Below are 144,179 nucleotides of genomic sequence, written 5' to 3' on the forward strand. Positions count from 1 at the left end.
AAATTTAAAATGATTTTCAAGGAATCTAAATGTTTAGCCAAATGTTAGCCAAGAGCCTAGCCAACTATACCTGCACACAGAGCATAGAAATATACATCTACCATCTTATATTTGAACTCCTAGAGTCGAAAGATCTGCTGAAAGATATCTGAATATATCTAATAAATATGAGGCAATCAAGCCAGTAGCTCTGTAGCCCACAGAGTGAAGCAAAAGGAAAAGGGCTAAATAGTTTTACTGAAAAGCCCGCTTGCTGTTAAAAAGAAGAAGAAGATGTTTAGAGGACGAGAGAATCTACTTCAAATAAATTATGAAAAACAATCAAAGTTCCGAAATTGTGCCAAATTCTAAATCAAATCGCTCTTTTTTGATAGTCTAAACCTATTTAAAACCTATTTTAAAGCCCTTGTGCTTTATACTCTTTTAGTTCCAGGACCTTACAAAGGGCGTTTATACCTACAACTCTTAAGGAAGAAATTTAAAATGATTCCTGGCTTTATTGATGTTTCACCAAATTACAGCTATAGTCCGCTTTAAATAAATAACAACGAAAAAAGAAAAGAAATTTAAAATTAATCCATCATCCCAGCAAAAATCAGATTAGCAGCAGCAGTGACGTCACCCGATGTTGCGTCTAAGGCTCGGAGGACTAATTCTTCATTAAATAGACCAAGTTCTTGCATTTGAGACAGCTGTTGTCCATACCTCTCACGTAAGGTGGCTACTGGGGTTCTGCCCCCCTATAAGACAAAATCAATATTTTAATACTAGATTATTATTAAATTTAAAGTATTTTAGCTTTGTTTAGAAATATTTTAAATAATTAAAACACAACCTCATGGAAAATTATGTAATGTTACATAAATAAACGTAATAGTATACTATTATTAAATAATGTTTTAATATTACATATTAAAACCCAAAAAAAAACATTTTAGATAAAATAAGAATTAGAAATAAAATTTAAAAAACAAAATCAAAAGGACAACGATCAAATGAAAAATTTGCGATAAATAACAAAACTAATATTTTGATAAATCAAGAAAATTAAATACCCCCCCCCCCCAAAAAAAAAATCCCCCTCCCTCACATAATGTTAGGGTGCTTTTAGTATATTGGTGATCTTCTATATTGAAGATTGACTGAATATAGAAACGTTATATGTACTTTAATATATTTAATATCATTTACTAGCTATCACCTACACAGGATCAGATTGAATAGTTGTGGGGCCCGACTGGATTTTTTTTTTTTTGCGGGGCCCTTTATATATTAAATATTTAAATAAAATATGCCTGCATAATAGTTTACGTACGTAGTGCAAAATCTCTCTAATGTAGGACTATCCCTATTAAATTAAAAAAAAAAATTAACATAAACTTTTACGGGTATCAGTTTTCCATATTATATAGTATATATTACATAATAATAAACAATGTTACTAAATATAATCCAACAATACAAACTTAAAAATAAATATATTTTTATTATTTGGGTAACTAATAATTTTTCTCTTATTGTCAAAAAAAAATTGCTTTAAAATTTCAAAAAAAAAAATTGGGTTCATTTTGATGGTAACGCGGGGTCCGATTGGGCCCAATCGCCTTTTATCCAACCCTGCAAATAATTATAGCGAAGAATTGAAAATAAAGAGAAGAGAGAACGATCGCACATAAATATTATTAAGTACTCAAGTAAAGGCTTGTGAAATACTGTCTTCTCATTATATTTACTTTAATCATTGAAACGCGTATCCTGGACCTGATTTGATTGGATCTTTGAGGTTGAACTTTTCAAGGTGACCGGAGGAGACTGACAATTATTTGCGCATATCATTTATGTCATATGTTGTATATTATCTCAATTATTTATATAACGCTTAGGCAGCTACAGTATGAATTTAGCACACATAGTAATAGCACGGTATTATTTTTTCAGAATCTCTAAGTGATAATAATTCGGATTTGCCGACGAGATAGGCAGAGAAAGAGATTTAAGGAAACTAATTCTTTTAAATTAACTACGTACAAATAACAGTTCAATAGGGATAAATCCTTTTATTAGACAGTGAAAACAATGACAAAAACTCTGGATATTTCGGTCACATACACAGTGACCTACGCCATGGAAAGGCAATGTGATCTACGAAAATACTTAACTTAATCAATTGACAAACAAAAAAAAATCAATCAAATAAACATAGCCACTACCAGTAGGTAAAATACCGTGTACACAGTGGCTTAACAAATTAATTCGCACAATCAATAACATAAAAATTAAGGCAAAAAACAACAAGAAGAAACAAACATCAAATTAACAATGAATCCACTTTTCATTTCGACTAAGGGGATCTTTTTTGTCCTGGGATTCAGAGTACCTAGAGTTGTCCGGAAGGCTATTCCAGAGAAATAAACAGCAGTAACCAGTAGTTTTCGCACAGCGATAAATCGAGGAAAAGGACTTCCCGCAGTATCGTACATGATTCGACGACACAGCTGAGCCATGAGCACATTGAACACCAGAATTTGCCTGCTTAATGATGGTCTGCTTTTGCTCATCGTTTCAGCAATCATGTACCAAATCTTAGCTCAGATTCTTTTGGGTCTGCGTGGTAACAGAACCCCCTTCCGGGCCACTGAAGGTTAAAAACTCGCACTCGGCAATTTTATCAGAAAGCCTGATAGATAAAAAGTCACTCTGGAGTTGATACAGGTTGTCTTGTAAATCTCACCCTGGATCTACTCAAGGTATGCTATGTCAGATAGGTCAGAACTATGAAGGAGAGTGAGATAAGGTCAAGAACCTCAGCAATTACATGCAAGGGCGTGCTCAAGCACAGGATTTCTGTCTGCCTAGCCTACAAGCCTGAAACGAAGATCAGCATTGCCGGTTTGGACTCATTCCAAACATTATACATACAATATACAATGTCTTCTTCAGTTGTTGCTTTTTTTTAAGAGATGGGATTGAAGCCCAAGAATCCAAACCCTTCATCCTTAGAAGAAAAAAATCCCCCTTCAAGGGATCACTGGAGGAATTTCGATGTCTCTACATAGTGGGAAACTATTTTAATATGTTTTATTTGCTTAAGATTCGGTGTATAGTAGCATTTTGCCAAGTTGAGAGCTCTTTAGCTAATGTATTTATTTCTGTTATTTCTGAAATGATAATTCGCTCGAAGAAAAAGAAGCGTTTTTGTCCCAGCACCTGAATAATTAACAAATCAACAACCTGGACTGTCATGTAAAACTAGACCCATAAGGGCAGCTAAAGCAAAATGGATTGGCAAATTGTCTGAAGCAATGAAAATCCAAAATGAAGAAAAAAGAAAAATGGGGTTAGAATATAATCGACAGCGGAGTCAAAACGTGCCAAAATTGAAAATGATAGTTATGATAATTTTAAATATTTTAAATATTTGCCACCCTTCCTTCACTGGAAGTATTGAATCCATCTCTCCTTTTCTTTCCAACTTTCTCTAGCTTTCTTTTCTGTTCTTCTCTGTTTTGAAAAGTGTTGTATAGTTCATTTTCATTTAATACTTTTTCATTTGGCAGAAAGTGTCAAATTGTCGTGTAAGAATTTCGGAGTTTCCACTTGCGCTTACACCTTTGTCCAGAAAGCCTTCACTGCTACCATATGGTTGAACTATAAAACATCTTTGATATAACTGTAGTGCGCATGTATAAAGGCGACATCTTTCTCTCTGAATCCATTAGCTCGTTAGCAAGAAAATGATGGGCTTCTACAAAACCAAGAACCTTCTGGAATCCAAGCTGACTATCCCCGAAGCGTCCAATGTCGAGCTCCGAGAAAATTAAATATTCATACATTTTGCTGAAGATGCAGGTGACAGTAACGAACCGATAAGTTTTAAATTCTTTTGGATCTTTCCCTTCTTTATATTTTTTCCCGTACTACGTCGTCTATAACGAGAAATACATGAATACTAAATATGCAAAAAAAAGAGACATCTGACATTTTGAAAATGAATTTCTAGAGAAATAAACGAAATAGAAATGTTCCAAAAAAGTTTTCCAGAAATGGGTTCTTCTGTCTATTAGATTATATAGAATTTAGAGTATATCTGCATATACTTGCATCTAGACTTTATCTATATCAAGTCCTGTTTCAAAGTGACATTCTTCTATGTAATTATCATCTGATAAATTCCACGCAACCCTATATGCATTGGCAATGCAATCCCTGGATCGTGATTTACAGTCATCTGAAAACGGGATAACAAATTCCATGTTTTAAAGACTAATTGTACTTGACTTGTCGGATATTCAACAAACATTGAATACAATTAAAATGCGTGAATCTGTTCCTGCGTAGATAATACAAATACAGATTCTTAGACTATACAGATTATACGCATTATGTCTATGTATATTTGACAGAAAAGGCCCCACGGGGCCATGGCCACACAAAACAAAAGGAAAAACAAAAAGAAAAATAACATGTAATGTCAAATAAAAGAGAAAAAGAACTAATAGAATCATTTTCAGGAGGGGGGGGGAGGGGGGTGGGGCAAAAAACAAATTTTTTGACATATATAGAAGAGGGGGGCCAAAACATCTTGGGGGCATTCAAATCCAGTACCAGGCCAGATTCAGTATTGTTATAACGTGAGATAAAGGGCGGGATAAGTTATCTATCCCATCCTAACACTCCCTCAAAGTTTCAACAAAATTCCCAAAGAACCGTCTGGCAAAATTAAAAATGAGCTTCTTATTCAGTCAAGAAAGGTTGAGCGGGAAAACTTAAAGGAAAGACTTAAATGGGAATTAAGGGAAGGTTTAAGATTTAAAGGGAAAGTTTAAGAAAGGTTAAGCACTTAGGTGTAGTAAAGTGTTTGTAGTAAATTATTCATTCCGTAATCATTTTCAAATCAATACGACCAGATTCAGTAGCTGTATTGAGATTAAGGGTGGCATAAGCTATCTATCCCACCCGCAAAATTAAGTTGCGAAATTAAAAATGAATTTCTTATTCATTCAAGAAAGGTTTAACGGGAAAATTTAAATGGAATTAAGGGAAATTTAACATTTAAAGGGAGACTTCAGAAAGGTTCAGCACCAAAGTGTATCGAGTCCATCGTTTTTGACAGTTTCTAAGCATTGATATCCAAAAATACGAAGCCACCTATCAGCCTAGGCGATAGGGAGATTTGGGGTTGAAAGACAAAAGTGACTAATCTGCCTAGAGAGGCCATGAGTTTTAGACGAAAGTCCACTCAATTCACAGTAAGCAAATGGGATTTTGGATTGGAATATGGAACCATCTCTCTGCCTAGGCGAGAGAGAGTTTTGGCTGAAAACTCAGACAAAGCCACGGGGGTGACGCGATGAACCGTTAGTCATAACTGACGGTGAACTCTTTTAATTATTTTAATTTTGAGTAGTTTTTGGATCACTTTTTTATCTCTATAAAAAATATATATAAAAAGAAAAACACTTCATATCAAAATCTCCGTACTTTAATTATGAATATTTTCACCTTAAAAAGCATGAACATAAATACGTAATCGGGAAATTTTACCTGACCCGAGCCAATACTCTAATTTAACTTCACGAATTTTTATTCGGGTTGAGTTACAAAAATATTTTATAAACGCAACACAGATCTGTTTATATGTATTACATTGTTTTTTTTACGATCCGTAAACAAATTTCCCGGTGGGGTTGGGGTTTATCCAAACTAGAGAATACAGGTTTTGAAACTGGAAAAACTGGTTAGAGGAAACACTGAATATCATTCTTTTTTCTTCATATTTCTGTCCAAGTTGCAATTACAAGTCTTGTATTCAAGATGTTCACTCTCCATCTTGTATTTAATGACATGGATTATTCAATTGCCATGCTCATCAAATTATCACATTTGAAGAGTCAAATTATAATCCAACATTTTATTCTTTAAGCAGAAAAACTGAAAGAAGCTTCGCAATATTCCTCAACTTAACCAGTAATAAAACAATTAAACTATCGGAAAATGTGGCTTGACCCAAGACAATACTCTAATATAGCTTCACGAAGGTTCTGCTGATCCACTTGAACGAGAATAGCGCAATAGATAGCTTCAGAGAACCAATGCTCAAACTTAACTAAACAAACATTCCGCTGGTCGAGTCAAAGGAGAGAGAGATTATGCAAGAGATGGCGTCCGAGTACCAATGTTCTAGCTCAACTGTAATCTCAACTTTAACTGATTTAAACTTAAATTAACTTAACTTTAGCTGTTAATTTAAACCTAAACTTTACCTCATAGTTCACTAAGTTAACCAATGCTATAATTGAACTTACCGAATTTTCTGATGGTCGGCTCACCGGAGACGGCGTCCGAGTCTGAGAACCACTGAACGCAGCACGAATAGCATCTTGCATCATTTCGGGAGTAACAACCGGTGGAGCAAGAGCAACGGAAGAAGAGCTTCTTGACGGTGTTCCTTGACTAGTTGAAGGCTGTGAATTTGGTTGATCTGAAATGAGAAATAAGTGATTTGAAACTGAAATCGATGGCGATTCCTCGTCAAAAACGTAAGAATGTTTCGGCGAGCAAGCATGGAATAAAGTATGTAAAAGCACCATGGACACTAAAACGAAATCTGATTCTTTTAAGATGAAACTAACATAACCAATTACCTCTTAAAAAATTAGAAAACCATGGAACTAGATTTTTCTAGTTCTGGAGCACCCTGGAACTAGATGACTCCACAGCTGTTGGAGTCATAAATATAACTCCAACAGCAATGGAGTCTTGGATTTGTCGATTTTCACAAATTGGTTTCTAAAAAAAAAAAAAAAAAAAAAAAAAAAAAAAAAAAAAAAAAAAAAAGTTTTCAACAGAAATTAATGAGCAACATTAAAAGTAAAAGCGAACAGAAATTGTTCCATATATGAGAGAAACAATTGTTCCACATATGTTCCAAATATGAAATTGTTCCATATATTATGTTGTCACAGTAAGACAAGTAAGAGTCATTCCACTGCGTAAGGGTGAAAATAAGCAAAAAACCATTAATTGGATATCAATATCTCTATTATTTTCCTGATTTAGTAGTAAAATCATTTTGGATGGTTATTCTCATTGGTATGGGAGTAATTATGAACATAGCAATTTCATTATGTGTATAGAAATTTAATAGTCAATCAAATGTTTTGACAACATCTAGTAGAGTCATCTTCGACTCCATACCTCCAAAGCTGTGGAGTTGACATATTTATTGACACACTTGACATACAACTAAGAAGCACTAAAACTGAGCTGTTTGCAACGTACATAAAAATTGTAAAAACACGAATTACAATCATTTTATGCCGTTAAACAGACCCGTGAAAAATGGAACAAAAGAATACTGACACCGCGTTCGGAGGCAGTAAACTGGTTCTAACTTGTTCTGTCTTCTGGTGAGTGTCTTCAGGGGTGCGTTCGGGAGGAGAATACACCTGTGTTTTGAGATTTTTAGAACATATTGTCCGAATTTGAGTACAAGATTTTGGCGGCGGTTATGGAGTGACTCAAGTCCCAGTAATTCAAGGACCTTTTCGTATGAAGTACAGCTTTCTCCCATCTTAATTTTACAAGCACGTATTTGTATGGCCTCAATATCTTGGCTTAGCCCGGGGTTTAACTAGACGCTTAAGAGTCCTACGGAAAGTAATAAGGAACGTGTATAAAAATTAGAAGAAAATGAGCGAAAGAATATATCATTGTCGAGATCTAGAAATGCAAGTTTTTTGTTTGCTGAGCAAACGAAAAACGCTGCCAAAAGTCTAAGCTATACAATTATATGGATATTATTAACATTATTCAAGGTTAAAAACTTCAAATTACTAGTTAATTGACTTGCCTAAAAAAACGTCTTTTTATAAAGATTAATTAAAAAAAACTTTTTCCACAAAATAAGTGATTACAACGAACAGAAATCACAATAATTAATCGAGTCAAACTCAAAACGAGCAGAAATTAACATAAGTTGTGCGCAAAACCCAATGCCTTCCCAAGGTCAGAACAAAATTTGCACTTTACTGAAAAAATATAAAGATTTTTACTTTTATAACTTCAATCAATCAAATAATATTAACATTTTGATTACTAAATATCAGTAGGCCTATATGTATATTAAACTGACAATGCACATTCATTTGTATTTTTTCAGTAAAGCGCAAATTTTGTTCTGACCTTGGAAAGGCATAGAAGTTTTGCGCACAACTTATGTTAATTTCTGCTCGTTTTGAGTTTGACTCGGTTAATTATTGTAGTTTCTGTTCGTTTTGGGTTTCATTTATTCATCAATGCTGATTTGTGGTAGTTTCACGTTTGGTAGATTATTTGATTTTATCTTTGCTCATTTTTGATTTAATGGAGGTTTTTACTTTTCTTTGAAAAAGTTATTTTGTGGAAATTTTTTTTTTAATTAATTTCTGTTCGTTTTATATTGACATAGTCTTTTCAGGGAAAAAGAAAATAATTCTTTAAATCTCTTCGTTTTTTTAGACTTTATAGTTTGGCCTGCTATTTGTATGCTGGAGAAAAATTTTCAGCAATTTTTAAAAGCATACACCCTTTTAAAAATCTGGACAATTTAGTTTCATACCTCCTCTAGTTGACCTGAAATGGAAAACTTGATACCATTCAATTCAATTCAATTCAAACTTTTTATTTCCTCCGAATACGAAGAGTAAAAAAAAAAAAAAAAAGATAATAACCGCTAATCAACAGGCCATAAAATTATTTTAAACTATATAACAACAAGTACGCAAAGGCCTTTAATAAAAATTACCACACAAATTAACACTTCATTCAATAGATAATAAATTAACACTTAAAATTAACGCTTCACAAATTAACACTTCATTCAAAAATTAAATCAAATAAAATAAATTAAGCTTCGTGCGCAGCTCTATATAAATTATGAAAAAAAAACATTTAATTTGGATAAAAATTTCTTTTGCTTTTTCTCCAAAACATCAACAGGGTTTTTTATTTTATATGTATTCATTAAAAAAGTATTTGATTCAGATTTAAAAAAACGGCAAAGGAACTTAGCAAAATTAAAAAATGTGGTTAGTACATGCGCAATATTACTAATTCTAAAAAACGGGAAAAACGATCAAAGCGACTGTATTATATACCCGAGCCAGTGATTTCCGAGAAAGAAGATCACGAAGACAAATTACTGCCCCGAAACTAGACGCTATTCTACTTTTAACTGCTTTAGAAATAGAAGCACGGCATAGAGCTGAAGTTGGTCCATAAGGGACACCAAGATATAAATAAAATTCCAAAGGTTTTAAAATACTGTCATAAATACGAACAGAAATTTCTGATTTAAGGAGATCATTAGCTTTTGGACCAAGAATTAAAAACTGACACTTTTCAGGGTGAAAACGAAGTCAATGATCACTAAAAACCTTTGCTAAAAAATCTACATTTTGTTGAAGTGACAGAAGCGATCGACTCAAAAGGAGTAAATCATCTGCGTAAGCAATCCACGACATAACATAACCTTTACCATAAATAAAAGTCAACTGAATTTGATCAAATAGCCCCGAAACAGTGATATTGAAAATCAAAGGAGAAATAATGCTTCCTTGTCTCAGCCCCCTACATAACTTAACATTATAATCACTAAACTGATTCTTCCACTTAATACGAATACGAGTAGAGCCATGCCACTTAAAAAAAAAAAAAAAAAAAAAAAAAAAAAAAAAAAAAAAAAAAAAAAAATTGATTTGGTTAACTTTTAAGAGCAGAAATGGGAAGTTTGGCGTCGGAGGGTGGGAGTGGAAGGGGGATTAGTAGCCCTCAAATAACTTTCGACTATTAAAAAGGGCATCAGTCCTTACTATTTTCAGTCGAATGAGCTTTTTTTGAAATTCCTAGGACAACTTCTTCGATTAAAAGTGCCCTGGTCTAAACAACAACAACAACAAAAAGTCACAAATTATACCCACTTCAATCTTTACTATAAAAATGTCAAGCCTTCCAATCACTTTAGACTATGTAAAAGGGCACTAGGCCTTTCGATTTTCAATCAAATGAGCCCTTTTGGAAACGACAACGCTTTCTATAAACACCTTATATGACAACCAGGGCATAAATTAAAAACCTTACCCTAAGGTCTGTTAGGGTGGTTGTCATCCTCTAAGACCGAGTTTCCAGAACTTTCAACTACGTTAAACAACATGGCTATCTCAAAATTTTGATTCAATGTGCTTGGGGAAATGGTGGGCGTGAGAGGGGTGTTAGTCGCCTTCCAATAACTTTCGACTATTAAAAAGGGCACAAGCCACTCCAATTTCCAATTGAATGAGCGCTTTTAGAAGTTTCTACAACAACTTCTTCGATACGAAGTGCCCTGCTCTAAAGGAAAAAATTATTAAATAATACATTGTGCCAACATCGTTCTTATATGCCCCCAGGGCATAACTTAAAACCCTTGCCCTGAAGGTTGTGGGGGAGTGTCCTCCTCTTTACTTAGTCCCCGTTTCTTGTCTCGTTCTTGAGTGTCCCCGTTCTTTATTTAGGCAGCGCGATCCTGCTGCCTATGATTTATACAACAAATTTCTATATAAACCGTATATGCCCCCAGGGCATAAATTACAACCCTTGCACTGAGGGCGCTGGGGGGTTATCATCCTAAAAGACCTAATTTCCAGAACGTTCAACTACGTTGAACAAAATGGATAACTCAAAATTTTGATTGAATGTGTTTGTAAAATGGTGGGCGTTAGAGGGGCGTTAGTCACTATCCAATCACTTTCAACTTTAAAAAAGGCACTAGACCATTCAATTTCCAATTGAATGAGCCCTTATGAAGTTTCTACGACAGCGCTTTCAATAAAAACCTTATATGCCCCCAGGGCATAAATTACAACCCTTGCCCTGAGGGCTGTGGGGAGGGGGTGTCATCCTTAAAGACCTAATTTCCAAAACTTTCAACTACGTTCAATAAAATGGCTATCCAAAATTTTGATTGGATGTCTTTGGGGAAGAGGTGGGCGTGAGAGGGGGTTAGTTGCCCTCAAATCACTTTCGACTATTAAAAAGGGCACTAGCCCTTTTTAATTTCCAATCGAATGAGTCTTTTTTGAAGTTTCTACGACAATTCCTTCTATAAAACCCTTATATGCCCCCAGGGCATAACTCAAAACCATTGCCCCGAGGGTTGTGGAGGAATGTCCACCTCAAAAACATATTTTCTATGAGGAAAACAGATACGCTGAACAAAATGGCTATCTCAGAATTTTGAATGGATGTGTTTGGGGGAATGATGGGCGTGGGGGGGGGGGGGCGAGTTGCACTCCAAAAAATTTCGAATATTAAAAAAGGTCCAAGCCATTTGAATTTCCAAACCAATGAGCCTTTTTCGAAGTTTCTACGACAAAGCCTTCTATAAAAAACCTTATATGCCCCCAGGGCGAAACTTAAAACCCTTGCCCCGAGGGTTGTGGGGGAGTGTCCTCCTCAAAATTATATTTTCTATCTGAAAATCAACTACGCTGAACAAAATGGCTATCTCAAAATTTTGATTGGATTTGTTTGGAGAAATGATGGGCAAGGGGTTCGATTTCCAATCGAATGAGCCCCTTTTGAAGTCTCTACGACGTAACCTTCCATGTGAAGTACCCTGCTCTAAAGTAAAAAAAATATTATATGGTACATTGTGCCAACATTGTTCTTAAATACCCTCAGGGCATAATTTAAAAACCTTGCCCCGAAGGTTGTGGATATCTATCCAGATAGATATTTTCTATCTGGCAATCAACTACGCTGAACAAAATGGCTGTCTCAAAATTTTGATTGGATGTGTTTGGGGGAATCATGGGCTTGGGGGGTGGGGGGGCTAGTTGCCCTCCAATCGCTTTCGATTATTAAAAAGGGGACTAGCCACTCCAATTTCCAATCGAATGAGCCCTTTTCGAAGTTTCTACGACAACTCCTTCGATACGAAGTGCCTGTTGAAGAAAGAAGAAGAAAAAAAACACATTGCGGCCACATAGTTCTTTACTTAGGCAGCGAGCGCGCTGCCTATGATTAAAAAGGCACTAGCCCTTTCAATGTCCAATTGAATGAGCCCTTTTGAAGTTTCTACGACAACGCTTTCAATAAAAACTTTATATGCCCCCAGGACATAACTTACAACCCGTGCCCTGAGGGCTGTGGGGGGAGGGGTTGTCATCCTTAAAGACCTAATTCCAAAACTTACAACTACGTTGAATAAAATGGCTATCTAAAAATTTTGATTGGATGTGTTTGGAGAAAAGGTGGGCGTGAGAGGGAGGTTAATTTCCCTCAAATCACTTTCGACTATTAAAAAGGGTCCTAGCCCTTTGAATTTCAAATCGAATGAGCCCTTTTTCAAGTTTCTACGGCAAAAATTTCAATAAAAACTTTATATGCCCCCAGGGCATAACTTATAATCCTTGCCCAGAGGGTTGTGGTGAAGTGTCCTCCTCAAAAATATGTTTTATATCTGGAAATTAACTACGCTGAACAAAATGGCTATCTCAAAATTTTTAGTGGATATGTTTGGGGGAATGATGGGTGTGGGAGGGGGCTAGTTGCCCTCCAATCACTTTCGACTATTAAAAAGGGCACTAGCCCTTTGAATTTCCAATCGAATGAGCTTTTTTTAAAGTTTCTACGACAAGACCTTCTTTAAAAACCTTATATGCCCCCAGGGCATAACTTAAAACCATTGCCCTGAGGGCTGTCGGGGAGTCCTCCTTTAAAAAATATTTTCTATCTGGAAATCAACTACGCTGAACAAAATGGCTATCTCAAAATTTTGATTGGACGTGTTTGGGGAAATGATAGGCATGGGAGGGGGGGCTAGTTGCCCTCCAATCACTTCCGACTATTAAAAAGGGCACTAGCTCTTTCAATTTACAATCGAATGAGTATTTTTTGGGGTTTTCTATCTGGAAATCAGCTACAATGAACAAAATGGCTATCTCAAAATTTTTAGAGGATATGTTTGGGGGAATTATGGGTGTAGGGGGGGGGGGCAAGTTGCACTCCAATCACTTTCGACAATTAAAAAGGCACTAGCCCTTTGAATTTCCAATCGAATAATCCATTTTTTGAAGTTTCTACGACAACGCCTTCTATAAAACCTTATATACCCCCAGGGCATAACTTATAACCCTTGCCCTGAGGGTTGTGGTGGAGTGTCCTCCTCAAAAACATATTTTCTATCTGGAAATCAGCTACGCTGAACAAAATGGCTATCTCAAAATTTTGATTTGATGTGTTTGGGGAATGATGGGCGTGGGGGGGGGCTAGTTGCCCTCCAATCACTTTCGACTATTAAAAAGGGTACTAGCCCTTTTAATTTCCAACCAAATGAGCATTTTTTTAAGTTTTTACGACAACGCCTTCTATAAAAACCTTATGTTCCCCCAGTGCATAACTTAAAACCCTTGCCCTAAGGGTCGTGGGGGAGTGTCCTCCTCAAAAACATATTTTTTTATGTGGAAATCAACTACGCTGAACAAAATGGCTATCTCAAAATTTTGATTAGATGTGTTTGGGGAAATGATGGCCGTGGGGGGAGGGGTTAGTTGCCCTCCGATCACTTTCGACTATTAAAAGAACTAGCTCTTTGAATTCCAATCAAATGAGCATTTTTTGAAGTTCCTACGACAGCGCGTTCCATAAAAATCTTATATGCTCCCAGGGCATAATTTAGAACGCTTGCCCTGAGGGTTTGGGGGAGTGTTCTCCTCAAAAACATATTTTCTATCTCGAAATCAACTACGCTGAACAAAATGGCTATCTCAAAACTTTGATTGGATGTGTTGGAGGGAATGCTGGGCGTGGGGGGGGGCTAGTTGGCCTCCAATCATTTTCGACCATTAAAAAGGAAACTAGCTACCCCAATTTCCAATTAAATTAGCCCTTTTCGAAGTTTCTGCGACGACTCCTTCGCTACGAAGTGCCCGGGCATGGAGAAAAAACAATACATATTTGTGCCCACAAGTAGTTGCCATCTATACTATGTTCAATACTATTGTGTCTGAGTTTGCATCTCTGCTGGTAACTTGAAAAAGTTTCTTAATTATTTTGGGGTCTTTTCCTAAAGATAGATTTTTTGTCAAGTAGTGTTGATATGACCTTCTCCAATTACTAGAACAAGCCCTTTTCCCTGGGTATTTTCACCAGCGCCATCTTTTTTCTCGGGTACATGGGCACGCCATCTATAGTATCAATTTTCTATAGCGCCGTTTTTGATTTCTTATCGCTTAGAAGCGTACTGGAAACTAGAAGAAGAGGGGAAGGAGCCTCCTGCAAGCGACGTATTGTACCCTCTGGTATTAAGTTACCCGTAAATATTGGGGGACAGTTGAGGGGGTCCTTACACTTCCCTTGTTCCTAGGTTCCTTCATTCTGTATGTATTCAGCATTCGGTGCTGATGGCGTGGACCGCTGGAATGCTCGTTTATTGTCTTGTTCTGAATTTTGTCCGAAACAGTATCGAAAAAGGCTTTTCTGCAGATATTATGAAGAAACATATGTCTGAATTTATCACGCTCGCTCAAGTTTCTGAAGCAAGGAGGCAAATCTTCCAGTTTTGCCATCCTGGGAAAATTCAGCCTAAGAGAGTGGGTACAAATGCGTTTATTAATAGTGTCTCTGATATTATTAACACTATTGCAAAGTGTGATGCTAATGATGTTGGTCTGATGATGTTGATGATGGCCAGACTTTGTCATCTGCCACCCTCGTTCCTTTTTTTATGAAGTACCCCTCATTCCCGCCATTGCTTTTTGTGCGTTGAGTTACCCTGTAAACTCCTGTTTGTCTAAAAAAAACCACCTACTGACCTCAAAGATCCTATTGAGCGAAAAGAGACCCTTGATACCCAAAATGGTCATGATGGTATCGTGTGAGATCTGATCCTGACAAGAAAAAGTGGGTAGTCCATACCCGAGATAAAGCCTCAGCCGTCTCTCTCGCCGCCACTGCAACTAGTCAGCTAAATGTATCCACTCATGTCCTTAATCAAAAAGTGCTTGGTATCATGGGCAGCGCGCTAGCTGTGCCTAAGTAAAGAACGATGTGGGCACAATGTGTTTTTTTTTTTTGGTTCTCCATACCCGTGCACTTGGTATCGAAGGATTTGTCGTAGAAACTTCGAAAAGAGCTCATTCGATTGGAAATTGGAGCGGCTAGTACCCTTTTTAATAGTCGAAAGTGATTGGAGGGCAACTCACCCCCTCCCACATGCCCATCATCCCCCCAAACACATCCAATCAAATTTTGAGATAGCCATTTTGTTCAGCATAGTTGATTTCCAGATAGAAAATATGTTCTTGAGGAGGACAATCCCTCACAACCCTCAGGGCAAGGGTTTTAAGTTATGCCCTGGGGGGCATATAAGGTTTTTATAGAAGGCGTTGTCGTAGAAACTTCAAAACATGCTCATTCGATTGGGTCAAAGAGGTAGTGCCCTTTTTAATAGTTGAAAGTGATTGGAGGGCAACTAGCCCCCCCCCGCGGCCCATCATTTCCCCAAACACATCAAATCAAAATATTGAGATAGCCATTTTGTTCAGCGTAGTTGATTTCCAGATAGAAAATATTTTTTTGAGAAGGACACTCCCCCCAACCCTAAGGACAAGGGTTTTAAGTTATGCCCTGGGGGTACATAAAGTTTTTATAGAAGGCGTTGTCGTAGAAATTTCAAAAGAGGCTCATTCGATGGGAAATTCATAGGGCTGGTACCCTTTTTAATAGTCGAAAGTGATTGGAGGGCAACTAGCCCCCCCCACGCCCATCATTCTCCCAAACAGATCCAATCAAAATTTTGAGATAGCCATTTTGTTCAGCGTATCTGATTTGCAGATAGAAAATATGTTTTTGAGGAGGACACTCCCCCACAACCCTCAGGGCGAGTTTTAAGTTATGCCCTGGGGGCATATAAGGTTTTTATAGAAGGCATTGTCGTAGAAACTTCAAAAAAGGCTCATTGGATTGGAAATTCAAAGGGCTAGTGCCCTTTTTAATAGTCGAAAGTGATTGGTGGGTAACTCGCCCCCCCCCCCCCAGGCAGATCATTTCTCTAAACACATCCAATCAAAATTTTGAGATAACCATTTTGTTGAGCGTATTTGATTTCCGGATAGAAAATATGTTTTTGAGGAGGACAATCCCCCAGAGCCCTCAGGGGAAGGGTTTTAAGTTATGCCCTGGGGGCATACAAGGTTTTTATAGACGGCGTTGTCGCAGAAACTTCAACAGGGGCTCATTCGATTGGAAATTGAAAGGGCTAGTGCCGTCTTTAATAGTCGAAAGTAATTGGAGGGCAACTAGCCCCCCCCCCCCCCCGCCCCAAAAATTCCCCCAAACACACCCAATCAACTTTTTTAGATAGCCATTTTATTCAATGTAGATGAAAATCTTGGAAATTAGGTGTTTAAGGATGACAATCAATCCCCCCACAGCCCTCAGGGCAAGGGTTGTAAGTTATGCCCTGGGGGCATATTAAGTTTTTGTTGAAAGCTTTGTCGTAGAAACTTCAAAAGGACTCATTAAATTGGGAATTGAAAGGGCTAGTGCCTTGTTTAATAGTTGAAAGTGATTGGATAGCCACTAACGCCCCTCTCAAGCTCACCATTTCCCCAAACACATCGAATTCAAATTTGTAGATATCTATTTTTTTCAACGTAGTTTATACTTATGGAAATTTTGTATTATACGACGATAACCCCCCTCAGAGCCCTCAGTGCAAGGGTTGTAAGATATGCCCTGGGGGCATATAAAGTTGTTATTGAAAGCGTTGTCGTAAAAACTTTAAAAAGGCTCATTCAATTGGAAATTGAAAGGGCTAGTGCTTTTTTTAATAGTTTAAAGTCATTGGATAGCGGACTAACGCCCCTCTCACGCCCACCATTTTCCCAAACACATCCAATCAAAATTTTGAGATATCCATTTTGTTCAACGTAGTTGAAAGTTCCGGAAATTAGGTCTTTTAGAATGATAATCCCCTCAGAGCCCTCAGTGCAAAGGTTGTAAGTTATGCCCTGGGGGCATATAAGGTTTATATAGAAAGTTGTTGTATATGATTTATAGAATAGATTTTAGTCTTCCTCAAATCCATTGTTTATTTACAAGATATTCTACCTTTTCATGAGGTAGAAACTTTGCGAGTCACTGGCTGGACGCTGGTCTTCTTCAGCAGTATCTCAGCATCTCAGCAGTATTTAAGGTATCTCAGCATCCCAAGAACGACTGAGGGTATTATGTTCAAACTTTTGGTGCTACTTCTGCTCTTGAAATTTAACCAAATCAAAATAGCGTAAGTGTATCCAAGCTATCAAAGAAAGTAAACATATTTTTTTGCGAATGGTATCAAGCTCTCCATTTCAGGTCAAGTAGAGGAGGTATGAAACTAAATTAAACACTACCATTTGTGTCCAGATTGTGTTGTTAAAAATTGCTGAAATATTTTCTCCAGCACGCAAATAAAAGACAAAACTATAAAGTCTAAAAAAAACGAAAAGATTTAAAGTATTGTTTTCTTTTTCCCTGAAAAGACCATGTCAATATAAAACAAACAGAATTTAACTAGAAAAACTTTTTCCACAAAATAAATTTTTCAAAGAAAAGTAAAGAACTCCATTAAACAAAAAATGAGCAAAAATAAAATCAAATAATCTACCAAGCGTGAAACTACCACAAATCAGCATCAATAAATAAATGACACCCAAAACGAACAGAAATTACAATAAATAACCGAGTCAAAGTCAAAACGAGCAGAAATTAACATAAGTTGGGCGCAAAACCCGTATGCCTTCCCAAGGCCAGAACAAAATTTACACTGAAAAATACAAATGAATGTGTATTGTCAGTTTAATATACATATACTGATATTTAGTAATCAAATGTTAATATTATTTTATTTATTAAAGTTATAAAAGTAAAAACATTTATATTTTTTTCAGTCCATGTTTTCTTCCTTATTGGATAATATTGTTCCTCGAGTTCTTCGGCAAGTCCATATTTTGTCAATATCTAGTGGTGATATCTATCGGGCTTTTAAGAGCGTTAAGGCACCAACTGCGCCTGATGTGGATAGTCTATGCTACAATAACCACCATTAGTGTCCATTATTGTTAACACACCTTCAGCTCCTATTCCAGATGTGCTTAGCCCAGTCCTTAGTTCTAGATAGTTTTCTTTCGGGAATTGTAACATCAGTTTTGAAGAAGGGAAAGGACGCAGATCAATGTTCCAATTATCGACCAATTACAGTGTCCTGCTTCATTAGCAAGCTGTTCGAGTATGCCGTATTACCTGAATTTTTGACTCAATGTGATTTTTTTGATTATCAAGTTGGGTTCAGAGCCGGTTTTGGTTGTTCTCAAGCCCATCATATACTTGGTCAGTTGCTAGTCTCTGCAAAAATGCAAAAAAGGCCACTTTATTTTTGCTCGGTTTACATCTCGGGTGCTTTTGATAACGTTGTACATTCGCAAGCGCTTCACTGCTTAGTTAAGGCAGGAGTTAATTTTTCCGTAGTAAAAGCTCTTCAATATTGGTATTCCAATTCGTAGGTTTGGTTAAAATTGATGTATGATATATTTGAGCCTATCTCAGTAAAGATGGGAGTCAGGCAAGGTGGTGTGCTGTCTCCATATATTTTCAAAACTGTGCTTGCGGACTGTTTGCGAATGCTGTTAGTCACATTGCCTATGCTGATGATGTTCTGCTAGTTAGTCATGCTATGTCAGGCGTCACAAAGAACTTAAATGTTCTTATTAATGCTTTGAGTATGATTGGGCTTTCTGTAAATGCTTCAAAATGCGAGTTCCTGTGTTTTAATACTTCTAACCCTGCCCTTTCTTTATATAGGGGTACAATGCTACTGAAATGTGTCTCAAAGTTGAAATGGCTTGGGATTGCGTTCTCTAATAAACTTTAGACTACAGGCTCGTCTCTGGTTGCTAGTGCTCTGCAGTTTATTCACTTCTCATATGGTAATATCTCGCCTAATAGAGGGAGGTACAGCCACCGAGGCTTATGTAAACTTTACCATAGTTTTTGTTCTCCTACAATTCTTTTTCTTTCCGGTTTGCAGCCTCTAATGCGCAAAAAAGACCGTCTTCAGCTAAGGAAAGGCTATTTTAAATATTATAGATTCTTGCTATATTTACCAAGGTGGTACAGAAATCACAAGATTATTTCTCATTTTGGACTTATCGACCCTCTAGTGCTGCTTGACAACATTGCTAAGGATCTGAGGACCAATACTCTAAGGAAGATGTGTGCCAGTGCCCCCTCACTTATTTTTTTCCAGACTAGTGATTCTATCTATACTATTATGTTATTTATGTTATATTTTCCTTATTATTTCCTTGTGCTTAATATTATTTTCTTTTTTTCTTTTTTTACTCCGCGTTTATTTTATGTTATGGGTTACAAATAAACTTACTTACTTACTTACATCGTTCTTTACTTCGGCAGTGCTAGCGCGCTGCCTATGACTAATTAGGCGGTCCTATTATATTTAGCGGTCCTATTATACTAATTAGGCGGTCCTATATAATTAGGCGGTGATCACATTTGCATACACAGGAAAGATGGGGAATGAGTCTACAATCGGTTTAAAGAAATAATGGTTTTTACGAAGCCTAAAGAATCTACCTCAAAAGGAATTCAGAATACTATTCATTAAAAATTGGTGGTATTCCAGCGAGGAGGCCCAATCCCATCCCTTTACTTACTTACCTTGATTTGTGTAATTTTGATGTTTTCCTAAAATTTTTGAACTGTGTACACATGTAGAGTTATATTTTCTATTACCTATTTAATGATCTATGAGCATTGATATCTACAGAGTGGTTCACAACCTTAACTGAGGAGCTTGTATGTAGCAGGTCCCGCAAGGCATGGGCTCTAGAACCATTTAAGGATTATTATTCTGTTATATTTATTCCTTTAGTTGACTATTGAAACATAAATAGAATCCTCATTTTCTTCTAATTTAAAAATGTCAATTATATTACTTAAATTCGCATATTCCCATAAGCCTATATTTGTCCAATAGCCCAACTGAAAATAATAGGTATCACCCTATTGATTGCTGTAATGCTCGACGATAAATTGGGTGTAATAAACGTTGGAAAATATTGGATTGGAAAATTTGTATAGATAAGGATTCTAATTGCCCAATAACGCAAGACCCAATGAGTGTGTTCGAGCATGGTATATTATAATGTAATATATATATATATATATATATATATATATATATATATATATATATATATATATATATATATATATATATATATATATATATATATATATATATATATATATATATATATATATATAATATATATATATATATATATATATATATATATATATATATATATATATATATATATATATATATATATATATATATATACGTTTTATTATAGTATGAAAGGGACCAGCCTCTTGCTGCCGTGGGCAATAAGAAATAAAAGCGATTTTTTTTGTAATGTAAGTTAACTGATTAAAACTTCAGTAGATAAAACCTCAGAAAGGATAGGGCAAATGGGTAGAGGTAGAAATAAAATTGTAGATTATAATGACCAGGCAACGCACACGTAATGTATTTGATAGCGGTAAGTAGGTATTTTTGTTTTTAAATTGAGATTTTATATGATTAATTAAAGATTAGACAAATTTAGAATAGTGAAAGGGAGTGTAGAAAATTATGTGAGAAATATATGAAGGTAACAAATTTATTTTCTCGAAAATGAAAAGGTAGAGGAAACGAGGTAAGGAGTTACATGCAGAATATCTCAATATGGACCAAACACCGCAGAATAAAAAGAGAAAAAGAAGAATTTAAAAACATTTATTAGAAAAGGATTGTGTATATTTTTTAATATTATAGTCTATTTATCAAAAAATAAAAGGAAGAAAAGTTTCCGCTTGGCTCTTTTCACGATTCAATTGTGGCAACAATGGAGAAATTAAGATTTTTTCGTGATTAAGATTTTCCTGGGATTTTCGATGTGCAACAACCAAAAGAAAAATCATTGAAAATCCCAGTTTTTATGCATGAATAGACCGAAGATAGAGCCAAGAGTAAAAAGAAATAGAGCCAGGGGGTATTTTAAGAAATTAACATTTTAATCTAATAATAATTTATCAAGTAAACCACTATATGAACAAGAGAACGTGTAATGGGCTAAAGCAAAGTAAAGAAAAAAGTAGAAAATAAATAAACAGATAAACATTCCCTCAAACACAACTATAAAAGCGTATGAATCAGAACAATTGAAAAGATGGGTGATACGGACTTAACCGTCTTTGTCTTAGGCTCTTTGTTTTAGAGTCTTTGTCTCTGACTTTACCGTCTTTGTTTAAAGCTCTTAGTTTCTGTCGAAGTCCTTGTCTTTTAATTTCGAATTCGACTTTTTGCAAGACATCAAAATGTCAGCAGCACCAGACTTACGAAAAATCCTTTGGTGTCCTACCATCTGGGCAAAATTGATAATCTTGGACGAAATACCAAACTTTGTATACATCGCATATTTTGATATTAATCAGTGGGAGGAAGCCTAATATAAAAAAAAAAATAGTCAAAAAAAACACGGGTCTAGTGCTATAAAAAACACGGGTTTGGTGCTTGCTAGCACCAGACCCGTCCCTGGGTCCAGAATGGAATACTGATCTAACACTTTCAGGAAATTTCTACCAGCGTATTTTAGCCAAATTTTCACTAAAAAAAGAAGAAAATCGAAAAAAGACCAATTTTCAACATCTGGCAAGCCTGTGCATCAAATAAGGTGGCCCTACATATTTTGTATAGATTTGACTTAAAAATGTTCTTGAATAAATTTAACAATAATTAAGTAATTAGGTAAGTACTTAGTAATTTCAGTAAGTAAGGTAATATTAGTAATTAAATTAAATAATTAAACTTATCTTACTTAAGTGCAATAAAATGCTAGCTAGACTATGATGCCTAGAAAAGTGCCATATAAGACATCTTTGTCCAGACAGCTTATCTTTACACATCAACCAATTCTTTAGCTGAAAACAGTTGCAGTAAAGGACTCAGTTCCAGAATATACAACTCTGTCTCTACGATTCCTAATTCAGAGATTTTCTATTGCCAATTCAGAGATTGATCAGAGATTTTATTAGAGCCAATCAGAGATTTCTGTTTTTCGTCACATATTTATCATCTGTGCTTAGTAGTATACGAAAACGTGCCTAACCAAACCAACATATTTAGACACAGAGGTCTAGCAAGACATTAATATAAACGCCGGTTCTTTAAAATTCGCAAGAATTACGTTACTAAAATTACTGAAAGAATTTAGAAGTACTAGGATCAAGTAAGTAAGTACTTAGTAAGTATTTTAAGTAAGTGAAATTTAAGCAATGTTCATATGCATGGCTAGCTTGACTTTGACGCCTAGAAACATATCTGGAAAAACATATATGTCCAGAGAGCACCTATTGTAGACATCTCCGGTGGTTCAGCTAGACAACCTGCTATTGGGACAGTGTCTTGGGTCTTCATTGCCGTTATGGAGAAAGCGAGCCGGCGATAGAAGAAAAAATTGTTATTTACCATCGACTTGAAGACGTTCGGTGGGTCCAGGAAAATCAAAGACACTGGGATCAATACTGGTTGTGAATCGTCAAGCCATCGACTGCGGACAAACCCTCCTACAGCAAAAAAACAATACCGAATCTTGAGCGCCACAAAAGTCATATAGCAACGTGAAATAAGTACAATTAGGCAGCTGCCATAAAATTTAGTGCTTGGCTAAAACAAGTAACGCTCAAGCAGAAAGTTCTAGGGTCTGCAACTAGCACTTCAGCTTAAAATCATATAGCAACGTGAAATAAGTATAATTAGGCAGCTGCCATAAAATTTAGTACTTGGCTAAAACAAGTAACGGTCAAGCAGGAAGTTCTAGGGTCTGCAACTAGCACCTCAGCTTAAAATCATAGAGCAACGTGAAATAAGTACAATTAGGCAGCTGCCATAAAATTTAGTACTTGGCTTAAACAAGTAACGGTCAAGCAGAAAGTTCTAGGGTCTGCAACTAGCACTTCAGCTTAAAATCATATAGCAACGTGAAATAAGTACAATTAGGCAGCTGCAATAAAATTTAGTACTTGGCTAAAACAAGTAACGGTCAAGCAGAAAGTTCTAGGGTCTGCAGCTAGCACTTCAGCTTAAAATCATATAGCAACGTGAAAAAAGTACAATTAGGCAGCTGTCATAAAATTTAGTACTTGGCTAAAACAAGTAACGGTCAAGGAGAAAGTTCTAGGGTCTGCAACTAACACTTCAGCTTAAAATCATATAGCAACGTGAAATAAGTACAATTAGGCAGCTGCCATAAAATTTAGTACTTGGCTTAAACAAGTAACGGTCAAGCAGAAAGTTCTAGGGTCTGCAACTAGCACTTCAGCTTAAAATCATATAGCAACGTGAAATAAGTACAATTAGGCAGCTGCAATAAAATTTAGTACTTGGCTAAAACAAGTAACGGTCAAGCAGAAAGTTCTGAAAGGTCTGAAACTAGCACTACAGATCTAGCACTTCAGCACTAGATCTTTATCTAGCACTTCAAACTAATAAAAATCAGGAAGGTTTCTTTTGTCACTATATTTATCATCTTTGCTTAAATATAACGTCCACAGGCATGTCTGACAATACTTCCATTCATACACACGTGCCTAGCCAGACGTTTAGCTAGACCTACATGTAAACGCTACTTTATGATCTTTTCTTAAATGTAACGTTCACGGGCATGTCTTACAATACTTCCACGCAAACACACGTATCGAGCCAGACGTTCATTTTTAGAAATAGAAGTCTGGGTTGACCTTAATGTAAATGCTACTTCACTAAAGCTTACAGAAGTCAAACTTACTTCTTGCAGACCAAAGAGCAGCAGCAAGATAACTGGGTGTTATCCCTCCTTGTTCTGGAGGTCCTCTAGGGCCTGGGGTAATGCTACGCTGTCTAGATGTGCTGGAAGGCTAAAATAAAAATAAAATATATATATATATTAAACCCTTATCCGTTTTTGTCAATATAATCTTATTATCAAGTCTAGGCACTGGGATGAGGGAATCAATCAAATGCCGAGACAAATCTCAAATATCACAAAGAAACTAGTACATTGACTTCAACAATATTGAACCTTATTTCAACAGAAAAAAAAACAACAGAAATTGTTTTTTGAAGACGCTGCTCAAAATTCTATATTCTGAATTAATTCACTTGCAGAAGAACAAAAAGGAAGAATAATAAAAGAAGACGAGTAACAAAAATATAGATAAAAGCGAACAGGATAATACAAATAAAATGCAAACATTAAAAAAAAAGAAGATACCCTTTCTCAAGCAACGGCGAAAAGGCAGCTTCATGCGGTGAATACGTCTGAGCGGAAGTCTCTGCCGAAATATTTGCATTTTCATCTTTTTTTCACTGGCTGTTATTTAAATCGTTTTTTCTTCGTCATCCTGCGTTCTCGTTTTATCAAGCTTAACCAGTATTGTTTCAGAAATTATTCATCGATCAATTAATTACTAATTAGTAATAGGTTTAGTTAATAAGCATGTTAGGTCATATTGACGTCAGTTAGGCTCAAAGAACATTAAAAATAACCCAAATGAAAAGGTTGAAAATAAGAAAGAAATTAAGTTTGTTTAATTGATATTTTGAAGTAAAAACTTTCTTAACTGGAAAAAGTTTAGCATGCCACGTGCAGGTATCATACCACAGTATTTCCTTTCCTGAATTAACCTTTTGTTTTCTAACTGTTATTTTGATTTAATTATTATTTTTAATTGTTTTTTAGTTCATTTTTTTATTATTTAATTAATAATTTACTAACCTTTAGATTATTTATTTGAAATTTTGGGCCCACTAAAATTTATGCGCCCGGGGCAAGTGCTCCCTCCTGAACCACCAGTGATACTTTTGTTTTCTTTAATATAAAAGTCAGTTGAATTCCCACTCTTACCCTTGTATTCAGTTCGGGGTCCAGCATCATTTCGTCTTCATCAGTATCATCATCATCTCTCTGAGTTTCACGTAGAGACATCAGCATTTCAGGATCCAAAAAATTGGATGTTCCCTCATTGGGCGTAAGGGAACCTCCTGCAATCTGAGTAGCTGCGTCAGCTAGTGCTGGACATTTTTCCGCGATCCTAAAGTAAAAGACATAAGAATAAATATTGCAGATTTACCAAATGGGAGTACGTTTTACTGCATTTTTAATCGTATATTCTCAAGTATAACAGATTAATTTTTTTATTTAAAAACCCTTAGATTTGAGGTAAGGCTTTTTATTTTTAATTTTTGCATATAATATTTACTAATAGGACCTGACAGACCCAAGCACTAACCTTTACACTGTTGACAAAGGTTCTTCGAAAGAAACTGATGAATCTGCCCAACTAGTGGATAAATCTTAAGTGTGGTGGGGGTAGAAAATTGTGGAGTCTGGCACATACGTGGGAAAGGGTAATTTCAAGATTTTAACGATGTCATCCATGGTTTCCTTTATTTTAGTATCATATGCCAGTTTCTGCGGTTTTTATCCAAGCAAAAAAAAAAAAAAAAAAAAAAAAAAAAAAAAAAAAAAAAATTGCGAGCACGTCTGAAAAGAGGGATTTTTACTGTGCATAAATTTTGATAGGAATAATTTGAAAACAAAGCTTAGAAAGTTTTCTATTGGATAAAAGATCTAAAGCCAAACTGGCTAGCAATGATAAAACAAAGAAATGAATCTGGAAACGAAAAAAGGGTCTTCGGCCAGTAAAAGGAAACAAAGAGAACAATAATCAAAAAAATATTTCGCTCGTATACAACAAGGCGTCTTCAGCGTAGACAATAAAAGAGATAAAAAAATACCTAACCCTAAAATAATACAAATAAATATATATATAAACTAAAAATATATATAAAATTAAATTTTAAATTGATAATCCAGTAGCTTTTGTGGTTTCATGGAAGTAGCTGTATATGAGTATTAATTATAGGCTGTTTTAGTTGTATACATATTTTTATTTACATTATTTTAGTTTTAGATTCTAGTTGGGTTTTTTTCCTTTATCTTTCTTTTTTCTTCTCTACGCTTAAGACGCCTTCTTGTATTCTGCTTAGACTTGGAATAAACGGGGGCGAAGAGGTTATGTTGGGTAACAAGAAGATCGATCAAGTACATAGTTTGACTTACCTGGGTAGTAACATTAGTTAAGATGTTGAGTGCAGCTAAGATATTAAAAGTAGAATAGCCAAGGCCTAGGGTGTTTTTTCATGGATAAAAAAAGTTTGGAGGAACAAGAAAATCAGTCTGCAGAATATTCAGCAAACTAATCGTTTGATTGTTCCTCTTCTTTTCTTCCGATCTCGTAGGAAGATTTGCCCTCAACCACACATTGCGTGGTAGGAGACTCCCGGCCGAAGACATTAAATCAGGAGATTGATACTTGCGCAACGCAGTTCATTGGTCAGCATGCGAAAAAAAAAGCAACTTTTCTGTTACTTCCCGGAGTATGAATTGAACCTAGAAGTGGCCGTTTTCTAATTTCATAGATGGCATGGAAAAGCAACTGGGAACCATAAAATCCATATGAAAACACAAAGAGATTTTAAAAATGTCCAAAACTTCAACCAAACGTTAGGTCGCATAACAAAAGGTGACATTAAGGTTTTCAAAAGTATGCCAAGTCTAAACTTATTTCTGACATTAAACAACTTTTTAAAAGAATAAAATAGAGTATATTTTCAAAGCAACCATATTTGCTAAGTTATATCTTTGGCACATTTTTTCGAAAAATTGTTTTTTTCGGCGCATTATTGCTTTAATGGCTCCGCTGTTTTATATCACATATGGTAACACTGACCATTCAGTAAAGCAGAGTCTAGGGTAGACAGCGTCAACGTCTGGTGTTACTAGACCAGGGGTATTTGCTCCATTTGGGAACCTTTTCGAAATAATTTAACATAAACCATTTATTAAGTTGCTCAAATCAGAGCATTTTCAAAGCGAGCATATTTGCAGAGTTACATCTTTGACAAATTTTTTCACAAAAAATTACTTTTTCGGCGCATTTTTGCTTTAATGGCTGCGCTGTTTTATATCACACATATGGTAACATTGGCCGTTCAGTAAAGCAGCATCTACGGTAGACGGCCAAGCACTGAACAGGGGGAGTTCAAGGCGCTTTTCACATGGTATAGCCAAACATTCTTGGAGAAGACAGGCTCTGGAGCGTTATCCTAGCTCTTTGCTACCATTTTTTCTGCAAATCTTTGATAATACAATTTTGCCTTCGTTGACTTCCGTGCTGCGTTCGACTCAATGGACCGAGATGCACTTTGAAAGATTTTAGCATCGACTGGCCTCCCCGAGAAATACTGAAGACTCTTCAAAGCTTTACACCATGACACAGAGAGCTGTGTTCAAGTCAATGGTTGACGCAGCCCATTCTTCCGAGTCACGACAGGGGTGCGTCAAGGATCCGCAGTGGCCCCCAAGGTCTTCAATGTCATCATAGACAACGTTATGACAAAGACGACTTCAAGTATAAAATTTGGGCCCAATTTTGGAGATTGCCTTACTTCAGATGATGATTTTGCTGACGACTTTGTCGTCGTTACAAACTCCATGGATCAGTTGCTGGAAGCGCTCCAAATATTACGAGAAGAGGCCGCAATTGTGGGACAACGGATAAACTGGAACAAAACTAAAATCATGCCCATAGACCCGTCTTCTCCTGCTATCATTTCTCCAGTCAGTCTGGACGCAACAACTAACATAGAAGTTGTCCAGAAGTTTACCTACCTGGGATCCACGACTTCTTCAGATGGCTCCCTTCTCCCCGAGCTGCAAGCAAGGCTATCCAAGGCGTCTTATGCCATGGGCAGATTGAACCGTCACCATTGACAAAAACCCAATATTAGTCGGTCAACCAAACTTCGAATTTTCAACGCCCTCGTCGGTTCCGTGATGCTTTATGGAGCTGAGACTTGGCAAGCATCAGCCGCAACCCCAATGGCTATCGATAGATTCCAGTCGAAGAGTCTGAGAAGGATAGAAGGTCTACGGCCGGTCGACTTCGTGAGTAAAGAGAAGCTGCTGCACCTCACCAAGCAGTCCCGTTTTTCTACCCAAGCAGCCAAGGTTATCTTACGGTGGTTTGGACATCTTACTTCGAATGCCCCCGCACTTACCTGCAAAGATGATCTTCGACTTTGACCCTGTCAAAGCCGGTTGGAAGCGACCTCACGGCCAACCAAAGAAGCGATGGTCCGACAGCGTATCCGAGCTCCTAGCGATAGCAAATACCAGACCGAATAAAGCGTAAACCCTTGCAATGGACCAAAGTGGATGGAGGACGCAGACGGCACTCTCTACGCCGAGTAGCACCCGGCAGGAGACCTAATTCAAGTCAAGTGCTTCGTGGGGAAGCGAGTTCTAGCTATTGGGCTCTGGATTCTAATATATTCTATGATATACAACGACTCAATCCGAAGACTATAGTGGAATCCCATGTCTATAGAAAAAAAATATCTGCCCTCTAGCGTCAGTCTTCAGCACTAAATTAGTAAAACAGCGAACTATGTATATCCACACAGAAGATTATACAATTAGATTGTAAACATTGGCAAATAATGTCGTTTAACAAATCTTTAATTAAAAAAAAATCCAAAATGAAAATTTTCAAATATGTCTTGTAAAATTTTGCAATACCTACGCGGATTTCACGTCACTGTTGCCAGATACTAGTTGCAGAACTGAGTCACCAAGTTTTACCATGCTCAAAGACAAAGCAAAGGTCCGTTGATTTTTGCATTAAAATCAAGTTACCATCTAGCCATGGCTAATTGGAGAAAAAGCCAAGACAGATAGTCTGAGTGAGTGAGAGGCAAGACTGGCATAAGCCTTTTTCAGGATTAAATAAAAAAAAACAAGTTTTTTAAACTGAAAGTAAGGAACGACGTTAAAACTTAAAACGAACAGAAATTATTCCGTATATGAAAGGGGTTGTCCCCTCCTCAACGCTTCGCTCTTTACGCTAAAGATTTTTATTGTTTAAAAAAAATAGAGTTGTGCGAAAGTCAAACTTTAGCGTAAAGAGCGAGGCGTTGTGGAGGGGACAGTCCCTTTCATATACGGAATAATTTCTGTTCGTTTTAAGTTTTAACGTCTTTTCTTACTTTCAGTTTAAAAAAACTTGTTGTTTTTATTTACTTTTTTAACGTTTTTGAATTAATACAGGTTTTGATTTTGGCTCACCGTACATGAATAATTAAAACAAAATTTGCATATTAATTTTACGTTTACTTGGTTAAATGGCTTTCTCGAAACTTGTTTAATTTTATTTACGAACGTTTTTATTAGTAATAAATATACGTAACTTACGAATTAACTTACGTAACGAACTTCTATATTCATATATTTTTAATACGTGTATTAGGTGGTTTGCCCCCTAGAAAATACCTTGCTCTTGAAGCTAAAGTTCGAATTTTGTTCCAATTCTTTAAAAATGACCGCTTAATTACAAAGGCCGTTAATTAGAATAAATAGCTCTTATGAAAGTACTAAGAAATCTTTGGCTTAAAGAGCGAGGTATTGACTAGGGGGTGAACCCAATCATATACATAATATTTTCTGTTCGTTTTAAGTTTTGATTTTGCTGCTTACTTTCAGTTGAAAAACTTGTTTTTTTTTTTAAATAATGCTGGGAAGTCCGGCGTCCCCTTCATAGCAATGTCCCTTCCCCCATGAAGACTTCCTTCGTGGAAAGATCCTCCCACATAATCCCAGACCCACCACCTCTTATACCACCCCCATCCCCCACTACCAGAAAAAATCCCCCCTGAAAACGTTTGTATACTTCCCAATAACCAATATTATATGTTACCATTGAGTAAGGTTCATAATTTTCAGCCCTCCCCCCTCGGGCTTCGGGGGATTAAGTCATCCTAAAAGACATAATTATCATATTTTCGACCATGCTGAACAAAATGGTTATCTCAAAATTTTGATCGGGTGACCTTGGGAAAAAAATTAGCGTGGGAGGGGGCCTGGTTGCCCTCCATTTTTTTTTTAACTAAAAAAGGGCACTAGAACTTTTAATTTCCGTTCCAATGAGCCCTCCCACGATATCCTAGGACCACTGGGTCGATACGATCACCCCTGGAAAAAAAATAAATAAATAAACATGCATCCGTGATCTATCTTCTGGCAAAAAATGCAAAATTCCACATTTTGTAGATAGGAGCTTGAAACCTCTACAGTAGGGTTCTCTGATACGCTGAATATGATGGTGTGATTTTCATTAAGGTTCTATAACTTTTAGGGGGTCTTTCCCCCTTTTTTCAAGAATCCGTCAAATTTTCTCAGGCGAGTAACTTTTGATGGGTAGGATTAAACTTGATGAAACTAATATATTTGATATTAGCATAAAAATATGATTCTTTTTATTTATTTATTGGTGCCAAAATTCCGTTTTTTAAAGTTTCGATTACCATTGAGCCGGGTTACTCCTTACTTAGCGTTTGTTACCAGAAACTGTTTGATTGTAAAATGGTGTTTAATGGAAAGAGATTACACGAGTATCGATTAACTTTTAAATAAAAACTATCATGCCAATTTTAAACTTCTCATTGGAAAAATTAAACTAGAATTCTTATGGAAAAATTATTTTAATGATAAAAACCAGTATGTGCGACATTGTCAAATACTTCTGAAAACAGACAAAGAATCACTTTTAATTATTCTTTTCTTTTTTTTTCTACATTGAGATATAGCACACCTTATAAAATATAATTTTTAGGTATGTCTGAGAAGGGAGACTAATTTATTTAAGACCTAGCAAGAATGGAAGAATAAAGGGGGGGGGGTGTTTATGGTCCTCATAATAATTTTTTACTTTTTACTAGGCATGCTAGTTCCCGGTAAAAGCATATTGTTTTTTATGTTGCCAATAATCATGAGAGAAATTATGATGTAATAGATTTCTCTTTATAATATGAATTGATTTATGAGCATAGGCTTTTTCTTTTAGTCCCACAAAATATAAAAAAAAAAACTTGATGGACAGTCAATCAACATAATAATTTTCAAAATATAAAAAATATTCTATCCACACAAGAAATCTGGTTTCGTTACAAGAAAAAAAGCGAATAAAATCTCAATAAAGTTCCTACCCAAAAGATAAATTTCACATTTGGGGTTTTTGGCCTCGGTTATGGCATTAAAAAATCCGGTTTCAATTATCAACAGCAGCAGGGAGCATGGCAAAGGGGCCCCACACCCCCAGGCAAAAGAGGCAAGAGAATCACCTTCAAGGGTCATTTTAGGTATGACTATTCGGGGTCTCCAGCACATCAAAAGGCTAAGGCGCTTATCATTTGCCAAGGCTCTATATTTCCACCAAATATGAGGTCAATAGAATCAACGATTAACTACGAAAGTAGACAGTTCATAATTGTTTTCTTTTCTGATGCCACATCGAGAATGAACAAAATTCTCACCTGTTTTCAGGCGAGAATATAAACCTATAATTTTAAGGTTAGGTGACAAATTGTGCTTGGTTCCAGGGCCTCTCCTCGCATAGACACATTTTTTGTAATGCCAACCAGATAGTTTCATAGGGGATATTTTACAGATAAATTATATATTATCAATTAATAAATTAAATTATGAACTAAATTATAAATCAACTGTAAATTAAATTATATAGGCTATAATCATCTTTGCATTGAACGAAGTTGTAGGCTATCCACCTGTTCAAAGAATTTTACTGTGGTAACTTAAGCAGCGGATAATAGTTTCTGTCTTTATTTTTATTACACATAAAAAAATATTTATATATTTATAATTATATATATTTACATTTATATAATATACAATAGTATATAGGTAATATAATATATATTTATAAAATATTTTTGTATTTATTTTATACTTTATTTTTATTTTGTCTATATTTTTATCTTTATTTTGTTTATTTATTTACCTTTAATAGAAACGGAAAATAATAATTTGAAATAAATAATTTGAAAAAAATATTTTATTGAATTTCAAAAAATAGAGTTAATTAATAATTGAAATTTTTTTGTTTTTGTTTGAAAATGTATTATCATTATTATATTGGTTTATTTTTAGTTTTTTTATTCATTTATTATTATTTTGTAATATTAAGGTGGCTATGCTTTCGGGGGGGGGGAGGGGGGATCTCTTAGATAATGAATTGTATGGTTGAGGGATGTGGTTGCGTTGAAGAGTAAAGCGAGAGTTGTAAAGCGTGATTAGGAGAAATGGTTATTTCTTTTAGGGGACTCAACGTGCGTTTTTTGCATAGAGAAGTTTATTTATGTTTATTTATTTCTATTTGTTTTAATAAAACCCGGATTGAATTGAATTGAAAATATCCTCTGCGCCGAAAACATTATCTAACGAGATATAGATTTTTATATATGTCTTTATAGATACCTTAAAAAAAAACACAAATAGGCAAATTACCGAAAAGATGAATGATTAGGCCTATAGCTTAATTGTGGCAGTTTCAGTTAATGAGATGGCGAGGGAACTTGAGAACAACCTCTTTTTTCTACAGGAGAAAAGTTTACTAGAATTTAGGAAACGTTCTTGTTCAATGCTCAAACGATGCTCAGACGAGGAAAAATACTAAAAAAAAGGCCAGGGAGAGGATAAAAATGTGGAACGGGGTATTATTAGTCAAAAATTTTCCCAATTTTATACCGTATTCTGCATTGGGTTTTTACCACTTCCCCCGTTTACCCAACAATTCATTGTTTCTAAATTGTATTTGGTGTTGTCAACATATCTGATGAACTCACATGCTCATAGCCTTATGTGGTCTCTTTGTGTTTAATTTTGTGCATAATCTAGTCCCAGAAACTTTTAATGAGTTTTGCCGTTTCAGAAGTTCTGTTCATGAGCATGATACAAGAAGATGTGATAACTTGGTTGTGCATATTGAAAATAGAGTGAAATCTGGTTTTACTTTGAAGTATCTTGGCCCTTCTGTATGGAATTCCCTTACTGTGAGTATTAGGGCGGCTGAGCATCTCCCACAGTTTAAAAAAATATTAAGAGTACTTCTTCAGGAATTAGTTTTTTTTTAGAATTTTTTTTTTTGTAAAATTTTTTCTTTTTTTGGGGGGGGGGGAGGATGTGAGTGGGTTATAGGGCTGGAGGGAGGAGCGGGTTGAAGGAGTGGGGGTGGACGAAGTTGTACTTGGATGGTGGTTGCTACCCTGGGGTGAGAAAGGTTGATTGTCTATTTTTTATTATTATTATTTTAATTAGCTTAGGATGCTTCTTCTAGGAACATTTATGTAGGTTTTTTTTATTGTTCTTATTAATTTAGGATGCCTTTAGGAATGTTTATAAAGTTGCTCGCTACGCGTTAGCAAAATTTAAATTTTTCCCTAGCGCAGTGATTTATATTTGTAATAGTTTATATTTTTGTTTATTATGTAAATAAAAATAAAAAAAAGTCAAATATAAAGTCTTAACCATTATGGGTCACACCTAAAAGGATGAGATAATTGTTTTTATTTTCTTAAAGTCTTGGGTATTTTAACTTTGCAATTTAGTTTTTTAAATCTTTTATACTTTTCTCAGAAGTACATTTTTATTCCTCCTCTTATTTAAAGGTAAAATATTATATTTTTCTATATTTTAGAAAAAGCTGTAGTATTCTTGTTTTTAACAAGCTTAGGATTTGGAAACTGAAGGAGAAACTTATAAACCCAAGAAAACTTAGAAACTGTGGGTTGATAATATAATATATAAAAGTTATAATATAATTTTTCCCGTTCTCGTCCCCCCCCAACCCCTCTGCTCCTGGGGATCAAGTGCGTGTGGTCCTAAACACTAAACATACTATACCCAGTGGAATAAGGTGAAAACCCCTATTAAGTGTTTAAATGAAAAGCAAACGAAAAACCGGAAAATAGCTAAAATGCTACAAAAAAAGAGTATCAAATTGGATACTGCTCCTACTGCTAACAACTCACCGCAGCACTAAGCCGCCTGAGGCCAACACAGCTACACACATGCCTTCTCCATCCTAATCTATTCCAAGCCTCCCTCTTTAGCTCCCTTCATATATGAAAAAAAAAACTTTAATACTCTTACTTCTTTGCAACCTCAGGATTTGAAAATTGAAAGAGTAGCTCATAGTCGTGCAAAAAGGCAAGAGCTATAGGGTCTTCTCGCAGACCGGGTGTTGATGCGAAAAGTCTCTCAATGTTCTCTGGAGCTCCGATTTTCTAGAAATAAAACAAGAATAATAATAACATTGGGCTGAGTGGAAGTTACAAACTACCACAACTAATAAGAACTACCTGCGGCGCAAAGCCATCTGAGGCCAACACGGTCGTACAATCCCTTTAAATCCTTTATTATGATCTTTTCCTACCCCATTCGGGGGAAGAAGCAGTGCTTTTTGCCCCTGATGGATGGCCACAGAGCACAATCTTTGGCAATTTGTCGTCCTTCATCCATAAAACATGACCCAACCATCTTCGTTCATCATGGCCCACCAACTTTCAGGAATCGATTCAGATATCGAATCCTGAAACTCTCTGAAAGTTCATTTACTGACCTAAATTAATTTAATTTTAATATCAAAGAAAGCTTGTCCAGGGAGTAATTGTTTACCATGTGTGGAAGGACAAGCGTGAATCCAAGAGACACCAAACTACAAAGACTATTAATTTATCGGTAATTCCCATGCCTCTCATTAAGAACTGCGAATTACATTCGTGCTACAAAATCAATAAATAACTTAAAAAGGGGAATGAGATCAAATCTCAGCTTTGGGTGGCTAAGGAATAAAGAATTTATTCAAGTTTTCAATTTCTCCCTGTCCAATATAGTTCCAACTTCTTTTAAATCATTTCTTATAACCGCTTCTAGCACTATTCAAGGAGGAGATGCTTTTCGTGTTGCCCCAAATGCATGGCCAAAAAACCAATTTTTAGCAATATGCCATCTTTCATTCATAAAGTACGGTCTAGCTATCTTAGCCTTTCTTTTATTGCAGACCAAGAAAGTAGAATAGAACAGAGCACTTTCCGTACAGCTTATTGTTTGATTTACTGTCAGTCAAATGAGTACAAACTCCGTCGATATCGAGGGGCTTCGATGGGACGATTCTATGTGTAATGAAAGGCTCCTTGCTCTTACTAACCAAGTTCCATCCTCAACTCAAATTGTCCAGCAAAATTTCAGATAGTTTGGGCATCTCCTTCGGATGCCACCGACAGCCCCTGCTTGAATTATACATGACTCCGACCCCACGTCCCATCGTTGGTCGTGCTCAAGGGATTGACCTTGGACCAAGTAAAAAGACAGCCTACAGAAGTATCTCGACATGACGGACATTGCTGCTGACGACGTCCCCCTCATAGCAGTAGATCGGTCCACCTGAAGGAGCAAAGTTACTACGCTCTCCGCACCATATATCATGCGGCGGGAACCTTAAGTCAAGTAAAGTAAGTCAAACGACTCAGGCAATCCTTGAATAATTCTGAAAAAAGGTCTGCCAGTTTTGCCTCTAACAGAGACTATCTGTCTTGGCTTTACTATAATTAGTCATGGCTCTCAAGTTTTTCACCACTTCTACTTTCACCAGGTTGATTTTAATTCAAAAATCAAACGCCCGAAGGGTAGACTTCGGACCAGGTAGAAGGACAGTCTACAGAAGTTTCTTAACACAGTTGACATTGCTGCTAAGGAGGTCAACCCCCCCCCCCTCATAGCAGCAGATCGGTCCACCTGGAAGAGCAAAGTTACTATAATGTCTACGCCACATATCATGCGGCAGGAACCTTAAGCCGAGTTAAGTAAGTCAAACCAGTATCTAAGGTTCTCCTTAGATAATTCAGCTGGAAAGCATTAACTAATCTTCCTCAGTCTTTCGAAGTGTCCAAGTTTCAAAGTCAAACTAGAAAGTTGTTATTACCGTGGCTTCCAATATTCTATTTTTAATTGCCAGACTTAAATTTTTATTCTCCCAAGCTTCCTTTCAATTGTAAAAAGAAGCACACTGCACCCTGGCTATTCTGTATTTTACGTCTTCACTGCATCCATCGTGTTTTCTAATAATTTTCCCCGGATATGTGCCGCTTGGACGATTTTTCGTTACCTAACATTACGTCTTCACCCTCACTTAATACTAGTCTGCACGACTTCTTCCACCTTCCACCCTAAAACCCATTCTTCCACCCTGAACCTTCATGGCCTCCTAAAATTCATTCGGTTCACTACCATTTTTACTTGGAACATTTAAACCATCTGTATAATCTAGGTCTCGGAGAATTTTGGCTTCCCATTTGATACCATGTTCTCCCATAGCCTTTACAAAAGCTATGGGAGAACCCGAAAAAAATTACAAAACGCAATATAAATCTGTTAACATGTATTTTTGTTACTTTTGTTAGGTTGCTCTTACTTCCTCAAAACTTGACATCTAAATCCATACTTAAGTATAACATGCATAAAAAAAAAACGTGACTGGCTGCAGCGAAAGAAGTCGCAGAAATAAACCAACGGAATTAGAGTAAACTTTTTAACAGGCAATGGAACAAAAGTTTTTTTTAGGGAGGGGGAGAAGGGGTAAAGTCAAATTTTGATAGAGGACGACAGATATTATTGAGCGAAAGTGACAAGCAAAAGTCGCTATGTGGAATCCAGCGAAGTCTGATTGAAAGTGACATTCTCTGTTGTTTTCTCAGACATAACCATGTGGTAGCATAGTTGATTGATGTTCTGCTAGCCATTATGGAGCTCGGGACTCAACTCCTGCTGCCGCAAGGTTGGACAGCAGGTCAGCTACCCGGCCCTATAAGAAATTAATTAAAAAAACTTTCCGAAAAATATGTTTTACAAATAAAAGTAAATGCCATTTTAAAATTAAGATAATAATATACAAATACCTGTTAAATTTCAAACTAAAAACGACCAGAAATTACTATTAAAGAATAAATGAAACCCAAAACGAACAGAAATTAAATAAACAATCATAGCAAAAAGCATACAACAAGTAATAATATAAATGAATAAATAGATCTTAAAGCGAGTAATGCTTGGATTGAATATGAAAATCAAGCTTAAAACGAAAACAAATATTTTGCTATTAAAGTGTAAATGAAACTTAAAACGAACAGAAATTAAATAAACAATCAATGCCAACAAACATACAATATATATTAATATAAATGAATAAATAAATCTTAAAACAAGTTAAACTTAAATTGAATATGCAAATCAGGTTTGAATCGAATAAAAATAACTACAAACAAGAGTTTGGGTATCGCCTCACTGCAGAAACCTAAAACCTACTGCGTCATTGGCGCTTTACTGAAAACAATTCTTTCATTAATTAAGATTTTAGGGAATAAATATCAGCATATGTATATTAAATTGACAATGCACATTTTTTTCAGTAAACTCATTTGAATTTTTTTTTCAGTAAAATACAAATTATATTCTGGCTTTTAGAAAGCATAGGGGTTTTGAACCCTACTCACATTAATTTATGCTCGTTTTGAGTTTGACTCTAATATTTATTTTAATTTTTGTTCGTTTTGGGTTTCATTTACTTATAGATACTGATTTGGGGTAGTTGTATGCTTGGTAGATTATAAGATAGTCCGGACGCCAGGTGTTGAAAGTGTGAATCATACCACGACGGAATGGGTCTGCTACGAGAATTAGCCTACCCTCCACCCCCTAAATTAACCATGCGGATTCAAAAATACCAATGGCACTTGCTTGCGAGTGGTGGAACACTCCGAAACTTGACATTTTATTATATTTTGGTGTTTCATGCAAGAAAATGCATGTTCCACAAAGTTTGAGGTGCAGTTTTCCGCTCAAATAGAAATGCCTAGAAGCCATAGAATGTTTTCATAACAAACCAACACGATTAGTTAAAAAAAATGGCACAGTTAAAAAAAATGGCAAAACTATATGAGTCTTGAACAGTCTTGGAAAGTATAAACAAAATCAAATTGAATATTAGATATATAATAATATTAATTGTTGAAAGATCCATCAGTTCAAGATTTTTTTTCACTGTATTTTTATTTTCATTTTCAATGCTGTAAGAACTGGAAAATGAATAAATTTGTAATATACGAGTAATTCATTTTCAGTGAAGCACCAATGACGCAGAAGCTTTTAGGTTTTTACAGTTAAGGAAGGGGGGGAGTATCCAAATTTTGTTTGTAGTAAAACTATATTTGTCTTGACTAATCTTGAAATGCATAATGATATTAATTGCTAAAAGCTCATCATTTCAAAATTTTACTGTAATTTTGATATTTATTTTCAATATTAATTACAAAAGAAAACATTTGTAATATAATTCGTTTTCAGTAAAGCGCCAATGACGCAGTAGGTTTTAGGCTTCTGCAGTGAGGCGATACCCAAACTATTGTTTGTAGTTATTTTTATTCGATTCAAACCTGATTTGCATATTCAATTTAAGTTTAACTTGTTTTAAGATTTATTTATTCATTTACATTAATGTATATTTTATGTTTTTTCGCATTGATTGTAGATTTAAATTTTGTTCGTTTTAAGTTTCATTTATACTTTAATAGCAGCATATTTGTTTTCGCTTTAAGCTTGGTTTTCGTGTTCAGTTTGTGCATTACTTGCTTTAAGATCTATTTATTTATTTATATTATTACTTGTTGTATATTGTTAGTTATGATTGTTTATTTAAATTCTGTTTGTTTTGGGTTTCATTTATTGTTTAATAGTAATCTGTGATCGTTTAGAGTTTTAATTTTAACAGTTATTTTTATCTCCTGATCTTAATTTTAAAATTGCATTTAATTTTCTTCTAAAAACTTATTTTTCGGAAAGTTTTTTTAATTAATTTTTGTTCGTTTTTGATTGCAAAAAGTTTCAAGGTTTTATGGCATGGAGGGGTGCTTACTGTCCGATTATTCTCGACTTTAAAAAACGGATGTAGAACCTTCGATTTAAATTGAATGAGGCTTTTTCAAAGTCTATAGGATTAACTCTTTGATAAAAAACTTATATATGAACAATAGACAGCTTGCATAACTTGTGGACAGCGATTAACAACAATGAATGGATTGAAAAAATAGCTCCAATAGGGGAGTTTAGACCATTTCACTTGCTGACACAAAAAGATCACGACTGTTTGGAATTGACCTTAATAGGATTTTGTGTGCGAAAGCAATTTTGCATCTATCTCAGAGTATGTATTTTAACCTTATAATTGGATAATTATAATAGATGTACTATGTGTTCTTCCCATACAAAACCCCTTCCCATAAGTTATAAACCCCCTTTAATAAGTTATGCCCCAGGGCATAACTTACAATGCCTACTCCCGGGCCCTGGTGGGCTGTGTCGACACCGGAGTTTTTGTTATCAGAACTTAGAACTATTTTAACAAAATGACTATCTCAAAATTTTTATCTGATGCATTTAGGGCGTGGAGGAGGGGGGAGGGGGCTAGTCACTCATCGATCTCTTTTGACTCTTAAAAAGTGAACAAGCATTTTCATTTCTCAGTCAAATGACACCTCTCCAAAGTTTATACGAGCATCCCTTTCATAAGAAATAATGGGAAGGATTCGGAGAATCCTTAAATTACAACTCTTGCCCTGAGGGCCGTGGGGGAGTTGTCATCCTCAAAGACCTAATTTCCAGAACTTAAAACTGCGTTTAATAAAATGGCTGTCTCAAAATTTTCATTGGGTGTGTTTGGGGAAAAGGTGGGCATGAGCGGGGGGTTAGTTGCCCTCAAATCACTTTCAACTATTAAAAGGGCACTAGCCCTTTGAATTTCCAATCGAGTGAGCCTTTTTTGAAGTTTCTACGACAACACCTTCTATAAAAACCTTATATGCCCCCAGGGCATAACCTAAAACCCTTGCCCTGAGGGTTGTGGGGGAGTGTATTCTCAAAAATATATTTTCTATCTGGAAATCAACTACGCTGAACAAAATGGCTATCTGAAAATTTTGATTGGATATGTTTGGGGAAATGATGGGCGGGGGGGGGGGGGGGGGCGGGGGGCTAGGTCAAAACTGATCACGCTGGACTATTAAATGAACCACAAGCTCTTTATTTTCCAATAGATTGTTTCTATTTTGAAGTTATTACTACAACGCCTTCAATAAATACCTTATATGTCCCCATGGCATAACTTAAAACCCTTGCCCTGAGGGCTGTGGGGGACTTTCGTCCTCAAAAATATATTTTTTATCTGGAAATCAACTAAGATGAACAAAATGGCTATCACAAAATTTTGATTGGAGGTGTTTGGGGGAATGTGGGGCGTGGGGGGGGGGCTAGTTGCCCTCCAATCACTTTCGACTATTAAAAAGGGCACTAGAACTCTCGATTTTCAATCAAATGAGCCCCATTTGAAGCTTATACGACGACCCCTTCCATATGAAGTGCCTCTGGGAAAAAAATAAATAAATAATAATAAAACATTTGAGCGGTATGGCCTTTACTATAGGCAACGCTACAGCGTTGCCTCTGATACCCATCAACTTACAGTCGATGTGATGTCCTATGTGCCATCAATGACTCGGGAATATCTTCAACCTTATTCTTCCTAGGCAAGATAAGATTTATTCATGATTAAATGCACATAAATAATACACAATACTACACCCCCAAAGGCTCCTTGGCCTGGGGAAGACATACGAGTCATTCACAAAAGTCACTTACAGAGAGATGAGAAGAAGAAAAAATTGTAGAACATAAGAAATTAAATAGATAGATGGATTAAATAAATTAAATAGACACCAATGAATCCCTTGCAAAAAGCCTATAAAAAATAAATAACTTCTAAGAAGCAAAAAATTTAAAAAAAAAATTTGGAACAAACTAAAAGAGTGCCACCTTCGAGCTGATTCAGGGCATCTTAATCCACACAATATGACTCGCCGTTACAGGATTGAAGCCTGACCTTACAGAAGAAGTAAAAGGAAGCTGAATAAGATTTTTAGTATTGCAAAGATGATAATTTGCTTTGATCAGATCTAAAAGACAGTACAAAACTTGGGAGTTGGAGGAGATAACCATGAAGCAGAGAAAAAGTAAAACATACACACGAAAGTATATACAGTGACTCAGAAATCGAGTAAAAGGATATCTCCTGAACGATTAGTTTCCTGTATGAGGTTTCTAGCTTTATTGTGAACCTTAGAAAGCAGTTTTAAAAGAGAAGTTGACTTCCAAATTTTTGGACAGTTTGAATTGGATCAAGCAGTGATAAAGGACTTAAATTCAGGAATAGTATGTTTCATCCTCTTTAAATAGAGAGACTAAAAGAGATTTACCTCCTTACATCATATTCAACCCTTCCACGATGACACAAAAATTGGAAAAATACAACCTCCAAAATCACTCTTTTTAACTTACGCTCTCTTTCTCCCATTTTACTCACTAATATCCTAGAATCACACAAATGAAAAATACTGTCTTTACATCATCTTACATGACAATACCAACAGTGTTTCATTTAGACAGGGTTTTTCATTTTCATTTTTTTTTACTTTTCATTTCAATTATTTTGACCTTTCGGTTCATTATTTTCTTAACAACCCAAAAATTGTAAGAAAAAAACAGCTTACTTCCTGCTAAACCATGGATGCATTTAAGGTGCAAGGAGCAATAAGGAGCAAAATTAAAATCAGGTGCAAACTGTAAAAGGAGCCTTACCTGGAGACCAGAGCGAAACTTGGATCCAAGTACAGCTGTTCGAATGGCAAATACTAACTGACCGACTTCTGTTCTGTTCAATATTCTTGGAACCTCTGGTTCTAAATAGAAAAAACATGGTCAACTCTAGGAAAAATTTAAACATCACGCAGGAAATAGTCAACATTCCTTAAGGCATTGTGATACATCGCCTCAGATCACAAAATTTAATTATAGCATAAATTTTTAAATAAAGCAGGAAAAAGACTAGATATTTAAAGGTATTATAATACATCATTTGCCTCATACCACAAAACTTAGCAGATGCAAGCATATACTTAAGGAAAAAGCAGGAAATAGACTACACTTCTAAAGGCATTGCGATGCATCATTAACCTCAGACCACGGATTTAATTTTAGCACAAATTTGAAGATAAAGCAGGAAATAAGCTGCGTTTTCAAAGATATGGTGATATATCATTTGCCTTCAATCCCAAATTTAATTATAGCACAAACTTAAAGAGAAAACAGGGTATAGACTACCTTTCTGAAGGTGTTGCGATATAACATATGCCTCGGATCATAAATTTAACCAAGCAGGGCATACGCAAAATAAAGCAGGACTTCTGCTACATTTCAAAAGGTATTATGATATATTATTTGCTCACAAATCTTATTATAGCATATACTTAAGGAAAAAAACAGGGAATACACTACACTTCTAAAGGCATTGTGATGTATCATTAACCTCAGACCACATATCTAATTTTAGCAGAAATTTAAAGAAGAAGCAGGAAATAGACTACATTTCCAAAGATATGGTGATATATCATTTGCTTTCAATCACAAATTTAATTATAGCACTAACTTAAAGAGAAACCAGGGTATAGACCACCTTTCTGAAGGTGTTGCAATATAACATATGCCTCAGATCACAAATTTAACCAAGCAGGATATACACACAATAAAGTAGGACTTGCGCTACATTTCCAAAGGTATTATGATATATCATTTGCTTCACATCATAAGTTCATTTACAGCATATATTTAAGGAAAATCATGACACATTTCTAAAGGTAATGTGATGTCTTTCGCCTCACACCACAGATTTAATTTTAGCACAAACTTAGAGATAAAGCAGGAAATAGACTACTTTTCCAAAAGTCTGGGGATATAGCATTGGTCTCAGATCACAAATTTAACAAAGTGGGACATACACACAATAAAGGAAGACTTCCACTACATTTGCAAAGGCATTGTGATATAACCTTTGCTTCAGATCACAAATGTGAATGTAGCTCAAAAAGACCAAAGAGGACATAGATTGCATTTCCAAATGTATTGCGAAACATGCCGAAATAATTTAAAACATAACAATTAAGAAGAAAAATTCAAAACGAGAAGAATAAAAATAAAAAATAAAAACAATACCTATATACAATTGCTACTCCCCAACAAACACAGGAGTAGTAAATCAAACAGTTCGTGGTCCGAACTGTAGGCTAAGTAAGGAGTGATCCGGCTCAATAGTAACCAAAACTCTAAAAAACTGAATTTTGTTACGTGGGAGGATATTTCCATGGAGGAATTTTTCAAGGGGGAAGAGAATTTCCACGAAGAGGGCGCTGGATTTCCCAGCATTATTTAAAAAACAATCAGAAATTAAGTTAAAAAACAATAAATTTTCAACTAAAAGTAAGGAGCAACATCAAAACTTAAAATGAACTGAAATTATTACGTGTATGAGGGAGTTCGTCCCATCCTCAATGCTTAACTCTTTACGCTAAAGTATTTTTAGTAATTTCAAAAGAGCTATTTATTCCAATTAAACGGCCTTTGTGATTCAGGCATCATTCTTAAAGAATTGAAACAAAATTCAAACTTTAGCGTAAAGAGTGAGGTATTGACGATGGGGCGAACTCCCTCATATACATAATAAAATTATATGAAAATAGAAGTTCGTTACGTAAGTTAATTCGTAAGTTACATATATTTATTGCTAATAAAAACGTTCGTAAATAACATTAAAAGTTCTAGTGCCCTTTTTAAGCAACCAAAAAAAATTAGAAGGCAACTAGGCCCCCTCTCCCGCTCCTTTTTTTCTCAAAATCGTCGGATCAAAATTTTGAGAAAGCCATTTAGCCAAAAGAAGGTAATATTAATATGCAAATTTCGTTTTAATTATTCACGAACGGTGAGCCCAAATCAAAACCTGCATTAATTCAGAAGGGTTCAGAAATTAAATTAAAAAGACAAGTTTTTTTAACTGAAAGTAAGGAGCGATATTAAACTTAAAACGAACAGAAATTCTTCCGTATACGAAAGGGACTGTCCCCACCTCAACGCCCCGCTCCTCATAACCGAGTCAAACTCCAAACTAGCGAAATTAACATAAGTTGGGCTCAAAACCCCTATGCCTTCCCAAGGCCAGAACAAAAATTGCACGTTTCTGAAAAAAATATAAAATTTTTTAATTTTATAACTTTAAAAAAACAAATAATATTAAAATTTTGTTTAATAAATATAAGTATATTTATATTAAACTGACAATGCACTTTCATTTGTAATTTTTTCAGTAAAGTGCAAATTTTGTTCTGGCCTTGGGAAGGCATAGGGGTTTTGTGCCCAACTTATGTTAATTTCTGCTCGTTTTGAGTTTGACTCGGTTATTTATAGTAATTTCTGTTCGTTTTGGGTATCATTTATTTATCGATGCTGATTTGTGGTAGTTTCACGCTTGGTAGATTATTTGATTTTATTTTGCTCATATTTTGTTTAATGGAGTTCTTTACTTTTCTTTGAAAAACTTATTTTTTGGAAAGTTTTTTTTTAATTAATTTCTGTTCATTTGTTATGGACATAGTCTTTTCAGGGAAAAAGAAAATAATGCTTTAAATCTTTTCTTTTTTTTAAGACTTTATACTTGGCCTGCTATGTGTATGCTGGAGAAAAATTTTCAGCAATTTTTAATAACATAAACCCTTTTAAAAATCTGGACACAAATAGTAGTGTTTCTACTATTTGTAGAAACACTAATTGACCTGAACTGGAAAACTTCATACCATTCGCAAAAAAATCTGTTTACTTTCTTTGATAGCTAGGATACACTTACGCTATTTTGATTTGGTTAAATTTTAAGAGCAGAAGTAGCCCCGAAAGTTTGAACATAAAAACTTATTTGAACATAATACTCCCAGGGCACAACTTACAACCCTTGCCCTGAGGATTGTGGGGGGAAGGGTTTTCATCCTTAAAAAGCTAATTTCCAAAACTTTCAACTACGTTGAATAAAATGGCTCTCTGAAATTTTTGATTAGATTTGTTTGGGGAAATGGTGGGCGTGAGAGGGGGGTTAGTTGCCATAAAATCACTTTCGACTATTAAAAACGGCACTAGCCCTCTCAATTTACAATTGAATGAGCCCCTTTTGAAGTTTTACGACATCTCTATCTATAAAAACCTTATATGCCCCCAGGGCATAACTTACAACCTTTGCCCTGGGGGCTCTGGGGGGTTTTTCATCCTTAAATACATAATTTCCAGAAGTTTCAACTACGTTGAACAAAATGGCTATCTCTAAACTTTGATTGAATGTTTTTGGGGAAATGGTGGGCGTGAGAAGGTGGTTAATTACTCTCCACTCACTTTCGATAATTAAAAAGGGCAATTTCAATTTCCAATCATCCTAAAAGACCTAATTTCCAGAACTTTCGACTACGTTAAACAAAACAGATATCTCAAAATTTTGATTGGATGCGTTTGGGGAAATGGTGGGCGAGAGATGGGAGCTAGTTGCCCTTCAATCACTTTCGAGCCCTTTCAATTTTCAATAGAATGAACCCTTTTTGATGTTTTTGCAAAACCAATTTCTATAAAAACCTTACATGCTCCCAGGGCATAACTTACAACCCTTGCCCTGAGGGTTGTGGGGGGGGGGGGGTTATCATCATTAAAGACCTAATTTCCAAAACTTTCAACTACATTGAATAAAATGGCTATCTAAAAATTCTGATTGGATGTGATTAGGGAAAAGGTGGGCGTTGAGAAGGTGGTCAGTTGCGCTCAAATCATGTTAGACTAATGAAAAGGGCAATAGACCTTTAAATTTCCAATCAAATGAGCCGTTTTTGAAGTTTCTACGACAATGCCTTCAATAAAAACCTTATATACCCCCAGGGCATAGCTTATAACTCTTGCCCTGAAGACTGGGGTGGGGGGGGAGGGTCCTGCTAAAAGGTATAATTTCCTGCATTTTAATCTGCTTGGAACAAAATGGCTATCTCAAAATTTTAATTGGATATGTTTGGAGAAATCGTGGCCGTGGAAGGGGTGTTAGTTGCCTACCAATAACTTTCGACTATTAAAAAGGGCACTGCCCATTTCGATTTCCAATCGAGCGAGCCCTGTTTGAAGTTTCTACGACAACGCGTTCTATAAAAACCTTATAAGCCCCCAGGGCATAACTTACAACCCTTGCCCTGAGGGCTGTGGGGGAGTGTCCTCCTCAAACACATAATTCCTATCTGGAAATCAACAACGCTGATCAAAATGGCTATCTAGTAATTTTTATTGGATGTGTTTGGGGAAAAGGTGGGCGAGAGAGGGGGGTTAGTTGCACTAAAATCACTTACGACTATTAAAAAGGACACTAGAGCTTTGAATTTCTGATCGAATGAGCCCTTTTTCAAGTTTCTACGACAAATACTTCAATAAAAACTTATATGCCCCCAGGGCATAGCTTACAACCTTTGCCCTGGGGGCTATGAGGGGGTTGTCATCCTCAAAGACTTAATTTACAGAACTTAAAATTACTTTGAATAAAATGACTATCTCAAAATTTTTATTGGATGTGTGTGGGGAAAAGGTGGGCTTGAGAGGGGGGTTAGGTGCCCTCCAATCACTTTCGACTATTAAAAAGGGCACTAGCCCTTTGAATTTCCAATCGAATGAGCCTTTTTTTAAGTTTCTACGACAACAGCTTCTATTAAAACCTTATATGCCTGCAGGGCATAACTTACAACCCTTGCCCTGAAGGCTGTGGGGGAGTGTCCTCCTCAAAAACATAGTTTCTATCTGGAAATCAACTACGCTGAACAAAATGGCTATCTCAAAATTTTGATAAGATATGTTTCGGCAAATGGTGGACTTGGGGTGTTAGTCGCCTTACAATAACTTTTGACTTTTGAAAAGGGCACAAGCCCCTCCGATATTCAATTGAATGAGCCCTTTTCGAAGTTTCTACGACAACTTTTTCGATACTAAGTCCCCTGCTCTAAAGGAAAAAAATAATAAATGATATATTGTGCCAACATCGTTCTTATATGCCCTCAGGGCATAACTTAAAACCCTTGCCCCGAAGGCTGTAGAGAAGTGCCCTCTTCAAAAATATAATTTCTATATGGAAATCATCTTCTCTGAAAAAAATGGGCATCTAAAAATTTTGATTGAATGTGTTTCGGAAAATGGTGGGCATGGAAGGGGTGTTAGTTGCCTTCCAATCACTTTTGACCATTAAAAAGGGCACAATCCACTCCAATTTACAATTGAATGAGCCCTTTTCAAAGTTTCTACGACAGCTTCTTCAATAAGAAGTGCCCAGCTCTAAAGGAAAAAAATAATAAATAATACATTGTGCCAACATCGTTCTTATATGCCCTCAGGGCATAACTTAAAACCCTTGCCCCGAGGGTTGTGGGGGAATTTCCTCCTCAAAAACATATATTCTATCTGGAAATCGACTACGCTGAACAAAATGGCTATCTCAAAATATCTCAAAACTTAAAGAGAAACCAGGGTAAAGACCACCTTTCTCAAGGTGTTGCAATATAACATATGCCTCAGATCACAAATTTAACCAAGCAGGACATACGCAAAATAAAGCAGGACTTCTGCTACATTTCCAAAGATATTATGATATATGTGCTCACAAATTTTATTATAGCATATACTTAAGGAAAAAAACAGGGAATACACTACACTTCTAAAGCCCTTTTCAAAGTTTCTACGACAGCTTCTTCGATACGAAGTGCCCATCATTATACGATGGTATAATGATGTGCCCATAAATAACATTAAAAGTTCTAGTGCCCATCATTAACCTCAGACCACATATCTAATTTTAGCAGAAATTTATTGCTAATAAAAACGTTCGTAAATAACATTAAAAGTTCAAGTGCCCATCATTAACCTCAGACCACATATCTAATTTTAGCAGAAATTTAAAGAAGAAGCAGGAAATAGACTACATTTCCAAAGATATGGTGATATATCATTTGCCTTTAATCAAAAATTTAATTATAGCACTAACTTAAAGAGAAATCAGGGTATAGGCCACCTTTCTGAAGGTGTTGCAATATAACATATGCCTCAGATCACAAATTTAACCAAGCAGGAAATACACACAATAAAGCAAGACTTGCGCTACATTTCCAAAGGTATTATGATATATCATTTGCTTCACATCATGTCCATTTACAGCATATATTTAAGGAAAATCATGACACATTTCTAAAGGTATTGCGATGTCATTCGCCTCACACCACAGATTTAATTTTAGCACAAACTTAGAGATAAAGCAGGAGATAGACTACTTTTCCAAAAGTCTGGGGATATAGCATTGGTCTCAGATCACAAATTTAACAAAGTGGGACATACACACAATAAAGGAAGACTTCCACTACATTTGCAAAGGCATTGTGATATAACCTTTGCTTCAGATCACAAATGTGAATGTAGCTCAAAAAGACCAAAGAGGACATAGATTGCATTTCCAAATGTATTGCGAAACATGCCGAAATAATTTAAAACATAACAATTAAGAAGAAAAATTCAAAACAAGAAGAATAAAAAAAAAAAAAAAACAATAGGTATATACAATTGCTACTCCACAACAAACACAGGAGTAGTAAATCAAACAGTTCGTGGTCCGAACTGTAGGCTAAGTAAGGAGTGATCCGGCTCAATAGTAACCAAAACTCTAAAAAACTGAATTTTGTTACGTGGGAGGATATGTCAATGGAGGAATTTTTCAAGGGAGAAGAGAATTTCCATGAAGGGAGCACTGGATTTTCCAGCATTATTTAAAAAACAATCAGAAATTAAGTTAAAAAAACAAGTTTTTTCAACTGAAAGTAAGGAGCAACATTAAAACTTAAAATGAACTGAAATTATTACGTGTATGAGGGGGTTCGTCCCATCCTCAATGCTTAACTCTTTACGCTAAAGTATTTTTAGTAATTTCAAAAGAGCTATTTATTCCAATTAAACGGCCTTTGTGATTCAGGAATCATTCTTAAAGAATTGAAACAAAATTCAAAATTTAGCGTAAAGAGCGAGGTATGGACGATGGGGCGAACCCCCTCATATACATAATAAAATTATATGAAAATAGAAGTTCGTTACGTAAGTTAATTCGTAAGTTACATATATTTATTGCTAATAAAAACGTTCGTAAATAACATTAAAAGTTCTAGTGCCCATTTTAAGTAACCAAAAAACTTGGAGGGCAACTAGGCCCCCTTCCCCAGCCCTTTTTATCTCAAAATCGTCCGATCAAAATTTTGAGAAAGCCATTTAGCCAAAAGAAGGTAATATTAATATGCAAATTTCGTTTTAATTATTCACGAACGGTGAGCCCAAATCAAAACCTGCATTAATTCAGAAGGGTTCAGAAATTAAATTAAAAAAACAAGTTTTATTAACTGAAAGTAAGGAGCGATATTAAAACTTAAAACGAACAGAAATTCTTCCGTATACGAAAGGGACTGTCCCCACCTCAACGCCCCGCTCCTCATAACCGAGTCAAACTCAAAACTAACGAAATTAACATAAGTTGGGCTCAAAACCCCTATGCCTTCCCAAGGTCAGAACAAAATTTGCAGTTTACTGAAAAAAATATAAATGTTTTTACTTTTATAACTTTAATAAATCATATAATATTAACATTTTCATTACTAAATATCAGTATATGTATATTAAACTGACAATGCACATTCATTTGTAATTTGTTTCAGTAAAGTGCAATTTTTTTCTGGCCTTGGGAAAGCATAGGGGTTTTGTGCCCAACTTATGTTAATTTCTGCTCGTTTTGAGTTTGACTCGGTTATTTATAGTAATTTCTGTTCGTTTTGGGTTTGATTTATTTATTGATGCTGATTTGTGGTATTTTCACGCTTGGTAGATTATTTGATTTTATTTTTGCTCATATTTTGTTTAATGGAGTTCTTTACTTTTCTTTGAAAAACTTATTTTTTGGAAAGTTTTTTTTTAATTTATTTCTGTTCATTTGTTATGGACATAGTCTTTTCAGGGAAAAAGAAAATAATGCTTTAAATCTTTTCTTTTTTTTAAGACTTTATAGTATGGCCTGCTATGTGTATGCTGGAGAAACATTTTCAGCAATTTTTAATAACATACACCCTTTTAAAAATCTGGACACAAATAGTAGTGTTTCTACTATTTGTAGAACATAATACCCTCAGTCGTTCTTGGGATACCGCTGAGATGCCTTAATGGGAATCAGCATTAACACAGTGCATTTTGATTTAATCTAAAGGCAACATATATTTTTTAAACATAATGGGCAAACGGGAGGGTAGGCGTGGAAGGGGGACTAGTTGCCCTCCAATCACTTTCTTTGATAGCTAGGATACACTTACGCTATTTTGATTTGGTTAAATTTTAAGAGCAGAAGTAGCCCCGAAAGTCTGAACATAATACCCTCAGTCGTTCTTGGGATACTGCTGAGATGCCTTAATGGGAATTAGTATTAACACAGTGCATTTTGTTTTAATCTAAAGACAACATTTAGTTTTAAAACATGAGGAGCACATGGGAGGAGGAGCAGAAAAGGGGGATTTGTTTTCATTCAATAAATTTTGACATAGCAAAAGGTTAGTAGTAGCTCCTGTTTGTTGACAATTAAGCTCTTTCCGAAATTAACACAACCACTCCTTCGGCACGACGAACTATAGCACTAAAAACAACAAAAACAAAAATACAACACCTTGTATGCCCCCAGGGCATAAATTACAACCCTTACCCTAAGGTCTGTTAGGGTGGTTGTCATCCTCTAAGACCGAACTTCCAGAACTTTCAACTACGTTAAACAAAATGGCTATTTCAAAATTTTCATTGGATGTGTTTGGGGAAATGGTGGGCGTAAGAGGGGCGGTAGTCGCTCTCCAATCACTTTCAATTTCCAATCAAATGAGCCCTTTTGAAGTTTCTACGACAAAACTTTCAATAAAAATCTTATATGCCCCAGGCCATAACTTACAACCCTTGCCCTGAGGGCTGCGGGGGTGTCATTCTCAAAGACCTAATTGCCAGACCTTTCAACAAAGTTAGACAAGATGGTTATCCGAAAATTTTGATTTGATGTGTTTGGGGGAATGGGGGGCTTGAGAGGAGGGTTAGTTAGACTTTAATCATTTTCAACTACTACGAAGGGCTCTTGTACTCTCAATTTCCAACTGAACGAGCCCCTTTTGGAGTTTTACGACAACTATATCTATAAAAACCTTATATGCCCCCAGGGCAGAACTTACAACCTTTGCCCTGTGGGTTCTGGGGGGTTTGTCATCCTTAAATACATAATATCCAGAAGTTTCAACTACTTTGAACAAAATGGCTATCTTTAAACTTTGATTGAATGTTTTTGGGGAAATGGTGGGCGTGAGAAGGTGGTTAATTACTCTCCACTCACTTTCGACTATTAAAGAGGGCAATTTCAATTTCCAATCATCCTAAAAGACCTAATTTCTAGAACTTTCGACTACGTGAACAAAATGGATATCTAAAAATTTTGATTGGATGCGTTTGGGGAAATGGTGGGCGTGAGAGGGGGGTTAGTTGCCCTTCAATCACTTTCGAGCCCTTTCAATTTTCAATTGAATGAGCCCTTTTTGATGTTTTTACAAAACCGGTTTCTATAAAAACATTACATGCTCCCAGGGCATAACTTACAACCCTTGCCCTGAGGATTGTGGGGGGAAGGGTTTTCATCCTTAAAAAGCTAATTTCCAAAACTTTCAACTACGTTGAATAAAATGGCTCTCTGAAAATTTTGATTAGATTTGTTTGGGGAAATGGTGGGCGTGAGAGGGGGGTTAGTTGCCCTCAAATCACTTTCGACTATTAAAAACGGCACTAGCCCTCTCAATTTACAATTGAATGAGCCCCTTTTGAAGTTTTACGACATGTATCTCCACAAAAACCTTATATGCCCCCAGGGCAGAACTTACAACCTTTGCCCGTGGGGCTCTGGGGGGTTTGTCATTCTTAAATACATAACTTCCAGAAATTTCAACTACATTAAACAAAATAAATATCTTTAAACTTTGTTTGAATATGCTTTGGAAAATGGTGAGCGTGAGAGGGGTGTTAATTACTTTCCACTCACTTTTGACTATTAAGAAGGGCAATTTCAATTTCCAATCAAATGAGCTCTTTTTGGAATTTCTACAAGAGCTTTCTATATAAACCTAATATGCCCTCAGGGCTTAACTTACAACCCTTGCACTGAGGACTCTGAGGGGTCTATCATCCTAAAAGACATAATTCCAAGAACTTTCAACTACGTTGAACAAAATGGATATCTCAAAATTTTGATTGGATGTGTTTGGGGAAATGGTGGGCGTGAGATGAGCATTAGTTGATATCTAATCACTTTCAACTATTAAAAAGGGCACTGGTCTTTTCAATTTCCAATTGAATGAGCCCTTTTGAAGTTTCTACGAAAACGCTTTCAATAAACACCTTATATGCCCCCAGGGCATAACTTAAAACCCTTGCCCTGAGGGCTGATTTCCAATCATTCTTTCAAAGTTTTGAATTTCCAAAACTTTCAACTACGTTGAACAAAATGGTTATATAAAAATTTGGATTGGATGTGTTTGGGGAAAAGGTAAGCGTGAGAGGGGGGTCAATTACTCTCCACTCACTTTCACCTATTAAAAAGGGCAATTTCAATTGCCAAACAAATGTAGAAATTTTTACAACAACTTTCTATGTAAACCTTATATGCCCCCAGTGCACAACTTACAACCCTTGCACTCTGAGAGGGTTATCATCCTAAAAGACCTAATTTTCAGAACTTTCGACTACGCTGAACAAAATAGATATCTCAAAATTTTGATTGGATGTGTTTGGAGAAATGGTGGCCGTGAAAGAGGGTTAGTTTCCCTTCAATCACACTCGACTATTAAAAGGGCACTAGCCTTTTCAGTTTTCAATTGAATGTGTCCTTTTTGATGTTTTTACAAAATTGCTTTCAAGAAAAACCTTACATGTTCCCAGGGCATAACTTAAAACCCTTGCCTGGGTTGTGGGGGGGGGGGATGGGTGGTCATCCTTAAAGACATAATTTCCAAAACTTTCAACTACGTTGAACAAAATGGACATCGAAAAATTTTCATTGGAGGTGTTTGGGGAAAAGGTGGGCGTGAGAGGGGGGTTAGTTGCCATCAAATTACTGTCGACTATTAACATGGGCACTAGACCTTTGAATTTGCAATTGAATGAGTCCTTTTTCAAGTTTCTACGATAAAGATTTCAATAAAAACGTATATACCCCCAGGGCATAGCTTATAACCCTTGCCCTTAAGACTGTGGGGGGAGTGTCCTGCTCAAAGGTATAATTTCCTGAACTTTAATCTGCGTGGAAAAAAATGGCTATCTCAAAATTTTAATTGGACATGTTTGGAGAAATCGTGGCCGTGGAAGGGGTGTTAGTTGCCTACCAATAACTTTCGACTATTAAAAAGGGCACTGCCCATTTCAATTTCCAATCAAGCGAGCCCTTTTTGAATTTTCTACGACAACGCGTTCTATAAAAACCTTATAAGCCCCCAGGGCATAACTTACAACCCTTGCCCTGAGGGCTGTGGGGGAGTGTCCTCCTCAAACACATAATTCCTATCTGGAAATCAACAACGCTGATCAAAATGGCTATCTAGTAATTTTTATTGGATGTGTTTGGGGAAAAGGTGGGCGTGAGAGGGGGGTTAGTTGCACTAATATCACTTACGACTATTAAATAGGGCACTAGAGCTTTGAATTTCTGATCGAATGAGCCCTTTTTTTAGTTTCTACGACAAATACTTCAATAAAAACTTATATGCCCCCAGGGCATAACTTACAACCCTTGCCCTGAGGGCTCTGAGGGGGTTGTCATCTTCAAAGACCTAATGTACAGAACTTAAAACTACGTTTAATAAAATGGCTATCTCAAAATTTTGATTGGTTGGGTTTGGGGAAAAGGTGGGCTTGAGAGGAGGGGTTAGTTGCCCTCGAATCACTTTCGACTATTAAAAAGCGCACTAGCCCTTTGAATTTCCAATCGAATGAGCCTTTTTTTAAGTTTCTACGACAACAGCTTCTATTAAAACCTTATAATTTTGATTGAAGGCCTTTGCATATTTGTTGTTATATAGTTTAAAATAATTTTATGGCCTGTTGATTAGCGGTTATTATTTTTATTTATTTTTTTTTACTCTTCGTATTCGGAGGAAATAAAAAGTTTGAATTGAATTGAATATGCCCCCAGGGCATAACTTACAACCCTTGCCCTGAAGGCTGTGGGAAAGTGTCCTCCTCAAAAACAAAGTTTCTATGTGGAAATCAACTACTCTGGACAGAATAGCCATCTCTAAATTTAGGTTGAAAGTGCTTCGGAAAATGTGACGCATAGAAAAGTTATTAGTTGCTCTCGAATCGCTTTTGTCCATTAAAAAAAACAAAAGCAGTTCTGAATTTAAATTGAATGAGCCCTTTTCAAAGTTTCTACGACAGCTTCTTCGATACGAAGTGCCCTGCTCTAAAGGAAACAAACAATATATAGTAAAATATGCCAACCTCTTTCTAATATGCCCTCAGGGCCTAATTTAAAACCCTTGCCCTGGTGGACCTGGGGGAGTGTCCTCCCTAAAAGCACGTTTTCTATTTGGAAATCAACTATGTTGAACAAAATAGCTACCTCAAAATTTTGATTAGATGTGTTTGGGGAATGATGGGCGTAGGGGGGGCTAGTTGCCCTCCAATCACTTTTGACTATTAAAAAAGGCACTAGCTACTCCAATTTCCAATCGAATGAGCCCTTTTCGAAGTTTCTATGACAACTTCTTCAATACGAGGTGCCTGGGTATGGAAACAAAAAAAATAAATAAATAATACATTGTGCCAACATCGTTCTTTACTTAGGCAGCGCTATTGCGCTGCCTATGATTAATGATTCACTAGATGAAGGTTAACACGCTCTGGCGATTTTTCTTGATGTCGCCAAGGCGTTTGGCACCGTAAATCATTCGTTGGTTCTTTCTAAACTTAAGTTTCATGGGTTTTCAACACAGGCTGTTAAATTTTTTGCATCTTACCTTTCTGGGACGACTGGAATGTATTGATAAATCTCGTGATCTCCGTTCTGAAACTTTTCCGATTAATTACAGAGTGCCTCAGGGCTCTGTCCTTGGGCCTATTTTTTATAAATTATTTGCCAGAAGTTTTGCCTCTTTGTAAAATTATAATGTTTGCTGATGATGTAGTAATTTTTGCTTCTCACCAGGACCTATCAATTCTTTTCCCAAACCTCAAAAATACGTTACTAACTGTATCTGATTGGTATTCAAGGAATTTACTAGCTCTTAATGGAAAAAAATGCCAATATATATTATTTTCAAGAAGTGGATCAGTAAGCCCAAAACAATGGGCCAAAAATCTGGAGCTCAATTCCACCATCAGTTCGAGAATGCAGCAACAAGCGACATTTTCTAAGACTAGTGAAGAAACATCTTACGACAAGTTAAGCATCTTGTTTATTATGGTTTTCTTTTTCGTCCTTGGAAAATTTAGTTAGAAAATGGCTGTTTATTCTCGTTGGCAATATTTTCAGCGCTAAAGTATGTCACCAGGTATGTGCACTGTTTTGTGACATTTATTTATGTATGTGTTGTAAATAAAATATTCTACTCTCTTCTAATTAGTTCTTAAATTTTATTATTTAAACCTTCGCAACCTAAGCAAGACTTAGCAGCTTCCTTATTCATCAATAGCCCTATCCCTGCCTATGCACTCCATCCTTCCTGTCTTAGTAAATAAATTCTAGGCCCTATATCACCTAATTTCATGTTTCCTATCCCTGGGATATGAGTTTCTGAAACTCCAAGCAAGGTCAGTTCAAAATGTCTGAATTCTTCAGTCCAAATGTAAATATGATAGATGTTTCTTTAAAGTTATAACATTCCAAGTAATACTTTTCATAGGAACACAAAACGTTTATCCTCACATAGGCTTTATACAGGGGTGCCAGGTGCCCACTCCTCTTCTAGATTTAAAAAATATCTTTTTTTGGTATTTTCATTGAAGCATTTTTTTAAAAAAAGACAAAATTGTCCTCTTCCCTTGATTTTAGAAAATATATTTTTTGTATGTTTGTTTCAAAACATAACCTTACTTTAACACAAAATCATTACCTGCACTATTATTTGACTATTATTTATGCTTTCTTTAATAACACAGAAAATAATCACACATAATCTTTTGTGAGGATAAAGAGAAAAATTCTTGCCTTCAGGCATCATGCATAAAAAAAGAAAAAAAACAGATAAAGGACAACCATCCAGGTTTGCAAATATGCTACTGAAGTGGTATAGGAAGGCGAGTAATACATATCTTTGTTGTTTTTTTTTGGGGGGGGGGGATATCTATTATTTATGTATTTTTTGTGTGATGTTTATTATATAATACTGCATTCAATGAGCTTGATGAGTTTATGATGAGAAAAAAATTGTGTGCATGATTATGCTGAAAGGGAAGGAAAGCAATACAAGTTTATGATCCTATATATCCATCTATACCTGCTTTGGATGATTTGAAAGTTACTGGCCCTGATTACAAAAATACCACAGAAAAATACAGGCTGCAGGTACCATTATACAGCCTCACATGATTATTTCCAGATTAGTGATTGGCTGGGAATTACAGACATTTACTAATTTTAATACAAAATACTTTCTTAGAATACATATTTTTGCTTCATGAAAAAAAAACAGCATATTAAATTCCCAAAAAAGACATTACCCTACTAAACAAATGAGTTAGTCAATATTTTCAAAAAAAAAAAAAACTAACCTTTAACTGGTCTGAAGAGTATGTGAATTGTTGAGCCAGGCTTGATTGGTTTAATGTCATCATCCTTCTTCAAAATCTTTCCATGGTGAATAAGAACTGAAAAAAATAAATTATTGTCAATAAAAATGATCAAACTCAATTGCAACAATTATTTTGTGAGAGGGAGCAGAGTTCTAGGGAAAAGCTGGACAAGAATGTGAAGTACATGGGAATGAGAAAATCAATTCTATAGACAAAGTATTAAAAAAGTACTTGAATTTTTTAATGTAAAATCTATATAGTACCATATAGAAAGTGGACTGTTTCACCATAGGATTTGTTTCAATTTTCTTAATAAGTATATGATTATCTTGAAAATTCTACCTTTATAATTCATAATTTTATATGCACTGATAGTCATTTTGTAACACACTAATTTTGAAAATACACTATAAGCTAAAGCCTAAGGTTAGAAAATGCTGCCTAGCCCTAATCTTAAACATGGGTTGTTAAAATTAGAATCTAAATCATAGACAGACGCTATACATTCAATCCAAGACACACATTTGAAGCACAATAAATGTGTTTAAATAGACTAGCAAGATTACTCTTTTTTAAAGTTCAAATGTTAAAAAAAGGTTACTCTAGATTGCAGTCAGCCAATTCTAACTAGCCTATTCCCACCTATGTAAAACTGTCTGCATTAAATCCAAGTTTAGAAACCTACTGTTCATGTTTATGATGGATAGGCTGACATTTTATTAGAGCATTTTTCCAAGATTAGGCACTGTCTGTGTACTGGGACAAATACCCTACTTGACAAGAGTAGTGAAAATAAAATTAGTGCCAATGTATTTCTTATTTTATGCTTCTTTTCATTAAAACAGCCATTACCCTGACAATACAACCAGCCAACCCGCCCCCATTGGACTATATATAGGGTAGAGTGGCATATACGGAATGCAGTAGTTAGTGGCTCAAGCTGCCTTTCGGCCATCTAATATTCCCTAAAAAGTCTGTAGAGGTCATCTAGCATAGTTAGATGATTGTGATGAAGTATTTGCCTAGAGGCTAAAATTAAACAATACAAAATCACTGTTTTTTGGTGTGACCAAGTGCTCTGTATAAATATTAAGTTATATTAGATATATGATTTTCCCAGCTATTTAGTTAATTGAAGTTTGCAATCTGTCAAGTTTGCTCCAGCAGTTATTCTTGGGTCTTTTGTTAGCCTATCATAGGCTACTGATGAATGTGATATATACACAATGATGAATGTGAGGATAAGCCTAATGTGTTAATATTAGATGGTTCTGCTGTTTGTTTATGTACCTGTTCATATAGAATCTGTTTTTCAAATCATAGTACCTATGTAAAATTCACTATTTTGATTTGTAAATCTTTCTTGTTTCATTAATCCATTCTTATATTTTGAGTTGTTCTTCTGTATATTTGGGTACATTTTCTTCAAATATTAATCCTGTGAGAATTATTCAAAACAAGCTTATAGAGTATTATCAAGAAAATCAGAAAGAGAATCAGTTTGAGAAGTTTATAGGGATCTTAAGATATTGCTGGCGGAGGGTCCTTCATTTTTATATATTAGTGTTTATGTATAGGTACAATGTGAACCAGCTACTAGGGCGTTTTAATGGTTGGTTTTATAGCCAATGTAATATACAAAACCAAAATACTAGGGGTAGGAATGATTATTGCACTCCACCTATAGTGTTGGCCAGGTCCAAAATTTCTTTTATTATAAAGGGTATAAATTTATGGAATAATTTGGATAATGATATGAAGAAGATAGAAATTTTTTGTGATTTAAAAGGAAAATTGGAAGAAAAATTACTAAACAAGAAAAATTACCACAATTATATTTTATTATAAAGGGTATAAATTTATGGAATAATTTGGATAATGATATGAAGAAGATAGAATTTTTTTTGTGATTTTAAAGGACAATTGAAAAAAAATTATTAAGCAAGTATGATTTTTAGTTTTGTTTGTTTTGGAGGAAATTTGATTTGATTTAAATTAAGTTGTAACTCTTTGTCGGTTGGTGAGTGTGACCCCACAGCATGGATATGGTATGTAGTTGCTGCCCCTGTAGTATTTTTTTCCCTCTCTTTTTCTTCTTTCTTTCTTATTATAGTGAATTGAAAAGATGTTATATGTATTTGTTTTTTTTTTACTTGATTCCCCCCATGTCAACCATTTGGTTTTGGGTGAATCATATTGATTGTTATATGAAAATTGTTGTTAAGTTTAAATAAATATATAAAAAAATATACCATGCTGTATAGTCAGTGAGATAAGCGCCTGCCTTACAGCATTTGCATTAATTCCAAGTTTCTAAATTAGTGACAGCCTGAGAAGTTATTACAGAGAAGTATTTTTTGTTGGATTATTGATTTACAAGAAGTTTTGATTTGCCTAGGTAGTAGCCTAGCACCTACCCTTGACTTATTTAATTTCACTTACCTGATTGAGCTGAATTTATTGTGTTCAGCAAGGCAAGTCACAAATATATAAGCCCAGTCATAGGCCATGATAGGTGTGCTGCCTGTTCTACAGATTTGGATGAGGGGTTTGCAGCCATAGACTGTGACGTTTGTGAGAAGTGGATTTGTAGTGATTGTCTGGACCTGTCTCGTGGAAAATATAAATTATTAAGCAAGATGTTGCAATCACTTATTGTTCATGATCTTGTCCAGTCTGCAAAGTCAACCCTCCCTCTCCCCCTTTAGTGAATAGACTATGATAGCAAATCTAGCTTCTGTTATGGATAATTCCTTGAAATCTTTCAGGGAAGATCTCAACTAGTCAGTACTTCAGTTTGCCGCAACCCTTGCCCTGGCTGTGGGGGAGTGACCTCCTCAAAAACATAATTTCTATCTGGAAATCAACTACGCTGAACAAAATGGCTATCTCAAAATTTTTATTGGACGTGTTTCGTGAAATGGTGGGCGTGGAAGAGGTGTTAGTTGCCTTCCAATCACTTTCAACTATTAAAAATGGCGCTAGCCATTCCAATTTCCAATCAAATGAACCCTTCTCGAAGTTTCTACAACAACTCCTTTGATACTCAGTTCCCTGGTCTAGAAAAAAAATTAACAATACATTGTGCCAACATTGTCCTTTACTTAGGCAGCACTATTGCGCTGCCTATGATGATGCCCTTATGGTAAACTTGGATAGAAGTGTCTTGATTTAGTTCAACATCCCCAATAATATGCTCTAAAAGTTCCAGCCTACTCCTTTTTTCCCCTGGGATATTGCACTAGCACCCATTTCATAATATGGATATGTATTGTACCTTTTGATTTAGTTTTACTCTCCCTCTAGTTTCCCTGAAAGTTGAAACTTAATACCTTACTTTGTTTCTGAGACATTGTATCTATGCTCCTTTGAAAACCTGGATGTATTTGAACCCTTTTGATGAAAATTACCCGAAAATTCTGATGAAATTGGAAGAAAAAAATCACCATTGATTTTGTAGATAGATGTTGTCTTGTACACACTGGGATATGTCCCAATGTGCACCAATTTTCCTGTCCCACTACAACTATACCAGATGAAACCCATCTTAAAAATCAAGCATTGTTTTTACCTCTTTTGATTATTTTGACACAAGATGGCCACTAACATAACCAGATAGTTTGGCCTCCATTTGGTACCACAACAGGGGTGTAATTTGCTATGGGGCAGGGGGCAGGAAACTGCCCCCTTCAGACCCAAGTTTGCCCCTCCCTCCCAGACCTCAACTTGCCCCCCCCCCCTGATGAAATTTAGTTTCTTTAAAAAATCTTTTCAAAATTAAGATGAGCCTGCATAAATTCAAGTATCCAGAGAAACAGGTCAGTTTTCTTTAGAATATCTTTGCCTTTGTGGTAATATATGACTCATTTTTCAATTTTCACTTGACTTAGGAAAATTGGCTCCAAATTTGCCCCCTCCCCAAGGATTTTGATGCAATTATGCCACTCTACCACAAACACTAAATTTTACTGAACTAAAGAAGAAAAAACAAAAAAAATCAAGAGACAAGATGTTTTTTGGGGGTATTTCCCAACTTTGTGGTAGGTTTACTCAGAAACAAAAATTGAAACATGCCAAAATAATTGGTCCAGATGGTTGAACATCAAACTAACTATGCTTGATGGCATTTATGGATATTTTTTTTTTTAGAATGCTAGATGGTACCTTCTTTCACTCCTTTGTGTATTGGTATAGTGTGTAATTTGGTCTGTCAGGTGTGTTACAGCAAGGATCTTGCAGGCCACATCAAGACACCTTGGAGGCTGCGTGCAGCCCACAGGCCACACGTTGCTGACCCATGAACTAAAGTATTTCCTGGGAAGACCTTTTTGACATACCTACCATTACTCCTCTCTGTAGAGGGCAGTGACCATTGAAGACCTTTAAAATTTGTTGTGTTATGAAAGTGAAACCTTGCACAATATATCTTCTGCTAAAATGAAGTGCAATAAAACTATTTTCAGCTTCACAACTTTGCTCAGTCCCAAATTGTGAGGTTTCAAAGATCTGCAAACACATTTCCTAAATTTAGAAAAAATATGACTTAGAATTCTACTCAAATAAAAGGAATTGCATTTTCAGAGAGAGAAGAAAAGATTGAAGCAAATCATTGATTGTGAATTTTAGACATTTTAAAGTTATCCAATTCAACTACCACAGAATTGAAAAGGACGTGTAGTGTGGAAGGAGATAAAATATTGTTAATTTGGAAAGACTTAAAGAATATTTGTTGCAAGAAGAGGAAAGTGGACAATAATGGAGCCATCAGGGGCTCTGGTCAAAATCCCCTATGGCTACCAAAGTATTCAAGGACTAACAACAGTGCCTGTAGTTAACCAGTATGGGCAAATTTTTATACCAATCCAATAGCCCTAATAACATGTGCTTGCCCAGTGCATCATCCTATGTACCAATGGTACCCATGCAAAATAGACACAGCCCACTACTTGATCAGGAGTATCCACCCCAACCAAGTAGCAGAGAAGCATATGATGAACAGGAAATAGACATGTTCAATTGTGTTAACCCCTATATTGCAGAAGGTGTGAACACTGAAATAGGCAACAAATCAGCTACAAAAGGAAGAGCTACAAATGTGGAGTGTCAACAGCCTCAAATGAAAAAGTATAATTTAGTAAATAATGGTGGACTCTCGTCCCAGGTTCCAAAAGATGGAAGGCAAGAGATAAATATGGAACCAAACAGAGACAGTGGGTGTCAACAAAATTAAATATCAATAATATTTTTATTAAATAAAATATCAATAATTTTGAAATCCCAGAAGAATAGTTTTTAAGATTATAATAATTGAAGTAAAAGAGGAAGCAGAATCAAGAAGATTTCCAGAAGATTTCAGACTCTCAAAGTGTATGAAAGAACTATTAAAAGAAAACAAGTTTGAGTTTTTAGTGAAAGAAGGAAAATGGTTATTTTTGAGAAAAATGAGATAGCCGAGAAAATTTTGAAGCAAAGTCAAATGTGTGGCTTGGCAATAGAGGCCAAGAGAAGAGGTGAGACAGTAATACCCCCTTGAAGTTTCAGAGGATGATATTTTAGATAGTTTAGATAGCCCAATTCCAATAATTAGGGCCAAAAGGCAAAAAGATTTAATAGAGAGACTAGGAAAATGGAAGACAGTCTAGCAATATTGCTTACATTTGAAAATAATTCCCTTCCCCCAGCTGTCTGAATGGGGGGGGGGGGAGGAGGATTATACATGAATATAATAGACAATTACTACAATATCATAAGTGCCAAAGATATGGACATGTAAAGAAATATTGCCCAGCAAAAAAAGAAATTTGCCTACAATGTGCTGGCAAGCATGCATCTGGACTGTGTCAAACAAAGAACAGCAATCTACAAAATGGAACATCTTTATATAAATACATCGATTTTTATGGTTTTGACCTGTTAACACCTATGCTGGGTTAAATTTTTGAAACCCGTTTTTGGAAGTTATTATAATCCAAGTTTCAGTCATTGACCAGTTTTGATCTATATTAACTGGATTTATTGTTTCGCTATTATGTCAAGGCCCATAAAATACACATGCCCTGAGTGCAGACTTCGTGCCGCCAGTGGAACAGTGCAGTGCAGTCGGTGTCAGCAGTGGTTTCATCCAAAATGTGCAGGCATTTCTATTGAGAAGAGAAAACAATGTGGTGAGTGGTTTTGTTTAAACTGCCAGTCCCCCCGTTCTTTGAATGAGGACCCCGCATCACCTTTAACACCACTTTCTCTACCCCTTGTCTCTAAACCACGTTCTACGCCCAAGTCTGCCACAAAAACTACAACCCCAAAATCAATTTCAAAAAATCAAGCTTCCCAAGTCCCCCCTTGTGTTGACTGTGTTAAACACATCAAACAGCTGGCTGATCTCCGAGCTAAATATAATTCCCAGTTAGAGAAGAATTCAGAGCATGAAGTAGCCATTGAAGATTTGAAAAAAAAAAGTTGAAAATCTTCTCAATGACCAAAAAAATGGTAACGATATACTCCAGTAACATGATCTTGAAATTCAAGAATTAAGTGAAATTACCAACTCCCATAATTCACAACACCTCCTTATGGAGGATGAATTCGACAGTCTATAGAGCAATCAGGTGACTCTTAAATTGAAAATCACCAAATTACAAAAGAATTTAAAAAACAACGAAGCAATTATTATTACCCTAGGGAATCAGTTATCTGAGTTCAGCAAATCCAGCATTAATTGCAGAGTATCCCATGAGAGCTTACAAATACCTACGTGTAGTATGACTACTGATGACGCCCTTGAGTTCGTTAATAGTCCAGTGACTTCCGGCTTTTCACATAAATTATATGGTGATAATGAACTAAACAAAAAGGTTATAGAGAAGTCATTACCAGACGATGACATTTGTGTCATCTTTGAAAAAATTACGAAGGAGAGAGATAAAAGTGAAATAAATGTAAAAACAATCAGAAAGGAAAATGTAATCTGCAACTCCATTGATAGTGGTTTCTGCAAGTTTTGCAGACAATGCAAGTTTCTGCATATTTGTCGCCAGTTTATTTTAGGAGTTTTTTCGTCTTATAAGTGTATTTTTGACCATGCTAATCTGTGTTCTGTTTTATCTTGTATTGATAAGTCGTGTACTTTTGATCATACATCTCCAGGATTGGAGCGCAGGTTTAAAACCCAACGTTTTTTAGAGCGACGCCGAAAGTATTCAAGACCCCCCTCCCCTTGTTTGTGTTCCATTCGACTTTCAGTCTTATCCCCCTCCAGACCCGATACAGAGCAGTATACCACAGGAATCCATCCCTCGAAATAATCCTCCACCCCAAGTACTTACGCGTGCCCAGTCAGTCCAATCCCCAAAATCACTTCACTCAATTCGGACCATCCCCAAACCCCCCTCCCCGCCCCTCACTCATATTTCTCCCAAAAATCCACTTCCTTTCGACTCCTTTCGTCTCCGTGCGTCCAAAAAGTTACCAGCCGGTTCTGGACTCCACCCGTTATTTGCCGAAACAAACCCCTCCCCTCTCAGAGGCCCCCCACCGTACTTCCCTCCCGCAGTATCATCTTGCCCCCCGACCCCCCCATTTAAAGAACACTCTCAACTTGACTTATTCCCAGGTCACCATGAAACCTTTCTCCCTTCCCTTGCACTTTATCCCCCCTGGCTACTCTACCAGTATGACCCTGGTTTAAAAGTAAGCAGGCAGAATGATCCTCTTTTAACACCTCCATGCAGAGTTTCTAAAACTTCAAATAATTATCGCTGTTTAGAGTCTCTACAAGTACCTGCTAATTCAAATACATACGCATTTTAAAAATACAGATTTGTTCCCCCCGTCCCTTGTTCTCACTATCGGACTTTAGGCCCTGTTCGGAATTCCACGAGAACCTTCGACAGCAACATTGATATAAAAAAAAGTAAAGTGTAAAAACGGTACCTTCACAAGTCGCTTTCGATTCCCCAAACTTTTGTTGAGCAACGCTGAAAGCCTTAACTTTGAAAAACTTAATGAATTAGACACCCTTTCTAAAATATATAGATTAGACGTAATCTCTATTACTGAAGTTCAACCTTAAAATTTGAACATGTTAAAGATTGACAATTTTTATCAATTTATTAAACTCAGACAAGAAAACCACCCTCTGGGTAAGAAAGGTGGTGGAATTTTGTTCTCTGTCTTTAATGATATATATACCAGTAAAGGCCCAATTTCGTGTCTTAATCTCTTTGATAAAGTTATGTAGGTATATGTTCGATCTGAAGTATTACCGTGTCCTTTAAATTTATTTGTCCTTTGTTTTTTTTTATTACTCCCCTAATGGGAGATCCACTGACAAAATAAGTTTTATCGAAAAATTAAATGCAAGTGATGACTTTATACTATCAAAATACCCAAATGCAGGAATTTTCCTGATGGGTGACGTAAACGATTTAAGACTAGATTCTACATGTAACGCTTTTAATTTAAAACAGGTCGTTAATGTCCCTACTACAAAAGGCAATACTACTCTTGATTTAATTTGCACTAATCTTTCGATGTTTTACAAACCCGTCTCCACTTTGCCCCCTCTAGGCAGTAGTTACCACTTTAGCCTTCTATCTCCACTGGATAAAGTTAAACAATCGTTTTCTATAACTCAAACCGCTTATAGACCTCTTATTGACTCAGGACTTTACAATTTTGGCTCTTGGATTACTACTAAAAATTGATCCACTGTGTATCAAACAAATGACGTTGACTACATGGCTTTGTCCCTCCAAAATCTATTGAGGAGTAATTATGAATTCCACCTCCCTGAGAAAAAATTTAAAACGTGTTCTACAGATAATCATTATGTTACTGAGTCTTTTAAAAAACTTATAAGAAAAAAAATCAATTTTTTCAAAGCAGATCGTATTACTGAGGCTAATAGTCTAAGGAAGTTCCTAAAGAAAAAATTAAGAAAAGCAGCTTCTCATTATTATAATAATAAAGTCAAAGATCTATATTCTAACAAACCCAAGCAATGGTACAGAAAAATTAAAGAAATATGTGGAAAAAGTCCTTCCGAAGTTGATTTTCATCTCCCTGAACCCCCTAGTAAGACTGCCAACGATCTAAACTTGTACCTTGCTTCCATCGTGCAAAGTCTCCCCCCTTTCACTGGCTCAAGTCCAACTATTCTTCCCAATACTTCCTTCCCCTTTATTTCTCCCTCTGATGTTATAAATAAAATTTTTAAGCTTAGAAAATCAAGTATTTGTCCCTTGGACATCCCAGTTGACTTAATTAAAGCCTTTTCGGACAAAATTGCTGAGCCTTTATCAGATATTTTCAACCCCATCACAAAATTTGGTACATTCCCAAGTTGCTGGAAGCAAGGTTTTATAACACCTGTCCCTAAAAAAATGCGCCAGTCTGACTTTCGCCAACAGTCGCCCCATTACGCTCACTTCTGTTTTTTCCAAACTTTATGAAGGTTTCCTCTGTGACTAGCTTAAGGATAAAATTTGTCCGGGTATTGACACCCGGCAGTTTAGTAACTTAAAGAAAACTTCCACCACCCATTACCGTGTGCACTTAATGCATACCATCGTGAATAACCTTGATAAACCAAATGTTTGGCTGAACCTTATCTTGGTTGATTTCCAAAAAGCTTTTGACCTGGTTGACCACACCACCCTAATTTGTTCACTCCTGGTTAACTTTAAACTTGATCCTCTGTTAGTAAATATTGTTATATCGTTTCTTTCAAATAGATCCCAAGTTGTTAAATACAAAAATATTTTCTCTAACCCCCTCCCTATATATTGTGGAATTGCTCAAGGAACCTTATTGGGACCACTTTTATTTCTAGTCATGATTAATGATATTGGTAAGGTCTTCCCCCATAGGTGGAAATACGTGGATGACTTGACGATCCTCGAAGTATGTCACAGGAATATTAAAAGTAACCCCCTTAAAATTCTAACCCACATTTCGGATGAAGCTAAGAACCTAAATATGAAAGTAAATTCCACTAAATCAAATATAATGACGATAAACTTCTTGAAATCTATTCCCGCCTTCCTTGACCCTATCCCCCCAGATATTTCTGTGTCTTCCCTTAAATTACTTGGGGTTACAATTTCCTCTAATTTAAAGCGGGATATCCACGTGAAAGATATTGTCCGTAGATCTAATGCGCCTATGTCTCTCCTTAAGCTCTTGAATAAATTTAACATCCCCCCATCCCATTCTTTAAGGATCTATAATTCCTTCGTCCGCCCGTATCTTGAATATGCTTGTCCAGTTTGGCATCCTGGCATCTCCCGTGATGAATCAGAAAAAAATGAATCTTTTCAAAAAAGAGCCCTAAGAATAATTTTTAAAGAAACTTTGGCACCATATTCATTCTTTCTAAAAGGCCAAGTTGCGAACTCTTGAACACAGGAGAGGAACGTTGTGCCTCCGTTTTGCAAAAAATACAATAATAAACCTTCACACGGAAAACATTTTCCCTATAAGATACTCCCCATCCAGACACCGCCTGCCACGTACTGTATCTGAACCCATCCCTATCTTGTCCCCCACCCGTTGTTTAACCTCCAGATATGAAAAAAACCTTTGTCCCCTTCATTACTGATAAAAAAAACCACTAGTTTTTTTTTTTTTTTTTTTTTTTTTTTTTTTTTTTACTGGTGATACCCATGCTGGTGTCCGTTTGGCTCTTACGTTCCCTCCCCTTTTTATATATTCTCTTTTGAACCTTTTTAACATTATTTTTATCTCAACTTTTTTTTTTTTTTTTTTGGTTTTGTTTTAATTTGTGCCTTTTTAACTTTCTTACATTTGACACTTTTTGTTAGACTAATGAATGGCTTTGCCTTTCTGATATTGTTGTTTTTGGCATTGTTTAGCCAGTTTTTAGTTGTTGTGCTATTTATGTCTTTTTTTATTATATGACCCGAAATGCGAATTCGGCCCTTCGGGGCTTGTGATAGCCATTTTCTGAAATAAATATCTTATCTTATCTAACCACCCATCAACTTCAATGCAATGTAGTGTCAGACAAAGAAATACCAGGATTCTAAAAGTTGCAGAAAGACATCAAATGAGTTTTAGAAGAGCTGAAATAGTTTATAGGTCACAACCTGAAGTGACTAACAAACAGGCATATAAGAACAAGCAAAAATCAACATGTCTCTTAGGGATAAAGAAATTAGTCAGATGCAGCAAAGAATAGTGAATATTACTATAAACAAGATTGTCATTGGTCTAGTGTTATCACCAGAACTTTTAATCATAGAGAACTTGCATATCAGAGAAAAAGTAGATAAACTGTGGAATTTTATTGAAAGTTTGGGAATCATGCAAATGAATAGCAGCCTTATTTTGAATCAGAGTGTAAATAAATGACTGTTAAATCATACATAGAAATTATGTCTTGGAATACAAGATCATTGGTTAAAGTTAATAAGGATCTAGAACTAGATTATTGCATTAAGAATAATATAGACATGTTTTGCATTCAAGAGACTTATTAGAAACCATATATAAATCCATCATTCAGAGATTATAAAATAGTGAGCTTAGATAGATGGAATAAAGAGAGAGGTGGAGTGATTATTGGAAATTAATAATTGGAATAAGAAAATCAATTATATCCCAATTCATTTATCAATACAAGAGGATTATCAAATGGAGGTTGTTGGGTGCAAAATGCATCTTAAAAATAAAGTAAAGCTGAATATATTCAATACTTATATACCAGACGGTAACTAACTTTTAAGTGATCAAGGTCTAGAAAAAATTATAGAAACAGTGCCTGAAGGGGCACTTTAAATGTGAAGGGGCAATTTAAATGTGCACAATGGTCTCTGGTGTGGATGTGGAAATGATAATAGAAATGGGAGAACAATCTTTGAATTTTTAATGAAAAACTCAGATATCTGCCTGTTTATTCCAAAGGATTTACCAACTAGAATCAATAGCAGAACAGGAAGATCAGTGACCATAGACTTGGCCATAGGATCAGCTTCATTGGCACCAAAAGCATCAATAGCAAGTGACAAGGAATCCACCCTATGTAGTAATCATTTTCCCATTTTGGTAGATATTTCTCAAGATAACAGTATATGCAAAAATTATGAAGAAACTTGCAAAGTGAATTTAAAGAAGATTAACTAGGAAGCTTTTAAGAATAAATTACAAGAAACAGAAGTTCAGTCAGGAGTGAACTGTTGTGAAGATGTCAATGGAAAGATAGATGCATTTCAAAATTCAGTCTTAGAGTAGCACAAGAACTGGCTCCAAAAAGTAAAAGAGTAAACTGAGTGCTTGGTGGAACAATGAATATACAGTTGAAAAGAAACAGTTATTAGAGGCAAGAACAAGGTGCAATCACTTCCCAAACTTTGAAAAAATTTTAATGTGTCAAAGAAGATATGCAGTCTTTAAGCACCAAACAGTGGAAGCAAAGAAAATTTTGTATCAAGAATTTCTATAGATGTTGGATTTTAGATAACCTGCAAGTAGAATGTATAAAACAGTGATAAAATTGGTTACAGGGAAGAAAGAAGATAATGGTAACCCACCCTTGATAATTAACAGAGAGGAGTTAGTGGAAGAACAAGAAAAAGCAAATAAAGCAGCAGATTTTGTAGAGTCAGTGATTGGAAGACCAGACAATTTTAATGATGATAAAAAATATACATTTGCTAAGGTAACAAGACTCTCTCAAATAGAAAATGATATGGATTATAACAGATATTTTATGGTAAAGGAGTTAAAGAAAGTGATTCAAAAGTTACCATTAACAGCACCAGGTTTAGACATTATTTACCTACAGTATATCAAACATTGAAGTGACAAATGGATAAAAACATTGTTAGAAACTATTAACAAAGCCTGAGAAGATGGAAAATTTCCAAAAACATGGAAGGATGGGGTAGTGACTATGATTCCTAAACAAGGCAAATATCCTTCAAAAACTGAAAACTTAAGGATGATTACTCTACTACCTGTGTTAGGAAAAGAATGGTTAAGGAGAGGCTTACATGGAAAGGGGAAAAACAAACACTTTGAAAGATGTTCACTATGGGTTTAGAAAGAACAGATCTACTATAAAAGTGTTACAAATGTTCGTGAATGATGCAGTATATTGTTTGGAAAACCCTGCGGAAAATTCAGTCCAGAAGGAGGTGTTTCCAAAGCTATTGAAGCTCCTTTGGGATGAGCTGGCAAAGGATGACAATGTCAACCTTCAAAATGGGTTCACAACATGCTTTGACAGCAAGCATTGCATTGAAGATATTCCTGATAGGCGATCAAATGACGAAATCCGTGAGGCAATTGGTGATTCTGTCATAACTTTCTTTGAAAAAAGGTGGTTTGTCACTGTTGGTACTTTGTTTTGTAAGCAAACAAAGCTTAACAAGGCTCCCAGAAAATCACTAGCTGAATCAAGCAACAGAGAAGATAAAGATCTTGAGGATTCAAGGACAAGTGAAGTGAAATCTGGCAAAGCTAAAATGAAGCCAAATAAAGGAAAGGGAGCTGGAAAAAAGTTATAAGAAGTCCTGAATCTAGACTGCTCATCTGACAATGCATCAGACGACTTACTGGAAAAACTGTGCAATGATTCCAGTGAACTTAGTTGGGATGAAGGCCAGAACAGTGAACAGGGTGGTGACAATTCTACTTGTAAGAAGGACTTGGGTCCTCCAATTAAACTGTTTGACTTCTCTGCTGTGTTCTATGAGAAAGATTTCTACATTGGACAAGCAGAAGACTTTCCAGATGAGGGGATGGCGAAGTTCAAATTTATGGAACATGTGAGCAATGCTGACTTCAGTTACAACTGGTCCAAGAAAGATGATGTCAGTGTTGTTGAAGAAAGATATGTTTTTGCTGGACCACTTGTTTGAAAAGGACATGGCCCCTTCCAAATTGCAGGCCACCATGAAGTTACAAAGTCATACAAAAACTTTGCAAAGAACACAAATTCTAGCCTCCAGTTTTCTGGGATTTTTTAGCAAGTTCTGTTTTTTGACATGATCTTAGTCTAATTTTCTGTGTTTTTCCTTAATTTTGTTCAATATAAGCGACCTTTTTTACATTGAATCTTAGAGAAAAAAGTCTGTAAATAAGTGGTTGTTCAAACTTACCCAAAGCATGGCCAACTTTGAACAAATTAGGAAATTACATGAACAGTACATAAAATAAAATAATGTTTGTTCAAAGTTGGACAAAGTGTGGGTAACTTTGAAAACCATTTTCTAAAAAAATTTATGACCATGTGGGAAGGGATAGAAAAAATCTGCAACATCCACCCTCTTCAGCAGTCAGAAATACATGTGGAAATGTTTTTCTAGGTTGTTATGTTACCATTTACAAAAGTTATTGCAAGATAAAGGAGAAAAAAAGGTACTTTTAGTTCAAAGTAACCCCATTTGACTTGAACTGGAACCCATTTGATGTAACCTGTTGAATTAAAGTTATTAAGTATTTTGCAGTAGGTTGTGTTGATTTTGAATTGAAGTTATCAAGCATTTTGCAGTAGGTTGCATCAAGACATGGCTAATTGTAGAAAGAGAAAAGTCAAGACAGATAGTCCAAGTAATTGAGAGGCAAAAGTTTAAATGGCTGGGGTCATATTTGGAAACAAAGGTACTGAGAAAACACAGCATTCCACAAGGCTCCTCATTGGGGCCAGATTATTACAATATAAATGAATTTGATATACCACTGGATACAGGAGAGGATAGAGCTGGAATTTTTCCTGATGATAATGGAATAATGATGTGATAGTAGTGTGTGAGTGGATAGTGTGTGATAGTATTCAGGAGGGGCAACAAGTGGCCCAGGAGAAAATAAAATTAGTGAAAACATGGGCCAAGGAAAACTGTGTGCAGTTTTTGGTCAAGAAAGCCAAAGCAATGGTAATCATGCAAAAAAAAAGTACTCTGCTCTTTGTCTTTTTCTAAATGAGGAACAAATTGAAACCATGAATGAATTTAAATGGCTTGGAATTACCATTGATAGAAATCTGATGTTTAAAGCTCATATAAGAAGACAGTTAAAGAAAACATGTGCCAAAAGATTAAATATTATAAAAATGTTATGTGGAGCAAATTTTGGCCCAAAACCCAATTTTTTCATGGAATTTTATATAAAATACATAAGAGTGAAATTGGAATATGGAGGAATAATTTTTATGGTAGCATCTAAGTTTTTGTTAGAGGAGCTGGAAACTACCCAATACAGTGCTTTAAGGACAGCTTTTGGAGCAAGAAAGACACCTCCATGGAGCTTTCCTGAATCAGAAAGTGGAATCGAGAAGCTAGGTAGCAGGAGAGACATAGCAACAGTAAAGTTTTTATGGAAGACATGGATAGCTGACCAGTTGAATCCAATTAAATCAAGAATGCCAAAAGAGGGAAGATTGTGGTGTTCATGGAAACCACAATTTGGTATTGTGAGGGCAAAGGAGATAATGGAAGAGTTTCAAATGGATTGTCAGTTTACATCAATGTTGAGAGTGCTTAATATGTTCATAACCCCTCAGTGGGAATCCATCCCATACCAGTGCAATATCGAATTTGAAAAGTGGGATAATCTAGATTATGATCAATCATTCAAGATGACAAAAGAAATGCAATATCTTGAGACTGTCAATATCTTCACAGATGCATCCAAAGTGGACAATAAAGTGGGGGCTGCTTTTAAAATTCCATCCAAGAATATAGTTAATTGATTAAATTAAGTGATATAACTACAGTGTTTCAAGCAGAAGTAGTTGCAACAGTCAAAGCAGTGAGATACCTAATAGATTTGGCATCTACAGGTGAAAAATATAGAATCTGTTCAGTAGTAAAACTGATGACGGTCACTGTATATTTGACTGAAATTTTTTTGGTATTTTTTGTGAAATTTATTATACACTGTCTATTAAAAAGGATTTTATCCCTATTTTGAACTTTTATTTTATCGTTAGAAATCAGAAGAGGGTTAACATAATGGCTTGGTGGTAAATTTCTAGGTGGCCCTATAATTTAGCTAGGATGAAAGTGAAAACATCATTTGATGCCCTTTCATAATTCAATAATTGCTTCTGGGGCTAATTGTATTTTGAACACTTAAAGTATTATATATGAATTGTGACAGAGCATAAAAAAAAGCATCAAATGATTTTTTCACTTTCATCCTAGCTTAGTTATATGGCCCACTGCAAATTTACCATAACCCTTTAAGGGCCCAAGATGCAACTAGCACCAGAATCGATTAGTGAATTATGAAAGAGCATAAAAAAAGGCATCAAATGATTTTTTCACTTTCATCCTAGCTGAGTTATATGGCCCACTGCAAATTTACCATAACCCTTTAAGGGCCCAAGATGCAACTAGCACCAGAATCAATTAGTGAATTATGAAAGAGCATAAAAAAAAGGCATCAAATGATGTTTTCACTTTCATCCTAGCTAAATTATATGGCCCCCTAGAAATTTACTAGCTTAGCAATACCTTCCCAGAGTATGTTTTTGACCCTGGATCCATTACTGAAAGTTTCATTTTCCTAAGCTAACCCCTATCCAAGATAGCAAAAAGTAGCAAAACTAGAATTATAATTAAAATACAAATGAACGCATTAAAATACAAATGAATGCTAGCCTATAATTGGATACATGGGCGTAGGGAAGGGGGCAGGGGGGGGGGGGGGGGCAGCGGCCCCCCTCCTAGAACTTCAAATTACAATAGATATTAGCGAGAAATTTTCGTATGTTGGAATTTTTTGTTGGATGTTACCTGGTAGATGGTTAAAAAAGCTGGAAATAAACAGAAATTTCCAAATATCGTTTATGATATCAACAATTACGTTTCGATCTTCAATATTGATCTTTGGTCCGATATATAGATAGGAGACTGGCCCACGATCGGCTGATTTTGACTTATTTAATTCTCCATGAATTGATTCAAGCGATAAGAAGTTGCTGAGCAACCCAAAGCAAAAGTAACTCATTCAATACCATCCTTGAAAAAGACAATTAGAAATACTCCGCCATTTTTCCACCTGGATGCCTCTCTATCCAAGTGGTCAAGAGTGCCAAACCTGGGCCACCCCAGCACTGGTTTGGTCGTCTCTGGCTTATGTTTGGCCACCGGACAAAAGAAAAAGAAAAGTGACCAGGGGAACATTAAAAATGTTTTTCGACTATAAAATTAAGAAAGAATATGGTTAGCATAGAAACGACAAAATGAACTTCATTAAGGTTTAAAAAAAATAAAGAGTATTAATTTCAAATTATACATTGACTGATCAACACCGAAAGTAAGCCGCTCCGCTAATCTTGGTGTTCTACCTTCCAGTGATAGCAGTTTTATTTCAACTTCTGTCTTTAAGACACAATCCATCTCGTCAGTTAGTGCAAAGTCTCTTACTCCAGTCTCCTTCCAAAAAGGGATCTTAAGTTCTTCAGTTTGCTACTTTTTGATAATAATAATATTGTGAACAAAATTCCCTTTCTTGCTCTTCAGCTCTATCAGAATGTAATCACCAGCCTTGACTTTCTGAGTGTCAAATTAGAAGTTGCTGGTAGGGGGCTTGTCTTCAATATCTATGCTGGGGTCTGAAGAGTTGTTGTATACAGCATCATCTAGGTCAGAATCGTCACTCTAACTGTAACTCTTGTTGCGAGAGACACGCCTTTTGCTTTTTAGTCTTTTCACTTGTCTGACTTTCTTCCGTTCCAGGACTAGGGCTTTTTGGCAGATACAGCTTTTATCCTAGCAGTAATGCATTCTTATATAGGGGGGTTAGTGAGCACTTCTGACTTTTTTATATTTTTTTTCCTGTTGATTTTTTGGGTTTGACTTGATTGATAAAATGCTGCAAGTAAAGCAAAGAATGAGAGGCAGTCCTCTAATAAGAAGTATTTTCTGAGAAGATTATGATGGTTCCTGGTGAAATGTCCTTATGTAATCTTTCCAGACTCTGTTTTTGCCGAGATATATATAAAAAAGGGAGTGTGGTTCAAACGCATTAAAAACAACAGAAATCGTTGGCAACTGACCTCTTTCTGTTGACGTGATCTTCCCTTCTTACTTCTGGCCTCGCTGTGCAATGATTTTACCAGGATTGTGGATTTTTTCAGACCTGATTCGTCAAAACTTCAAATGTCTTGTGGTCTGAACATGTGTTTATATAGGCCTCAATCCAGGTTGTTAAAGAAAGCTCCTACACTGTGACAGTTGAAAGCAGTTGTCCGTCATAGGCTTGTAGTTTTTGGCGTTCTTACTGATAGAGTTTTAAGGCAATCCATAAAACCATGGTACCAATCTTTACCTGTAATTCCTCCACTGTCTCCACTGCCTTTGCAGTTCCATTATCCGGTACTTTTATGCTCTTAATAATGGCATAAGTGCATGCAAATTTACATGCTTCTAGGGGAATACAGTCAAAAGCATATCAGCTATCGTTTTCAAGTAATTTTTGGTCTTTTTTCTTGTTCCTTTGTAAATATTTATCATGTGTTGTAACAGGGTGTAAGGAAATTCAGGTCCAGACTTTTTAGAGGGATATTCAGCTCATGGGAGTAGGGAGGGGGGCAGCTGACCCCTCCCCCCTAGACCTTCAAATTTACATTAGATATGGCTGAAAAAGCAGATGGTTCGAAAAGCAGTTGATAAAAGGTAGATGGTTGAAAAAACTGGAAATAAACAGAAATGTCCAAATATTGGTTCCAATATCAAAATTGCACCACAACAGGTGCAAATTTTTGTTTTTACTGTAGCACCAAAAAGCACTGCTTGGCACACAAAATTGGGCAATTTTAACACTTTAGGAATTAACCATTGTGGTAGCCCTGTACAAATTACTACCTCTTGGTATATCAAATAAGGCTGATGAAAAGAAGCAGCCTAAGTGTTCAACAAGTTTGAGTGTTTTCTAATCAATGGATATCCAGAAATTTTTTCAGAAGGGTAAGTACACCTGTCCTAAATGACTAAAATACATAGGTCTATTCAAATCAGAATAATTAAAATATGGTTAAATAGACTATGAAAGTAGGCTTATGAACTCAGTAGCTCATTTATATGGGATGGGCTCAGGATTAGATTAAGGACTAAGAATTTTTATGGAATTGCAGCAAAAAGAGGAGCAATAGAATCAAAGAAATCATAGATTTTGACAGGAGTAGGTAGCATTCAATGGCGTATATGTATGAGCATTTTACTACACATGGAGACTTGTTAAGAAAACAATTCTTACTTCATAATATGCAAAATAATCCTAGTTAACATATTTTCCAGGGGGAGAACCCTTTATCTTCACTTCTTTCACCGTATTTCTAATTTTCAATCAAATTTTTCAATATTCATGTCTGTTATCTAAGTCTTGAAAATCATCTATAAACAAACAGTCAAGTACCATCTGACTAATCTAACCTAACTTAACCTAATTTATTAGTATTTTGTTAAAAATAAATTGTACAAGAGTGAAAGAAGTGAAGATAAAGGTTCTCTCCCTGCAAATTGTGTTATTTTTTTTTTTAACTTTAAATGTGGAAAGTCTCAAAATTTATAAAATGAGGAACTTGAGGGTTATGTTAAAGTAACTGGAGCTGATATTATTACAGTTACAGAAGTACATAATCAAAGTCCTGAACATCTTACAATACAAGGTTATAAACAATTTATCAAACTAAGACATCAGAATCATCTGTTAGGTAAGAAAGGTAGTGGTGTAGTGTGTTTTGTGTGTGATAACTGGTATTGTTTTTGGAGTGTTTTATTGCTCACCTAGTATGGCATCTTTGCAAAAAAGGTCACCTAGTATGGCATCTTTGCAAAAAAGGTCTTTGCTGAAAAAGTTAGATATGTCTATTCTCCTAGTCTTGAAAATCGTTGTTAAAACAAATACGCAAGAGCCATCTAGCTAATCTAATCTAACTTAACCTAATTTATTTTGCCTATTAATATCTTTTTGGTAGATGGCAGTGATGATGTTTAACTTTCATATATAGACTATTTGAAAACAGATAAATGCAGTCAAATCTAAGTTTATTTTTCATGATTTTAAAATAAAATTCCTGGTAATATTGTATCCTAGTGCTCAATTTGCTTAAAGATGACTGTTTTGATGATTCTCTTCTTCTTATTTTAGATACTTCTGGCTTCAAAAGGAAAAAGACCACAATAGTAGTAGTGAAAGTGATTATAATTCTATAAAATCAATGAAACCCTATCCTTTAACTCCACCTGAAATTGTTCCATCAACATCAAAAACCTTTATAGACTTGGTTGTTACATCTTATCCATGCAATGACACCATATATTACCCTTATGAAAAAAATGATATTGGTAATTATGTTGGAGGTAATGCTGATGCTGTCCTTTTGCCAGAAGAAAAAAGGGATGTCATATGCAACACATGGGTTCCTCATGAATCCTATGATTTCCAAAATGATGCAATGCACCTGAAAAGAAAGTTCAACTATTGATGGCTACACCTTTACCCATGGCTGGCTTATTCACAAAAACTTAAGGGACCCTTGTGTAAATACTGTGTCCTATTTCCACCTGCTCCTTGTACAGTCAAAGGAATTTTAGGCTCTTTAATGGTAAGACCTTTTCTCAAATATAAAGATAGGCATGAATATTGTAAAAGCCACATGATCTTCCACTATCACAAAAGTGCAACAGCTGCTTGTAAGTTATTCCTAGAAAGTGTTCCAGTAGACATACAGTTACAAAATTCTTACCAAAAGACAATTGCAGAAAATAGAGAAATAATCAAATCTATTATTTCTGTAATTATTTTCTGTGGTAGCCATGATTGAGCATTCTTTGATTTACTCAACTTGAGAGTAGCATCAGGTGACACAAAACTGAAAAATCACTTGGTAAAGAGCAAAAATGCTTCATTTATTTCACCCCAGATTCAGAACGAGTTGATTGCCATGTGTGGAGATGAAATAAGAGATGAAATTGTTCAAGAAGTAAAAAATGTGTCTTTTTATTCTGTATTAGCAGACAAGACAGCAGATATAGCCAGTAAAGAACAACAGTCCATAGGTTTTTGATACTATGATGAAAATACAAACATCATTAAAGAAGAATTTGCAGGATTCAGTCTACTTGAGGCCCAAGACGCGGCCATGATAGCAAGACAAATTGAAACCTTCCTAAACAACAACAGATTGGATCCCGAGAAATGTGTTGGCCTAGGAGTTGATGGATGCAGCACAATGGTGGGCAAGGAAGGTGGTGTTCAGGCTATTCTGAGAAAATTTTCTTAAGAAAGCCCTATTTTTTCACTGTGCTAGCCAAAGACTCAATCTAGTAGTCAATGATGTAAATAAGGTAGCCAAAGTAAGAAATGCTTTTTTCACAATTAAGGACATGATAAATTTTTTCCAAGAATCAACAACACAAAGACATGTTGTTCCAAATTTAACAAAAATGTGTGAAACAAGATGGACAGAAAAGTACAAATCTATCCATTGTTTTGACCAAAATTTTATTGAAACTGTAAATGGATTGGAAAAACTGTCTATTGAAGGCAACCAGATGACAAGAAAATTGGCTTACCAGCTGCAAAGTGCCATAACAAAATCTGTTTTTTGTAATTACCATGAAAATTATTGCAAAATACTCAGCAATTTTAGAGCCTATAGCTAATGCTCTACAGGCCAAAAATAATGACATGATAAAGACAACTTGTCATATTTTATGAATTATTGATGTTATTTCCAATGATCATCAAAATGCTAATGAAATAGTGGCTGAAAGTTTGAACTAATCTAGTCAGTCTGCTGATGTTTTATCAATTATTTTATCAGTCCCTAGAAAAACAGGGAAACAGTGCCACAGAGCAAACCATCCGGCAGACACTGAAGAAGATTATTGGAAAAGGTCTCTGCTAATTCATTATTTAGACTCCCTCCTGACCTCACTTAGCCTACGTTTTTCAGAAGAGCACACTAAAACTTTTTATTTGTTGTCATTAATGCCTCTTAAACGTATGAATATGGAAATTAAAGAGTTTAAAACAAATGCCAGGATATTTGCAGAATATTACAGCCTTGATCATGTTGAGGCTGAATTAGATCTGTGGTATAACCTATGGAAAAAGAAGAATATGACCAATCCACAACTGATGACACTAAATATCTTGGACGTGCTCAAAGAAACAGATATGTTCTTTCCTGAAGTTAAGAAAGGTCTACTCATTCTAATATCCATTCCACCCACCACTGCTAATATAGAAAGGTTGTTTAGCACACTCAGAAGGGTAAAGACCTGGCTCAGAGACAATGATGGAGGATAGATTGTCAGGTAATTACAATTAAATAGTTCCTATCACAGAACAACAGTTTCTTTTAGTTTTTAATCTAAACTGGGACTTGGGTAGGATCCTCCTCTAAGAGATAATTTTCCTGAGAAAAGAATTTTTTTTTCATTGATAAAAAAAAAACCTTTATTGATAAGCAAGTATCAGAAGCTAAAAAATAGCTGAATCTGCATTCCCAGTGCAAAATAAATTTGTGTTGCAAATCAAAAGACTAATACAAGTCAAAGTCATTGAGAATGAGAGAAAAAATCAGAAATATTTATGACTAAAAAGAAGTATTTTTTAAAATAAAATATATTAAAAATATAGCTTTAAACTTGAAAGACACAAAAAAAAACGGATCCAGAGAAGCACCACAAATGGGCATAAAAATGGCAATAGAATAAGAAGGAGTCATTAAGTCAACCTAATTTGTATCCAAGCTGTTTGAAAAAAATAGTCTTATGTTTAACACTGGAAAGTGTACATGCTTAGTATTTAATAGGAAAAAACAAAGCAGTGATCTGAGTTGTGGTTCCTTTGCAGTTAGGCTAGTTCCAGTATTGCATTAACTTGAGATGAGTATTTGCTCTTCTGTATCAGTTGTCCATTCTGGTACATTCTGGAACATACTAAGAATAAACTTAAATTAGGCCAAGCTGAAATTGTTCCAAATTGTGGCCATTATTCTCTTAATGCCTTGGCTAGACTTTGTTTAACAAATTTTGACTATTTCATTCTTTTTTTGTAAGGTGTTCTGTAAGGCTTTTCTGTAAGGTGCACAATTTTAATGCTACTGATATTCAGGATATTAGAGCATTGTATTTTAGTTACTGTAGATACTTTTTATATCTTCCTTGTTTATATAGGAATTGTCATATTATTTATTCAAATGTTTAGTGCAACTGATATATATCAACATAGATAGGCTAGATATCATCAAATCATTTTTTCTACTTACATGTTGTTGTTTCTTTTTTTTACAGGTCTCTGCATGATGAGTATACATCAATATAGAATAAAAGTCAAACAAGAAGCAATCATCCATAATGTCTTGGAAAGATTTAGCTGTAATAAGAGAAGATTAATACTGAAGCATATTGATGATTTATAATTTTTGGTGATGACTTATTAATAAGGGTTTCATAAGTATGATAGAACTTGCTGGTAATGTAAGGTTTTGTGAACTGCCAATACAACTTCAGCTCCCCAACCTGCCCTTCATCACAGAAGTGACTGCCCCCTCCCCTAGGCAAGAAGCTATGTACGCCCATGCTGACATAACTTCATCTCCCCCTCCATCACACTATTGACTGCCCCCCCGAGACAATATGATTGGATACAGAATGGAATTCTGATTCTAAAGGTAGGCTATCCGGTCAATATATACCAAATCATATTATTGAGTTAGGACTAAAGTGAATACACCATTTAATGCCTTTTTTTATGCTGATTATAAATATAATAAGAATTTCCATTGGAAATGAATTTCAGCCCCCCCCCCTATATCTGCGCAGTCTGTGGTCGGGTCGGTATAGCATATATGGGGGGGCGGAAATTACTTTCCGCTAGAAACGCTTATTTTATTCGTTATAAGCATAAAAAAGGCATCGAATGGTGTATTCACTTTATTTGAAACTCAATAATATGATTTGGTATATATTGACCGGCTATCCTATGTCTATTTCTTATACTAAACATCTTATTCATGAATTAGCCTAATTGTAAAATTCATAATATTGAATAGTATGTTCACTTTGTCCAATTGAAAGTAATCAAGTTTCTATAACCAGGCTATAAGCTACCTCTTTTTTTGTTTATGCAGCCTAGAAAAGCAATTTTCAGAGTTAAGTAAATGCCACTGTTCTGAAGCTTAGGCTATCTGAAAGGATACTGACTATGCTATTTTGACCAAAGGTGCATGTTCTGGCCTACAATTTTGTAGGCTATCCTACATGCATTCTATGTCAGAAAAATGTTAGGCTACCTAGCTCTAATTCATTGAGTAAATGCTCCAATCCAGCCCTTTCTGCAAGCTCCTTTGCCTTCGCTTCAATAAGTCTTAGATTCCGGTCTTCAATTTCCAGGCAAATACTGTCTTTGACAAAGTAAACATTTTCTAAATGCCTATGATTCAGCTCCAGGGTCAACATTCTTAAACTTTTTCCTCTCTTCCTTCTAGAAAAATTATAGAATGGGAAGCAGGGTTGTGACTATTCCAGCCACTGAATTTGTCACCTGAGAATCACGATGTGTCATTTTTAGCTAAAACGTACCCATTTTGAAATCTCAAAACTAGATGTTTTTTTTTACCAGTTGCATTATTGATTCAAAACTCTTTATAAGCAATTTCAAATTAGTCATTTAACATCAAATAAAAAAAAACAAAAAAAAAATCCATGTGAAACATTCATACAAAATGACTTAATGTAAAAACACAAAACTCATATAAACATGTAATTCCCATACTTTGGAAGAAATCCTTACGACATCTCTGGAAAAACCTGGACGCTCCAAAAACACAAACGCTGGGGGGAAAGAACTGTTTTGGTGAAGTGACATTTCTTTTACCAAAATATACATCTAAGTGGGAAAAAAAAGATAATAATTATCTACCGAAAGTAAGGATCAACATTCAAAACAAACAGAAATTATTCCATATATCAAGGGGCTGCCTCCTTCTCAACTCCTCGCTCGTCATGCTAAAGCTTTTTAGTGCTTTAAATAAATAATCTTATTCCAACTCAACAGCGCTCGTGCTTCAGCAGATGTTCTTAAATGATCTTTACAAAAAGGCAAACTTTAGCGTAAGGAGCGAGGAGTTGAGGAGGGGGCAGCCCCCCTCAAATACTTAATAATTTCCATACGTTTATAGTTTTAATGCTGCTCCTTACTTTCAGTTTAACCAAATTCTGTTTTGAATTAATTTTTGATCGTTTTTCAAATCATGCAACCAAGATATGATGTGAGTTACCGGCCCCATAAAACTCAGTTTTATTTCTCTTAAATTATATATATTAAAAATTGTAAATAGTTTGGTAGCACCCTGCTTTATCTGTTTTCTACATGAGAATTAAAATTTTGGATTCCAATTGAAATTTTGACGAAATATGAAAATTTGAACCATCTGCCTTCGCCTACAAAAGGACCCGCCACCTTCATAGTAGCTGATGCTCACTTACAAATCTCTGTATATATTTACGAAGGATGAAACAAATTTTTGAAAAATAGGCCTCGAACAAAATAGGTTCGTTATTTATTGCCCGATGCTAGTGAAATTCATCATAAAAAAATTATTTGTTATCGATTTGCTTTATTTGTCAAAAATTAAAAAAAAAAAACTCTTCAAATGAAAGTAAAGACAAAGATACACACAATGCAGTTTAAATTTCATGAAGTTTATATCATATTTTAGCAAAAATATTTCATATTTTAGCATAGCAAGAAGGGATGCTTGAGGGGGATAATCCCGGATATTTTGTTCATCCTGTTCGTATTCTGTTCATATCCATAGCGGTTTCTGTTCATTTTTGGTTTAATAATACTCTATACTGTCATTTGAAAGAGAATCGTCTCTTAAAATTTAATTTCTGTTCAATTTTTTATAAGCAGTGCGATGACACTGCACAATTTATTTTTTCCACCAAGGCACTTGAAATAAAATGAGTTGTCGTATGAAATTCGAAAAGAGCTCATTCGATTGGAAATTGAAAGTTCTAGTACACGCTTTTTAGAGTCAAAAGTAATTGGAGGGTAACCCCCCCCCCTCCCCCCACGACCGTCATTTCCCCATACACATCCAATCAAACTTTTTGGATAGCCATTTGGTTCCGCATAGTTGAAAGGTCCAGTAATTATGTCGTTGAGGATGTCACTCCCCCCTCAGAGTCCTTAGGACAAGAGTTATAAGTTATGCTAGTTGCCCCCAAATGTATCAGGTCAAAATCTTGAGTTACCCATTTTTTTTTTTCAAAATAGTCCAAAGATCATATAACAATGCATCCAGGGTTGGCACAATCTGCCATAGCCTGGAGGCAAGGGCTGGGAGTTCTGCCCCGGGGCATATAAGGTTTTTATGAAGGAGGTAGTCGTATGAGCCCTGGAAGAGGCTCATTTCATTAGATATTAAAAGTTCCAGTTATAAGTCGAAAGTGATAGAAGACCAACATGCCGCAAGGGGGTATTTTCCGGGGGGTGTTTTCCGCACGGGGTATTTTCCGACTGGGGTAATTCCCGGAGGAGTATTTTACAGAGGGGTACATACCTAGAATCGTCAAAAGGACTAAGGAAAAAACTCAAAGATTATAAGATAAAGAATGACAGGAAACATTTGTTTAAGACCGATGATAACGCTCCCTCCTCAGCTTAAACAAGGATCTAGATAGAAAAGATGTTAAAATGAAAACCAAAAAATACAACGTGCTTTACCTTAATAATAGGCTAAAAATCCAAGAATTATAAAAACACAATAAAACCTCACGAATCTTGACTAAAAGCCAAAAAAACTAAAAACCCTTAGCTTAGAACCCCTTTCAGGGTTGACACCGTTAGTAGGATTTTACTAGATCTAGTAAAAAAAAAAAAATCTAGTAAATTTATAGGATCTAGTAAAGTTCCCGAAATCTAGTAAAAACTAGTAAAATGTCATGATTTATAGTAAACAAAACTTTTTTTATTTTCCATGAATTCAGGGAAAAAAATCATCGTAAATATATAACAATTTACAATTATTACTTGTCTGTTTTACAATTTTGCTGGTCTGTCTCAGAGACAGACAAGCAGTCACCTATTTTCATAAGCAGACACTTCACTTCCGGCGTCTAAAGGTCAACAAAATCAGCTTTCTGTGTATCAAATCTTACCAACTAAAAATGAAGCTATAATGACACTTGGATTTGTGATTATTGGGAATCTATTGGAATCAAAACAAAAGCCAATATATACATATATATATATATATATATATATATATATATATATATATATATATATATATATATATATATATATATATATATATATATATAGTAAATATATATAGTAAGTATATCGTGAATATATATAGTAAGTCGTTGTTGTGCGTCATTCAATCAATCAATCAATCATTTATTACCCACAACTAAAAGAAAGTAGTACAAGTGGAGTACATAATAATAAAAAAGAAAAACAAAACCAAAAAAAAAACTCAACAAACACTAGCAATTAAATTAAACTACGAAAAGAACTGTAAAAGACCGTGGTCAGGGCCAAATTTACAAAATGCATCTGCAGAAAGCTTTTTGTGTAGGACACCGACCTTTTGAGTTACATCCGTAGCATAAAAATTATTAACTAGATACCGATTTCTAGTCCATGGCGTCAGAGAAAGAAGAAATTTACAAAATTTGAAATAAGTAACATTAATCTTTTTTAAATCCTTTAGCTTAAGAACAGAATGAACAACCGAAAAATAAAGCACAGAATGATCAGAAAAAGTCGAGAATAAGCGCCCAAGAGCTTTTCTGTTATATTTTCCACGGTTTGCTACAATTTTTGAATAACTGAACTGAATTTTTCTTACTGAATCAGTAACAATCTGTTTACGAAAGAGAGCTAGAGAATTAGAAACAGTAATACCAAGCCACCGAAAGGAAGAGACAGAAAGTACAGAAAATTCATTACAAGATAAGAATTCACACTTGTCAAAATTCAGGGATAGACCAATATTTAGGAAAGACTGAGAAACTAAGGAAACCATCGCAGAAAGAGCAGACTTAGTACGACTAATCAACAGAATGTCATCAGCATAGGCAATGTAAGAAACATCAGTAGAACCAGATTATGTGACACAGTTTATATTTGGAGGTTCCTCTGCTTCAGGGCCAGCCATACGCAGGACATATCCAAGGTAACTTTATTTACGCCATTTTAACAGTCTCGATAAGGGATTTACTTGAACTTAATCAAAGAGTTCGTGGTAACAAACTATAATTAAGGAGCGACCCGGCTCAATAGTAACCAAAAACTCTAAAAAATCGAATTTTGACTCTAATAGATATATCAAAAGGATCAGCTTATTATGCTGATTTCAAATATATAAGTTTCATTAATTTTAGTCTTATCCATTAAAGGCTACGAGCCTGAGAAAATTTGCCAGATTTTTGAAAAAAAGGGAGACATCCCTAAAAGTCATAAAATCTTAATGAAAATCACACTATCAGATTCAGCGTATCAGAGAACCTTACTGTAGAGGTTTCAAGGTTCTATCTGCAAAAAAATATAATCTTGTATTTTCCGCCAGAAGAACGATAACGGATGCGTGTTTATTTAATTTTTTTCCAGGGGTGATCGTATCGAGCCAGTAGTCCTAGAATTTCGTGAGAACTCACATTTGAACGGAAATTAAAAGTTCTAGTGCCCTTTTTAAATGAAAAAAAAATTGGAGGGCCACTAGGCCCCCTCCCCCCTTTTTTCTATCAAAATCGTCCGACCAAAATTTTGAGATAGCCATTTCGTTCATCATAATTGAAAGACCGAATAACTACGCATTTGGATGTAACATGAAACCCACAGCGCCAGGGGAAAGGCCTTTCAGTTATAAAATTTTCCCATTGTTTACGCAGTATTTGTTATTGGGAAGTATTTATAAATTTTTGTAGGGGGGGGGGGGGGCGAATATCCTGCTGAGGGTTTTTCCACGGGAAAATTTTCCATGAGGAGGTAAGTTTCCAGGGGGTGGACTTGTCAGGGGAAATTATACACTGGGGGAAGTTTCCGGATCTCCTAAGCGAAATTACATGTCTTGCTTTCTCTTTTCTGTCTAAATTTTCCGCGTGGAGTTTTTAAGGGTAATTGCAAGGGGTAAATTTTCGCCGAGATTGACTTGTCTAGAGAATATTTCCGTTGGGAGGGGGATTTCTCCGTCGAGGTGGGGCCAGATTGAGATAACAATTTTCTTCAAAAGGGTCCAAAGACCATATAACAATGGCTCCAGGGCTGGCACAACCCACAAGAGGCTGGGGACAAGGGTTGTAAGTTTTTACCCCCGAAGCATTTAAGGTTTTTGTCGAAGGGGTGGTTGTATAAGCTTTGGAGGAGGCACATTTGATTTGGGATTGAAAGTTCTAGTTCCCTTTGTCAAAAGCGATTAGAGGGCCACTAGCCTCCCCACCCCCATACCCGTTAATTCCAGAACACATCAATCAAAATTTCTGTTCAGCATTGTTGAAATGTCTAGTAATCATGTCTTTGGGGATGTCCTCCCCCCACAGCCTTCAGAGCAAGAGCTGTAAGTTAGGCAATTCATCCATGGTTTAAAAATAGTATATGTTATTGAGAAAGATGGGCAAGTTAGACCTTTTCTTTCCAAAAGACGAAGGGCATTCAGGTGACCCTTTCAGAGAATGTTGAGGGGAATGTTGAACTAAATCAAAACACGCTGCGTGCACACGGGTTTTCAAAAGGGCACAACTCAGAAATGACTAGGTATAATTATTTGGAACTTTCTGTAAATTACAAGGAATATGATCAATTGATCAAAACGGCAATATTTGCACACTACTACTGCTACTACTACCATTACTACTCCTACAACTACCACTGCTACCACCACTACTACTACTACTGCCATACTACCACTTGAAACTACTGCTCCTGTGGCGAGTACTACCAAGGCTAATGAAATTGAAATGAACATAATTATGCGGAAATGTTGAGGAAAAAGTTGAACTATTGTCAATTATAGACTGATTGTCAACACGGTGTGTCAACAATACTTTCGGAACGGCTTATCGTATCAAGGTGAAACTTCCAGGGCATCACGAGGAGTGGGGGGGTCATCAACTGACCAAAAAGCAATATGTTCCTGCTACTTCTGTTATTCATACTGAAGCTACTGCTGTTACTACTACTACTACTACTACTAATAAAACACCATTACTGCTACTACTACTACCGCTACTACTGTTGTACTAGTGCTATTAAGGCTAAGCGTATGAAGGTGAAAACTGGACCCAATATTGAGGGGAAATTTGGACTAAATCAAAAGACACTATGTGCGTGCAGATTGTCAAAAAAGCATGTCTCAAAAATGGATTTGGGTATTAAACTGGTACTTTCAGAGAATGCTTAAAGGGAAGATCAATTGACCAAAAGGTAATATGTGCATGCTACTGCTAACACTACTACTACTGCTACTACCACTACTACTACTAAATTCTTCCGACCACTACTTCATTTGCAGCTACTTTTAAAACTAAGAGGATTAAGATGAAAGAGGCGTCAAAGGGGGAGGGGGATCAAAAGGGCGCACCAGCAATATTTTTGGAAGAGCTTACCATATCAAAATAAAATTTCCAGGGTGCCATGAGGGGTGGGGGTTGTTAAACTGATCAAAAGACAACATTTAAATGCTACAACTGCTATTAATACTGCTGCGACTGCTTATACTACTACTACTAATACAAAACTACTGCTGCCACTACTACTACGATACTAGTAACATTGGCTAAGTGTGTGAAGGTGAAAATTTGAGAAACATTTAGGAGAAATTTCAACAAAATCAAAACAAACTATATGCATACAGACTGTCAAAATGGCGTATCTTAAGAATGGATCTGGGCATTTTGGAACTTTCAGAGAATGCTTAAAGGGGACGATCAGTTGCCCAAAAGGCAATATGTGCATGCTACTGCTAATACTACTACCATTGCTACTTTTACTTCTACTACTACACCAACTACTACTTCTATTGCAACTACTTGTAAGGCTGAGAGTATTAAGGAGAAAGTTTCAGGAAGTATTAGAATATACAGGTTATTAAGAGGGCATATAAGCAATATCATAGCAACAGCTAATTGTATAATTTGAAACTTCCAGGATTTGCTTGAACGGGACGTTCAAGTGACCATAAGGCAATATGTTAATATTATTGCTGCTACTAGTACTAGTGCAATTACTGTTAATCTTACTACAAGTAGTACTAGTACTGATAGTACTACTGTAACTACTATTACAACTATGCCTAAGGGTATACAGGACGTTCAACTGACCATAACCGTTCAACCGTTCAACTGGTCAGGACGTTCAACTGACCATAAGGCAATATGTTAATATTATTTCTGCTACTAGTACTAGTGCCATTACTGTTAATCTTACTACGAGTAGTACTAGTACTGATAGTACTACTGTAACTACTATTACAACTATACCTAAGGGTATACAGGTGGAATTTTCAGGGAATATTGAGGGGAGGAGATAAACTGAATCACAAAACGCCGTATGTATGCAGGTTGTCAAAATGGAGCATCAAGAATATCTTAGGAACGGTTTGGTGTGTGAATTTGAATCTTACAGAGCTTCTTTTTGAGAATGTTCAACAAACCAAAAAACAACTATTGCATCCTAATTAGACCCCGGCGCCGCGCCAATGAGGGAAGACCGGCGGCGGCAGGGCCAAAAACAGCGCGCCGCCGCCACTCCACCGGTAAGATGTCGGCGGCGCGCAACTGGTAAGATGTCGGCGGTGCGCCACCGGCGCGATCAATGTTGACCGCAAACATTTATGTTTTCATCAGTCTTTCTCAAATCACAGCTTAAATTTACAACAGATTCGAGCCTATTCATGAGTTCAAAACTTCACAAGTCACAAGTCTGAAATCATCAAGAGAAGTAGAAATCTGGTTGAAACGAAATGGCTGTGGCGTTTCAGAACCCTTGCATAATAGTTGAAGTAACTATTAGCTATGTATTCTTAACATAAATAATTATCAAAATTAGTAGGTTTTTTTTCATCGAGCATTACTGCATACAAAACTTCAAATACCGTATCACAAAATTCGTCAGTTATCTTGGTAAAAACTTTGAATATAAGTTTGAACTAGAAGCTTAATTTTTTCATAATACCCTTTGCCTATATCTGTTTTGTCACCTTTAAAACAGTTGAAATGGGCGACTTTGATATTGATTGTTTTTTTTGCTCTTTTGGATTCCTAAAAAGCCTTCCTTGTATTAAAAACCGGTTTTTAATAACAATTAAAAAAAAAAATACATTTAAAAGTTTTTTTGGCTTCTTTATAGAATATATGTCATGTAGGCTAAGGCTGAACTGCTACTTTTTTCATTGCTTTTGGCTGCTCTTTTGGATATTATTCATTTTTTTCTTTTGGGGAATCATTCTAAATTATAACCTTATAAGTACCTAATATCAGCTAAATTATAAACTACATCTAAAAGGAGTAAATTTATCAAATTGAAAAATTCAAGATGAACACTCCACATGAGAACACTTCAATTACAATGAAACAAAAAACACTTAACGGTTTATTCGGTATGAAGAAAAATGAAATGCCAGCTATTTTCTTAGGTAAAAAATGAAAAGCTCGTCCATTTTAACTATAATTAAATCAAATAATATGCAGACTGAAGTAGCTGAGACCAAGAAGATGTTGAGATTTTCTTCCTAGTTGGTCACTTTTAATACAAGCAAAATGGTAGGAGACTTAGTATCAGTCATTGAGCTTAAGCTTTGATTTCCAAATGCCCACAAAAATTACCAAATTTAAGAAAGTCGCAACCATAAGTCACCTGTGGTCAAAATACTCTTCTTTGATCCCCCACTCAGGCTCAAAGCTTCAGCTATGGTCATATCCATGGAAATCTCCAAAGAGTTTCTTTTTAAAATAGCTTTCAAGCGCAGTTAGGGGTATTTAGCCTTTTTTGCTTTTCTTCAAAGCTTTGAAAAAAGTGTTATAATATTCCAAATGTTACATTTGTTATATTTGTGCATATTTTTGGTCATCATTTGTGGGGTGATCAAATTTCTTAAACCACTGTAGATACGTAGGAACGTTGCAATATCTAGCACCCTGAGGTCATAAGACTGTCAAAGACTCCTCCTTGAACCTCCCAAATTGAAAGCTTTTATTATGACCTGGCCTTTTAATGTAACTTGGGCACTGGACCAAGGGCGCCATTGTCACTCGAGCGCAACGTTAGGTGGGGATGTCGATATCTCTTTCGTCACACCAATTCGTTTTAGTGTGAATCTGCAAGGTACTTATGAATGAATGTTTTCAAAGTAAACTCGTTTCATCAATAAGAAAAAAAAAGCGGTTGGACGCATGTCCCTTTCCCTTTGGACGACAAAACTATACAAGTGCTGTGTCAAGTATAACTCACGAAAATCTTGTTAAATTTTGTCAACTTTTTGGCATCCCTGCTTAAAAAAAAAAATAATCAAGGTATTATCCTTTAAATATGATAGCTCCCTACCCCCCTGCTCCCTCTGGATACCACCTTGATAGGATGCCGTCTCTGCTTTAAATAAAAAAAAAATAACGTTTTGGCATCCCTGTTTTCAATAAAAGGAAATTCGAGGCATTATCATTTAAAAATTATAAAGGTCGAATAACAAAAATGTCGAAATTATTGGAAAACTGAGTCATAGATTCGCCGAGGCATTCAATAAGATCCAAAGAATCTAATTAAAAGGGACTACACACAAAAGCCAAATTAGGCCAGTAGCCTGTGAGAGATTGCAAAATGCCCCAGACAATGAGCACGTCCTAATGGGGGGCCCTGGGTCTATCAAAATATTTCAATGGTTTCCCAGGGAATTTGATATCATTTTCTTCCGTCTCCACCTTAAATGAAAAAAAATTGGCATCCCTGCTTTCAATAAAAAAAAGAGGTATTATCATTTAAAATGATAGCCCCCTATCCCCCCCCCCCCCGATAGGAAATAACTTATAATTTTTTTATGAATATTTTTGGGGTAGCTTCCGTTTCAATCTTTAATTCCCTAACCTTGTACATAGCTTAGTCTATAGCTAAATTTTGTCTCAATAAAAGTTTTTTTTTTTGGGGGGGGGGCGGGTAAATGTTTTCAGAAAGACGATTGTATTTTCTTTAATCTATCAGGCGTTCAACAGTTGAGTATTAAACGTTTAGAAAATCCTATCTAAAAACAGCAAAAGAAAAAAAAATCTGCAAACTTACAATTCAGCTGTAGAAACAATCTGTTGGCTATCAATTTCAAAATGCAACTGAAGGCTGAAGCTGTATAGTAGTGAATGCATTCTATAATTCTATTCAACTTCAAAATAAAATTCTTGACTACGAATGATGCAAGAACTAGCAATTGGGAAACTGCATTCGAAATGATTTAAACTCATTTCATAAAGACGATGTATCTGTCTGGTTTTTATGCGAAGTAACAAAAGAGACGAAAATTAACGAACAAGAGAGTAGTGAAGAATTATGGTATGCAAAGTAATATTTGGCAGGGAAAGTCACTGGTAATAAATCACTAAGGGTGGCACCGTGATTGCGTGATTTTCGGGGAACCAAATTTTTTTATGGGGTGGCGCATAAATTTTCGGGGAAATACCCGAAAATTCGGGGATAGTTCAAGCCCTGCTTGATTTCTAATCAGGATAATCGAAATACTAAACCACACGAGAAAGAAAAGCTCCGACTTTGCGGTTGACTCAATAAAGAATTGCCGTAAAACTAATTCAAAGTCTTCCGAACACCGCCACCTCTGCTGGCGACGTAGCGACACTTCAGCGGCGGTCGACCGGGTCTCTCGTCGGCGGCGTTCAGTCGATCCACCGGCGCGGCGGGCCTCTCGTCGGCGGCGTTCTGTCGATCCACCGGTGCGGCGCCGGGGTCTAATCCTAATACTACCACTTCTACTCATACTGCTACTACTAGTGCTAAGGTTACTGCTATTAATTATACTGCTACTACTACTATTACTACCGGCACTACTACTACTGCTACTAAAGCTAAGGATTTTACGGTGAAAAATTTGGGGAATATTGAAACAGTATTGAGCTAAATCGAAACACGCTATTCGCATACAGTTTGTCAAGAGGGCGTATCAGAAATGCTTCAGGAACGGTTTGTGGTATGAAGTTGATACTTTCAGCGTGTATTGAGGGGAATGTTGAAGAAAATCAGAGGTGATGTGAGCATGCTGCTACTAATACTACTACGACTACTACAACAATTGCTACTACCCAAGCAAAGAGTATTAAGATGAAGCTTCCAAGGAACATTTAGGCAGATATTGAACTAAACCAAAAAGAGCTATGAGCATGTAGATTGTCAAAAGGGTGACACAGCAATATCTCAAGGACAGCTTACATTAAGTTGGACATTTCTGGGTAAACTGTGGCGGATTTTAAACTACCCAGAAGGCACTATGTATATACTATTAGTACTACTACTACGATTGCAGTAACTAATGACGCTAAGGGTAGCACGGTGAAACTTTCAGGGAGCATTTAAGGGAAGTTTGAACTAAACAAAAAATTATATGCATGCAGGTTTTCAAAAGGGCAAATAAGCAATATTATAGGCAGCGCAGCGCTATCACTGATAGCAATATCATGGGAGCTTTTAATGGAGTAATCCGATTGGAAATCAATAGTTCTAGTGCCATTTTTAAGAGTCAAAGGTGATTGGAGGACAAGCAGCCGTCTTCGCAAGCCCATAATTTTCCAAACACATCCAATAAAATTCTGAGATAAAAATATTCTTCAGCATAGTTGAACGGTCTCTAGGGATATTGTGTATGTTAACCCACAGGGTATTGTGTATGTTAACAACAATGCAATTTGCACATTATGCTTTAAAACTAAATCAAAGGCACTGTGATTACTGGTTGCTCAGAAGACATCTCAGCAATATCCCAAGAATGACTAAGGGTATTAAGTTGAAACTTTTAGGGCTACTTCTGTTACTCCTTCTGCTATTACAATTTAACTAAATCAAAAAAGTGCACTGTGTCCAGGTTGTCAAACAGCATAGATACGATTTTTCGGGAATGATATTTAGTTTTATTTTTCAGGTCAACTTTAGGAGGTATAAAACTACATTTTACAATACTATTTGCGTCCAAATTTTCAAAAGCATGCATGTTGTTTCAGAAACAAATGCGCCGTCATGCGCCTTACTTCCTCTGCAACAGGAAAGGTAAATATATTTTTTTTTTCTGCTACTTTTAAATTGATTGAATATCTCAAAATTTTCAATCGATAACAATTTATTCCTTTTTGGGGCAAAATGGTAGTTTGGGGCCAAAAAATGGCAGAAAACCTCACTTTCCCGTGGTACAATTTTTTTTTGATCAGATAAAAAGGACACTAGAACTTAAAATCCCGTACGAATGAACCCACTCCTGATCTTCAAGGACCATTGGTTCAGTACGATCACCCCTGGGGGGGGGGGAATGAACACACATATGTGATATTTGTTCAGGGGGAGGGAAATGCAGAATTCCTCATCTTTCCAGATAGGACCTTGAAACCTAAACAGAAGGATTCCCTCATGTGCTGAATCGATTGGTGGGATTTCCATTAAAACCACTTGTATTCTTGAGGGTGTTTCCCTCTTTTTCAAAAATCAGGTAAACTTTTTCAGGCTCGTTGCTTTTGCTGAGTAACATTCAACTTCATGAAGTTTACATATTTTGAATCAGCATAAAAAGACAATTCTTTTGATGCATCGTTTGGTATCAAATTTCGTTTTTTAGAGTTTTGGTGTCTATTGGCTTGAGTTGTTCCTTGCTTACAGTTCGTTACCAAGAACTGTTTGATTTTCGAATTATATTTTCGCTTGTCATGCTTTCCTGGTTGAAACTTTCACACTTCCCTCATCGCTTTTCCAGTCACATTCGAAGTAACAGAGAATGTCGGGAAGTTTATTAAACTATCTGGGGGGAGGATATTTCTTTTCCATGGGTAGCGCCATTTGAAGTGACTATATTCATCCGTGTATAGTATTAGAATATAGGCAAAAAATGCGTATGACTTAAAACTATAAATAGTTTCTGGCGATAAAAATAATATTGAAAACTGAACAGCCATACTTATAATTCAAAGCTCTAAATTTGGGGTTAATGATACCAGTTCTCCTAAAATAATAATCATTTCACTCATTTCGAGATTTAATAAACTCCTTAAAAAGGTATTGCTAGAGTACAAAACAGAACAACATGAAAGAAGATAAAATACTTTTTCGACACTTGTTCTACTCACATGTCCCAACCCGACCCTCACATGTCCATCCTGGTATTCGAAAACACAATACGCCACTTAAGGCTATTATTTTTTCTTTAATTACTATGTATAGACTGAGAACCCCTACATGACCCGTAACTGACACCAGGTTCTTTGCGCTAGATCCGTGATTCCGAACGTGGGGATCAGGCCCAACCGTTGGGGCATGACAATATTTTGTGGGTTATTTGCAGGACGTACCCCCTTCAGCTGACTAAACTTCCGTGTAGAGCCCTGATTTTGAACAAAAACATTTTTCATGTGAATGACGTTACATTCATATGCATTTAAAGAGCAAAAAGCTACACGATAGCATTACAATGAGATCAGATATTGTATAAAAGGTGTTGTATGTAGACAATCATTTTCATTAGTATAAGATACGCCAAGAGGACGACTCAAAAAAGAAATCAAGTTAACGGCCTTTTAAGCTTCCTTCAGGTTAATACGCGCAAAAGTTTGACTAACAAAGTTTAAATATCAGAAATGCCTAGGTGGGACATAGTCCAAAATCGACTGAGAATCATGGCTTTAGAGCTTCAATTTTGGAGAAAAAAAATCATGTGAATGACGTCACATTCAAATGCATTTAAAGAGCAAAAAAAGATCCATGATATTATTGCAATGACGTCAGATATTGTGTAAAAAGTGTTGTATTCAGACAATATTTTCCATTAGTATAAAATGTGTAAAGATTTTTAATAACAAAATGTTGATGTCAAGAGAGGAGCATCAGGATTTTAGAAATGCCTAGGTGGGGCACGGCCCAAAATCGACTGAGAACCATGGCTTTAGAGCTTTAATTTTGGAGAAAAAAAAATCATGTGAATGACGTCACATTCAAATGCATTCAAAGAGCAAAAAAGATCCATGAAAGTATTGCAATGACGTTATACATTGTATAAAAGGCGTTGTATTCAGACAATATTTTCCATTAGTATAAAATGTGTAAAGATTTTTAATAACAAAATGTTGATGTCAAGAGAGGAGCATCAGGATTTTAGAAATGCCTAGGTGGGGCATGGCCCAAAATCGACTGAGAACCATGGCTTTAGAGCCTTAATTTTGGAGAAGAAAAAAAATTTCATGTGACTGACGTCACATTCAAATGCATTTAAAGAGCAAAAAAAGATCACTGATATTATTGCAATGACGTCAGATATTGTGTAAAAAGTGTTGTATTCAGACAATATTTTCCATTAGTATAAAATATGTGAGACTTTTAATAACAAAATGTTGATGTCAAGAGAGGAGCATCAGGATTTTAGAAATGCCTAGGTAGGGCATGGCCCAAAATCGATTAGGAACCATTGCTCTAGATTTAAAAGCATTGCTATAAGTAGGACAAGATAATTACTGATTTTCCTTTAATTACAAACCAAATAAATTTCATAACAATCTCCGTATGTCAACACATAAAACAAATATACAAATACTGGTAGCGTTATTTGACTAGACGATCAATCAGATTTTTTGGAATGCCCAGAGACTTCTTGAGGTGGCTGTTCAGTCTGAGTGGTTGATGGCTTGATAGGGCATTGCTGTGCATCTTTTTTGGAATGCTCAGAGACTTCTTGTGCTGGTTGGTCAGTTTGATTGGTTGATGACTTAAAAGGACACTGCATAGCATCTTTTTGTGGTTCTATGGTGTCATTTGCAGTCACTTGCTTTTGCGTTGGATTCCAAACTTTCGAAAACCATGGGTAAATGAATCTATGCCATATCCACAGAAAAAATGGAATAACAATGCATGGAACGCAGACCATTTTTGCTAGAAAGGTATAAAGATATTTTATAGGACTATGTGAGTTACTAAATCAATCAACTTAACAAAACCATGGCAAACAAAAAGTTGACAAAGGATATAAACGTTGATCTTAGTTATATTATAACAAATTTGTGATCAAAGAACTTTTTGCCATTATTCATTTGTAAAATTGGCTTCTAACAAAAGTTCATTATTTATTGACTGCTCCTAGCGAAATTCGCCATAAAAAAAATTGTTATCTGTTGGCTTCTTTGTCAAAAATAAAAAAAAACAACTTTTCAAATGAAAGTGAACAGCAACACTACAGACAATACACTTTAAAATTGAAAAAGTTAAAAGTTTACCATAGCTGGCGGGACGCTTGACGGGGGACAGCCCCTCATCTTTTGTTCATCCTGTTAGTTCATATTCTGTTCATTTTTAGCTTTAGTGTTGCTCTTTACTTTCATTTGATAAAACATGATCTCTTTATTTAATTTCTGTTTGATTTTAATAAAACTCTCTTGAATATTAAAGATGTTAGGTTTCTGTCTGTTCTTTGCAACGAAAAAAAGTTATAAAAGAAACATTTGCAAGGAAGCAAATATACAAATATACAAAGTAGGTATGTTTAATAGAACAATTCGGAGTTAATGCAAGTTAGTGCTGAATAGTGCAATGTGCAGCTTTTGCTGGAAAAAAAAATCTGATTGTTTTTATTTACCCAGCAGATAAAGATCGGTAGACACATTAAAGGGGCAGCTGGCAGAGTTAGGGAGTGGAAGGAGGAGGGAGATAGATCAATATGTCATTGTTTCACCATTTTTTCAGCTAAGTGGTTGGTCCTGGATTCTTGGGAAGAGGGGAGGGGGTAGCTGACAAGAATTTTGATGACCTTACTTCTTTTTTTGCTACACAAATTCAATAATTTCATCTTTCTCCTATTTTTTGTGAATGACAGACTGATGTAAATGCAGGTGAAAAGTACACCCTAGCTAATAGCATCAACAGCCCCCCTCCCCCAATTTAAGATGAATTGACCAGATTCTAGAGTCCCTTTGACCATGCTTTATCAAATTTTAAAAAAAAAAAAAATGTCCAGTTAAAATTCAAGGACCTGGAAACAGACGAAAAGATTATGAACCTTATCACCTCTGGAGGAGATTGACCTGAGCCTTGACTCAGTTGGGTGAGTCCACCCATAATAATTGTTGCCAAGCCATTAAAATTAATGGATCTAGTAGGCTAAGTATAAATTTCACAGTTTCTCAATTACTTCTCTATCTAAAAGACAAACATACCACTCAATGAACTATTGTCAGCAGTTTGTAGGTGGGTTTGAAGAACAAATTAGATTAAAAAAAAATAATTTTTTCAACTGAGAGTAGGGAGCAGCATTAAAACTTAAAACGAACAGAAGTTATTACAGGGATTGAGGGGGATTGCCCTCCAAAATACCTCCCTCTTACGCTCTTAATGTTTGTAATATTTTCCCCCTTTTTCAAAAATTAAGCAAATTTTCTGAGGCTTGTAACTTTTGATAGGTAACATTAAACTTGATGGATTTTATATATTTTGAATAAGCATCAAATCAAAATCCAATTTTTTTGAAGCATCCTTGTTATCAAGACTCTGTTTCTTAGCATTTCGGCCAATATTGAGCTGTATTGCTCCTTACTTACAGTTTGTTACCAAGAACTTTTTGATGAAGTTAAATAGCCTAGCCTGCATTCTGTTTTCATTTGACAAAGAAACAAAGAGGGAAAACTCAGTGAAGAAAAGAGACAAAACGAGACTTCACCCAGTAGCAAAAAACACAAAACGACACGGATATTTTCCCTGTATAAAAATGAGGCATCCAGCCTAAAAGAACCAAAGATTAAAAAATTAAAATAAACTAAAAAACACATAAGAAAAAACTACCGCCAAAATTAAACTACAATTGTCACAACAGACAACTTGGAGTATTGTTATTCATTTGACAAAATTGACAACGAAAAATAACATAGCCAAAGTTAAACTATACATTCATTGCTCTTTCCAAATACAATTCTCACTGCTGTTGTAACTGCAGTAACTCCCCTAGTAAGGCCAGATACTACAGTAGGCCGTAGGCCGTAAAAAGCTTTCTGATTTTATAGGTTATATCTTATTTTTGCGTATTTCTGATCAGTAGTTGTGGTAACATTGCAGTCTATAGGCTTTTGTAGATGAAAAACAAGAATAACCTTAATTTGACAAAACAAAGATACGATGGCAAACAGCCAGTGCAAAACAAAAGAAAAATTATGCAAATATTTCGGTTGAGACTTCTGCTCAATCATCCTTATTGCACAATAACAATAAAAACTTCAGATACAAGTCCAAAGGACAATATAAAACTCAAATCTCAAAATAAACGCTGAAACTAAAATAAGGACCCTTTCGAAGTAATGATGAAAGGGTATCTGAATAAAAAATACAATACTGAAAGGTATTTCACAGTTTTATTTTATGCAATGCGTTCTTAAAGGCTAATCGCTTGCCAAGTAGGGTATTATCAGAGACTCTATTAGATTGCGAAATATAATTTTGTGGACTCATAAAAACGATTGGAATTAATAATTTCGTCATAAATGGGGCTTATAAAAGTTTCTCCAGTGTCTCTATTGAGGGCGACCTTTAGGTGAATGTGCTTTTTTATTTCAACTGCCTCCCTGAAAAATTGCACGAGGCCTTTAACAGGGGCAATAATGGATGTATTATCAAACAAAATGAAATAATTTGTGTTATCATATAAATGTTGAGCCAAGGCGCAATCAAAAGTCTCCGACCTTTGGCGTAGCCCCATGGCTTTGTCGATTGAGGACCTATGTTCTGATAACCTCTCCCCTAATTGCTGTTGGGTTCTGACAACATAAAAACAGCCACAAGAACGGGGAATTATATAAACACCATTACCCAGAATGGGGCTGATTTTATCTTTACTACTGTTTTCAAAGCTTTGTATTGTATTTGAATTTTTAAAGGTGACATTAAGGTTATGTTTTTTTAGGATTCTTTTCAGTTTGTCACTCAGTTTAGGAATACAGGGTAGAACAGTGAAAAGTTTCTTATCGCCCACCAAGGGAATGATATCTGTTGGGGTTTGTGGTGCGTTCTTTTCTGTCTTTTTTTGTCGTTTTTCAATTGATGGATTCAATTAATGAGATACCCAACAGCCAATGCATATTGGGTGTACCCAATGCAATGATGGGATACCCAATGCAAAATAGAATGTCCTTAAGATAGTTCAATTATAGGACTATGCGACCTTCTGAGCATATTCTTATTACACAATCAACCAAAGATATATCTACTTCTCTTTTTACGAAAGGAGTGGTTGGATGAAAAAAGAAAATACCTATAGTTATGTGTAGGCTTTCTATAAATAGAAAATTCAAGGCTAAGAGACTTATTGAAAATTAAGATGTCTAGAAAAGGCAGTTTAAGGTTCTGTTCTAATTCTAAGGAGAACTGAAGGTTAGAATCCTAAAAAAACAAGCCCCATTCATGATGAACTTATTATTTCTGATCGTTTTTATATCCCTCAACAAAATCATATTTCACAATCTAATAGAGTCTCTGATAATATACCTATCTGGCAAGTGATTAGCCTTTAAGAATGGTTTACATACAATGAAACTGTGAAATGTCATTCAGCATTGTATTTTTTATTCAGTTACTTTTTCATTGTTACTTCGAAAGGGTCCTTATTTTAGTTTCGGTGTTTTTTTTAGGTTTGGTTTGTTGGTTGTCCTTTGAACTTTTATCTGCATTTTTCTTCATTATTCTGCACTGAGGATGGTCGAGCAGAGGTCTCAACCGAAATATTTGCATAATTTTTTCTTCTGTTTTTCACTGATGGTTATTATCCTCGTTTCTCTCTTCTTTGCAATTTTTTGTTTTGTCATGATTAGCCAGGGTGGTCTCAGAAATTATTTTTAACCTTAATTAGCCTACCTTAATTTAAACTTTGGAGCAATAAGGTCTAATGCTGATTTTTTTTTTCAGCTCCATTGTTAATATCAGCAGTTATATGACTTCACATAAAAAAATTATATCATTATGTTTAAAGCTCAATAACATGCTTTCCTGAATGTACAGACACATATATTAATCTAATGTAAGAAAATTAGTAGTGGCAATCTCAATCACATCTTGAAGGTTTGGCATCTCAAGCTTTGTCAAGTCTCATTTTGAAAGCTTTGGTTGATGAATGTGCTGAATAAATGGTATTCTCACTCAAACTGTTCTAATCGTTCATCAGTGTTTGACTGAAATTTTTTTTTGTCTGATTCCATGGTTGACTCAGGGGTTAAGAAGCTTCTTTGAGTCATCTCAAGTTTGTCTTTGATTGACAAGCTATAAAGAACATGTATTTGCTTTAACATAGCCTACTTGTGTAAGCAGCAAGTTGCAGTGCCTGAATTAGGAAGTCAACAATGGCAGCTTTACGGCATGCAGTCTGTCAATATATGGTCTCTCACCAAGTCCAGAGATTTATTTAAGAGCCATCCCCTGTAGAGCTTCAATCAACTGTACTTCAGTTTTATAAAAGGGACCTGCAAAGCAGGTTCTTAAGTCCAGGACTGAACTTGCAAGTGCCATGGGTAGCTTCAGGAAGATTCTATATGACTGCCTGGTTGCAGTCAGTCTGATAAGTCCAATGCTCAAATTTGCTTTGGAGACCAGTAGTGTAGAATGTTCATGCACTTTAGAACATTATTTATAGCAATTCCCAGGTCTTTAAAACTAATACAAATCAGAAGTGGTATGTGGGATAATGTCAGGTTGTCCTTCACGCTTTATTGGTTATATGGGACATTGTCACCAAAGAAATGGTGCCACATTTTTAAGAAACGAGTAAGAGTTACAATAGGGATAAGTCCTTTATTAGACAGTAAAAAACAAATACAAAAGTTCTGAATATTTCGAAGACACTGTCTAATAAAGGACTTATCCCTATTGAAACTCTTATTCGTTTCATCAAAGAAAGATTCAAAGAAAAAATTCAACACATTTTTAAGAATTAAAGAAAAGGAGGCACCTGTCTGTCTATGCCTGTATGCAATCAAGGTAAGATTATACGCATCATCTGTAAAAGACGTCATATAGTTTTAAGCTATTGGCATAGAGGGTTAGGTGGTTGCATACTAGCACTAGTACTCTTTTATTTCCTATTCTAAACCATTTTTAAACAGAATTGTTGCTACAATGACACTTATGCCCCCCTCATGGGCATAACTGCAATTGTTGCTATTGATGGGAGCTCCTCTTAGTCCTCTGTTGGCAAACCTTTTCCTGGATAGTGTTGAAACGCCCACTATTCAATTTCAGACTTTTGGGGTAGGTTCATGTCCTTAAATATTTTTATTGATAATTTAAATATCTTTAATTAAAAAATTAAATTTAAGGTTGAATTTGAAAAAAAATAACAGGCTACCATTTCTTGATATTTTGCTAATTAAAAGAGATAGCTGTTTGCTTTACTCAATATATAAGAAACCTACACATAGCAATAGATATCTAAATTTTCACTTGTGCCACCTGGTTTCAGGGAAAAGAAGAGTTATTATTTCATTAGTTGACAGGGTTTTTAGAATTTGTTCTCTAGAATATTTTCATGTTTCTTTCATTTTCATCCATGTTTTAAAATCAACTTTTAAACAACAAATTTATCTAACTGTTGAATTATTTCATAATGATTTGATGGTTTAGATTGGGTTAAGAATATTAATCCCTATTAGCAAAGAAATCAAAGCAATGAAAAATAATGGATAAATATATTATTTGTCCCAAGTGTAGTATGCACCTCAAACACATATTTTTAAATGCTGTTAGTCTTTTCTCTGTGCTTATATTTTTTTTTCAGTACACACTAGCATAGAACAGAACTGACAAAACATTACTGTTAAGAAGTCACAGTGGTAAGGGAAGAGAGTACTTGCTCAATCTCCAGACTGGTTTGGGTTTATAGAAGATGGGGTTTGTCATATGGGGTTTATTCATCTTTTCATCTCATTTTGTATTTGACCCATCTTCCAAGGTACTAAAATTAGTGACTTGCTCGATTCTTTTATTTCTAATAAAAAATCTAAAGCCGAACTGGCCAGCCATGACAAAACAAAGAGATAGAAATTTCAAAATGAAGAACAAACAAAACTGGACTATGGCCAGTAGAAGAAAAAGACAAACTGAATGACGGGCATGTTGCCTTGCATAAAACAAGGCGTCTTTGGCGCTAAATATAGAAGAAACTAAAGCCGAAGTGGCCAGTCATGACAAATAGAGAGAGAAAATCTCAAAATGAAGAACAAAACAAACAGGACTATGGCCAGTAGAAGGAAAAGGCAAACTAAATGACAGACATTTTGCCTGTACAAAACAAGGCGTCTTTGACGCTAAATATAGAAGAAACTAAATAAAAGAACTAAAGATAAAATCTAAAATAATCTATAAAAACTAACATTCAAATCTAAAACTAAAAACAATAAAAGAAAATAAGAAACACCAATGCAATTAATACTACTACAACTGAGAACCACAGAATATTTCTATAAACAATTACGAGTTTGACATCTCTTGTTTGTAGTAATTTTTTCGTTTTAAGTTTGACTTGAATATTCGATTTAATTTTTAATCGTTTTGAGATTTATTTATTCATTTATATTAGCACCTGTTATCTCTGTGTTTTATATGATCGTTTATTTTAATTTATATTCGTTTTGGGTTTCGTTTAGTCTTTATAAGTAATCCTTGGTCGTTTTGACTTTAAATTATTAGGAATTTATTTCTGCTGGTCTTAAGCTTAATATGGCTCTTTACTTTTCCTTGAAAACCTTCCTTTTCCGAAAGCTTACATACCCTGCAAGTTTCAACTTATTACCCTTTGCTGTTCCTTAGATATTGTTGATATGATGCACAAAGTTTATTTTAATAAATTCCAATTTGTTTTTTATTGCCAAAGTTTTGGTTAATATAATGAATATTTCCCCAGTTTATCATGTCTCTGGTGTATTAATATCTAATTCTAATTTCATAGTTCTAATCAGTGTTTTTTTATTTATTTCAACATCCCCACAACATTCCCGGAAAGTTCCAAATAAATGCCATTAACTGTTCCTGGAATATTTCAGATACACCTTTCCGACAACTGAGATGCACATTGTATTTTTTGGTTGAATATTCTGACCCTTGGCTGCTCCTAAGATATTGCAGATATACTCTGTTGATAACCTGGATGCACATAGTGTCTTTTGATTTAGTTTAAAATCCTGCTAAGCATTCTCAGAATGTTCAAGCACTGTTCAACATACCCTGAAAGTGTCAACCAAATACCTTCAGCCATTCCTGAGATATTGCTGATGTGCCCTTTCAACAAACAGCATGCAATAGTGTATTTTGTCTTTGTTCCATATCCCTTGACATTCTCTGAAAGTAGTCACGAGTAAACGTAATACCGGTTGCAAGCAGACACAGTCGGAAGTAGTCTCTGTTGCAGTATAGCCAGTTGCATTTACAGCTGCAGTAGTAGTAGAAGTAGTGGCCCCAAAAGTTTCAAGTTTATACCCTTACCTGTTCCTAAGATATTGCAGAGATGTCTTTTTGACAACTTGGATACAGAGTGTCTTTTGATTTAGCTCAACGTACCCATATATTCACCAAAACTTCACCTCAATACCCTTGATTCTTTTGTATGCACCAACAATCAAGCATTCCCCCACCCCTCCAAATGATAAATCCTGCATGTTAAAAATAGAGAAAGTGGGCAATTTACAAGTCATGCCTTGGGGGGCTGAGGGGGCACGACATCCACAGGGACAGAGCTATTAGATCTTGTGACTATTTCGAATAAAATGGCTTTTTGATATTTCTACCAGTGTAAAGGGGAGCATTTAAAAGGGCAAGAGGAGGGGCGACTGGTAACTTTCTGTTTTTTCTTCAGCTTTCCTCTCAACATAATTTTGAAGTTATAACTTTATACCCTCAGCCATTCCTTAAATATTGCTCTTGTACCCTTCTGACAGCCCTTCTACATAAAGTACGTTTTAATTTTATTTGACATAACTTTCAACAATTTCTAAAGGTTTTACCTCAATACCCCTAACATTTTTGGAGACTCCGGATAAACTTCCCCCTTATATATAAACAAAGAGAACTTATGTAATCTACAACACTTGCCCCTGGGATGTAGGGGGGTTTTTCCATCTCGAAAAGCATAGTTATTTGACTTTTTGACTACGGTATTTGAGGGCTATTCCAAAATGTTGATCTAATTTCTTTGAGGACATTGCAGCTAAAACCACCATCTACCATTTTTTACGTCCCCCTCACCATGCCCTGAATGTTTAAACTTAATACCTTCAACCAATCTTAAGATATTGCAAATATGCCTTTTTGAAAAATTAGATGCACATAGTATCTACTGATAAAGTTAAACATGCCCCTCAACATTCTTCAAAGTTTTGCCTTAATACATATAACCTTTTTGAACACAATCAGAATCAAACATTCGCCCTTTTTCTAACAACAAGTCCCACAGTTAAAAAGGGTAAATGGTCTAATTTACCATACTTGCATTGGGGGGCATTGCATCCCTGGATGCATAGTTACTAGAGCTTTAGCCTGTTTTGAACAAAATCACTTTCTCAAAATTTTAATCAGTGTTGAGGGGAAAGGGCATCTTAAATGGGCAAGGGGGCTTGTAGTCCCTTTATCACTTTTCGACATACCCTGCAAGTTTCAACTTATTACCCTTTGCTGTTCCTTAGATATTGTTGATATGCCCTTTTGACAACCAGTATGCAAACAGTATGTTTTTATTGTATTTGGCATTCTTCTCCAAAGCTGTGGATGGTCATATCATTCCCATGGGCATAATTATTTGACCTTTAGACAATTTTGAACAATATGGCTATTCTGGAATTTTGATTGAATGTTTTTGGAGAGAGGGAGGCAAAAGAGGGCATGGGAGGGGGCTAGAAGCCATCCAACGCCCTTAAAACATCCCCGTCAACATGTCCTAAAATTTCAACTTAATATCCTCAGCTGTTCTTATGATAGTGTAAATCTGCTTTTTGATAAACAGGATGTATATAGTGTAGATAATTTCGGAGACCACACTCCCTTTCCATGATGATAAATAAATAAAAGTTCAAATAGGGATCAAATCCTTTTGATAGACGGTGATTTCACAAACAGTTATAAAATTTTACAAAAAATACAAGATATTTCGTCACATGTACAGTGACTGTCTTCAATATTAAAACTAAACTAAAAAAATTAAAAATAATAGTTTGTATAAATAATAAAATAACGGAACACATTGTTTAGTAATATAATGCTTTTCAAAGCAGAAACGGAACCTAGTCTGTTTGACATTCTTGAATCCGGTTGGTTAGTTTTAAATGAACTAACACTTGGACAGAGGTTAACTACGTTAGGGGAGTTGAACTTTACTCTATCAGATTTTAATAAATTATTGTAGATATTGCAGTGAATTTGGATTGAACTCTATCTATGATAACTTATTAAAATTTGATAGAGTAAAGTTCCATTCACCTAGTGTAGTTAACCTATGTCCAAGTGTTAGTTCATTAAAAACAAATGAGCTGGTTCCAAGAAGGTCAAAGAGGCTAACTTCCGTCTTTATACCAAGGATGTCATTTGCAGTCTCTATTATTGCAGAAGTAGTAGGTTCAGGTAAGTGGCCAATCTATTCCACAGTTGTGAGGGTGGTGAACAAATATACTCAGCATGTCCTACAGTTTTGTAGACAGGCCAGTAGTATAACCATACTTTTTGGTGGGGTAGCAGAGAAGTTTTGTTCAGAATCTGGAAATCTTTGTCATCTTAAGAAGTTGTTTTACCTTAGCTTGAGTTTAGACATCAGCAGCATATGGTCCGAGTAAAAGTCTCCTCCAGGTAGTGAAGAAGTGTCTGTTACTGATGACTTTTATTGTCTGGATATTGCAATATAGTCGATCATGTTTTTGTCATCAGATCGGGTGATCTCCATGTAACCTTTTGTTGGTGTCTGTGCTTGAAAGCAGTGTTGGTGATACATAGTTTATTCCCTCTGCAGAAGCCAATTAGCCATTCTCCTCTTACATTAAGATTAATTTAAAAAACTTTTTCCACAAAATAAGTTTTTGAAAGAAAAGTGAAGAACTCCATTAAACAAAAATGAGCAAAAATAAAATCAAATAATCTACCAAGTGTGAAACTACCATAAATCAGCATCGATAAATAAATGAAACCCAAAACGAACAGAAATTACAATAAATAATCGAGTCAAACTCAAAACGAGCAGAAATTAACATAAATTGGGCGCAAAACCCCTATGCCTTCCCAAGGCCAGAACAAAATTTGCACTGTCAGTTTAATATACATATACTGATATTTAGTAATCAAAATGTTAAAATTATTTGATTTATTAAAGTTATAAAAGTAAAAACATTTATATTTTTTCTATTTGATTAAATGGATACCCATTTTGTTCAACGTAGTTGAACGCTCTGGAAGTTAGGTCTTTTAGGATGATAGCCCCCTCAGAGCCCTCAGTGCAAGGGTTTTAAGTTATGTCCTGGGGGCATATAAGGTTTATATAGGAAGATGTTGTGTAAATCATAGGCAGGACAATCGCGCTGCCTAAGTAAAGAACGGGGACACTCGAGAACGCGTGTCCCCGTTTAGGGGGGTTTAGGGGGGGGAAGGTACCTAGGTTAGGTTAAGTATTTAATATATGGTATGCTTTGCCATACTATATTTAAAAATATTGTATTGACTTTTAGTCCGTGCGCCAGGTGTAGAAAATGTGAAACATACCACGGCGGAATGGGGCAGACACGAGAATTAGCCTGAATGGAAGGGGAAGAGGGAGGGCAAACTCTTATTTGTATAATTCGAGGGAACCCCTATCGTGTACAAAGTAATTGTACAGCAATTTTTAACAACATACACCCTTTTAAAACTCTGGACTCAAATAGTACTGTTTAGTTTAGTTTAACATCTCCTCTAGTTGACCTGAAATGAGAAACTTGATACCATTCGCAAAGAAAATCCGTTTACTTTCTATGATAGCTTGGATACACTTACGCTATTTTGATTTGGTTAAATTTTAAGAGCAGAAATGGGAGGGTTGGCGTGGGAGGGTGGACCTGGGAGGGTGGGAGTGGATGGGGAATTATTTGCCCTCAAATCACTTTTGCTAAGACCGAATTTCCAGAATTTTCAACTACGTAAAACAACATGGCTATCTCAAAGTTTTGATTGGATGTGTTTGGGGAAATGGTGGGCGTGAGAGGGGTGTTAGTCGCCTTCCAGTCACTTTCGACTATTAAAGAGGGCACGAGCCACTCCAATTTCCAATTGAATGACTGCTTTTCGAAGTTTCCACGACAACTTCTTCGATACGAAGTGCCCTGCTCTAAAGGAAACAATTAATAAATAATATATTGTGGCAACATCGTTCTTCTATGCCCCGAGGGCATAAATTAAAACCCTTGCCTCGAGGGTTGTGGGGGTGTCCTCCTCTTTACTTAGTCCCTGTTTCTTGTCTTGTTCTCGAGTGTCCCCGTTCTTTACTTAGGCAGCGCGATCCTCCTGCCTATGATTTATACAACAACTTTCTATATAAACCTTATATGCCCCCAGGGCATAACTTATAACCCTTGCACTCATGGCTCGGAGGGGACTATCATCCTAAAAGACCTAATTTCCAGAACGTTCAACTACGTTGAACAAAATGGATATCTCAACATTTTGATTAGACGTGTTTGCGAAAATGGTGGGCGTGAGAAGGGTGCTGGTCGCTCTCCGATCATTTTGAGCTATTAAAAAAGACACTAGCCCTTTCAATTTTCAATTGAATGAGCCCTTTTGAAGTTTTTACGACAACACTATCAATAAAAATTTTATATGCCCCAGGGCATAACTGTTAGCCATTGCCCTTAAGCGCTGTGGGGGAGGGGTTGTCATCCTTAAAGACCTAATTTCCAAAACTTTCAACTACGTTGAATAAAATGGCTATCTAAAAATTTTGATTGGATGTTTTTGGGGAAAAGGTGGGCGTGAGAGGGGGTTTAGTTGCCTTCAAATCACTTTCGAATATTAAAAAGGGCACTAGCCCTTTGAATTTGCAATCGAATGAGCCTGTTTGGAAGTTTCTACAACAACGCCTTCTATGAAAACCTTATATGCCCCCAGGGTATAACTTAAAATCCTTGCCCTGAGGGTTGTGGGGGAGTGTCCTCCTCAAAAACATATTTTCTATCTTAAAATCAACTACGCTGGACAAAATGGCTATCTAAAATATTGATTGGATGTGTTTGGAGAAAAGATGGGCGTGAGAGAGGAGTTAGTCGCCTTCAAATCACTTTCGACTATTAAAAAGGGCACTAGCCTTTTGAATTTCCAATCGAATGAGCCCTTTTTCAAGTTTCTAAGACAAATATTTCAATAAAAACATTATATAACCCCAGGGCATAACTCCCTTGCCCTGAAGACTATGGGGGAGTGTCCTGCTCAAAGGTATAATTGCCTGAACTTTGAACTGCGTGGAACAAAATGGCTACCTCAAAATCTTTATTGGATGTGTTTAGGGAAATGGTGGGCGTGGAAAGGGCGTTAGTTACTTTCCAATCACTTTCGACTTTTAAAAAGGGCATTAGCCATTTCAATTTCTAATCGAATGAGCCCTTTTTGAAGTTTCTACGACAACGCGTTATATTAAAACCTTATATGCCCCCTGGGCATAATTTACAACCCTTGCCCTAATGGCGGTGGGAGGGTTGTCATCTTCAAAGACCTAATTTCCAGAACTTAAAACTACGTTGAATAAAATGGCTATCTCAAAGTTTTGATTAGACCTGTTTGAGGAAAAGGTGGGCGTGAGAGGCGGGTTAATTGCTCTCTAATCACTTTTGACTGTTTAAAAGGGCAATAGCCCTTTGAATTTCCAATTGAATGAGCCTTTTTTAAAGTTTCTACGACCGCACCTTCTATAAAAAATCTTATATGCCCCCAGGGCATAAATTACAACCCTTGCCCTAAGGGGGACTGTCCTCAAAAATATAATTTCTATCTGGAACTCAACTATGCTAAACAAAATGGCTATCTCAAAATTTTGATTGGATGTGTTTTAGGAAATGGTGAGCGTGGAAGGGGTGTTAATCAATTTCCAATGACTTTCGACTATTAAAAAGACCACAAGCCCCTCGTATTTCTAATTGAATGAGCGCTTTTCTAAGTTTCTACGACTACTTCTTCGATACGAAGTGCCCTGCTCTAAAGAAAAAAAACAATAAATAATACATTGTGCCAACATCGTTCTTATATGCCCCCAGGGTATAACTTAAAACCCTTTCCCTGAGGGCTGTTGAGGAGTTTCATCCTCTTTACATACTCTCCGTGTCTTGTCTTGTTCTTGAGAGTCCCCGTTCCTTAATTAGACAGCGCGATCACGCTACCCAGAACTCAAACAACAACTTTCAATATATGCAATACATAACCCCTTAACATTAATTGCAACCCTTGCACTGAAAGCTCTGATGGGGTTATCATCCTAACAGACCTAATTTCCAGAACGTACAACTACGTTGAACAAAATGGATATCTCAAAATTTTGATTGGATGTGTTTTGGAAAATGGTGGGCGTGAGAGGGGCGTTAGTCGCTATCCAATAACTTTCAACTATTAAAAAAAGCACTAGTCCTTTCAATTTCCAAATGAATGAGCTCTTTTGAAGTTTCTACGACAGCGCTTTCGATACAAACTTTATATGCCCCAGGGCATAACTTACAACCCTTGCAATTATGGCTCTGAGGGGGTTATCATCCTAAAAGACATAATTTCCAGAAATTCAACTACCTTGAATAAACTGGCTATCTAAAAATGTTGATTGGATGTGTGTGGGGAAAAGGTGGGCGTGGGAGGGGGGTTAGTTGCCTTCCAATCATTTTCGACTATTAAAAAGGGCCCTAGTCCTTTGAATTTGCAAGCGAATGAGCCTGTTTGGAAGTTTCTACAACAACGCCTTCTATGAAAACCTTATATGCCCCCAGGGCATAACTTAAAACCCTTGCCCTGAGGGTTGTGGGGGAGTGTCCTCCTCAAAAACATATTTTCTATCTGAAAATCAACTACGCTGAACAAAATGGCTATCTAAAATATTGATTGGATGTGTTTGGAGAAAAGATGGGCGTGAGAGGTGTTTCCACACCATTAAAAATGGCAAACGCCCTTTGAATTTCCAATCGAATGAGCCCTTTTTCAAGTTTCTACGACAAAGATTTCAATAAAAACCTTATATAACCCCAGGGCATAACTTATAACCCTTGCCCTGAAGACTGTGGGGGGGTGTCCTGCTCAAAGGTATAATTTCCTGAACTTTGAACTGCGTGGAACAAAATGGCCACCTAAAAATCATTATTGGATGTGTTTGGGGAAATGGTGGGAGGGGTGTTAGTTGCTTTCCAATCACTTTCGACTATTAAAAAGGGCACTAGCTATTTTAATTTCCAATCGAATGAGCCCTTTTTGAAGTTTATACGACAGCACGATCTATAAAAACCTTACATGCCCCCCTGGGCATAATTTACAATCCTTGCCCTGAGGGCTGTGGGAGGGGGGTGGTCATCTTCAAAGACCTAATTTCCCGAACTTAAAACTACGTTGAATAAAATGGCTATCTCAAAGTTTTGATTAGACCTGTTTGAGGAAAAGGTGGGCGTGAGAGGCGGGTTAGTTGCCCTCAAATCACTTTTCGACTATTTAAAAGGGCACTCGCCCTTTGAATTTCCAATTGAATGAGCCTTTTTTAAAGTTTCTACGACAAAACCTTCTATAAAAAAGCTTACATGCCCCCAAGGCATAACTTACAATCCTTACCCTAAGGGGGACGGTCCTCAAAAACATAATTTCTATCTAGAAATCAACTATGCTGAACAAAATGGCTATCCCAAAATTTTGATTGGATGTGTTTCAGAAAACGGTGGGCGTGAAAGGGATTTTAGTCAACTTCCAATCACTTTCGACTATTAAAAAGCGCAAAAGCAACTCCAATTTCCAATTGAATGAGCGCTTTTCGAAGTTTTTACGACAACTTCTTCGATACGAAGTGCCCTGCTCTAAAGGAAGAAATCATTAAATAATAAATTTTGCCAACATCGCTCTTATGTGCCCTCGCGGCATAACTTAAAACCCTTGCCCTGAGGACTGTGGGGGAGTGTCCTCCTCTTTACTTAGTCCCCGTTTCTTGTCTCGTTCTCGAGTGTCCCCGTTCTTTACTGAGGCAGCGCGATGGTGCTGCCTATGATTTATACAACAACTTTCTATATAAATCTTATATGCCCCCAGGGCATAACTTACAACCCTTGCACTGAGGGCTCTGAGGGGGTTATCATCCTAAAAGACCTAATTTCCAGAACGTACAACTACGTTAAACAAAATGGATATCTAAAAAATTTTATTGAATGTGTTTTGGAAAATGGTGGGTGTGAGAGGGGCGTTTGTCGCTATCCAATCACTTTCAACTATTAAAAAAAGCACTAGTCCTTTCAATTTCCAAATGAATGAGCTCTTTTGAAGTTTCTACGACAGCGCTTTCGATACAAACTTTATATGCCCCAGGGCATAACTTACAACCCTTGCACTGATGCCTCTGAAGGAGTTATCATCCTAAAAGACATAATTTCCAGAAATTCAACTACGTTGAACAAAATAGATATCTCAAAATTTTTATTGGATGCGTTTGGGAAAATAGTGGGCGTTAGAGGGGCGTCAGTCGCTATCCAATCACTTTCAACTATTAAAAAAGGCACTAGCCCTTTCAATTTCCAGTTGAATGAGCCCTTTTGAAGTTTCTACGACAACGTCTTCATTAAAAACTTTATATGCCCCCAGGGCATAACTTACAACCCTTGCCCTGAGGGCGGTGGGGGATGGATTGTCAACCTTAAAGACGTAATTTCCAAAACTTTCACCTGCCTTGAACAAAATGGCTATCTAAAATTTTTGAGTGGATGTGTTTGGGGAAATGGTGGGGGTGAGAGGGGGGTTAGTTGCTCTCAAAACACTTTCGACTATAAAAAGGGCACTAGCCCTTTGAACTTCCAATCGAATGAGCCCTTTTTATAGTTTCTACAACAAAGCTTTCAATAAAAACCTTATATGCCCCCAGGGTATAACTTATAATCCTTGCCCTGAGGGTTGTGGGGGAGTTTCCTCATCAAAAATATATTTTCTATAGGGAAATCAACTACCCTGAACAAAATGGCTTTATCAAAGTTTTTAATTGGATGTGTTTGGGGGAATGATGGGTGTGGGGGGGGGGGCGAGTTATCCTTCAATCACAGTCTACTATTAAAAAGGGTACAAGCCCATTTAACTTCAAATCGAATGAGCTTTTTTGAATTTTCTACGACAGCGCCTTCTATAAAAACCTTATATGACCCCAGGGTATAACTTACTGCCCATGCACTGAGTGCTGTGGGGGAGTGTCCTCCTAAAAAAAATTTCTATCTGGAAATCAACTACGCTGAACAAAATGGCTATCTCAAAATTTTGATTGGATTTGTTTGGGGAAATGATGGGCGTGGGAGGGGGGGGGGGCTAGTTGCCCTCCAATCACTTTCGACTATAAAAAAGGCACTAGCTCTCTGAATGTCCAATCGAATGAGTATTTTTTGAAGTTTCTACGACAACGCCTTCTATAAAAACCTTATATGACCCCAGGGCATAGCTTAAAACCCTTGACCTGAGGGTTGTGGGGGAGTGTCCTCCTCAAAAACATATTTTCTATCACGAAATCAACTACGCTGAACAAAATGGCTATCTCAAAGTTTTGATTGGCTGTGTTAGGGGGAATGATGGGCGTGAAGGGGCTAGTTGCCCTCCAATCATTTTCGACTATTAAAAAGGGTACTAGCCCTTTGAATTTCCAATCGAATGAGCCTGTTTTGAAGTTTCTACGACAACGCCTTCTATATAAACCTTATATGCCCCAGGGCATAACTTAAAACCCTTGCTCTGAGGGTTGTGGGGGAGTGTCCTCCTCAAAAAGATATTTTCTATCTGGAAATCAACTACGCTGAACAAAATGGCTATCTCAAAATTTTGATTGGATGTGTTTGGGGGGGGAGGGGCTAGTTGCCCTCCAATCACTTTCGAATATTAAAAAGGGTACTAGCCACTCCTACTTTCAATCAAATGAGCCCTTTTCGAAGTTTCTACGACAACTCCTTCGATACGAAGTGCCCGGGTATGGAGAAAAAAAAACACATTGTGTCCACATCGTTCTTTACTTAGGCAGCACTAGCGCGCTGCCTATGATGCCCATGTCCATGTGGGCCCATGACATCTTTCGAACTGCCATGGCTACTCCCCACTATTGTGTTGAAGTCACACATGACAATTAGTATATTGATTTTGATTGGATGCATTCGGGGAAAAAGGAGATGCATTCTGGGTTCAAAATTTTGATTGGATGCATTTTGGTAAAAAAAAGAGCCATGGGGGGGGCTCCAATTACTTTAGATTCTTAAAAAAAGATAACTGGAACTTTCAGTTTCCAACCAAATGTGCCTCCTCCAAAGTTAGTATGACCACCCCTTCAATAAAACCTTATGAGAGGCAACGCTATAGCGTTGCCTATAGTAAAGGCCATACGGCTCCAATGTTTTATTATTTATTTATTTATTGTTTTTTTTTTTTCCCAGAGGCACTTCATATGGAAGGGATCGTCGTATAAACTTCAAAGAGGACTCATTCGATTGGAAATCGAAAGTTCTAGTACCCCTTTTAAGGGTCAAAAGTGATTGGAAGGCAAAGAACACCCCTTCCACGCCCCCCATTTCCCCAGACACATCCAATCAATATTTTGAGATAACCATTCTGTACTACATAGTTTATTTTCAGATAGAAATTATGTTTTTGAGGAGGATACTCCCCCACAGCCCTCAGGGAAAGGGTTGTAAATTATGTCCTGGGGACATATAAGCTTTTTATAGAAAGCTTTTTCATAGAAACTTAAAAAGAGCTCATTCGATTGGAAATTCAAAGGGCAAATGCCCATTTTAATAACCGAAAGTGATTGGAGGGCAACTAGCCCCCCTCTCACGACCACCTTTTCCCCAAACACATCCAATCACAATTTTAAGATAGCCATTTTGTTCAACGTCATTGAAAATTCCGGAAATAAGATCTTTAAGGATGACACCCCCCCCACACACAGCCCTCAGGGCAATGGCTTTAGGTTATGCCCTGGGGGTATATAAGGTTTATATAGAAAGCGTATTATTTTTATAGATAAGGTTTTTATAGAAAGCATAGAAACTTCAAAAAGGGCTCATTCGATTGGAAATTTAAATGGCTAGTGTCCTTTTTATTAGTCAAAAGTGATTGGAAGGCAACTAATACCCCTTTCACGCCCACCATTTCTCCAAACACATCCAATGAAAGTTTTGAGATAGCCATTTTGTTCAACGTAGTTGAAAGTTCTGGAAATTATATCTTTGAGCAGGACACTCCCACCCAAGGTCTTGAGGGCAAAGGTTATAAGTTGTGCCCTGGGGGCACATATGGTTCTTATGGAAGGAGTGCTTGTATAAACTTCAGAGAGGGCTCATCTGACTGGGAATTGAAAGTTTTAGTTCACTTTTTAAGCGTCAAAAGATACTGGAGGGTAACTAGCCTCCCCCCCCCCACGCCCGATTTTCCCGAATGCTTCCGATAAAAATTTTGAGATGACTATTTTGTTAAAAAAAAGTTCAAAGATCATATAACAAAAACTAAAGTGTCGACAGAGCCCCCCAGGGCACGGGGCAGGCGTTGTAAGAAATGCCCTGGGGGTATAAATGGTTCTTATGGAAGGGATGCTTGTATAAACATCAAAAAGGACTCATTTGATTGAAAATTAAAAGTTCTAGTTCACTTTTTAAGAGTCAAAAGAGATTGGAGGGTAAATAGCCCCCCCCCCTCCACGCCCTTTTTTTCTCAAACTCAGAACTTTGAGATAGCCATTTTTTTTTAAATAGTTCAAAGACCATATAACAAAAACTACGGGGTCAACACAGCCCCCAGGGCGCAAAGGCAGGCGTTGTAAGTTATGCCCTGGGAGAATATATGGTTCTTATGGAAGGGATGCTGGTAAAAACTTCAGAAAGGACTAATTTGGTTGGAAATAGAAAGTTCTAGTTCAGTTTTTGAGAGTCAAAAGATCCGATAAAAATTTTGAGATAGCCATAAAGTTAAAAATGGTTCAAAGGTTAGTTAACAAAAACTGAGGTGTCGACACAACCACTCTGGCCTGGAGGCAGGCATTGTAAGGTATTCCCTGGGGTATGTATGGTTCTTATGAAAGGGATACTTGTATATACTTAAGAGAAGGCTCGTTTGATTGGAAATTGAAAGCTCAAGTTCAAAACATACAACAAGTAATAATATAAATGAATAAATAAATCCGAAATCGAGCAATGATTATATTGAATATGACAATCAAGCTTAAAACGAAAAAAAAAATAGTTTCTCATGAAAGTATTAATGAAACTCTAAACGAGTAGAAACTAAATACACAATCCATGTAAACAAACATACAATATATATTAATGTAAATGAATAAATAAATCTTAAAACGACGGAAACTTAAATTGAATATGCAAATCAAGCTTGAAACGAACAAACATTACTACAAACAAGACTTTGAGTATTACCTCCTTCTCTCACTGTAAAAGTCTAAAGCCTACTGCGTCATTGGCGCTTTACTGAAAACTATGTTAGTCTTGAACAGTCTTGGAAAGTATAAACAACATCAAATTGAATATTTGATATATAACTATTAGTTGTTGAAAGATCCATCAGTTCTAGAATTTATTTCACTTTAATTTTATTTTTATTTTCAATGCTGTAAGAACTGGAAAATAAAATATTTGTAATATAATTCGTTTTCAGTCAGGCGCAAATGACGCAGTAGGCTTTTAATTTTTATTTACAGTTAAGGAAGGGGGCAGTATCCAAACTCTTTTTTGTAGTGAAACTATATTCGTCTTGAAAAACTTTAGAAAGAACTAATAAATTAAACTGAATATTTGATGCATAATTATATTAATTGCTGAAAGCTCATCAGTTCAAAATTTAACTCTGATTTTAAGGTTTATATTCAATATTAAGTACAAAAGAAAATATTTGTAATAAAATTGGTTTTTGTGGGCGTGAGAGGGAGGGGTTAGTTACCCTTCAATCACTTTCAACTATTAAAAAGGGTACTAGACCTCTCAATTTCCAATTGAATGAGCCCCTTTGGCAGTTTCTACGACAACTCTATCTATAAAACCTTATATGCCCCCAGGGCATAGCTTACAATCTTTGTCCTGAGGACTCTGGGGGGTTTTTGATCCTTAAAGACATAATTTCCAGAACTTTCAACAACGTTGAACAAAATGGTTATCTTTAAATTTTGATTGAATGGGTTTGGGGAAATGGTGGGCGTGAGAGAGGGGTTAATTACTCTCCACTCACTTTCGATTATTAAAAAGGGCAATTTTAATTTCCAATCAAATGAGCCCTTTTTGAAATTTCAACAACAACTTTGTTGTTCAGTTATCACTCGTTGTTCAAAGCGAAAGGACCTGTGTGTGATTTGTATTACATTATCTAAAACCTGTTACATACAAAAGCACAGTGACCTATTGAATGAAATTGGATATGATTTGTTGGACATAATTAATGAATAATGAACTTGATATTAAATGAAATTGGATACAATTTATTCAAAGTTAAGTGTAGTTTTTGCCTTTTTGATAATACATTTCAATGGTTCAGTTCACAAAGGATGCTTTTGTTCTAGCAAAATTCAGAAGTTATCCACCATGGCCATGTCGAGTGTTGGACATAATTAAGGCCAAGAACAATAAAATATCTTACGCTGTATTTTGTTACGGAAGCCATGAAATCGTGACAACAACAGCCTCACAGCTATCGACCTTTGTTAGCATTTCAAAGGAGGCTAAGAAGAAAAATGAATTAGGCGTTGCGAACACTTTTGCGGAATTAGCTGATTTTCCTCATAAGCATCTTGAGATTAGCGGTTCGAGTTTACCAGATACATCGGTGAATTCAGTAAACTCTGTTTTATCGGACTTGGACACACTTAAATCAAATATCCGGAATTATATTTAAAAAGAAGTTTGTAAAAGAAGTTGGAATGTAAAATAGTGCGAATTTGGTTGACTATTGTTTCTCAAGTTCACGACTCTATACTCGTTTAGTATTCGGCTAAGTTTGATGGGATTGAAAACAAACTACGGGCTCTTCAAAACGCGAACCTAGCCCTGGAAAATAGGGTTGAACAGCTTGAAACCCGTCTTGATGATATAGAGCAGGAAAAACGCCTGAATCAGTTCGTATTTCATGGTGTTGACCATAGTGGGGGTCTTACCATCTCTGAGTGTGTATTGAATGTGATTACAGATAAAATGCAAATTTCTGATTTTTCTTCGACCGCAATAGTTTCTGTATTTAAATTTCGAGCAAATTATACTGATTCGGACACCATTGTAAATACAAAAAAGCGTCCTGGGCCTGTTTTGGTTGCGTTCAAGTCTGCTGAAATTGCAAGAAAAGTGTTTGCATGTAAGTCAAAGCTTGCTCGGTCGGGAATTTTTGTCACCGAGTACCTAACATCAAACAAGAAGCAGATTCTTGACTTGGCTAAGAGTAAGCTTGGAAACGGAAATGTTTGGTCGAATAACGGGACGATTTTTGGAAAAAACCCAGTGGGAGATATCCGTTAAGTTCAAGCTATGGCTGAAGTGGTCTGTTTGCCGAATCCGACCATATAATTTTGTGTTGTGTAAATTGTGTTGTGGAATTACTTGTATGCTTGTTTTCCCTTTTGTATTTTATAGCCAAAGTTTCAGTTTCTTTCACGTTTTTTTTCTTTTCTTCTCTCTTTCTTTTTCCTTCTTCTTTCTGCCTATCAGTATGTTGTTTTTTTTGTCGTAAAGGAAGTCACCCTCTTCAATGAGTGCGAATATATATGATGACACTTTGAATTAATTTTAAAAAAAAAAACGGTTTATTCTTGGAAGCCAAGCTCGTGACACACTTGCGGGGGATGATGAATGCATCGATAATTTTTCGTTAATTGTCGCCCAAGTAATTATGTGAATCCGAATAATCTTTATGGGTATTCAAATCCCGCGAGTGCAGAAAGAGCGATCGTTTTCTGGAATTGTCAAGGTCTAAGAACGGCATATTCTTCTTTATGTGAGATTTTAAGTTCGCTAGATAAGAAACCGTGTATTGTAGGCCTTTGTGAGACATTTGTTTCTAGCAAGTCACTGCCATGGGATTTTTCTTTCCCAGGAAATATTTGCGAGCGAACAGAACGGACAACCATGGAGCGGGGCGGTCTAGGCCTTTTGATTAATGAAGGTACCCAATATTGGGTTAGGGATGAACTTTCCCTGTGGCTTGAAGGTAGGATCGAAACACTTTTTATTGAAATAAAAACGAAGGGGAAAGGAACTTGATTTTGGGATTGATTTACAAAAATCCGTCATGTGATATTAGTTTTTTTTTTCTTCATGAATTTGAACCATTATTAGATAAAATTAATAATGAAAATAAAACAAATTTATGATGGGAGATTTTAATACTGATTTACTAAAAAGAGCGAATAGCTCAGATTTTGTTAATATGATGGTGTCACATGATAGTTTTCCTCTTGTGACTATTCAAACTCGGATTTCGCATCTCTCGGCATCTTTAATTGATAATTTTTGCGTTAATGGTGGATTGCCTGAAAGATCCCAAGCAGATGTGGTTGTATCCGACGGCTCGGATCACCTTCTTTTAATAAGTAAAATAAAGCGGAATTAGTCCAAGGAAAATAAACGAAATGAAAGGGCTCCGTTTTACCGTGAAGTGAATAATAAAAACCTAAAGAGTTTTACAAATATGATGGATGAAACAAATTTCTCGCGTGTAATAAAGGAAAAGTGTCCAAATACTGCATATGACCTATTCAGTGAGATAGTGACGAGTATAATGACTGAAACATGTCCCTTGCGAAGAATAAACCCTAATAGAAATTTTCCTAAGAAACTATGGATGAAAAAAGCTATTCTAGTTTCAATAAAGCAGAAAAACAAACTTTATGTGAATTATTTAAAGGATCATTCAGATGATAATTTTATAAAATTCAAAAGATTTCGGAATGTTTTTAATTCAATAAAAGGGAATACTCAGAAACTTTATTTCCAAAATGAATTTCATGAAAATCAAGGGAATATGAAAAATACATGGAAAACAATAAATAAACTTTTGGGTAAATTTCATAGTAAGGAGGAGATGAGAGTCATGGAGACAACAGGGGGTCGTGTTACTGATTCTCAAGACATATCTGAATTTCTGTGTGGTTATTTTGCAAATGAAGGAAAAAGACTTTGCGATCAAGCACGGGCAAAATTACGCACATCTGCGAGTTTTGGATCTGTCGTTGAAAGACAGCCTACAAGTCAGAATTCCTTTGAGTTTGCAAGATATTCGGAACGGGAAGTTGCACGATTCCCGGCTACGATGAAGTCAAGCTCTAGGGGGTTGGATGAGTTTTCGCTGAAACTTATAAAAGCCGCAAAAACGAGTGTCTTACCTATCTTGACGCACCTCATCAACCTTTCTCTAGATCTTGGAGTCTTCCCGGAAGTACTAAAGATTGCAAGAGTGGTTCCTCTTCATAAAGGAGGGAAAAAAGATGACCCATCGAATCGAAGACCTATATCTATTCTCCCATTTTTCTCTAAGTTATATGAGAAAGTGGTACATGCCCAGTTAAGTTATCATATTGAAAAGAATAAAATTCTAATGGAAAATCAGTTTGGGTTCAGAAAAGGGCTATCTACGGATATAGCAGTTCTGAAATTGGTTGATTGGATTAGTGATGCATTTGAAGCTGGTCTCATACCCGAAGCTGTGTTTTTGGATATGAAAAAAGCGTTCGATACGGTGGACCACTCAGAACTTATTCAAGCTCTTGACTCAATTGGGGTTAAGTGTTCAAGTCTGGAGTTGTTTTCATCGTATCTACGGAATCGGTATCTGATATTTCAGAATGGGTCATTTTTATCTTCAAAAAAGAAAACAGAGTGCGGGGTCCCACAAGGGTCAATCCTGGGACCTCTACTTTTCATTATTTTCATTGATCGAGTGAAACACTACCTGTCAGAGGCTGGTGTTATCCTCTGTGCAGATGACACTTTGCTCTTTCTGGCAGCGCCTTCACTTGATGTTTTATGTAATAAAATTCATAAGGCAGTTTCTGAATTTCTAACTCTTTCTCAGCAAAATATGTTAACCCTAAACTTTTCTAAGACTTTTTTCATGATATTTTTAGACTTTCGTCTAGTGCTGGAAATGACAATATGACGGTTCAAGAAAATGTGATAAAGAGAGTAGCAACAACGAAGTATTTGGGGTTTTTAATTGATAAAAACCTGTCGTGAAAAAACCATTCAAGTGCAATAGCTGAAAAATTAAGCAGAGGCCTTGGGATGATGCGAAGAATTAAAAATCTAGTCCCAAAAAAGATCCTGAAAATGATTTATTTTCTATATTTTACCCATATATTAGCTACGGATGCTCTATATGCACGGTAAAAAAAACGTACTTTCACGTTGACAGCATTATTTCACGTTTGATCAGCGTACTTTCTAGTTGTTGGATTAGCGTGAAAATAAACTTTTCTAGTGTGTAGGTACTTCTGTCGCGTTTTTACCTTCCTCGAATATATGTTTAAACTCGTTCAGTGTACTGGGAGGAGCTAATGACAATCAACTGTTGCGAAAATGGGTCATACCGCGGGGCATGACCGATGCAAAAATATCTTGAAAGTAGGTTGTCCAGGTTTTGATCTATTGGGATTTAAAGCTACACAAACGAAGACCTTTCACTTGTTGTTGTGGACTTATTTCTGAAAGGTAAGTTCTTTTGATGTTTTTTTTTAGTTTTATATAAGTCTTATGAACTTTGTAGATAGAATGGTAAAATTCTACTTTAGCTACTTTTGGCTATCATGGAAAGAGGTTAGGTTAGGATAATGAAAGTTTCTGGGATGCGTCTACAGGCTAAAGTATGTACCGGGAAGGTGTTTTGAAGTATTTACCTCCACTCCTCCCTCTAGAGGGTCCTAACCTTTGTTGACCTTTAAAAATCTGTGTGTTATAAAAGTGAAACCTTGTTAAATAGATATTCTGCTTAAATAAAGTACAACAAAATTCTTTTCAGCTTCACAACTTTGCTCAATCCCAATTTATAAGGTTTTAAATATATGCAAATATATTTCCTAAATAAAAAAAAAATTGATACGGCTTAAAATTCTACTCAAATAACAGGAATTGCATTTTCAAAACTAAGGCCAGAGACAATTAAGGTTAAAAAATTTAAGGTTAAAAGTTGTTTTGTCAAAATTTCAATAGGTCATGTGACCTGTCATGTAGGCAAATTTCAGGAACCTCTAGAGGCAAAAAGAGTGGAGGTAGGTACTTCAAAATACTTTCCCGGGACATACTTTAGCCTGTAGACCTATCCCTGAAAGTTTCTTTGTTCTAGCTTAACTCCTTTCCAAAATAACCAAAAGTAGCTAAAGTAGCATTTTTAGAATTAAACAATGCTCTCTGTGATTCTAGGCGTTTACCCCTCCCTAGAAAATACCCAGCGGGGTATAATATTCAACGGGGGGTATTTTATGGGGGGGGGGGGTAAACGCCAGTGACCACCCTCTGTACAGTTGCGGGCATTTGTGAAATCAAAAGGGAAAGGGGATTCTTATCAGAAAACACTTTTATAATACACTATTAATATACGTAAAAATTCTATTAATAAGATTTACTGTTTCTTTCCATTTTTATACATATTGTCAAATAGTAATTAGATAATATATTTATCCGACTTCAAATAGATTGTAGAATTGTACTAATATAAATTAAGCAAATTAAGTGACATTTGAGTTTTGTATTAGCGTCAAGAGGAGGGACGGGATAAAAGTCATATACGAAGGAGCGTTGGCCTTTGGGTCCCGGCTCCTTCCAATTTCAAATTTTCGGATAATCGAATCCGATATTTTACGGGTGGCGCCTCATCTTCACAGAGAAGTGTAACATAATGGAAGTGTCGTATTTTTATTCTTTAAAGAAATCATGTGACTCAGAATTTTGATGATTTTTTTTAGTTTTATATAAGTCTTATAAACTTTGCAGTTCGCTACTGCCGTTCCTGGAGATATTGTTAATCACAGCTTGACCTAATCTGAATGCTATACATACTGACATTATTCTCCCACTGAATAATTACTTATTGTTACGAAGAACCCTTCCTGATTGTAGTAACCTTATGAACTATCTTTGCAGGTATGTTGCCAAGATTGAACCAACGAAGAAAGCTCTCCTACCAGCAAGAGTCAGGGAATTTTTAAACAAACTTTAAAACAATTTTTCTTGTTTTTATTGTAATTTCTTAGTCAGATATATGTGATATTGATTATATTGAGTTATGTTAAAGTTATATTAAAGTTATGAGCTATATGAGTTATATTATATTATTGAATAATAAAGAAATAATTGGATTCGTTTGTCTTTTTCCGTAGTGTTTGTTCTGATGGTCATGTTTTTAAGTTGATACCAATTAGTCAAAAGTGATAGGCCAAGACTGTTTATGCTTTTTTCTCGTCATGTAGTTGGTTTTCGTGTACAGTTTTTAATATACTAGGCAGGAGCAACTGCAATGGAAATAGTAGAGGTTTCGCTTGGCAAGTTTCACTTTGAATTTAAACTTTGTATGGTACGATGGATCAAGGTCTTTTCGCACTTTTTTCTACTGCTATTGGACTTGATATTTTCCCCAGAAGTCTGGATCTGTGTTTAAATCCAGCCTTTCAAACAGTTCATGGTGACGAACTGTAAGTAAGGAGCGACCCGGCACAATAGTCACTGAAACTCTAAAAAATAGAATTTTGATACCAATAGATACATCAAAATAATTGCATTTTTTGTTGATTTAAAATATATAAGTTACGAGCCTGGAAAAATTTGCCTTATTTTCGAAAAAAGGGGGAAACACCCCCTAAAAGTGATAAAATCTTAACGAAAATTACACCATCAGATCAAGCGTATCAGAAAACTCTTCTGTAGAGGTTTTAAGGTTCTATCTGCAAAAATGTGAAATTTTTTATGTTTCGCCAAAAGAAAGATCACGGATGCGTGTTTATTTTATTTTTTTTTTCTTTCCAGGGGTGATCGTATCGATCCAGTGGCCCTAGAGTATCGCGAGAGGGCTCATTCGAACGGAAATTAAAAGTTCTAGTGTCTTTTTAAGTTATTAAGAAACTGGAGGGCAACTAGGTCCCCTCCCATGCTCTTTTTTCTCAAAGTCACCCGATCAAGATTTTGAAATAACCATTTGGTTCAGCATAGTCAAGAATTTAATAACTATGTCTTTAAAGATGACTTAATCCCCCAAAGCCCCCCGGGGAAGGGCTGCAAGTTATGAACTTTGCCAATTGTTTAAATACAGTATTGGTTATTGGGAATTATACAGACGTTTTCAGGAGGGATTTTTTTTAGCAAGGGGGGGGGGGATGGGGGGAAGGGGATTACTTGGGACGATATTTTCATGGGGGAAGGGATATTTATATGAAGGGAGCGCCGGATTTCCAAGCATTATTTAAAAAACGATCAGAAATTAAGTTGAAAAAACAAGTTTTTTCAACTTAAAATAAGGGGCAACATTAAAACTAAAGTAAGGAGAAGATTTCAACTTAAAGTAAGGAGCAACATAAACTTCAAGGGTCATTCTTAGAGAATTGGAACAACATTCGAACTTAAGCGTAAAGAGCGAGGTATTGACTAAGGGGAAAACCCCATCATATAGATTATAATTTTGGTTCGTTTTAAGTTTTAATGTTGCTCCTTACTTTCAGTTGAAAAAGCAGTTTTTTTTTTGTTTATTACAATAGGATTTGATTGCGGTACACCTGTCAAACTACTGTTTTCTAGAGTAGAAAGGGGGGTACCAGCCCCACGATTCACCCCTGCTGCCATCTACAATTTATTTTAATGCTGACGGGACTCCTAATATGGGCATAGAGTCCCTAGGGAGAACACGTGGTTAATGGGGTCAATGACCTCTTTTTTCCAAGGTCGATTTATTTGTTGTTCCAAGGTCGATTTATTTGTTGTTGTAAGGGCACGCTCTCAGCGAATGTCATGGTGTCCAGAAATAGGAAACAGTATTTGTTGTTGTTGTTGTTTTGGGCAAGTGCATGCTCGAGGCGAATGTCAAGGTGTCCAGAAATAGGAAACAGTATTTGTTGTTGTTGTTGTTTTGGGCACGCTCGAGGCGAATGTTAAGAGTTTCCAGGAATAGGAAACAGTTAGATCACATGTTTCCTTCTCAGCCAATCAGCGAGTCGGTTACATTCCCCTTCTCAACCAATCAGAGGGCTGATTACATATGGTTTTCCCCGTTACATAACAATTCGCCCTTGAGATTTCGTATATAACGGGCATGCAATGTGATTAAATTATCAGAAATTATTTTGACATATTTGATGACACAAGAATGGATAAATTTGACTCTTTTGAAGCCTTGACAGCCACAATTAGCAATGTAAGTTCTGATTTAATACATTTTCATTTTCAAAATAAAATTATTTTCCTTGGTCACCCTCCAGTATATTCAGGTAAATCCCCTCCCCCCTCCCACTCTAATACAAACATCACTATGCAATCTTTATACTCGATAGAAAACATAAAATATGTTCTTTTACCCTCAAAACCTAACCCCATCCCCCATTGTTTTTTACAATCAAATTCTCGCAAAAAAGAAATAATGATCTTTTCGATAAATTTAGCTTTTCTCTATTGTAATCTTTTCTCTAACTGAGACATCCGTCGCTCTTGTTATTAACCCGCACTGGTTTGGCACAAGGCTCCAGCGCGAGGCCTATAATTAGCTCTGACCCTTTTTTAAAGCATTTCCTGTTCGTTAGCGTTAGCCGTTTAGTTTCCAAAGATTTCACAGATTCAAAAGGATGCGACTAAAAACATGTTTTTATTTATTGGATAACTGAAAAAGAACCAAAGCTTTGATCAATGCTTCGATGTTTGACTAAATATTCACATTTTCAACGTTTAGTATTAGGGGGGGTTTTCTTCAAACAGCTTAGAAACAAACTAGGCCGACTTTAATAGGCTGAATTTTGAATAGCTCAGTGAGCCGTAATTCTCAGATTCAAAAGGATGCGATATCTTTCGGGGGGGGGGGGGGGGGTATTTTTCAATGTCTTTTCTCAGGGATATTTGCCGTGGGGATTATGTTCCTCGGGCTGGTTTTGGCGGGGGGTGGGGTAAATACCAGCTACCGAAAAAGGATAAGGAAAGATAAAAAATACCGCTAATACTTTAAATGCATCAAACGAGGCATGATCAATGCACATTAAAACCAGAAAAGAACAGATACGCCTAAAAATAAGAAATTCTTCAAACAGCTTAGAAACAAACTAGGCCGACTTTTATAGGCTGAATTTTGAATGGCTCAGTGAGCCGTAATTCTCAGATTCAAAAGGATGCGATATCTTTCGGGGGGGGGGGGGGGTATTTTTCCATGTCTTTTCTCAGGGATATTTTCCGTGAAGATTATTTTCCTCGGGCCTGTTTTTTTCTGGGGGTGGGGTAAATATCAGCTACCGAAAAAGGATATGGAAAGATAAAAAATACCGCTAATACTTTAAATGCATCAAACAAGGCATGCTCAATGCATATTAAAACCAGAAAAGAACAGATACGCCTAAAAATAAGAAATTCTTCAAACAGCTTAGAAACAAACTAGGCCGACTTATATAGGCTGAATTTTGAACGGCTCAGTGAGCCGTAATTCTTCTTTCTCAGATTCAAAAAAAGGATGCGAGTAGTATATTTTACGAAATTTTTTTACGTTGTGCTTTCTTAGTGATAAATGCTTTTCTAGACAAAATTATATGGATGAGGGTACTAATTTTCCTTCTGTAAAAAAGGGAGAAATTATTTATCACACTAACTTTTTTCTCTTCTTTAAGGCCAATTGTGAAGAATGTGTGCCCCCTCCATCAAAGAGAGCAAAAGAGGGTGAGGCAGCCCCAATGCAGCCTGTCAGAAAGTTAGAGAGAGTGGGCGGATAACTACAATGCCGAAGCCCCACCTATGCAAGATCATGAGGTTGTCTCTCGTCATGCTTTTTCAAGGGTCTCAGGAGCTGCCCCGGCTGCACAGCCCTGTGGCATTGCTGGCTCAGCTGCACAAGATCATGAGGTTGCCCTCGAACACACGTTACCTGGACCATCCGGCACCCAAGTGCAGTCAGGATTTGCAAATGTGAGCATTTTTTCCTACCTATATTATAGAAATATATATATCTATTTCTTCCAATGTCTTTTCCTTTCACTATTTTTCAACACTGTGTAAAAGTGTATCTCAGCGGAATATTAAAATATTAACCCCTCGCCCCCAACCATTATTTTCTCTGCCCTCCCTCGGAGATATCTAAATGTAATTTTTTTTTGCTTGTCAAACTGCTCTTTTTTTCTAATCTTTGCTATTTTCTATGCATTCCCCCTATCTCTTCACTATCACATAATAATATTTTTAGGTAATTTCTAGTCAATTAATAATCACCGCCTTTGAAACTCTGTGAATGCTATTTTTTTCACAATTTAATATCACATAGTTTTAAGAGAAGAAGGAACTGAGAGAGATTATTCCCATTTATCTATCTGTCACATATGGATCTCGTAATTTGCGCAAGGATTTTTTTAAAATAGCTTTCAATCTTACAAAACCCTTTTGCCAAGATTTTAGCGATGGGGAAACATTGTTGACAATATACTGAGTTAACGGTTCCCGGCATTTAATTGTGTATTTTCCTCGTCTGAAGTTCAGTCTTGGAAATCGGAAGACTCGCGCGATAGGTTACAATAATTGTGGGCCAGTGAGGAGTTCACTGAATCTGTAGAACTGGGAATTAGAGAGAAATAGCGACTTATGCCGTCTAAGCGAATATTTCAACTTTTGGCGGACATTATGTGAAGGGGCTGGGAGCCACGCGGTGGGGGTCGGGAAGCGCCGCGGGAAGTGCTGCGGGAAGCGCTGCGGGACGCGCCCGCGTGATGCCCTGCGGGCCCGAGAAGCGCCCGCGGGGTGCGCTGCAGGCCCGAGAAGCACCGCGGGATGCGCCGCAGGCCCGAAAAGCGCCGCAAAAAAAAAACAGCATGGCTGATTTGAAAACTTTGAAAATAAACTATTTTTTTAAACAAAATCAAATTGCCGCCTTCTATGTAAAGCGATGTTTGAGATTGTAAATATCTTATATTAAGTTGGAAATTGACTGCTTTCAGAATATCGATAGTTGTGGGGGGGGAACAATGAATTAACCAAATGCTACTATGTGCATACTACTAAGCGCTGACTTTAAATAATAATCAAAATTTTAAAATCAGTAGGGGTGATTTGAACACTTTAAAAATAAGCTATTTTTTCATTTATAGGTTGGACGAGCATTGGTCGCTTATTCAATGTCACCATCGTCATCAGTTGGTGATGGAGAGGAAGAACTCGTGTCTACGGAATTTCATGTCATTCAGGACAATTCACATATCAATGAATGGGATGGTATTGTTATTTCCGATGAAATACCTTTTAATATTAATAATTTTCTAAGTAATTATTTTAATGTAGAACCTAGCACAGTTGAGCATGGTAATGTTCCTAGTTCAGAGGGGGACTTGCCATTGCTAAGTCCAAACACCTTACAAATTTTAGAGGATTTTACAAACGAATTAACTGGGAACCCTCCTCTATCCCCCACTGATTACCTACTTCCACTTCAAACAACTGAAGTGGAGCATTCACATACCCCAAATATTGTTGGTCACCTTGGGGGTGGAGGTAATATACACGCGGGGGAGGGGGGTACAACTTTTCCAGACTTTCAATTATCAAATACAATATTAAATAATATAGTTGTTTTCACTGCAACTTTTGGGGATCCTTTTAATTCACTTATGGGGGGAAATTTTGTGTTTGATCCCGTAGAAATTGTGCATGCCTATGTAGATAAAATTCGCGCACTACTGGAGAATCAACTTCAATTGTGGGGGAGGGATTCAATTAAGGTTTCTATTGTTTTAAAGGTATTCTATTTAAATGAGGGGAAAAGTGAAGTTTATCACCATTATATACATTCCGAGATGCGTTTGGTTTATTCGAATTTAGAAAATTTTGAGGGTGTTTTCATGGATTGAGTAGGTCAAATTATAATGCATCTTGAGAACTTTAACGAAAACGGTAGTGGGTCAGTAGTTTTTTTTATTGAAAATTTAAGTGTAAATATTTGTAAATTTAAGAAAGATTTTATTTTAAGAGGGGGGGGGGCAGGTGGGTATGAAAGGGATACAGTTTTAAAATATAATCCAGATTTAGTAGGTTGTCGTGTTGTCCAGCGGATCTGTTTTGAAACAGGTCAATAATGTTTAATGTATGCTTTCCTCATATCAGCATTTCAGCCTCTAGCAGATCACGCTACCAAGACGAATTTAGACGTTTGGGCTGTACATGGGAAGTAAGGGTCCAATTTCCCAATTGTAGATTTCACTTGTTTAGAGGGGAAATACCCAGTAACGCTAAGATCTATTGATATTTTTGAAAGGGCTAATGCCCATTTAAATATCGGCGTTACTGTGGTTCAGTATGAAACTGAATTTGAAGATGGGATTCATTTAAAAAAGAAGGGGGTGGTCTTCCCTCTAAGGGGCCCGTCAATTGATTTGGTCAGACACTGGGTTTGGTTATTATACACACCACCTAGTGAACCGAATGTAATTGGCCATTTTAACCCTATCACAGACATCAGTAGAGTTCTGGGGGGTGGTAGGGATCTAGGGGTACGTTTCTACTGTCCAACATGTCTGTCACAATTCCGTAGTGATATAAAACTACGGGATCATATGAAACATTGTAGACGGCATGGCTACCAGACAGTGGAAACGGTTTCTGGGGATAGGGCTATTTTACGTTTTAAAAATTTCCAGAATGCCCTCCTCCAGTGCAAAAAAATATCTTTGGACTGTGAAGCTAAGCTGGTGGAGGTGAATGATCCCCGATTACCAAACCGAGTCAAAGAACATCAGGCTATTGCAGTGTCCTATGCTCATGCACAACGAGACAATTCTAACACCATGCGGTTGTTAGAAATAGTAGAAACATTGGATGAGGACGAGTGTATGGTCAAGGCACTGACTAAACTAATTTGCACGGCTAATGGTGCTATTTATCGTTTGAGAAATACCCATTATCCAATGGTGCTGTCTGCAGAGGATCGTCTCGCGATTAAAGATAAAAAAATATGTGGGGTTTGTAAGGGGGAGTTTGTAGAGGGAGATAAGGGGACTAAAGGGAAAAGAGGGAGGAGGGGGAAAGTCAGAGATCATAATCACTTGTGGCAGGAAATATCATCGGGGGGTAGTAATTTTAGAGGGGTTGCGCATCAATCGTGTAACTTAAATGTTAGCCAACAGTTTCTTATCCCTGTTTTTATTCACAACTCAAATTACGACTTAAAATTTTATTTTTTTTCCCAAGGCATTGAGTCAATTGATTCAAGTGCAGAAAAGTGACAATTTTGATAGCTTTTCCTTGCTTAAACAGCACTTTCCAGACAGTGAAATGTATGATCTGTTGACCTGCAAAGGTATATATGCATACGATTATTACTGTTCTGGCACTCGCTTAAGCGAGGTGAAACTACCTCCAATTGAAGCTTTCTACAATTCACTGACCAGTAGTGAATGCACAGCCGAGGTGTATGAGTTTGCCAAGAAGGTGTGGGCTAAGGGGAATTGTAAAAATGGGTGGGATTATTGTGGACTGTACTTGGCCAGTGACGTTTTAACTCTGTTGGATATAGTCTGTAAGAATACAGAACAAATCTATTCAGAGTTCGGGTTAGATATAGGATATTATTTTTCCACACCCCATTTGGTGATGGATTTGATTTTAAAAATTAGTAGGGAGGAAATAGGCCTAATCACCGACGTAGATCAGCACCTTTTTGTAGAGCGTTCAATGAGGGGAGGGCATGTTTTTCATGGGGACCGCGTCTTATCAACCGATCCGAGCGGACAAAACACCGGTGCAAAGTCAAATGCAGTGTTCTTGGACATGAACTCATTGTACCCCTCGGTAATGTCTCACTACTCTTTGCCGTATGGGAATTATCAAGGGCTTGAGAATCCTTGTGAGTTCCCCGACATTACCACCGTCGAGGACAACGGGCCGCAAGGATGGTTCTTTGAAGTTGATGGTCACATTCCGCTGGCGCTTCACGACTCAGTCAAATATTTTAGTTTTCCCTGTATCAATCGACCTGTGAGCAGGGAATCGCTGAGCCCCTACCATCGATCATTGGTTGAGGATACGGGGATGCATTGGACCCCCTCCAAACAGAAACTGATTGCTGATTTGGACCCTAAGGAGAATATCGTTGTTCACCATGTGATTTTGCACTGGATGGTGAACAATGGTTTCAAAATCACCAAAATACACAGGGTCCTGCAGTTCAATCAGCGACCATATTTAAAAAAGTTTATCGATACTTTTGTCGATAAACGCTCTAGGGCGAACTCACAGGTAGAGAAGGAAATGTACAAGTTCATTCTAAATTCAGCGTTTGGCAAAATGTGTGAAAGCGTACGTAATAGATATCGCTGCGACGTTGTGACTGACCCTCTAGAATGGGTACGAAATATTGCCGATCCCAATTTTACATTGTTCACGAGCAGAGACTGGCATGGTTCTTCTACACAGGCGAAAGCGAAATGTGGTACTGAACAAGAATATAGCAGGCGGCAGTTCAGTACTGGAAATTTCGAAAAAGCTCATGTTCTCGTTTTTTTACAATGTGTGCAAGGTGCAATGGCCACGGGAGGGGGAGGTTCAAGTTTACTATGGGGATATAGATTCTCTGCTGCTAAAGGTAAATGGGACCGAAGATTTATTGGGTGATTTAGAAAAGGGGGAACACATCAGCTCGCGGATGGATTTCACCAACTGGAATCCATCACTCTACCCCGAGTTGGTGAAATGTCAAGCCCCCAACCAGCTTTTAATGTTAAAATCAGAAACAGGGAGTGATTTGATATCCAGGGGGGTGTTCCCGGGCCCTAAATTGTATTGCGTTGAAATACATAGTGGGGATGAAAAACATGCACGTAAAAGTAAGCCTAAATATTTTGTAAGGAACAATTTCAACATGAGTATGTGCAGAAACATTGTATAAAGGAGCCTAGTGCAAAGAGCACAAGTGCTTACAATTTGATCTCTGCAGTATAGAAATTATACTGTGAGAGTGGAAAAAAATGCAATGTCGTGTATTTCCGACAAAGTCTATGTGCTCGAGAATGGTGTGAGTGCCCTGCCTCATGGCCACTACCGTATTTCAGACCGAGTTGAATGCATAGACTATCGCAATCAACTTGGTCTGGATAAATTAACCTAATCTGACTAACCAACTAACCACCATCAACCTTTCATAAATTAACTAACCACCACCACCACCACCACTGACCCAACTAACTAACCCAACCACTAACCTGTAGCAGTGACGACAACTATTGTGTACTGTTTTTTCCCCCGCAGCTCCCGGGGGTGGGGGGCCCTTCCCGCGGCCGGCTCCCGGGGGGTGGGGGGTCCCGCCCACGGCCGACCCCGGGGGTGGGGGGTCCCGCCCGCGGCCAACCCCGGGGGTGGGGGGTCCCGCCCGCGGCCGGCTTTTGGCCCCGCGACCCTGGGGAGGGGGGAGGGGGACCCCACCTTTAAATTTCCTGTAATGTTCAACTGTGCTATTTCATGTTTCAAGTGTTGTTTTCAAGTGTTGTTTTCAAGTGCTCTTGTTGTACAGAAAAGTGGGTGTTTGCTGCATAAAGTGTTCATGTTGTTGTACAGAAAAGTGTTTTTAAGACAAAAAGTGTTTTTAAAGACAATAAGTTTTCTTGCTGTTGATGGACAAAAGTGTTTTTATTTATTTTTTGTTGTACATAAAGTGTCATTTTTATCGTTGTCAATTGTTCACGTTGATCAAATAGACGTTTTCATGTTGCCGAAATAAATGTTGCCATGAAATTTTGTCAACTGTTCTTGTTAACGTACTCGATAGATCTATGGGAAAATTAGTGCTACTACTACTACTACTTATTCATTGGACACGTATGATTTACAGTAAGGTGTAGTCCAACTGTTGTCAGCAGCAGCAGCAGCAGCAGCAACTTTTATCAATTTAAAACACCCTTCTGATTTTGTCTATGTTTTCCCACAATGTCGGCGAAAACAACACTCTTAGATAGAATAGTTCAAAATTGTTATAAAAGTTTTTTTGAAAAGACGAATCAAATATACTATTTCTCTAGTATTTTTCAGGAGTCCTACTATAAAATAAAAGCAATTACCACGGCCTTTCCAATACAGTTTATAAAAGTATTTTGTTTTTTTAAAAGTAGTAATCCGAACTCAGGGCTGATTCTCGATAATTTGTTTGAATCCATTGAACAGTTCTCACAGGAAATGCTACAATTGTTCACTATCCGATCTCATCATGAACACATTTCCATAACCCTAGTTCTACACAATCTGTTTCATCAGAGCAAATGCATGCGAACCCTTGCTTTGAATTGCACTATCTATATTATCTATCGAGTTGTTCGTGATTCTAGCTCGCTCATAACTCTCAATAAACAGATATACCCCGGCACTCCAAAATTTCTGTTGTCAGCATACACTAAAGCGACTAATAAACCCTACGGTTACATTTTGCTGGGTCTTAATCAGAGCACACCCGAGGATCTACGTGTAGTCACCGACATTTTCAACAATGAAATTACAGTATATCTTCCGGTGAACAGTAGAAAAGGCTATTAGTTGGCGTTATGACACTGAAGACACTACACGAACAACGGCATTTATTTTCCGTTTTAAGCACTTCAAAACCCTTGCTTAGGAAGGCCATACTCAAACATGGTGTTGACAATGATTTCATTATTCTAATATCTGAACTTTGTTTAAATATAACTGTGGAAAATGTTCAACTGCCATAAGGTGTTAGACAGCAGACAAAGCAACATCGTTCCACTGTACGTGCGTTGTATTTTAAAAACATGGGTAAAATTTTTAAAAGAACACGGTTCCTTCAAGCAGGTGCTAGATTTTTCACACTTTTACTGCCAATAATTGCAGGACTTGTAAACAGTTTTCTCTAGAGAATGGAAAAACCCTATAAATTGACGCCTTTTGAACTTGTCCTCTCGCCCGTAGAACATTTTTAAGACAATCTAAGCAAATTCATTAATGATAAGAATATTGCCGATGACAGAAAACTGCTTTTACTTCAAGATGCATTGCGACGTATGGACAAACATAAACTTTATCGTGAGAGACCCGCCGCTGTTACTGATCCCTCTAAACAGGAAATATCTCTTCAAGATTCTGCAGCAGCATCAAAGGAGAAAGAATTGAATTCAATTGTATCGAAAATTGGAAACCTATTGCCACTCACCTATCGTGAACAGAGTAAAAGAGTATTATCACATCTCATGCTGGAAACTGCTGAACATCAAGTTCAAGTCGACAACACAGGGAAACGAATTATAATTCAGGGAAAAAGTTATAATCTAGTTGATTTAATTTGTGATATGGTGACGAATCGTAAAAGACTATTATCCTTTGACAATAATCTATATACCTTCCTAAATTTATTAAAAATTCCCAAAAGTATTATTGGCAATAAGTAAATTCTACAGAAACTAAGAAAATACAGTCCTCCAACAACACCAGAACCACCACCATTTAAAAAAGAAGAAGAAGATTCAATATTTGAAAATACTAGCAGCAGCAGCAATGATTTTACAACACCTGTGGCTGCTAGTCAAAAGCGAAGACGAATTGATTCACCCTCCAGTGTGCAAAAGGGGAGTGGACATTACACTACGTGTTTGCGTTCAAAATGGATGAAGTTCTGAAAGGTGTCTATGAAAATATTGGTGAAGCGGGAAGTTTAAGTTCTCCCAAAACGCTTTCTAAGTTGTCTCCGGCACCACATTGAAAAAAGCAAAAGAGCATCTAGAGAATGAACCGAGTTACAAAATGCATCGGAATCACAGGCTTCGCTGCAAACAATATCGACAAACTAAAGCCTTTTTCCCTCCGTATATAATGTAAATTTATCGTTTGACTTTTGACAAACTTCAGCAGTGTTTAAATGAGCCCTACAAATATATACTGTAACAATTAGTACACTTAGTTGTTCTACATATGCAATTCCTATACTATTACAGATTGATGTTGGAGTTGCTAGATGCATTAAAAGTATTCTTGAGCAGGATTTGTATAGAAAAATTCAATAGGATTTTGGCAGAGAATTCGTTAATCCCCATGTACAAATTGTTCTTTTGAAATATAATACAACACTTTATCATAGTCACAGCCCGATAAAGGCTGCATTGGCTGAACGATTAATAAGAACGATTCGTCTATTAATTTCAAGATATTGTACCCTGAAAAATACACCGGCTTTTATTCATGATTTAGATCGAACCATGCAGATAAACAACCAGTGATCTCATCGATCTCTGTCCAAGCTAAGCCCTCATGATGTTCACTGGAGTTATAAAGTATTTGATGTTTTTCTAAAATAATATACCAATCGTCGAAAAAAAAAAAAAAATTTGAAGAAGAACTTCAATTTTGGAGATTCGGGTCAAATTAACAGAACCCACAATATTTTTTAAAAGAGGAACTATTTATGGAGCATCGAACTTTTTAAAGTCTCCAAAATGCTGGACACCACACCCATAACTTATGGTTTGTGAGATACCAAAGAGGAAGAGATCTTCGGTGGCTTTTATGACTATGTATTGCAAAAAGTTAGAAACACTAGTGAAATTTATAAAATTGAAAAGATATTAAAGAGTCGTACTCGTAGGGGCAAGAGACAGTTGCTTGTTCGCTGGCTAGGATACAACTCAGATTTTGATTCTTGGGTCAGTGCTGAAGATATTGACAATGCCCAATGATTTCTATGTGACTTTCATGTCCAATGTTTCCGATCCTCTACAATGACTTGAATAGAACAAGTGATTTTTGGACGAAATTCTCCCCCACCATCAAATACGATGACGGAAAGTATGAAGTTGCTCTTGTCGACTGTATTCTCAAAAATACCTACGACATCCTGAGAAAAGATCGTAAATATGAAATACAAATTAGACCTTATGATTGGCCGCCACCACCATCCTCAAGTGATCAAGAACAAATTCAAAAAATCAATTGGATAGATTATCCATATATTGAATTACCCTACAAGGAACTAACCTGTATAAATGATTTATGTCGTTCTATTAATAAAAGAATTTCTGCTCATAAAAAGAGAGCTTTTCATTTCAACTATTCAAAGGAGGAGGGTAAAATCTACATTAGTTCACCTATTGCCAGTGAAAAGGTTATTCTCAATGATAGCCTAAAGGATGTTCTTGGCTTTAAGCTCAATATAATCAATGGTAAAAGTGCCGGAAACACTAATTTCATTTTTGCTGACTACCCGCCTGCCTTCTCCACAGACACTTGTATATTTCTCTACGCTTCATTTGTGGAAACATCTCGGGTTGGTAATTCAAATGTTCCCCTCCTACGAGTTCTTGAACGAAAAACCAATCAAGAACATATTCACCACTACAATATAAAGCATCTTCAGTATATTCCCATAAACACTTCCTATTTGGAACTCTGTCAGTTAACACTAAGAAGCGAATTGGGCGATCCCATAGCAATTTCAAAAGGTTTGGCTGTGATTACATGCCATTTTCGTCCCATCATTCAACAAGATGTCTAATAAAAAAGTGGTATTCACTTGTCCTGATATTGACTGCTTTGTTAATACTCTTGGTCCAAGACAACAGGGCAATGGAATGGACTATTACAAAGGTCGCTCGTCAATGTCTGGCTACGGTCTTGGTAGTTGGTTGGCTAAGCTGTTTCGCTCTTCACTACCACTGGCTAGAAAATATTATGTACCGGCTGAGACAGATTTTGCATCCTCTACACTACACGATTGGGGCTCTGGCAAGGATTTTAAAAAAAGTGCTTCGGAAAATCTTAGGTCCAGTGCGCGAACCCTTGGCGAGAGATTAAAACAAAATGGTAAAGGCTTAAAAAGGTCGAGAAATAATGCATCACTCATCAGTCTCCACTCAGGTCGGAAACGAAAGACATCATCCCTCTTGTCAAAGAAAAGAAGTGAAAAGCCGACACTTGCCGTAAATAGAAGCCCCAGAAAGAAAATTGTCAGATCGAAACTAGATTTCTTCTCCTAAAATGTCTTACCTACCGTATAAGGATTCTCAACCTTCAATCACCGCCTCATTGAATCTATTCAATCCTGAAAATGTTGATGTGAGTGTCAAGCATGGATACTATGAACAATTTTATCCTCAACAACCCCTCTCCGATAATATCCACTTTCAAATTTATTCCAATGAAAACTACTTTATGGACATGTCTTCAACATTTATAGATTTACAAATGAAAGTCCGGAAATCCGATAATACAATGCCAATTCGGGCCGATGGAATATCCTATGAAAATTGTTTATTACATAATTTATTTCGTCAAATTAGTGTCTACATCAATGGCACGCTGGTGAGCACTAGCAACAATCTCTCAAATTATACAAGCTATATGCAATTCATGTTAATGACACCAAAGGCATACAAGGAATTGAGAGGCACCTCAAATGGATATGAATATATAACTAATACTGATAGTACAGATGCACTTATAAAGGCTACAACTAGTGAATTACATCTAGTTGCAAAAATATATAATAAAATATTTAATATACCCCAATGGCTGCCGCCCAATGTTAAAGTGGATATAAAACTAACTCCTGAACCATACAATTTCATATTGAGAAAATAACTTGCTGCCAATCCTGATGTAAGTAAGTCTCTCCCTCACCTAGGTACTGCTTCATGTACGCAAACAACAGGTCATGAGTTCTGTTGCTTTGGCCGTGGAAAAACTGAGAGACAACTGAAATAATATTAAACTACTTGTTCCTCATACAATCACCAATCAACGTCATATTGCCATGGGATCACGCACCTTCACTGATTCATCCTTTATCAATGGCGAAATTCCGTCAAAACTCGCTTTGGCATTTGTGAAAAGCGCCAGTGCAATAGGATCATGGACTGAATGCCCACATAAATTCGAGATGTTTGGATTTTCATCTCTTGTGTGCAAAGTAAACGGTATCCCACTCTACAATCTATCTTTTGATAAATCCTATAGAACATAAATAATTTCTTAGACCACACTGCTTTTCCATTAAAAACAAAAAAAATTTTAAACAAGAAAAACGGGTTTTAATTTTCTATAAAGCAGTGAAATACAAAACAATTAATTATGCACAAAAGCTCCGAATATTTCGGCCCCACATCCGGGAGCCTTTCTCAACGGAAAAAAATAAAATAAATAAATAAAATAAAAAAACTTAACTTACATCACAATAAAACATACTAAACACATAAAGAGAAAGAAAAAAAAAGAAAAAATATAAATAAATATGAAAAAACAAAACTCACATATTAAATAAACACTTCCATGCACTGAATGTCTATAATGATTCAACTCGCCTCCTCCCAGTATGTAAATGGAAATATATTAAATAAGCACTTCCATGCAGTGAATGTCTATAATGATTCAACTCGCCTCCTCCCAGTATATAAATGGAAATCTATCAAAAATGAAGAAATATTTATACTTAGATCAAAACAATAAAAGGTCAACTAACCCCCCGGCCCATAACCCTTAATTAAATTTCACAAGTTCATCAACCATTTTATGAATTATAAATTGAATGGATTCGTTTGGTTGCAAGCTGCAGTTTGTTTACTTTTCTCTTCATTTAACCTATTCTGACCTTTGTTCGCAAGGTCATCTTTCGTTTCAGAAATATTATTAAAATCAGTACTGGTTGAATATCTTGCCTTCATTTTAATTAAACTATTATAAATTGAATTGATCCTAAATTCCCCTTCATCTTTATTGATACTAGTACCCCCAAATATTATCTTTTTTATTTCTATAATTTCCCTGAAGCTTTGTAAAAGTCCTACAGACGTATCTACTATTTTTGTTTGATCAAATAAAATACTGTGATGAGGAAAATTATAAAGATGTTCTGCAACAGCTGACTCAAACGTTTCTGGTGTTTCGTTTTGTTTTAGAGCGCAATCTATAACTTTGCAATTTATAACAAATTACATAACTTTGCCTTTTATACCAATTTTATCACAAAAATTAAGAAGAGAATTAAAAAAACATAATATAAATAAAGCATTTAAATCAGGACATAATATAAGCTCGTTGTTAAATAAAGGGAAAGACAAGGTACCGAGAAATTTGCAAAAGGGAGTATACAAAATTCCATGTTCTTGTGGTAAATTTTATGTGGGAAGAACGCAACAAACTTTAGAAAATAGGCTACAAGAACACAAGAATGCAATAGATTACGCTCTAAAACAAAACAAAACAAAACACCTGAGACTTTTGAGTCAGCTGTTGCAGAACATGTTTATAATTTTCCTCATCACAGTATTTTATTTGATCAAATAAAAATAGTAAATACGTCTGTAGGACTTTTAGAAAGTTTCAGGAAAATTATAGAAGTAAAAAAGATAATATATGGAGGTACTAGTATCAATAAAGATAAAGGGAAATTTAGGATCAATTCAATTTATAATAGTTTAGTTAAAATGCAGGCAAGATATTCAACCAGTACTTATTTTAATAATATTTCTGAAACGAAAGATGACCTTGCTAACAAAGGTCAGAATGGGTTAAATGATGAGAAAAGTAAACGAACTGCAGCTAAGCTTGCAACCAACCGAATCCATTCAATTTATAATTCATAAATTGGTTGATGAACTTGTGAAATTTAATTAGGGGTTATGGGCCGGGGGGTTAGTTGACCTTTTATTGTTTTGATCTAAGTATAAATATTTCTTCATTTTTGATAGATTTCCATTTATATACTGGGAGGATGCGAGTTGAATCATTATAGACATTCAGTGCATGGAAGTGTTTATTTAATATATTTCCATTTATATACTGGGAGGAGGCGAGTTGAATCATTATAGACATTCAGTGCATGGAAGTGTTTATTTAATATTTGAGTTTTGTTTTTTCTTATTTATTTATATTTTTTCTTTTTTTCTTTCTCTTTATGTGTTTAGTATGTTTTATTGTGATGTAAGTTAAGTTTTTTTATTTTATTTATTTATTTTATTTTTTTTCCGTTGAGAAAGGCTCCCGGATGTGGGGCCGAAATATTCGGAGCTTTTGTGCATAATTAATTGTTTTGTATTTAACTGCTTTATAGAAAATTAAAACCCGTTTTTCTTTTTTAAAATTTTTTTTGTTCCTACAGAACATTGTATGAGTTGACCATGCAAACCCTAGATCATGACTCTCAACTATTTGAAAATGGTATAACCGAAGATGTTTGCTAAAACACCTGGTATCATTGTATTGGATTTGTCTGGCACACAGGATATGAGTATAGTACGTACGGGGAGTGTGCGTTTAGAGCGTACATTTGCCGATCCATTGGCTGAGAGTATTGCACTAATCTCACTAAATCAACATGAAACCTATTGGGAAATCACTCCCGAAGGCAGTGTTCTACTAGACTTGGCACCATGAACACCAGTCAAATAATCAATGTATTTAATATGGACCCCTACATGTCCCAGTACAAATCCTATTGTCTACCCTCTGACTTTCTTGGAAAAATTCAAAGTGTCAACAATACCTTGATTATTGTTAATAGCAGTCCGTCAACTGTGCTGACGGGCCATTGGCTGTGCATCTTTCAAACAATGAAAGCGATTGAATTTTTTGATCCTCTTGGTCTACCCTATACATTCTACACACCCCACATCAGCAACTATATTGAGAGCAGTGGGAAAACTATTATTCAAAATCGGACGAGGGTGGAGGATCTAACGACTAACAGCTGTGGCTTCCATGCACTACTATATTTTGTGTTCCGATGTCGCGTCTATACTTACAAGCAGTTTCTCCACATTTATAGTGAGAATCCCCGTCTGATTGACTTTCTAGTGGAAAATATCCTCTCAGACCTATATAGTATTGATTTCAGTGCCCTAAGAGTAAAGTGCTTAAAAAATGTTTGTGAATTTGTTTATTAATAAAATGTATATATACAAAAATGTATTTAAATCTTCACTTTAGATTTCTTCTTAGATTTATAGGCAAATATCGTGAACCAAAAATGCCGGTTAATCATTTGGATTCACTTTATATTCATCTTGCTAGACTGAAAAGTTAGGGTTACATTGTCTGCATTACAATGTAACTTCACTCTTGACACATCTCTTTGTATAGTCAATCATACTATTTGCATTCATATTATGAAATTCACGAGTTTCAATCTGTCTATTTGAAGTAATTGCACATACAGTGTTTTCAAATGGTGAATCACATTCGGTAACTGCCAAATAAAAATCACTTGGTTTACAGTCATAGTAGGTAGTGTCTCCACAGCGATGACATAGAAACCATATTATCTTGTGAGACCAACTGCTGAATCGTAGACCTGAGTCCTCTTCCCAGACTAATTTAAATCCATGACGATACCAATCTTGTAGCAATAAACTAAAATCACGTTTAGGATTCTTTCCAATCATAGCGGGGTATGTATTCTCCCACTGATCACATTTATCATAGTGACAATTAGAGCATAGGTGTCCTCTAGGGTGAGAGTCACACACCTCCTCAAGACATGAATTACATCCTTTAATTTGTACTGCATAGCCTCTATGTAATTTACATGGATTAAATAATTTACACTTTTCGCTATACTCATCTATAATTGTACAAGTCTGTCATTGGGTCCAACTGCCAAGAGTGTACAAGCACAATGGGCATGTATAGGAGATTTTTAGTTTCCAATGTCAACTCACTCACAGCTAAAATGAAACTGATCATCTTTGCTGCATAAATTCAAGGTGGAGGAATGGGAGAGGAGTATTTCTGTGACGTTACCTCTTTCGAAGGAGGAGCCATCTATACTGAATCCATTGGCAATGTTTTCAAAAGTATATCCACGATATGATTCTGCTTTGTTCCAATTAATATATCAATAAATTGACTATAAGCATTTGAATCACATTTTAAAAGTATCATGCAATAGTCCAATGGAGTAAAATCACTCCTCATTATATCGTCAAGTCTTCTTTGACGAGAAAATATCCTGCGTTGAAGAGATAACTCGAAAAAATCGTCATCCAAAGTCAAATGTTTTTCCGTAAACACTAGATTTGATCTAATTCTCTCTCTCTCAAATCTATTCATTTTTCAATCTTTTCACTCCGACTGCTGACTCTAGACTGACCCTGATTCGTTAGCACTATAATCAGAAAAGATAGGGAACATTTTTTATTTCGAAACAATTTTATTGAATAATTACAGTAACAACAATAATACAGAGCATGTACAATTAGCGATACTGTTTATTGTCTTCGATATGTTTCACTAATGCACTTAAAGCACATTGAAGTCTATACACATGTGCTATATCAACTTTTGCAGCGAAACATAATTGATCCTCCATTTTAAATTTGCTCAAGGATATCACATATCTTGCATATTCTTCATCCCATTCCAGACAAAGCCGTGATCCTTTCGTGATTTCCACTGCAATGTTAGGTGCTCTTGTATTATTGCCATTAACTTCTAATAGGGTAAACATTCCACTCTTCATCAACACACAAATATGTATCCAAATGGGTAAAGTCAAACTCTTCCACTCCTTTGAATTCTATTCACAGACTAATAAAACTATAGCAAAAATCCTTTCCATATATTCCCTCCGCCGCTAATATGTAACCAGCCCTCTGATTGGCTGAGAAGGAAACACGTGATCTAACTGTTTTCTATTTCTGGACACCTTGACATTCGCCTCGAGCGTGCACTTACAACAAAAACAACAAATAAATCGACCTTGGAAAAAGAGGTCATTGACCCCATTAATCACGTGTTCTCCCTGGGAATTCCATGTCCTTATTTGGTTCCCCGTCAGCATTAAAATAAGTTGTAGGTGGCAGCAGGGGTGAATCGTGGGGCTGGTACCCCCCTTTCTACTTTCTAGTCGTTTGACAACCTGTTTGCTACTGGAAACGATTTAATTGTAATACAACTGTTGGATTATAGACTATTTTTACCAATTGTTGAACAATAATGTTGGTTTGAATAATAGTTGTACATAATGTAGTTGTACTATATTAATTTTACAATTAATCAAATCGTAAAGGCTGCAATTCCAAATTTTAACTCGGAACCCTCCCCGCTCCAGGAAAAAATTATTTTGTCCTGACCCCAAAAATCCTCGTGCCACCCCCCCTCCCATAAAAACTTGTATGGGTTGCCCCACCCCTAACGGCTAATCATTATCCATTTACGCTAAGGGAGTTTAATTGTACGCCAAAAAATCAAGACGCGGAGGCTTCTTTGATAGGTAAAAATGAAACTGGAAGGCCACGCCTTTCACGCCAAACAAACGAAAAATTTCGATAAATGACTGTAGTTTCGCAACAGAAAAGGGTCATTTTACGTTGAAGAATTGTAATTTCAGGATGACAGGGATTGGCTATCTCGACTACAGTGGGTCCGCCCATAACGTTAAATCAGTCACAATCTAAGCTAGAATACCTTATATTTAACCCTCTGACTGAAACACGCTGAATTAGCGTCCGTTAGTAAAAGTACGCTTTTTTAGCATAAGGCCCACTTGTTGCACCATAATTTAGCGTAAAAGTACGAACGGATTTTTTACCCTGTGGGCAAGTAATTTAGTAACATGTTTCAAAAGAGTAAAAAACTTCAGAATAGAGCTGTGAAATTATTATCTGAATTTGATGATTCTGATGAGGTTCCTGCTCATGAGCATTTTAAAAAGAATAAATTAATGGATGTATCCAAAATTCGAGATTACCAAGTCGCGATTTTCTCGTATAAATATTTGAATCAGCTGCTCACCCCTGCTTTTGAAAATCTTTTTACTTTTAATAAAGATCGTCATGATCATAATACAAGAAAAGCTGATAACTTAACTCATGAGTTTAGGAGCACCACTCGGGCATCTTTTGTGATTCGCCATTATGGTCCTCATGTTCGGAATATATTGCTCGAGTGTGTGAAAAATGCGCCTAGTCTTCCGGCTTTCAAGTCACGGGCAAAGAAGTTTCTTTTATCTCGTGAGTGAATTTGGTGTCAAGCCCACTCCAGGTTGTCATTCTATTTAAGGTATTTCCCCGATTTACTTTGCTGTTTTTTTTTCTATCTACTTCTTGTCTTTTCCTCTTTCTCTCTTTTATTCCTTTATTCCTTCATCAGATGAGTTTCTGGTGTGTTGAGTAGCAAGGTATGAATGTTGTTTTAATTAGCTGAGAGTGATAACCTCGCTTGCCCTTTCAAGCTTATTGCCTTTCTTGGCAGGCGATAGGCGAATTGTGTTTGTTTTCTTTTTTAATAAATGTATATCTCATATATATCTCATCTATAAACCTTATATGCCCCCAGGGCATAACTTACAAACCTTGCACTGAGGGCTCTGAAGGGGTTATCATCCTAAAAGTCCCAATTTCCAGAACTTTCTACTACGTTGAACAAAATGGATATCAAAAATTTTATTGGATGTGTCTGGGGAAATAGTGGGCGTGAGAGAGGGGTTAGTTGCCCTTCAATCACTTTTGACTATTGAACGGGCACTAGCTCTTTCAATTTCCAATTGAATGAGCCCTTTTAAAGTTACTACAACATCGCTTTCTATAAAAACCTTATATGCCCCCAGGACATAACTTACGACCCTTGCCCTGAGGACTGTGAGGGTGGAGGGGTTGTCATCCTTAAAGACCTAACTTCCAAAACTTTCAACAATGTTGAATAAAATGGCTATCTAAGAAACTTGATTGGATGTGTTTGGAGAAAAGGTGGACGTGAGGGAAGGCTAGTTGCCCTCAAATCAATTTCCACACCATTA

General features: G+C 36.2%; 1 protein-coding gene across 1 annotated transcript; it reads right to left on the minus strand.

Moving 5' to 3' along the window:
* Positions 1-479: 479 nt before the first annotated feature.
* On the minus strand, positions 480-81,353 carry LOC148943117 (ubiquitin-like protein 7). The gene is made up of 8 exons (XM_089102091.1): positions 81,163-81,353; positions 56,871-56,966; positions 41,766-41,866; positions 34,176-34,309; positions 25,014-25,200; positions 23,916-24,024; positions 6,306-6,481; positions 480-740 (listed from the first exon to the last, which is right to left on the minus strand). The coding sequence occupies exons 1-8, from the start codon at positions 81,326-81,328 to the stop codon at positions 573-575; spliced, it is 1,137 nt and encodes a 378-aa protein (XP_088958217.1). The 5' UTR covers positions 81,329-81,353; the 3' UTR covers positions 480-572.
* Between the last annotated feature and the right edge of the window lie 62,826 nt (positions 81,354-144,179).

Source organism: Artemia sp. Qi Xiang Cuo, chromosome 16 (assembly GCF_049724085.1).
Source record: "Artemia sp. Qi Xiang Cuo chromosome 16, ASM4972408v1, whole genome shotgun sequence".
NCBI classification, from domain to species: Eukaryota; Metazoa; Arthropoda; class Branchiopoda; order Anostraca; family Artemiidae; genus Artemia; species Artemia sp. Qi Xiang Cuo.

What these genes read in the sequence shown, in the direction of transcription:
- LOC148943117 (XM_089102091.1), bottom strand. Translation starts at nt 81,328, where the DNA reads ATGTTGACCCTGGAGCTGAATCATAGGCATTTAGAAAATGTTTACTTT. An exon ending in ACTCTTCAGACCAGTTAAAG is followed by an intron (nt 41,867 to 56,870) that starts GTTAGTTTTTTT and finishes TTTTCTATTTAG; the next exon opens with AACCAGAGGTTCCAAGAATA. An exon ending in TGCTCTTTGGTCTGCAAGAA is followed by an intron (nt 6,482 to 23,915) that starts GTAAGTTTGACT and finishes TTCTCATTTCAG; the next exon opens with ATCAACCAAATTCACAGCCT.